Source organism: Eubalaena glacialis, chromosome 2, assembly GCF_028564815.1.
Source record: "Eubalaena glacialis isolate mEubGla1 chromosome 2, mEubGla1.1.hap2.+ XY, whole genome shotgun sequence".
NCBI lineage: Eukaryota > Metazoa > Chordata > Mammalia > Artiodactyla > Balaenidae > Eubalaena > Eubalaena glacialis.
Genome location: NC_083717.1, coordinates 6,693,642 through 6,837,820, shown reverse-complemented (window position 1 = coordinate 6,837,820; position 144,179 = coordinate 6,693,642). Strand labels below are relative to the sequence as shown.

Sequence of the window (144,179 nt, the reverse complement as noted above, 5' to 3'; positions counted from 1 at the left end):
ACTCTTAACTGACATGTTTCCTGCAGTCGTCCCACTTTTCAAAGAGCTCTGCTTTCTTACAGTGTGTTCCACTCCGCCTCCTGCCCCTCCCCCCATTGTTTTTTAAAATATTTATTTATCTAGGCTGTGTTGGGTCTTCGTTGTGACACGTGGGATCTCTTAGTTGCGGCATGCGGACTCTTAGTTGTGACATACATGCGGGATCTAGTTCCCCGACCAGGGATCGCACCCGGGCCCCCTGCATTGGGAGCGTGGAGTCTTACCCACTGGACCACCAGGGAAGTCCCTCCCCTCCCACTGTTATCAGAGTTGAGCTTTGTTTCCACTGGTGGCTCTTGTTTTGATAGCAAGTGTGTACAAGCCATGGGCCTATTTACTCAGTCAAGTCCAATCAGAAGAGCAGTGATTCAAATCCTGTTGGGGCCACCTTATTTAACTTAGTGAATTAAATACTTAGGGATGAGAGATGTATCTGGCTAGCTCAAGCTGACAAGAAGATTCTCTCTGATTGATATATTTTAAAAACACTATCAATATCTAACTTTAAACATGTCCACTATAACTTTCACTTCTCTTCCAAGAAAGATAATCAAAATAATATTCTTGGGGGAAAGGCTTGAGCGCAGACTAAAATGTATTCTTCTTTCCCCTGTACCACCTAAAGGGAAATAATCTCAAACAGAATTTGAAGTCCTTGCCTGTTAGCCCCATACTGAAGGTACACTCATCACTGGATCAAGAGCTGTCACCCTGTTTGTCAAGAAGGCCTTCTGATTCCACAGATGACCTAAGCATATAACATCCCCACAGGTTACCTGGCCCCAGGTATCTCCCAGTTTAGCTGACTACATAATATCAGAATTCAGCCCTCATTTTGTATCCCAATGTTGTAAAGCATTGTTCAAGAATAGTAGTTCACCACCCTGGCTATGCCCCAGAATCACTTGTGGAGTTTGAAAAAATGTATGTGTGCCAAGACTCCACCCCTGAATAGTCTGATTCAGTAGATCAAGGATGAGGCCCAATGATCTGTAGTCTTAACTTCACAGGTGATTTTGTTGTCAGACCAAACAGCCCACTGTCCTAGACCTTCTGGTTCCATCTGCCTACTGTACACAGACCTTCAGCCATATGGGTTGCATCAACTGATACTCAAATGAGAACTCCAGAGTAGCACCTCTTACTCAAAAAGACACACGCTCTTTGTATTCACGACAGAATTCAGTTGTAATGACTCACCGTGGCTCGCTGGCCAGAGCCCTCCCTTTGGTATCCGTCATCATTCCACTCCTGCTGGTTGCCTGCCATCCCTGGCACCACTGTTACCCTAACAGCTGGTCAGTATTAAGGAAGCTATTACCATATACATATAAGGAGTTTTATAACTAGTGCTGGGCCCCGGGGAGAAGGAGTAAGGGGGGATTTGTGAGTCTGGGCTGGCCTCCAGATACAATGTACATTCTGCTCAAGCCAGCTGCTGGAAGACCACAACTTCTGGGTCTCCGAGGTAACAAGAGATGCTATCTTCAAAGTCTTCACACCTCCGTGCATTCTATTAATGCTTATCTAGATCACCAAGACCCAAGACTCCCTTCTCCACCTCACATCCCTAAGTGTGTGCTGGAAGAGGTTGTGGGCATCCAACAGCATTAAAATCAGCCACTAGGAAGTGTCTGGGTCAGAGACGTAGGTGCAGGAACTCTTCTTCCACCTCAGAAACGTTCTAGGGAACACTAGGGTCGGCCCTGGGTACACTCTTGTAGGAAAGCTCCATCCCTCCCTTCCTGATGGGAAGGTGTCACACCTGGTGGGAAGTGGCGTCTGCATTCAATAAGCCCTTTGATGACTCAACCCACTAAAATCCATGGGTGCAATTCCTTTTAATAAAAGCTACTGCAACTGTTTTCTTTGACTTGGGGAATGTTCCCAGACTCTGTGCCCATCCTCTGGTTTCACTTACCCTGGCTTCCTTGGCTTCTAGCCAGGGGTCACCCTCCTACTTATATTTTCTTTCCATCTCTTCTCTTTAATTCTAGCCTCTTTGAATTTCTCATTGGATGTTCTACAGGTTTCTGACTTAAATTCCTCTCAAAGATGCTGGTTCTTGGGTCTCTATTGGTCAAGTGACCTTTTCCCCAACACCCTTCCCAGGTTTGGGGGATGGAACATCACAACTCAGGCTCAACACCTAAACTTCCATTTTTTGGGGTAGGTGAAGGGGCTACACCCAAAACATCCAGCAAGACTCAGTAGGAAAATTATTGCAACTTCCTGCATGTAGGGAAAAACAGCACAAGAATACCCAGTCCCGGTGGGGTTTCTTCCTCTGATTGCCATAGCAGTTCCATGAGGACTGAGTTATTTCTTAATTGCTTCATCATTATCTAACTCCTGACTTCTCGTTTCTTTCATCTTACTAGATTGTTAGCCCTTTGGGGTAAGAATAATGTACTGTGTGTCCTCATAGTATCTGGTAGAGTCTTTTACTTGGAATATGGGACCAAATTACATCAATATGTTTAAACACTAAGAAATATGCAGATATACATAACTAGTGCTATCTCTATATACAGAGCTAGAAATAAATGGGATGGCCTCAGAGAAATTTCTGTGATTTTTAAATGAAATGTACTGGTTGAATAATCAGAGGCCTCTAGGAAGAGTCAGTGAGAATCTACCCAGTCCTTCTAGGAGGGGAGCAGGTGTCTTACAAATCCAACAGAAGGATTTACTGAGAATGGCTGAACTCATGCTCAGAAATGAGAGCTACATACAATTACCTATATATTTTGCCAGATCTCTCCCGCAAAGCTAAAAGGAACATCTAGTGGGTTATGATGACAATCTTTACTTTTTCTTCATTCATGAACCTATGGTAGCAGTAACCTGGGTGGGTTAAAGACTCTTGTCTGGAATCTTCTTTCTCCAGGAATTTGTTGTGCATCAGCTGTGCTGTGATGTTTTGTTTGTTTGTTTCAAAGTTCCTATAACTAAACCCAAAAAATAGCTAGTCTTATGTCACTGCTCCCAGTGTAGTCTCTAACTGATGAATCTTCATGAATTGATTTTTAGGGAAGATTTTGCTTTTCCCCATGTATTTTGCAAATACTGGCTAGACTCTTTAAATTGATGTTGCATCTCTCTGTCTCTCTCTCTCTACCTAGATTAAACTGTGTTTGGAGTCTCCTCGCAGGCTTTATTCTCTTTGGGCAACGAGGTTCTTTGTGTCCAACTAACATACTCAGTGTGTTGTTTTAAACCGCTTTGGGCGGGGGGTGTTCAGTCACTTTCTGCTTCGAGTCGGAGTTGAAAATGGGTTTCCATCTGTGCTGCCACGACACTTGCTGTGTCTCAGAATCCAGCAGCCCTGATGCATTGTCTCCATCCACTCCCATTGGGCTCAAAGGCAGGGCCCGTGGGAGCTGTGGTTGATAGGGGATGAGAAGGAGGGTGGGCGCTGCTGTTTGTATCAGTAATTGGAGATGACAGTTGTTCATTGATGGGGGAAAGGAATGCACTGTAAAAATCCCCTTTAATCCCTAATCGTTTTTTTAAATCGAAACAATGCATATAATTTAATCAATGGAGAGCCAGTGGTAGATTCTGTGGACAGAGTAGGTTAAGAAAATGTACTACGGAAATATGATTTTTGTTTCTAGGCATGAGACAAAATAGGAGGAGACAGAGGTAGGAAGGTTGGGGAGGCACTTTTACAGGAGCCAGGCCTATGGCTGCTTAACTGTGGAGAAAGGAAACAGTTGGGACCGGGTAATGGATTGGAAGGAGGGAGGGAAGAGAGATGATGTGCACCACAAGGTCCAAAAGAACATGAACGCTGCTGCCAACGCTTAGAAACCAGAGAATGTGGAAGTGGGATCTTTTGTGGGTTAATGAGCTGCCTTTGTGACAGCCCTTCAAACAAGAGGTCAACTGCCCACGCTCATTGGCTCATATGTCCCTCAATCTTGGGTTCTTGAGTTGGCCTGAGCCCCAGCACTTCGCTTTGGGTGCACACTTTACAGGCTGATTGTTCCCATGCTGCTTACTTTCCTCCAGACTCGCTCCCAGCAGTTCATAGAACTCAGCTTGCTGCCAGCCTGTGTGCATCTTCAAGGACTCGCGTGACTTTCTGCTGCAGTTCTGTGAAAACAAAGCTCCAAGGGGTATTCCAGATACCCCCCATAGAGCTCCTCTAAAAAGTATAATGGTGGGTAGAAAGTAAGTTTTTCTTGAATCCATCAAAAAGTCTACCTGGTGGCCTTCTTTTTCAGTTTGCATATGGAGGGGACTGAGGTTGGGGAAAGGAGTGAGAAACAAGGGACAACTCAGGAGACGCATTTGGGGCAATGAAGGGGGAGTACTTTCTGGTGTGGCTTGGCTTTTGTTTTGTTTCGGAGAGCCGTAAAGCCCGTGGCTCAATTTGGTTTTGATTAGCTGCAGTTGCTGAAAAGAGACCCTTTGTCTTGGGCAAAGCCAGAGAGCAGTTGATAGAGCAGTAATATAATCCCAGATACTTGATTTGGGCTCCTTAATTAAGGCCAACAGTGATAAGCACAGGCAATTCTCTGTAGAGGGAGCTGAGGCAGTCAGTGTAAGGGCCTGATTCAAAATGGTGCCAGATTCCAAAGATGGGATTTCAAATGTATCTGGAATTATGGCTCAATGGATTCTGGTCATGTAGGTGAGCTGTTTAAACCAGAGAGCATGGGTTTCTGAATAGGGCCAAGTTACAGGGTTACGTCTATGTTTTCATGAGGTCCTGGCCAGCAGCTCTGTGTGTGTGTGTGTGTGTGTGTGTGTGTGTGTCTTTGTCTATGTGTGTCTGTGTTTTGAGTTTAGTTCTAGGAAGCAGAGTTAGGGAATCAGAGGCTGTCTTGTGTGCTTCCACTGTTCCAAAAATTTTTTTCTGTCTTAACAACTCAGACATTCTAAATCTCATGCAGAAGTATTCAAAAATACCGTAACTGGAAAGACTTGAGTCAAGCCATTAACAGCTTGCTGGCACTAAACAAGGAAATGAAAGATGATCCCCCTGGTACTGGGGGATCTTTGTGTGGATTGTGAGGCTTTTCCTAGTCACAAGAAGAGGCTGCCCCATGGTTTGTCATTCCCTGCCACATCTGTCTTCCATGCAACTCCCAGCCCCTGGGTACTAAAAGAATAATGAAAATACCCTTTTCTTTTCCCTCCTCAAAAGATCTGGGACCCACCTTCACCCATCTCCTCTACAAAGAAAAAAAGACATTTCCAAGTATGTATTTAAGTTAGGAACAGTTCCAATTCTTAAGGAAATTAAATAAAAATAAACCCCCTCAATTTAAGAATAAATCAAAAAATCTATCATTATGATACAAAGTTAATCACATAATCCTCATAAGTAATGGATAGAGTTTTAGCACATAAGTCAGTCTTTGAAATGATGACATCACAAATGTCAGTGCATTCAATGGGACAGAAATGTGGAGCATCTCCAATTTTTACTGACAGCACTAAGAGCATTGCATGCTAATATAACTGCATAGCATGCCTTTTATTAAAGCAATTATATTGGATTTTCCATGCTAATTGTCAAGATGTGAAAGCACAGAAAACATGCATGGGGAACATTTTTGGTAAATTGATAGCATGTCATGTCTTTGGGCTGGAAGATTTTCTCATATTATAAGAACTGCTAGTATTTGACCCGACCTATATTTTGGGAATTATGCCATAGCGATTATTAGTTCTAGAGGCTCTATTCAATTTTTTTTAAATGTCAAATTGGAATAAATGTGGTTTTTTCCTTATCATGAAACCAACACATTTATGAAGAAATTAGAATATACAACGAAGCATAACAAAGAAAATAAAAGCAATCTATAAGACTTCCTCCCCAGAATTAAGTCCTCTTAAAACCTTGGTGCATATTCTTCCATGTCCTTTGCTCTGTATGCATGTAGTAGGGTGACCAGCTGTCCCAATTTGATGACTGAGGAGTTTCCTGGGGCTTTCAGTTATCAAACTGATCAGTTCTGGGCAAAATGGGAGAGTTGGTTGTGTAGATGTATTTGTTTTTTTTTTTTTTTTTTTTAAACATCTTTATTGAAGTATAATTGCTTTACAATGGTGTGCTAGCTTCTGCTTTACAACAAAGTGAATCAGTTACACATATACATATGTTGCCATATCTCTTCCCTCTTGCATCTCCCTCCCTCCCACCCTCCCTATCCCACGTGTAGATGTATTTGTGCATGTGCGCGTGCCTGCATGCACACACACACACGCACACACAAACATAAACCGACACATACACATGCATTAGTAAATATTGTAAAACCATTTTTATTAGAAATGTCAAGTGCTGGGCCAGCCCTAAACTCTTTCCATGCATTATCATGATTCCCAGTATTCGAGAGAGCATTTTTAAAGCTTAGAGAGGCATTTTTTCATTAGCACGTGTCCTGTTATATCCTGAGTCTGTTTTCTCATTGGGGCAGGGTGGTGGTCAGCCACGTCTATGTATTTTTTTCTATTTTGTCATTTCCTTTTTAATTTTAGTTCTGGTTTTCTACATACAGAAATTGTAAAATTTTATGTCAGTGCTATCATTTTCTCACTTTAGGTAATGCTTAGAAAGTCTTTTTTCCATCCCAAGGCCATTTAAAGTCACTTAGAACTTTTACTAATACTCTTAAAATGTTTTTTCTAACTTTTTACTGAGATATAATTGATAAATAACATTGTATTAGTCCATGGTATGAAACATAATGATTTGACATATGTATATATTGCAAAATGTTTACCACAAGTTTAATTAACATCCGTCATGTCACATGGTTACAGTTTTTTTCTTATAATGAGAGCTTTTAAGACTACTCTCTTAGCAACTTTCAAAATGCAATACAGTATTGTTAACTATAGTTATCATGCTGTATATTATATCCCAAGACATTATCTTATAATTGTAAGTTTGCGTCTTTTGACTGCCTTCACCCATTTCACCTCACCCCCTGCTTTAGGCAAACACCAATCTGTTCTCTGTATCTATGCTCAGTTTGTGTTTTTAGATACCACATATGAATGAAATAACACAATATTTGTCTTTCTCTGTCTGACATATTTCACTTCGAAAAATGCCCTCAAGGTCCATCCATGTTGTCACAAAAGGCAGGATTTCCTTCTTTTTTACGGCTGAATGATATTTGTATATTTATATATATATGTATATATATATGAATATTCAGCCGTAAAAAAGAAGGAAATTCATATATATATACATATATATCACATTTTCTTTATCCATTCATACATCAGTGGACACGTGAGTTGTTTCTATGTCTTGGCTATCATGAATCATTCTGCAGTGAACATGGGGACACAGATAACCTTTTGGAGACAGTTATTTAGTTTCCTTTGGATAAATACCCAGAAGTGGAATTGTTGGATCACATGGTAGTTTTATTTTTAATTTTTTGAGGAATCTCCATACTGTTTTCCATAGTGGCTGCACCAATTAACATTCCCACTAACAGTGCACAAGCGTTCCCTTTTCTCTATATCCTGGCCAGCACTTTTTCTCTCTTGTGATTTTGATAATAACCATTCTAATAGGTGTGGGTGATATCTCATTGTGGTTTCGATTTGCATTTCCATGATGATTAACGATGTTGAGAACCTTTTCACGTATCTATTGGCCATCTGTATGTCGTCTTTGTAAAAACGTCTATTCAGACCCTCTGCCCATAGCTTAATCAGATTGTTTTGTCTTTGTTTTTTTGCTATTGAATTGTATGAGTTTTTATATATTTTGGCTATTAGCCCCCTACCAGACGTATGATTATCAAATATTTTCTCCTAGTGCATAGGCCATAGACTGCCTCTTCATTTTGTTGATGGTTTCCTTTGCTGTGCAGAAACTTTTTAGTTTGATGTAGTCCCACTTGTTTATTTTTGGTTTTTCCTTTGTTTTTCATGTCAAATCCAAAAAAATCATTGCCAAGACCAATGTCAAGGAGTTTTCTTCTAGGAGTTTTATGATTTCATATCTTCTGTTAAGTCTTCAATCCATTTTGAGTTGATATTTGTGTGCAGTGTAAGATAGTGATCCAGTTTCATTCTTTTGCATGTGACTGTCCAGTATTCCCAGTATAATTTCTTGAAGAGACTCTCCTTTACGTCCCCCACCTTATATATTCTTGGCTCCTTTGTTGTAAATTAATTGACCACATACATATGAGTTTATTTCTGGGATCTCTGTTCCATTGGTCTATGTGTCTGGTTTTTTTGCCAATACCATACTGTTTTGATTGCTATACCTTTGTAATATAGTTGGAAATCAGGAAGCATGATGCCTCCTGCTGTGCTTTTTCTCAAGGTTACTTTGGCTATTGAGGGTCTTTGTGGTTCCATACAAATTTTAGGATTGTTTGTTCTGTTTCTGTTAAAAATCCCTTTGGAATTTTGATAGGGATTTCATTGAATCCATAGATTGCTTTGGGTAGTGTAGACATTTTAACAATTTAATTCTTCCAATCCATGAATGGTTATTTGTGTCTTCTTTCATCAGTGTTGTATATTTTCCATGTACAGGTCTTCACCTCCTTTGTTAAATTTATTTTTAGATATTTTATTATTTTGATGCAATTAAAATGGATTTTTTTCTCTTAATTTCTCTTTCTGATAGTTTGTTGTTACTGTATAGAAACCCAACAGATTTTTGTAAATTGATTTTGTAACCTGCAGCTTTGCTGAATTCTTTTATTAGTTCTAATAGTTTTTAGTGCAGTCTTTAGGTCTTCTATATAAAATATATCATGTCATCTACAAATAGAGACAGTTTTACTTCTTCCTTTCCAATGTGGATACATTTTATTTCTTTTTCTTACCTAATTGCTCTGGTTAGGGCTTCCAGTACTATGTTGAATAAAAGTGTCAAGAGTGGGCATCCTTTTCTTATTCCTGATCTTTGAGGAAACACTTTCAATTTTCTACTGTTGAGTATGATGTTAACTGTGGACTTGTCATATATGGCTTTTTTTATGTTGAGAAATTTTCTCTCTGTACTCATTCTGTTGAGAGTTTTTATCATGAATGGATGTTGAATTTGTCAAATGCTTTTTCTGCATCTATTGAGATTATCAAATAACTTTTGATCCTTCATTTTGTTAAAGTGATGCATCACATTGATTTGCGGATGTTTAAGCATCCTTGTATCCCAGGGATAAATCCCATTTTATCATGGTGTATGATTCTTTTAATGTATTGTTGAATGCAATTTGTTACTGTTTTGTTGAGGATTTTTACATCTGTGTTCATCAGGGATTTTTGCCTGTAATTTTGTTTATCTTGTAGTGTCCTTGTCTGGTTTTGATAGCAGGCTAACACTGGCCTTATAAAATCATTTTGGAAGCGTTCCCATCTCTTCTGTTTTTTGGAAGAGTGAGAAAGATTGGTTAATTGTTCTTTAAATGTTTGATAAAATTCACCAATGAAGCTGGTGATCATGGACTTCTGTTTGTTGGGAGAGTGTTGTTTACTGATTCAATCTTGTTACTAATAATCATTCTCTTGAGATTTTCTGTTTCTTTATGATTGAGTCTTGGTAGCTTGTATGTTTCCAGGAATTTTTCCATTTCTTCTAGGTTGTCCAATATGTTGGTATAATTGTTCATAGTCTCTTGTTCTTTTTTTTAAATTTAATTTAATTAATTTATTTATTTGGCTGCATTGGGTCTTCATTGCTGTGCGCAGACTTTCTCTAGTTGTGGTGAGCAGGGGCAACTCTTTGTTGCGATGCATGGGCTTCTCATTTCAGTGGCTTCTCTTGTTGTGGAGCATGGGCTCTAGGTGCATGGGCTTCAGTAGTTGTGGCACGTGGGCTCAGTAGTTGTGGCTCACGGGCTCTAGAGCACAGGCTCAGTAGTTGTGGTGCACGGGCTTAGTTGCTCTGCGGCATGTGGGATCTTCCCAGACCAGGGCTCGAACCCGTGTCGCCTGCATTGGCAGGCGGATTCTTAACCACTGTGCCACCAGGGAAGCCCCAGTCTCTTATTCTTTTTTGTAGTTCTAAGGTATCAGTTTTAATGTTTCCTCCTTCAATACTGATTTTGAGTCCTCTCTTTTTTTCTTGGTGAGTTTAGCTAAAGGTTTGTCAATTTTATTCATCTTTTCAAAAACCAACTCTTAATTTCATCTCTTCTGTTGCCTTTTTAGTGTCTGTTTCATGTATTTCTGTTCTGATCTCATTATTTCCTTCCTACTACTAAATTTAGACTTAGTTTCTTCTTTTTCTAGTTCCTTGAGGTGTAGTTAGGTTGTTTGAGATTTTTCTTGTTTCTTAATGTGGCCATTTATCATTATTTAATTCCCGCTTAGAACTTCTTTTGTTGTATCTCATAAGTGTTGGTATGTTGTATTTACATTTTCATTTGTCTCTCTTCTGGTAATTTATTTCTAGTTTCATACCATTGTGGTCAGAAAAGATGCTTGATATGATTTCAGTCTTCTTAAATTTATTGTCTGTTTTTATGGTCTGACATATGATTTATTCTGGATTATGTTCCATGTGTGCTTGAGAATAATGTGTTCTGTTGCTTTTGGATGGAATGTTCTATTAAATGTCTTGTAATTCCATCCAGTCTAGCATGTAGTTTCAGTCCAGTGTTTCTTTATTGATTTTTTTTTGTCTGGATGATCTAACCATTGTTGAAAGTGGGAGTATTGCAGTCCACAACTATTATTGTATCACTGTCTATTTCTCCCTTCAGGTTTGTTAATATTTGCTTTAGATATTTAGGAGTTCCTATGTTGGTTGCATAAATATTTACAAATATTATATCCTTTTGTTGAATTTGTTACCAAACTCAGGTTTAGCTGCTTGCCACTTGAAAGCCAGTACTCGAGAGGCAAGTGTTAGGTGGAAAAGAAAGGTTGGTTTCTTCAGGAGACCAGCCACCTGGAGAGAAGGCAGACTCATGTCCAAGAACCTACTCTAAAGATTCTGCTTTACCATGAAAGTTTTTAAAGGGAGAAAGGGGAAGTTAATCACAGTTGGTCATTTGGGAAGGGGGTCAGAGTCTTCATTATCTTCTACTGTGTGCAGACTTTCTTCTGATTGGTTGGTGGTGAGGTAACAGGACGGTGTTCCAGGAATCTTGTACTCAGCCTGAAGTTACCATCCTCCCTCTGGGTAGGGGCCTTAGTTCCTGCAGCAGAAACTCAAGATATTGAGTTCATATTGAGTACATATATATTCCTTGAGGAGGAGCCACAACCCTGCACTATTGTTTCTTGGCTGCTCCTCCTTTGTTTCTGCATTCCCTCCCTTCCCTGATTAGCAACTGTTCGAATCTGCCAAGGAGGCTGAATGGAGCCTTGTTTCCTACAAACAAGAAATGGGGGACATGGAAAGGATTTGTACCTAGGAGGGCCCCACAGGGTCCTGTTCAGTTTCAAATTGACCCCTCTATCATTATATAATGACCTTTGTTTCTTATTACAGTTTGTGTTGAAGTAGAAGTACAGGTACCCCAGCTTGCTTTTGATTTCCTTTTGCATGGACTATGTTTTTCCATCCCTTCAATTTCAGTCTGTGTGTGTCTTTAAAGCTGAAGTGCATCTCTTGTAGGCCACGTATAGTTGGGTTTTGTTTTTCATTGATTCAGCACCCCCACCCCCATCTCTTTTGATTGGAGAACTTAGTCCATTTACATTTAAAGTAATGATTGATAGGTATGGACTTAATATTGCCATTTTGTAATTGTTCTCTCACTGTTTTTTAAGTTCTTTGTTCCTTTCTTCTCTTACTCTCTTCCTTTGTGATTTAATGATTTTCTATAGTGGTATGCTTAGATTCCTTCCTCTTTATCTTTTGTGTATTTATTATAGGTTTTTGCTTTGTGTTACCATGAAGCTCATATAAAACATCTTATATTTACAACAGTCTAGTTTAAGCTGATAACAACTTAACTTAGAATGCATGCTAAAGCTCGACATTTTGAAATGCTCCCCCTTGTTGTTTTGATGTCACAGTTTACATTTTTTTATCTTGTTTATACTTTAGCAAATTATGTAGTTATAGTTATTTTTAATACTTCTGTCTTTTAACTTTCATGCTAGATTTATGTGTGATTTACCCACCATGATGACAACATTAGAGTATTCTGAATTTATATTTACCTTTACCACTGCAATTTATTCTTTCATATGTTTTCCTGTTACTAATTAGTACCCTTTTGTTTTAGCTTAAAGAAGCCCCTTTAACTTTTTTTTGGTGGGGAGGGGTATGGCCAGTCTAGTGGTCATGAACTTCTTCAGTTTTTCTGGTGTGGAAAACTCTTTATCTATCCTTAAATTTTGAAGAACAACTTTTCCAGGTAGAATATTCTTGGTTGGCAGTTTTTTCTTCTTTCAGCACTTAGAATGTATAGTGCTATTCCCTTTGGCTTGCAAAATTTCTTCTGAAAAATTTGCTGATGATCTTATAGGGGTTCTCTTGTGCATAATGTTGTTTTTCTCTTGCTGCTTTAAAAATTCTCTCCTTGTCTTTAACTTTTGACATTTTAATTATAATGTATCTTCATGTGTGTCTTGTTGAATTCATCCTTTTTGGAATGTTTTGGGCTTCTTAGATCTGTATGTCTGTTTCTTTCCCCAGGTTAGGGAAGTTTTCAGCCATTATTTCTTCAAATAAGCTTTCTGCCTTCCCTTCTCGTTCTGTGACTCCTGTAGTGAATATTCGCCCACTTGTTGTTCCATAAGTCCCTTAATCTATCTTCACACTTTTAAAAAAATTACTTAATTAATTTGGCTGCACCAGATCTTCGCTGTGGCACGTGGGATCTTTGTTGCGGCACGTGGGATCTTCGTTGTAGCATGCGGGATCTTTAGTTGTGGCATGTGGGCTCTTAGTTTTGGCATACATTTGGGATCTAGTTCCCTGACTAGGGATTGAACCCAGGCCCCCTGCATTGGGAGCACTGAGTCTTAACCACTGGACCACCAGGGAAGTCCCAATCTTTTAATTCTTTTTTTTTTTTTCTCCTCCAGTCGAGTGATTTCCACTGCCCTGTCTTTGAGTTTGCTGATCTTTCTTCTACTTCATTTTTTCTGCTGTTGAACCCCTCAATTAAAATTTTCAGTTCAGTTTTTATATTTTTCAGCATCATGATTTCTGTTTGATACTTTCTTCTATTTTCTCTCTTTGTTGAAATTTTTACTCTGTTCATAAATTATTCTCCTGAGTTTGGTGAGCATCTTTATGACCATTATTTTGAACTCTTTATCAGGTAAGTCACTTATCTACATTTCATTAAGGTGTGTTTTTTGAGTCCTTTTGCTTTTGTTTGGAAAATATTCTTCTGTTTCTTCATTTTCCTTGACTCTCTGTGTGGTTTCCATGCATTAGATAAAACAGTCACCACTGCCAGTTTTAAGGGCATGGTCTCCTGTAGGAGACTAACCTATCATTCGGAACTGCCCTAGCTCTGGGTTGTTTCTCTAACCTTTGTGATTGTCCAAGTGCCTTCTTTGTTCTTAGTGGCTCCTAGTAGTTGAGGGTGTGCCAAGACCTTTTAGTATCCCAAAGAGGGGAGGATCTTAGCACCTAGATGCAGGCTGATTGGAAGCTGGACCCTAGGCAGCAGCTTTTAAAGTATGCAAATAGGGGCTTCCCTAGTGGCGCAGTGGTTGGGAATCCGCCTGCCGGTGCAGGGGACACGGGTTCAAGCCCTGGTCTGGGAGGATCCCACATGCCGTGGACCAACTAAGCCCCGTGCACCACGGCTGCTGAGCCTGCACTCTGGAGCCCGCGAGCCACAGCTGCTGAGCCCACGTGCCACAACTGCTGAAGCCCACGCGCCTAGAGCCCATGCTCTGCAACAAGAGAGGCCACTGCAATGGGAGGACCGCGCGCTGCAGCTGGAGAAGGCCTGCGTGCAGCAACGAGGACCCAACACAGCCAAAAATAAATAAATAAATTTTAAAAAATTCTTTAAAAAAAAATAAAATGAAGTATGCAAATAGACTTCTTTCAGGGAAAGACTGGGAGTTGGGCATTTCCATCTGCTCCCTTGGAGCTCTGGGGAATAGTCAGTTAAGAACTGTTTCTTTGTTGTAATCCTATGGGACTGGTAAAGTAACCTCTGTTGACCACCTAAGCCAGGAGATCAAGGGCTGTGTCTCTTGGGTGGCAGCTGCACAAGCTCCTTTCACAGAGATATTGGCAACCTAGAGCAGGGCAGAGAGAGGGAGCATGTAGTTGGTGCCCACTGGCCTCTTCATTCTCTGGAGAAGATTGCCATCAGCCCCTAAATTTGTGTTAAATTAGGAGTCTAACCCTCAGGCTGAAGCTTTTAGGATAAGCAAATAGGCTTCTTTCATAACAAGACTGGGAGATGGATGTTTCATTCTGCAGCTTTTGTGCTGAGCCCTGGGGTGAGAGCCACTATGAGCCCTCATGAGCCCGTTTGTTTGCTATATACCCTTGTGGGTCTTGTTGACTCAAGCTCCACTGGCTTTCAGAGCTAGGTGTTTTGGGGGCCCATCCCTCAGGTGAAAGTCTTAAAAGTTGGGGCACTAGATGTTGGGTACAACCCTTTCACTACTCATGAAGAACCAGGGAGCTGTGAATTCCCTCCCAATTGTATGTTGCTGTGCCAGGGGGTGGGTTTATGGTGAGATTGTGTCTCATCCTCTCCTACCTACTTTGATGTTGTATTTTTCTCATTTGCCCTATTGTGTAGGTGACCCTCAGCTACTTTCTGGATGTCTTTCAGAGGGTATTGTTTTGTATATAGCTGTAGAAACATTGTATCCATGGGAGCAAGTAAATTCAGGCTCCTATGTTGTCATCTTGTACTAGAATCCTTACTATACTCTTATGATATCAAATCCTTTTGGAATATATTTTATTACAGGGTGTGAGGTAGGGATCTAACTAATTTTTTTCCCTCAAATGGATACATGTTGACACAATTAGATCAACCATCCTTTTCCCTTTGGCTTGAAATACTACATATAAAACGTGTGCGTGTGCACACACACACAAGCTCATTTCTGGATCTTCTGCTTTATTCATCTCTCTCTCTGTGCCTGAGTCTGTATTGAACTATGTTAGTTATTGTAGTTCTATTATGAAGACAGATGAGCAGAAGTGTGAATTAATCCTAACCCTGATTTAGGAACTATGATAGTAAGTTTGGACTAAAGATAACAATTTAGCCATGAAAGATTTATTCCAACTCAACTGTGGTTTGTTGAGTTCAGTGAGAGGAACACTGTGTATTTCAAAGTCACGTGTTGATGTTTTGCAGTTCGTGTGGAGACAGGCTGTGAAGTGCTACAGTGAGATTTTACCTTGTAAAGTTCTTAATAGCTGTAACAGACAATTTTTAGCCTCATGTCTGTTTTATTGTTACACAGCCCAACATAACATAACATCTGAACTTCTGGTGTTCTCTCACATTGAGAGTACTGAGATACTTTAATGTTTTTTTTTATTTTACTAGGTTCCATGTATTTTATGGCTAAACAAGTTAGAAAAGGATGGTGAGGACAGGACAGCAGTAACAAAACTACAGAAAAGAAATAGCTGCAATTGTAAGGGTGTCACCCAATCTGGAACTGTGGTCCCATTCTCAAGTGGCTCAGTGGAGTAGTCCAAGTTTTTCTTTTTATTCTTAGTGATGATATTAACAATAATGAAAGATAAAAATATTAGTATCACTACTTAATTGCAGCGATAAATGTTTCTCCTTGCTTAGTGGTGCTGTTAGATGCCTTGAACTGGTTTTATCTGTTTGCTCAGTAAGTGTAATTTAAGCTATTTCACACTTGTTTAAACCACTGAGGAAAAAGATAAGTAATTTCTCTTTTTTCTAGAATTTCTCAGTGGCAACAAATTGATGTCTTACCAAAAACATGCTTGGCCTGTTTGCAGTTTGCTTTGGCTGTAAACTAATGATAAATGTAGTTTGAAAAGGTTTATCAGGTTTTAATATACATGACCATTGTTTTGTGGTCAAGTCCTTGAAAACATGTAGAGTCTTTTGTTTTTCCTTTCAGTTGCAGTGTTGTAGTGTTCAAGCAAAAGCATCCAAAAATAGCCAACTGAAAGGCAAAGGTTTTCTAAAATTCAGGCTTTGTTGGAGTTTATAATCAACTCCATACATTCTAAAAACTTAATTTAGTTCATAAAGTTTGCGTTAAGCAAATGAGCTCTAAATGTTAACAGAAAGTGAAAGGTATAAAACATATATCAGGTTGGTCAGTCAGTGCAGTATAATCAAAGGGACAGAACTTCTGTAATTAATAAAATAGTGCAATATGCCATTTGTTCTAAAATTATGTGTCAAAACTCTACTAGGAGACTTCTGTAGACTGAAGGTTTGTGGTCCCCCCAAATTCATATGTTGAAACCTAGTCCCCAACATTTGGAGGTGGGGGGCTTTGGGGTGATTAGGCCATGAGGGTGGAGCCATCATGAAAGGGATTAGTGCTCTTATTAAAGAGACCTCAGAGATCTCCCCTGACCTTTCTACCATGTGAGGAAAACGTCTCTCTATGAACCTGGAAGTGGGTTCTCACCAGACGCTGAATCTGCCAACACCTTGATCTTAGACTTCCAGCCTCTGGAACTGTGAGAAATAAATTTCTGTTGTTTGTAAGTCCCCCAGTCTATGGTATTCTGCTACAGCAGCCTGAGCAAAGACAGGGATATTCCAAGAGCCTCGGTCTCTTTTCAATTTTTTTTCACGTGAACCTTGAAAAATTTGGAATTTTCTTCTCTTAGCTCTTGCATTAATTCACCCAACAAATATTTTGTGCCCGGGGTGTGCCAGACACTCAGTGGACAGACACAGCTGGAGTAGATAAAAGTCCTTGCCCTCATGAGGCTTTCACTCTAGAGAGGAAAGACAATAAAATAATAAACCAGTAAGGACATAATAAACCAAATAGTAGAATGTCCTATAGAAGAAAAATAACACAAGTTAAGGGAGATAGCCAAGGCCTGGCCGATGGTTGGCAGGGGGACTATTTTCTTTAGAGAGGACAGGGAGGGCCTCGCCAATAAGACAGCATGGTGTGAACATCTGGGCAAAATGAGGGAGTGAGCCATGGGGGTGTCCTGGAGAAAAGGATTCCAGGCAGAAAGTGCGAGAAGCACACAGGTCACGCCCAGTGGATTCTGCAGCGCAGGGAGGTGGTGTGGATGTGATCTCGGAGAGACAGCAGCAAGCGGTCCTGAGAGAGATCTTAGTTCCCTGCCCAGGAGCTGGACCTGGATAGCCTGGATGAAAACCAGGACTCCTAGCCATTAGTCCACCAGGGGCTCGAGGCTAGAAGCAGAGTGGCCCTGGCTCTTGCCCCCGTTTGAAAGCAAAAATGTTTCAAAGAGGCAAAAACTGTAAAAACAGGTACAAAATTTATTATTAGAGACACAGCACAAGTGGGAGAGCACACAGAGAAGCAGTTTGTTTATTTAAGTCAGAAGCAAGGCAGAAATACACACCCAGAGAGAAAGGGTGTGGGCGTCCTCCCTAATGAGGAGGAGCTCAGTAACGAGGTGATTTGAGTCACTTCCATAGGACAGTCCTTCCGGGTCTTTGTTTACCTTTGGCCAATTATCTGGTTTCTTTTTCCACACCTGACCTGCCCTAGGACCCTCCCCAACATGCGTGCGCAACGTTTTGCTAAGGTGGATCCCACCGCAGAAGCCTGTGGGGGTGTGTCCACGCTTATTATGGGGTGGTGCCCCTCCCTTTGTGACCCCCAAGGAGCCTTCCGGCACGTGTGCAGACAGGGAAGTTTCCCTTGACCTCAGGACTGGTCCTCTTATCTGTTTTTTCCAGCAGAGCTCAGCTCCTGCCACTAACTTTGTCCTTGGAGTGTCCAGGAAAAACAAAGCTTCAGTGTTACTCCGCTTGACAAGCACCAGCTGTCCAGCCCAGGGGCCCATCTACCTCCTACCTGAGATGGAGTTCAGGGGGAGAGGGCCAGGCGGCAAGGTGAGACTGATGGGGAGGAGGTGAGACGGGGCTACAAAATGTGGGGTCTTTTAGGCCATGTAAGGATGTTGGTTTGCTCTCAGTGAGATGGGAAGTCTTTGGGGGATTTTGAGTGGAGACAGGACTTTGGGCTCTGGCTTGAATAGGTTTCCTCAGCTCCTGTGTTGAGAACAGATCTTAAGGAGTCAAGGTGGGGGACACAGAGGTCTAATTAGGAGGTTATTGGAATAATCTAAGAAGAAGATCATATAGATGGGGAGAAGTGATTAGCTCCTGGATGTGTTTTGAAGGTACAGCCAACAGTTGTGCTCATGGACCAGGTGAGGGATGTGAGGGAAGGAGAGGAATGAAGACAGCACAGTGGTTTTTCACCTGGGCAACTGGAAGAATGGAGTCGAGCTACCAAAAAGCAATGGCCATGCTTATCTCACTGATGGCTATGGCTGTGGTTCTGGGTTTCTTTGCATTTACTTCAGGCCACACCACTCTACTGATTCCTTTTTTTTTAAATTAATAAACTAAAAAGAATAGTCTGAGGTTCACAGGAAAATTGAGCAGAAAGTATAGAGATTTCCTTTATACCACATTGGCACATCATCATCACCCAAAGTCTGTAGCTTACGTTAGGGTTCCCTCCTGATGTTGTACATTCTGTGGGTCTTGACAAATGTATGAAGACACATATCCCCCCTTGTAGTATCCTACAGAATCGTTTCACTGCCCTAAAAATCCTCTGTGCTCTGCCTATTCATCCCTTCCCCACTCCTAATGCCTGGCAACCACTGATCTGTATATTGTCTCCATAGTTTTACCTTTTCCAGAATGTCATATAGTTTGAATCATACAGTATGTAGCTCTTTCAGATTGGTTTTTTACACTTAGCAATATGCATTTAAGGATTGTCCATGCCTTTTCACGGCTTGACATCTCCTTTCTTTTTAGTGCTGAATAACGTTCTATTATCTGGATGTCCCACAATTTAGTTATCCATTTGCTTCCAAGTTTTGGCAATTATGAATAAAGCTGCTGTAAACATCCATGTGCAGGTTTGTGTGTGGACATACATTTTTGACTTCTTCGTATAATACCAAGGAGTGCAATTGCTGGATCGTATGGTAAGAGTACGCTTAGCTTTGTAAGAAACCGCCAAACTGTCTTCCAAAGTAGCTGCACCATTTTGCATTCCCACTCACAATAAATGAGAGTTCCTGTTGCTCTACCCCTAACCAACATTCAGTGCTGTCAGTATTTTGGATTTTGGCCATTCTAGTAGATGTGTAGTGGCATTTCATTGTTTCAACTGATTCGATTTTTAATGGTTGCTAAGAATTCCTTTTTAAAAATAGATGGGCCCTTTCCAAGACTTCATCCTCCTGCATCACTAAGGCCTTTGGAGCTTCATCTCAGATTAGACAGACCAACAAACAAGACCATTGCTAGTAGACAAAGTCACCCAGACACTGTGTTTATGCCGCTTCAGTCCACTTGGAGCTCTCCCTATCCTGGTCATTTGTCTCTGGGAATAGCGCTCTGACTCTCCTTCATCCTGCTAGTTTCTTGAAAGTAGCATATCTTTTTTGGTAGGTTTCAGTCCTTTTTTGTTGATCATTGTTCATCAGTTAGTTGTGATTTTGGTGTTTTTGTGGGAGGAGGTGAGCTCAGATCCTTCTACCCCACCATCCTTGCCCCAAAGCCATGCTGCTAGTTTCTAAATAAGAATATTCCCTTTGGCATGACTTGCTGTTCCCACTCTATGCTTAGTCTAATAGAATGTATGAACATTGCCACCATCATACTTAGGCTAAGAAGTCTCAAATTTACATCTCCAGTCCTAACTCTTCACCTAAATTCTAGCCCTATGTTTCTAGGTACCTAGGGAATGCCCCCATCCTGAATATCTTACAGTTCTTTCTTTTGCTGTCTCTCAAATTATCTGTGTGTGTCTCTCTCTACTTCCCTCTTAGTGTCTCTCACGGTGTCTCTCTCTGGGATCTGCAGGTGTGAGTCTTGCATGATTACTCTCTGTTCCTCACACCCTACCTTGAATCCATCAGCAAGTCTTCCATCAAAATGTATCCACCGACAGGTTATCAATATGTCTCAACTCCTCTCCTGCTAGCACCCTAATCTAGACCAAAATCTCTTCCCTGGAGCCCTTCAGTAGCTTCCAAACTGGTCTCTCACCTCCACTTTTACTCCTTAATAATACATCCTCCATAGAACAGCCAGAGCAATCTTTTTTCCCCAGTTTTATTTAGATGTAATTGACATGTAACATCATTAAGTAAATGTGTACAGCATATTGATTTGGTACACTTATGTACTGCAACACAAGTGATTTTAAAAATCAGGTCCTATTACTTTCTTGTTTAATATTCTTCGGTGGTGCCCCATCGCTATCAGAATAAAATCCAACCTTCTCACCATTACTTAAAGCCTCTATATTATCTGACCTCTGCCTCCCTTCCCCAAACCAATGTCTTACCTTGCCTCTCTCATTTCCAGCTTTCAAATATGCAAAACTAGTTCCCACCTCAGGGCCTTTGCACTTGCTGTTCCCTCTGCCTGGAATGCCTTCCCCAAATGCTCCCTTCCCTAGCTCCTTTCCACCATTCACGTCTCGGATTTCCCCTGACTTCTCGAAGTAATGTGGTTACCACCCTCCCCTATGAGTCCCATTCACTCTCTCTCCCATTTCCTAGTTTTATTTTCTTCGTGTCATTTATAAATTGTTATTCGAAATTATTTGCTTACATGTTTGCAGTCTGTTGCTCTCCAGTAGAATGTAAGCTCCCTGAGGACAGGGTCCTTGTCTTATTCCCCACTGGAGCCTAGAGCTTAGAACAGTGTCTCCATAGTGAGAGCTCAAAATATATCTGTAGAATGAATGAATGTATTTGAAACTCAACCCCCCACCCATGCCAATAAGTCATCATCCTATTTTTTCCATCCAATTCCAAATGATTTTGTTTCTCAAATTCCATTTTTTTCAATTCCCCAAATCAATATTTTGGAGTCATCTTTATTTCCTCCCTCTTTGTGTACCCTGTATCCAATACAACCCTCAAAGCAAGTCCTTTCGGTCTTTCCTTCCTGTGATTTTTCAGATTCCTTCTTACCTTCCCTAGTCATGGCCCACATCATGGATCTATTTTTCCTTCTTTAGTCTTTCTATATTTTCCTAACGTTCTGGAGGGCGGTGCCAGACTGATGTTGCTAAACACTTGTTTTCAAATTTTATGCCCAAATCGGGTACATTCCTTTCAGGAATTGGAGGCAAGTACAAAAATGCTGCTCTGTAGAACTGATGCTAAGTAGAAGCATCGAGAAGTGAATGTGATTGGGTATTGGAGTAAGATATGTGTGAGGTATTATGTATGTACTTTGCCCTTGATACCGGTATCCTTGAATTTCATCCAGAAACCATCAATTTAAATTTAAAATAGCAGAAGCTTTGTCCTTGGTAATCTGACGGTATTTAAGTTTGAAATAAGAATTGCATATATCCATACCAAGTCTTTAAAGAAGAAATTTAGAGAATGGAATCTGGTTTCTTGGTCTAGCAGTGTCCAGAGGGCTCATTACTTTGATTCTAATGGCCAGTTCCACTGATTGAGATGAAATATTCTTAGACTTGCAGAATGATAACACACTCGGTTTTTTCAGTTTGCTGAAAATGTCCTTTTGACAGTGCAGAATTTCCTTTTTACTGATTCTTTGTGCACCACATGAACTGCCATTTGGTCTCCTGTTGACCCTTCCCACCACGAGGACCTGCTGCCCCTATGTGTATGGTTCCAAGTTTTGATACAGATTTCCCAAGAAAAATGAATTGGCATTATCACTTATAAATCACACTCTCACAAAGTTGGTTTTTGTGAAATGAACTCCCAAATTAGTTCATACTTTATCACTTGGATACAGTGATGAATTTGAGATGTTGGATGTTCAATCTGTATTTGGTCCAGATACTCCCTGAGATGTTCCTTTGGCTGCCCACAATGACCCAGACTCCCCAGTGCTCACATCCTGGTGTAGTTGCCTCCCTCACTGCCTCTGATCTTGGCCATGCGTCTAACGTTGGCCAATGGAACATCAACAAATGAAACACGAGTCAAGGCTTGCTTGGCACTTACAATTTGAAACTTGCCCTCTTGGGACATTCCTTTTTAGAATCCAGCTTCTACTCTGTTCAGAAGGCCAAGCAGCTATATGGAGAGGTCCATATCACAAAGAACTGAGAACCCGGGATGTAACCCCAGCTGAACTCCCAGCCATCAGCTGGCAACAATCTCAGCTCTGTAAGCAAGGCCATTTGGAACTTGCCACCATCCCAGTGTCCTAGACCCAACACAGAATTTTCCCATCTCAAAATACCTTTGGCATTTATACCCTAATTTCAGTTGCATGTACTCCTTGACCTACAAATAACAATAGTAGACATCATAGCAAACATTTATGCAGCATTTGTTTTGCACCAAGCACACAGATGACTGGTTTACTATTGTGTAGTCTGAATGCTGTGGTATTTTTTTCCCCAATCACTGGTTTAAACCATAATTTGTCAAATCTCCTTTTCCTATCCTGTGACAAATTCTTGGCTAGAGTAGTTCATTCAACAAATGCTTACTGAGTTCCCACTGTGTGTTAAACACTGGTGATATAGCAGTGAACAAAACAAGCAAAAATCCTTGCTCTCCTGGAGCCTACCTTTTAGTGGAAAATATAGGTAATAAAATAAGTATCAGATTAGTTAGGTGGTTTACATATAATGCAAACAATTTTATTTATTTATTTATTTATTTATTTATTTATTTTTTGGGGGGGGGGTTTATTTATTTATTTATTTATTTATGGCTGTGTTGGGTCTTCGTTTCTGTGCGAGGGCTCTCTCCAGTTGCGGCAAGCGGGGGCCACTCTTCATCGCGGTGCGCGGGCCTCTCACCATCGCGGCCCCTCCTGTTGCGGAGCACAGGCTCCAGACACGCAGGCTCAGCAATTGTGGCTCACGGGCCCAGCCGCTCCGCGGCACGTGGGATCCTCCCAGACCAGGGCTCGAACCCGTGTCCCCTGAACTGGCAGGCAGATTCTCAACCACTGCGCCACCAGGGAAGCCCCAAACAATTTTAAACAAGGTTATATTGTATGGCCTCTGTAGGTTGGCTGCTTCTCTGCTCCATGTCTCCTTCAAGGTCAAGGAGACATCCCTCCCTGGGACATGCTGGTCTGTGGCAGAGGGAAAAGAGAGCTGCCTCTTAAAGCTTCTGCTCAGCAGTACCACGCATCAGTGCCTCTCACGTTTTATCAACACATGAACAATCCTGACGGCAAATAATTGGGAACATAGTCTTCCACAACTAGCAAAATATGTTAGATGTACACAAGGGCTGAGTTGAAAAATAAAGAGTAAAATGGGCAGGAGAGTGCTGGGGACCCGGAAAAAGAAATACATTTTAATAGCATGGTCAAGGGTGAACTTGTTCAGAAGGTGACATTTGAGCAAAGATTTGAAGGGGGTAAGTGGGTGAGGCTTGGACTATCTGGGTAAAGAGAGTTTTGAGAAAAAGGAAAGCAAGTGCAAAGGCCCTGAGGCAGGAGCATGTGTGGTAACTTGAAGAACAGAAAACAGGCCAGTTGTGTCTTTGTGGGAAAATTACAGGAAATAAGATCAGAGAGAAAATGGGGATGGGGTGGGTACAGATCATGTATGACTGTATCGGCGAGTGTAAAGACTTCAGTTTTGATTCTGAATGAGAAGGGCAACCACTGGAGGGTTTTGAACAGTAGAGTGACGTGAACTGAATTGCATTTCAGTAGCATCTTTCTGTCTGCCGCATAAGAAATAGGCTGTAGTGGGGCAAGATTGGAAGCCAGGCTACAAGTGGGGAGGCTTTTTGCAATAATCCAGGCAAAAAAGAATGGTAGCTTGTACCAGAATGTGTGGTGTACCGGGGTGGTGGTGAGAAGTGGTTGAATTAAGGACATATTTTAAAGGTAAAACTAACAGCCTCCTTTGATGGTTTGATTGGGGTGTAGAGAGAAAGAAAGGGAATTAAGGGTAACTTTTAAGAGTCCTTAACTTTCAGCTCACTTAGTTATTAAATCAATCCAGCCTGAAGCTTCAATTTCAAATTCAATGTCAATATCACCTCCCTCTCTTCCGCACCCTCACTAGGCTAGTATCGATTTGAAGTGAGACTCAGACTTCTCAGATTGGGGGGTAGGGAAAGTATTTGGAATGATGCTCCAATGTGCGGAGCAAGGATGGAGGAGAGAGAAAGGGATGGAGCTGGAAAGCTGTGCATTCCCCTCTTGGCTGATGGTCACTCCTTTCCTGGCTACACTAACCCACTGATATGCTCATTTCAGTGGGTTCCCACATGCTGCTCTCTCAAGGGTGTACATGGATGAGTCCTTTAGACTGTACTGAGGAGCTCCCTTCGGTGCAGTTACCTGGTGTGTGAAGTACTAGTCCCTGGTGGTGCCGCTCTAGCCGGGCCACCTGGAGACAGCTCCAGCACAACTACATCCCCTGGTGCCTCCAGCAAGTGGACATGATGGCTGCCCCACCACCTCGTCACCGCTGTTCCAAGCGTCCTCCTCCTTGATATCCCCATAGCCTCTGTCTGAGGAGGTGCCTCATTTTGCCAGCGCCCACCATCTCAGAAGTGTTTCTCTTGGTGCCTCACTCATATGGTTTCAGGGAGGGGAGACCCTTTCCCATCTACTCCCAAACTTGGTGTGAGGAGAGGCTGCTATTTCACCATGAATGTTCCACTCCCACAGGGATGGACAACCAGAGAGAAACCTCTCTGCTCCTCTTCTTTCCCTTCTCATTTTCTTTTTTGTTTTTTTAAATTGAGGTATAATTTTTTTTAAATAAATTTATTTATTTATTTTGGCTGTGTTGGGTCTTCGTTGCTGTGCACGGGCTTTCTCTAGTTGCAGTGAGTGCGGGCTTCATTGTGGTGCGTTGGCTTCTCACAGCGGTGGCTTCTCTTGTTGCGGAGCATGGGCTCTAGGCACACGGGCTTCAGTAGTTGTGGCAAGCGGGCTCAGTAGTTGTGGCTCACGGGCTCCAGAGCGCAGGCTCAGTAGTTGTGGTGCACAGGCTTAGTTGCTCTGCAGCATGTAGGATCTTCCCAGACCAGGGCTCGAACCTGTGTCCCCTGCATTGGCAGGAGGATTCTTAACCACTGTGCCACCAGGGAAGTGCCGAGGTATAAATGACATGTGACATTATATTAGTTTCAGGTATACACATAATGATTCGGTATTTGTATATATTGCAAAATGATCACCACAATAAGTCTAGTTAACGTCGGTTACCATACATAGATAACATTTTTTTTTCTTGTGATGAGAACTTTCAAGATCTACTCTGTTAATACTTTCAAATATGCAATATAATATTATTAACTATAGTCACCATGCTGTAAATACATCCCCAAGACTTATGTATTTTATAACTGGAAGTTTGTACCTTTTAAAAATTTTTTTAAATTGAAGAATAGTTGATTTACAATGTGTTAATTTCTGCTGTACAGCAAAGTGATTCAGTTATTTATATATATATATATATACATTATTTTTTATATATTCTTTCCCATTATGGTTTATCATAGGATATTGAATGTAGTTCCCTGTGCTACACAGTAGGACCTTGTTTATCCATCCAGTGTATAAAAGCTCACATCTGCTAACCGCAAACTCCCACTCCACCCCTCCCCCGACACCCTCCCCCTTGGCAACCACCAGTCTGTGCTCTATATCCTTGATTCTGTTTCTGTTTTGTAGATAGGTTCATTTGTGTCATATTTTAGATTCCACATATCAGTGACATCATATGGTATTAGGCTTTCCTTTCTGACTTACTTCACTTAGTGTGATAATCTCTAATTGCATCCCTGTTTCTGCAAATGGCATTATTTTGTTCTTTTTTATGGCTGAGTGGTATTCCGTTGTATATATGTACCACATCTTCTTTATCCGTTCATCTGTCAATGGACATTTAGGTTGTTTCCATATCTTGGCTATTGTGAATAGTGCTGCTATGAACATAGAGGTGCATGTATCTTTTTGAATTACAGTTTTGTCTAGATATATGCCCAGGAGTGGGACTGCTGGATCATATGGGAATTATATATTTAGTTTTCTGAGGAACCTCCGTACTGTTCTCCATAGTGGCTGCACCTATTTACATTCCCACCAACAGTGTAAGAGGGTTCCCTTTTCTCCACATTTATTATTTGTAGACTTTTTAATGGTGGCCATTCTGACTGGTGTGAGGTGATATCTCATTTTAGTTTTCATTTGCCTTTCTCGAATAATTAGTGATGATGAGTATCTTTGCTTGTGCCTATTGGCCATTTGTATGTCTTCTTTGGAGAAATGTCTGTTCATGTGTTCTGCCCATTTTTCGACTGGGTTGTTTGTTTTTTTTGTTGAGTTGTATGAGCTGTTTGTATATTTTGGAAATTAACCCCTTGTCAGTCACATCGTTTGCAAATATTTTCTTCCATTCTCTACGTTGTCTTTTCGTTTTGGGAAGTTTGTACCTTTTGACCTCCTTCACCTAGTTTGCCCACCTCCCAACACCTGCCTGTGGCAACTACCAACCTGTGTGCTGCATCTATGAGCTTGGATTTTTTTTTAAATTCACATATAAGTGAGATCATAAGGTATTTGTCTTTTCTGCTTGATTTATTTCAGCATAATGCCCTCAAGTTCCATCCACATTGTTATAATGGCAACATTTTATTCTTTTTTAAGGCTGAATAACTTTCCATTGTATATGTATACCACATTTTCATTATTCATCAATGGACACTGAGTAGTCTCCATATCTTGGCTATTGTAAATAATGCTAACATGTAAACATGGGAGTACATATATCTTTTCAGTTAGTGCTTTCATTTTCTTTGGATAAATACCAGAAGGGGAATTCCTGGATCATACAGTAGTTCTATTTTTAATTTTTTGAGGAAACTCCATACCATTTTCCATAGTGGCTGCACCAATTTACATTCCTACCAACAGTAAACGAGGGTTGCCTTTTCTCTACGTCCTCACCTACACTTGTTATTGCTTGTCTTTTTGATAATAAGCATTTTAATAGGTGTGAGGTAATGATTAGTGATCTTGAGCACTTTTTCATGTACCTGTTGGCCATCTGTATGTCCTCTTTGTAAAAATGTCTATTCAGATCTTCTGCCCCTTTTAAAAAAAAATCAGATTTTTTTTTGCTGTTGTGTTATATGAGTTCTTTATATTAATATATTTTGGATATTAACTCCTTACCAGATATATGATTTGAAAATATTTTCTCCTATTCAGTAGGTTGCTTTTTCATCGTGTTGATGGTTTCCTTATCTGTACAGAAGCTTTTAGTTTGATGTAGTCCCACTTGCTTTTTTTTTTGTCGTTGTTGCCTTTGCTTTTGATGTCAAACCCAAAAAAGTCATCGCCAGAACTGATGTCAAGGAGCTTACTGCCTATGTTTTCTTCTAGGAGTTTTATGGTTTCAGGTTTTATGTGCAAGTCTTTAATCCATGTTTTTTTGTTTTTGTTTTTTATTAAAGTTTATTTTTTAAATTAATTAATTTATTTATTTTGGGCTGTGTTGGGTCTTCGCCTCTGCGCGAGGGCCCTCCCCAGTTGCGGCAAGCGGGGGCCACTCTCCATCGCAATGCGCGGGCCTCCCACTATCGCGGCCTCTCTTGTTGCAGAGCACAGGCTCCAGATGCCAGGCCCAGCAGTTGTGGCCCACAGGCCCAGCCGCTCCGCGGCATGTGGGATCCTCCCAGACCAGGGCCCGAACCCGTGTCCCCTGCATTGGCAGGCAGACTCTTAACCACTGTGCCACCAGGGAAGCCCAATCCATGTTTTTAAAATAAATAAATTTATTTTTTGGCTGTGTTGGGTCTTTGTTGCTGTGCGCAGACTTTCTCTAGTTGCAGCGAGTGGGGGCTACTCTTCGTTGCAGTGTGTGGGCTTCTCATTGCAGTGGCTTCTCTTGTTGTGGAGCACGGGTTCTAGGTGCACGGGCTTCAGTAGTTGTGGCACATGGGCTTAGTCGCTCTGCGGCATGTGGGATCTTCCCGGACCAGAGCTTGAACCGGTGTCCCCTGCATTGACAGGTGGATTCTTAACCACTGTGCAACTGGAGAAGTCTCTTTAATCCATTTTGAGTTAATGTTTGTGTATGGTGTAGCATAGTAGTCCAGTTTCATTCTTTTGCATGTGGCTGTCCAGATTTCCCAACACCATTTATTGAAGGGACTGTTCTTTCCCCGTGATATATTCTTGGCCTCTTTGCCATAATTAGTTGATCATATATATGTGGATTTATATCTGGGCTCTCAATTCTGTTCCATTGATCTATGTGTCTTTTTTTATGCAAATTCCATACTGTTTTGATTATATAGCTTTGTAATATAATTGGAAATCAGGAAGCATGAAGTCTCCAGCTTTGTTTTTTCTCAAGATTGCTTTGGCTATTTGGGGTCTTTTATGGTTCCATATACATTTGAGGATTGTTTCTTCTATTTCTGTGAAAACTTCCATTGGAATTTTGATAGGAATTGCATGGAGTGTAGAGTGCGTTGCGTAGCATGAAGTGTTTAATGCTATTAATTCTTATAATTTGTGAGCCCAGAACATCTTTCCATTTATTTGTGTCTTTCTTTTTTAAAAAAAATTGTTTATTTATTTATTTTTGGCTGTGTTGGGTCTTCATTGCTGCACACGGGCTTTCTCTAGTTGCGGTGAGCAGGGGCTACTCTCCGTTGCAGTGCGCGGGCTTCTCACCGCAGTGGCCTCTCGTGTTGTGGAGCACGGGCTCTAAGCACGCAGGCTCAGTAGTTGTGGCTCGCAGGCTCTAGAGTGCAGGATTAGTAGTTGTGGTGCATGGGCTTAGCTGCTCCATGGCATGTGGGATCTTCCCAGACCAGGGCTCGAACCCATGTCCCCTACATTGGCAGGCGGGTTCTTAACCACTGCACCACCAGGAAGTCCCTTTGAATTTCTTTCATCAGTGTCTTAAAGTTTTCAGTGTGTGGGTCTTTCACCTCCTTGGTTACATTTGTTCCTGGGTATTTTCTTATTTCTGATGTGATTGTAAATGGGAATGTTTTCTTAATTTCTCTTTCTATAGTTTGTTATTAGCGTATAGAAATACAACATATTTTTGTATATTGATTTTTGTATCCTGCAACTGAATTTGTTTATTAGTTCTATCTGGGTTTTGGTGGAGTCTTTGGGCTTTTTCTGTATAATATCATCTGCAAACAGTGACAGTTTTACTACTTCCTTTATAATTTGGATGCCTTTTATTTCTTTTTCTTGCATAATTGCTCTAACTAGAACTTGCAACACTATGTTAAAGGAAAGGGTGACAGTAGACATCCTTGTCTTGTTACTGATCTTAGAGGAAAAACGTGTAGTTCTCACTTGTTGAGTATGATGGTAGTTGAGGGCTTGTCATATATGGCCTTTATTATGTTGAGATACATTTCCTCTGTAGCTATTTTGTTGAGATTTTCCATCATAAAAAGATGTTGAATTTTGTCAGATGCTTTTCCTGCATCTAGTGAAATGATCATATGATTTTTACGCTTCATTTTGTTAATGTTTTATATCATATTGATTTCGAGGATGTTGACCCATTTTTGCATCCCTGGAATAAATCCCACTTGATTATGGTGTATGATCCCTTTAATTATTATTGAATTCTGTTTGCTACTATTTTGTTGAGCATTTCGGCATCTGTGTTCATCAAAGATACTGGCCTGTCATTTTCTTTTTTTGTGATGTCCTTGTCTGGTTTTGGTATCAGAGTAATGCTGGCTTCTTAAAATGAATTTGGAGTGTTCCCTCCTCTACTATTTCTTGGAAGAGTGTGAGAAGGAGTTATATCAATTCTTTTTTGAATATTTGGTAGAATTCAACAGTGAAGCCATCTGATCTTGGACTTTTGCTTTTGGGGAGGTTTTTATTACTGATTTAATCTCCTTACTAGTAATCGATCTGTTCAGATTTTCTATTTCTTCCAGATTCAGTCTTGTATGTTTCTAGGAATGTATCCATTTCTTCTAGGTTGTGCAATTTGTTGGCATAAAATTGATCATATTAGTCTCTTATGATCTTTTTTATTTCTGTGGTATGAGTTGTAACATCTCTTTCATATCTGATTTTGAGTCGTCTTCTCTTTTTTTACTTGGTGAGTCTAGCTGAAGGTTTGTCATATTTGTATATTTTTTCAAAGAACCAGATCTTAGTTTCATTGATATATTTTATTGTCTTTTTAGTCTTTATTTCATTTATTTCCACTCTGATCTTTATTTCCTTCCTTCTACTAATTTTTGGCTTTGTTTGTTCTTCTTTTTCTAGTTCCCTGAGGTGTAAAGTTAGGTTGTTTATTTGAGATTTTCCTTCTTTCTTGATATATGCATTTACTGCTATGAACTTCCCTTTTAGAACTGCTTTTGGTGCACCTCATAGGTTTTGGTATGTGGTAATTCTGTTTTCATGATCTCAAGGCATTTTCTAGTTACCCTTTTGATTTTTCTTTGACCCATTCGTTTTTCAGTAGCCTGTTGTTTAATACTCACATATTTGTGAATTTTCTGGTTTTCTTCTTGTAATTGATTTCTAGGCTCATACCACTGTGGTAGGAAACAATGCTTGATATGATTTCAATCTACTTAAATTTATCAACTTGTTTTGTGTCTTAATATATGATCTATCCTGCTTTATGTTTCATGTGCCCTTGAGAAGAATGTTTACTCTGTTGTTTTTGGATGGAATGTTAAGTCCATCTGGCATAATGAGTCATGTAAGGCCAATGATTCCTTATTGATTTTATGTCTGGATGATCTGTCTCTTGATGTAAGTGGCTTATAAAGTCCCCCACTATTATTGTATTGCTGTTTATTTCTCCCTTTAGGTCTGTTAATATTTGCTGTATATAGTTAGGTGCTCCTAGGTTGGTGCATACATACTTACAAGTGTTATATCCTCTTGCTGTTTGACCCCTTTATCATTATGGAATGCCCTTCTTTGTCTCGTATAAGAGTCCCTGTTATAGGACAGAAAGCCCAGAGATAAACCCACGCACATATGGTCACCTTATCTTTGATAAGGGAGGAAAGGATATACAATGGAGAAAAGACAGCCTCTTCAATAAGTGGTGCTGGGAAAACTGGACAGCTACGTGTAAAAGAATGAAATTAGAACACTCCCTAACACCATACACAAAAATAAACTCAAAATGGATTAAAGACCTAAATGTAAGGCCAGACACTATCAAACTCTTAGAGGAAAACATAGGCAGAACACTCTATGACATAAATCACAGCAAGATTCTTTTTGACCTACCTCCTAGAAGAATGGAAATAAAAACAAAAATAAACAAATGGGACCTAATGAAACTTAAAAGCTTTTGCACAGCAAAGGAAACCATAAACAAGACGAAAAGACAGCCCTCAGAATGGGAGAAACTATTTGCAAACTAAGCAACTGACAAAGGATTAATCTCCAAAATATACAAGTAGCTCATGCAACTCAATATCAGAAAAACAAACAACCCAATCCAAAAATGGGCAGAAGACCTAAATAGACATTTCTCCAAAGAAGATATACAGATTGCCAACAAACAAATGAAAGGATGCTCAACATCACTAATCATTAGAGAAATGCAAATCAAAACTACAATGAGGTATCACCTCACACTGGTCAGAATGGCCATCATCAAAAAATTTACAAACAATAAATGCTGGAGAGGGTGTGGAGAAAAGGGAACCCTCCTGCACTGTTGGTGGGAATGTAAATTTCCCACCAACAAAGTCAAAATAGATTGGACTCAAAGTCTTGCGAGTCCCTGCTCTGCCACTTACTGCGGTAGGACCTTGAGGCTGAACCTCTGGGTTTTGCTTTCCCATCTGTGCAGCGGGGATAGAACATGACATCTACCAAGTACTGTCTACCTTTTGGGACAGCCCCTCCTGCCTACTGTTTGAAAGTTTCCCCATCTTGGATGGGGCTGTCTGGTTTTGACTCCTAAATACCCCATCCCGGTTATGACACCTTTACCTTTTAAGAATATTGACCTAGGATGTTTGCATTTGGCCTTCGCCCACCTCCCTTTCTGCCGTCACCCACTTTCCACAGCCTGCACCTAGACATCTAGGCACCAGGCCTCTACTCCTCAGTACAAGTATCTACACGCAAGTCCCTGGTGCTTCTGTTCCAGAATTATTATATACCTCCTCTATGGCCAAACCAAAGCTACTATTCCCTCAAGGTTTGGCTCTGTATTAGGAGAGAGACAGAGCCCTTTCCACTTAAAGCCATCTTTCTTAGCCCAGTGCCTGAGGTGTTTACCTAATCTTGTAACCGACTCTATTTCAAATTTCATCAATCAAGATTCATTTGGGTTACCCAGTATCCTCATTTATTGGAGTATGGGATCTGCAGATAATGTGTTACTTTAGTCCATATTCGTCTCTTATCCTAGTTGTACTAGGTATTACATTTACCGAGGACAAGTGGAGGAAAGTTTTAGAACACCAGCAGTTTAAGAGAAAAATCAAATCATGACATTTCACTTCCTCAAATGAGTGGAGATTGTAATAGATTGCAAATAGGTATTATATTGAATAACAATTCAACATACCACTCTGAAGTCTCAACTGTGTTCCATAAACTGTTACTAGAATTACAGATATGAATAAGATCTGGTTGCTGCCTCTGAAAAGCTGAAAACTTATTGCAGTGATTATTAACGTTGTAAGTGGGGTCTCAAGCCCACTTCTGCTGAAAACTGTTGCCCCATCCCACAAAACGTTGAATTGTTTGAAAGCTTGAACATTTTAAATGTAGTTATATTTTTCTGTCTATTTCCGATTGATTTGTGTACCGTCTCCTTTATAAAGTTAGTATTTTTGGTTGATCAGGATCCTGACTCATTTGTTGGCAAGTGAGGAAGCTGATAATCAGTAATAACGATTAGAATACCCACCACTGGGAATTCCCTGGTGGTCCAGTGGTTAGGACTCGGCGCTTTCACTGCTGGGGCCCAGGTTGAATCCCTGGTCAGGGAGCTAAGATCCTGTAAGTCACTGGGCATGGCCGGAAAAAAAAAAAAAAAAAAAAGAATACCCACTATTTATTTACTTTGCACCAGAAAATTTATGCATAATATTTAGTATTCTTACAACCCACTTCTCAGGTGAAGAAAACAGTATAGAAACCAAGGAACTGATTCAAGGATTCGTAGTGAGTGGTAGGACGTGTGTCAGGGGTCTACCCTGCCTTCAGAAACATCCATTATGTCATCTTCTGGCTCCAGCTTCTTGCAAGGAAATAATCTGTATTTCAGTTAGAATTTTGGAATTTTGCCATGGGAAAAAAATGGTACTCACTTTCTAGGATTTGTAAAAGTAAGAAGATAAGAAGTGTGACAGAAAACAAATAAGACCACATAAGAAATGTAGTAAATAAAGAGAAACTTTTTTTTTCCAGAGCAATGTGATTTTGACATGGCGTATTTCCCCTATTAAATTTTAACAAGATTATATGTGTATTTATAGACAAAATGTTTTAATTTAACTCTACATGACAGCTGGAAATTGCTCACATTTGCTTTTTTGCTCAAAATATTTGTTTAGAATTAGTCAATTGATTTAATATGTAACATCAGTTAGTGTGAACAAGAAAAATAGTGCAGTCGACAGGGAAGAAAATATTATTGTATAATGTGACCACTGTGTTGATAGAATGAGTTAGTGTTCTTCAGTAGAGACATTTCGTGTTAACTCTGATGTGGAATATAGTGAAAAAAATTGTACTGTCAATCTTATACTCAGATAAAAAAACCTTTGTAGCATAACAGGTTTTTTTAATTCATGCTTAGAAAATTAAGTCACATACCTTGATATGATAAATACTGTGTTACATTACAGTGAGTCATGTAATGTATTTTCTTCTTATAGTTACAAATTCTGGGCTGGTATAGACTTGGTTGTGTGGTGCAAGTGTCTTCCAGGTGCATAAAGCAATTCCGTCATCTTCATAAGGAAGCGGTGGGCAGAAAAGAACAAACATTAATTTGATCATCTAGTATGATCAAAAGCTAGATATAAAGCTAGAAGGCTTTATATTTAAGGTCTTATTTAGTATGTACAGTAATGCTTCCTAAGGTCTTGTGAATGAAAATGAGTATCATTTTTATCTCCATTTTACATATAAAATGCATATAAAATATTTAAGTAAATTGTCCAAATCCATGTTGGGAGCAAATACTCAAAGAAAGACCGGGTTCCTCTTGTGTCTCACTGTACTGAGTGTGCAAAATCATCCCTATTTGCAGGTGTAGGTGACCTTGACTGTTCTCTGGGCTTAGTGCCACTGTGGTTCGCTGGCATGCAAGAGCAGGGTCACCAGAGATGGTTAAGCCTGCCTTGTGTCTCAGCCCTGCCATGTTCTGATTGTGTGATTATGGGCAGTAAGTTTGTCTCTAAACCTCAGGAACTGAACCTATACAACGGGGAAACTTACACCATAAGGTTGTTGAAAGGTCACAGCTGATTCAGAGACACTGTAAAAAATGGTTCCTGTAATTATAATTTAAAGACATTGAGAACATGATACTGGACACATGGTAAGAACTAATGAAAACGTTACCCACAGTGTGACTATTTTTTTCTAATTGCCCTGTTTTTGTTTTTTTTCCTGATTATTATCAATAATCTTTATTCTGGGGACTTAAGCAAGTGAAAATGTTTTCAGTCAACTATTACTGAGTGTACCTCACTTTGCGAGGTAGGTATAATTATTCCCATTTTATAGCAGAGGAATTAGGATTCAAAACATTAAGTGGACTGGAGAGAGTCGATAAATGCTTGATCAATGAATAAATAAGTAAAGTAAGTGACAGAGCCAGGATTTAAAACCAGATTTTATAAGCTTAAGTCCAGTGTTCTTTCTGCCTTATTGTTTGTCTTCCTGGAAAGGATTGGGTGCGCCTAAGCCATCAATGGTATCCTATGCTATTTATTCAACAATTAATGCTTGATTTTGAAAGAAGAGAATTATGTTGGTTTCATTAGCCTTTATTTAATGATAGATAAAGGACGTGTGTACCTTTTGCTTAGCCTATAATTTATAGGCTATCCTTAAAATTATTCCCCTATCCTTCAAATTATTTTTAGATATAACTGACACATAACATTGGATTAGTTTTAGGGATACAAAATAATGATTCCATATATGTGTATATTGCAAAGTGATTACCACAATAAGTTAACATTAATCACCATGCATAGTTATAAATTTTGTTGTTCTTGTGATAAATTTTACCTCTTAGCAACTTTCCAATATACAATACAGTATTATTAACTATAGTCATCATCCGGTATGTTACCTCATCAGGACTTACTTATCTATTAATGAGAAGTTTGTACCTTTTGACCCCATTCACCCATTTCACCCACTCCCCACCTCTGGCAACCACCAATCTGTTCTCTGTATCTATGAGGTTTTTTCCCTTCCAGATTCCGCTTATAAGTAAGATCATACAGTATTTGTTTTTCTCGGTGTCACTTATTTCACTTAGCATAATGTCCTCTAAGTTCATGCATATTATTGCAGATGGCAAGATTTCCTTCTTTTTTATGGCGGAATAATATTGTTTTATGTAATACCACATTTAAACAATTCATTTATCTGTCAGTGGACACTTAGGTTGTTTCCCTGTCTTGGCTTTTGTAAGTAATGGCGCAGTAACATAGGAATGCAGATACCTTTTTGAGAGAGAGATGAAATTTCCTTCGAATACATACCCAGAAGAAGAATTACTGGATCATAAGGTAGTTCTATTTTTAGTATTTTGTGGAACCTCCATACTGTTTTCCATAGTGGCTGTATCAATTTACATTCCCACCAACAGTGCCCAAGGGTTTCCTTTTGTCCATATCATCTGCAACATTTGCTGTTCGTTGTATTTTGATAATAGCCATTCTAACAGGTGTGAGGTGATACCTCACTGTGGTTTTGATTTACATTTCCCTGATGATTAGTGATGTTGACCACCTTTTCATGTACCTGACGGTATTTGTATGTCTCTTGCAAAAATGTTTATTCAGATCCTCTGCCCATATATATATATTTTTTTTTGGCTGTGTTGGGTCTTCGTTTCTGTGCGAGGGCTTTCTCTAGTTACAGCAAGCCGGGGCCACTCTTCATCGCGGTGCGCGGGCCACTCACTATCGCAGACTCTCTTGTTGCGGAGCACAGGCTCCAGACACGCAGGCTCAGTAGTTGTGGCTCACGGGCCTAGTTGCTCCGCGGCATGTGGGATCCTCCCAGACCAGGGCTCGAACCCGTGTCCCCTGCATTGGCAGGCAGACTCTCAACCACTGCGCCACCAGGGAAGCCCCTCTGCCCATATTTTAATCAGACTTTATTTTAGGTGCATGAGATCTTTATATATATATATAAGTTGAACCCTTATCAGATATACAATTTGCAAATATTTTCTCTCATTGCCTTTTTGTTTTGTTGATGGTTTCCTTTTCTGTACAGAAGCTTTTTAGTTTGATATAGTCCCACCTTGTTTATTTTAGGTTTTGTTGCCCTTGCTTTTGCTGTCAAATCCAAAATATCATCACCAAGACTGATGTCAAGGAGCTTACCACCTATTTTCTTCTAGGAGTTTTACGGTTTCAGGTCTTACGTACAAGTCTTTAATCCATTTTTTAAAAAAATTTATTTATTTATGGCTATGTTGGGTCTTCGTTTCTGTGCGAGGGCTTTTTCTAGTTGTGGCAAGCGGGGGCCACTCTTCATTGCGTTGTGCGGGCCTCTCACCATCGCGACCTCTCTTGTTGCGGAGCACAGGCTCCAGATGCACAGGCTCAGTAATTGTGGCTCACGGGCCCAGTTGCTCCACGGCATGTGGGATCTTCCCAGACCAGGGCTCAAACCCGTGTCCCCTGCATTGGCAGGCAGATTCTCAACCACTGCGCCACCAGGGAAGCCCTTTAATCCATTTTTGAGTTAATTTTTGTTTCTGGTGTAAGGTAGTGGTCCAGTTTCATTCTTTTGCATGTGAGCTGTCCAGTGTTCCCAGAACCTTTTACTGACAAGACTGTCCTTTCCCCACTGTATATTCTTGGCCTCTTTGTTGTAATTAACTGACCATAGATTGTATAGATTTGTTTCTGAGCTCTCTATTCTGTTCCATTGATCTGTGTATCTGTTTGTAAGCAAATACCATATTGTTTTGATTACTATAGCTTTGTAATATAATCGGAAACCAGGAAGCATGAAGCCTCCAGCTTTGTTCTTAAGATTGCTTTGGCATTTGGGGTCTTTTATGGTTCCATATACATTTGAGGATTGTTTCTTCTATTTCTGTGAAAACTTCCATTGGAATTTTGATAGGAATTACATGCAGTGTAGATTGCTTTGTGTAGTATGAAATGTTTAATGCTATTAATTGTTACAATTTGTGAGCCTAGAACATCTTTCCATTCATTTGTGTCTTCAATGTCTGTCATCAATGTCTTAAAGTTTTCGGTGTACAAGTCTTTCACCTCCTTGGTTAAATTTGTTCCTGGGTATTTTATTATTTCTGATGTGATTGTAAATGGGATTGTTTTCTTAATTTCTCTTTCTGTAGTTTATTAGTATATAAAAATGCAACAGATTTTTGCATATCGATTTTGTATCCTGTAACTCTACTGAATTTATAAGTTCTATCCATTTTTTGGTGGAGTCTTTAGGGTTTTCTATATATATCATCTGCAAATAGTGACAGTTTTACTACTTCCTTTACAGTTTGGATGCCATTTATTTATTTATTGCCTAATTGCTCTGGCTAGGACTTCCATTGCCATGTTGAATAAAAGTGGCAAGAGTGGGTGTTCTTGTCTTGTTCCTGATCTTAGAGGAAAAGCTATTAGTTTTTTTTTTACCAATGAGTATGGTATTAGCTGTGGGCTTGTCATGTATGGCCTTTATTATATTGAGGCATGTTGTTCCCTCTATACCCAGTCTGTTGAGAGTTTTTTTTTTTTACCATAAATGTATGTTGAATTTTGTCATTTGCTTTTTCTGCCTCTATTGATTTTTGATTACTGTTTCAATCTCCCTGCTAGTAATGAGCCTATTCAGATTTTCTCTTTCTTCATGATTTGGTCTTGATAGGTTGTATCTTTCTAGGAATTTCCATTTCTTCTAGGTTGTCCAATTTGTTGGCATACAGTTGTTCATAGCAACCTCTTATGATTCTTTGTATTTCTCGGTACAGTTGTGTCTCCTCTTTGATTTCTGATTTTTTTTTTTTTAGTCATCAATTTTATACACATCAGTGTATACACATCAATCCCAATCACCCAATTCATCACACCCCCACCCCCACCCCCTGCTGCTTTCCCCCCTGGTGTCCATACGTTTGTTTTCTACATCTGTGTCTCAACTTCTACCCTGCAAACCGGTTCATCTGTACCATTTTTCTAGGTTCCACATATATGCGTTAATATATGATATTTGTTTTTGTCTTTCTGACTTACCTCACTCTGTATGACAGTCTCTAGATCCATCCACATCTCAACAAATGATCCAGTTTCGTTCCTTTTTATGCCTGAGTAATATTCCATTGTATATATGTACCACAACATCTTTATCCATTCATATGTCGATGGGCATTTAGGTTGTTTCCATGACCTGGCCATTGTAAATAGTGCTGCAGTGAACATTGGGGTGCATGTGTCTTTTTGAATTGTGGTTTTCTCTGGGTATATGCCCAGTAGTGGGATTGCTAGATCATATGGTAATTCTATTTTTAGTTTTTTAAGGAACCTCCATACTGTTCTCCATAGTGGCTGTATCAGTTTACATTCCCACCAACAGTGCAAGAGGGTTCCCTTTTCTCCACACCCTCTCCAGCATTTGTTGTTTGTAGATTTTCTGATGAAGCCCATTCGAACTGGTGTGAGGTGATACCTCACTGTAGTTTTGATTTGCATTTCTCTAATGATTAGTGATGTTGAGCAGCTTTTCATGTGCTTCTTGGCCATCTGTATGTCTTCTTTGGAGAAATGTCTATTTATGTCTTCTGCCCATTTTTGGATTGGGTTGTTTGTTCTTTTAATATTGAGCTGCATGAACTGTTTATATATTTTGGAGATTAATCCTTTGTCCATTGATTCGTTTGCAAATATTTTCTCCCATTCTCAGGGTTCTCTTTTTGTCTTGTTTATGGTTTCCTTTGCTGTGCAAAAGCTTTTAAGTTTCATTACGTCCCATTTGTTTATTTTTGTTTTTATTTCCATTTTTCTAGGAGGTAGATCAAAAAAGATCTTGCTGTGATTTATGTCAGAGTGTTCTTCCTATGTTTTCCTCTAAGAGTTTTATAATGTCCGGTCTTACATTTAGGTCTCTAATCCATTTTGAGTTTATTTTTGTGTATGGAGTTAGGGAGTGTTCTAATTTCATTCTTTTACATGTAGCTGTCCAGTTTTCCCAGCACCACTTATTGAAGAGACTGTCTTTTCTCCATTGTATATCCTTGCCTCCTTTGTCATAGATTAGTTGACCATAGGTGCGTGGGTTTACCTCTGGGCTTTCTATCTTGTTCCATTGACCTATGTTTCTGTTTTTGTGCCACTACCATATTGTCTTGATTACTGTAGCTTTGTAGTATAGTCTGAAGTCAGGGAGTCTGATTCCTCCAGCTCCACTTTTTTCCCTCAAGACTGCTTTGGCTATTCGGGGTCTTTTGTGTCTCCATACAAATTTTAAGATTTTTTATTCTAGTTCTGTAAAAGCCATTGGTAATTTGATAGGGATTGCATTGAATCTGTAGATTGCTTTGGGTAGTATAGTCATTTTCACAATATTGATTCTTCCAATCCAAGAACATGGTATATCTCTCCATCTGTTGGTATCATCTTTAATTTCTTTCATCAGTGTCTTATAGTTTTCTACATACAGGTCTTTTGTCTCCCTAGGTAGGTTTATTCCTAGGTATTTTATTCTTTTAGTTGCAATGGTAAATGGGAGTGTTTCCTTAATTTCTCTTTCAGATTTTTCATCATTAGTGTATAGGAATGCAAGAGATTTCTGTGCATTAATTTTGTATCCTGCAACTTTACCAAATTCATTGATTAGCTCTAGTAGTTTTCTGGCAGCATCTTTAGGATTCTCTATGTATAGTATCATGTCATCTGCAAACAGCGACAGTTTTACTTCTTCTTTTCCAATTTGTATTCCTTTTATTTCTTTTTCTTCTCTGATTGCCGAGGCTAGGACTTCCAAAACTATGTTGAATAATAGCGGTGAGAGTGGACATCCTTGTCTCGTTCCTGATCTTAGAGGAAATGCTTTCAGTTTTTCACCATTGAGAATGATGTTTGCTGTGGGTTTGTCATATATGGCCTTTATTATGTTGAGGTAGGTTCCCTCTATGCCCACTTTCTGGAGAGTTTTTATCATAAATGGGTGTTGAATTTTGTCAAAAGCTTTTTCTGCATCTATTGAGATGATCATATGGTTTTTATTCTTCAATTTGTTAATATGGTGTATCACATTTGTGTATATTGAAGAATCCTTGCATCCCTGGGATAAATCCCACTTGATCATGGTGTATGATCCTTTTAATGTGTTGTTGGATTCTGTTTGCTAGTATTTTGTTGAGGATTTTTGCATCTATATTCATCAGTGATATTGGTCTGTACTTTTCTTTTTTTGTAGTATCTTTGTCTGGTTTTGGTATCAGGGTGATGGTGGCCTCATAGAATGAGTTTGGGAGTGTTCCTTCCTCTGCAATTTTTTGGAAGAGTTTGAGAAGGATGGGTGTTAGCTCTTCTCTAAATGTTTGATAGAATTCACCTGTGAAGCCATCTGGTCCTGAACTTTCGTTTGTTGGAAGATTTTAATCACAGTTTCAATTTCATTACTTGTGATTGGTCTGTTCATATTTTCTATTTCTTCCTGGTTCAGTCTTGGAAGGTTATAGCTTTCTATGAATTTGTCCATTTCTTCCAGGTTGTCCATTTTATTGGCATAGAGTTGCTTATAGTAGTCTCTTAGGATGCTTTGTATTTCTGCAGTGTCTGTTGTCTCCTTTTTCATTTCTCATTTTATTGATTTGAGTCCTCTCCCTCTTTTTTCTTGATCAGTCTGGCTAATGGTTTATCAATTTTGTTTATCTTCTCAAAGAACCAGCTTTTAGTTTTATTTATCTTTGCTATTGTTTTCTTTGTTTCTATTTCATTTATTTCCGCTCTGATCTTTATGATGTCTTTCCTTCTGCTAACTTTGGGTTTTGTTTGTTCTTCTTTCTCTAGTTCCTGTAGGTGTAAGGTTAGATTATTTATTTGAGATTTTTCTTGTTTCTTGAGGTAGGCTTGTATAGCTATAAACTTCCCTCTTAGAACTGCTTTTGCTGCATCCCATAGGTTTTGGATTGTAGTGTTTTCTTTTGTCTTTTGTCTCTAGGTATTTTTTGATTTCCTCTTTGATTCTTCAGTGATCTCTTGGTTATTTAGTAACATAGTGTTTAGCCTCCAAGTGTTTGTGTTTTTTACGTTTTTTCCCCTGTAATTCATTTCTAATCTCATAGCATTGTGGTCAGAAAAGGTGCTTGATACTATTTCAATTTTCTTAAATTTACTGAGGCTTGATTTGTGACCCAAGATGTGATCTATCCTGGAGAATGTTCCATGCGCACTTGAGGAGAAAGTGTAATCTGCTATTGTTGGATGGGACATCCTATAAATATCAATTAAATTTATCTGGTCTATTGTGTCATTTAAAGCTTCTGTTTCCTTATTTATTTTCATTTTGGATGATCTGTCCATTGGTGTAAGTGAGGTGTTAGTCTCCCACTATTATTGTGTTACTGTCGATTTCCTCTTTTACAGCTGTTAGCAGTTGCCTTATATATTGAGATGCTGCTATGTTGGGTGCATATATATTTATAATTGTTATATCTTCTTCTTGGATTGATCCCTTGATCATTATGTAGTGTCTTTCCTTGTCTCTTGTAACACTCTTTATTTTAAAGTCTATTTTATCTGAGATGAGGATTGCTACTCCAGCTTTCTTTTTATTTCCGTTTGCATGGAATATCTTTTTCCATCCCCTCATTTTGTCTGTATGTGTCCCTAGGTCTAAAGTGGGTCTCTTGTAGACAGCATATATATGGGTCTTGTTTTTGTATCCATTCAGCAAGCCTGTGTCTTTTGGTTGGAGCATTTAATCCATTCACGTTTAAGGTAATTATTGATATGTATGTTCCTATGATCATTTTCTTAATTGTTTTGGGTTTGTTTTTGTAGGTCCTTTTCTTCTCTTGTGTTTCCCACTTAGAGAAGTTCCTTTAGCATTTGTTGTAGAGCTGGTTTGGTGATGCTGAATTCTCTTAACTTTTGATTGTCTGTAAAGCTTTTGATTTCTCCATCGAATCTGTATGAGATCCTTGCCAGGTAGAGTAATCTTGGTTGTAGGTTCTTCCCTTTCATCACTTTCAGTATATCATGCCACTCCCTTCTGGCTTGTAGAGTTTCTGCTGAGAAATCAGCTGTTAACCTTATGGGAGTTCCCTTGTATGTTATTTGTCGTTTCTCCTTTGCTGCTTTCAATAATTTTTCTTTGTCTTTAATTTTTGCCAATTTGATTACTATGTGTCTTGGCATGTTTATCCTGTATGGGACTCGCTGCGCTTCCTGGACTTGGGTGGCTATTTCCTTTCCCATGTTAGGGAAGTTTTTGACTATAATCTCTTCAAATATTTTCTCTGGTCCTTTCTCTCTCTCTTTTCCTTCTGGGACCCCTATAATGCGAATGTTGTTGCATTGAATGTTGTCCCAGAGGTCTCGTAGGCTGTCTTCATTTCTTTGCATTCTTTTTTCTTTATTCTGTTCCGTGGCAGTGAATTCCACCATTCTGTCTTCCAGGTCACTTATCCGTTCTTCTGCCTCAGTTATTCTGCTATTGATTCCTTCTAGTGTAGTTTTCATTTCAGTTATTGTATTGTTCATCTCTGTTTGTTTGTTCTTTAATTCTTCTAGGTCTTTGATAAACATTTCTTGCATCTTCTCAATCTTTGCCTCCATTCTTTTTCCGAGGTCCTGGATCATCTTCACTATCATTATTCTGAATTCTTTTTCTGGAAGGTTGCCTATCTCCACTTCATTTAGTTGTTTTTCTGGGGTTTTATCTTGTTCCTTCATCTGGTACATAGCCCTCTGCCTTTTCATCTTGTCTATCTTTCTGTGAATGTGGTTTTTGTTCCACAGGCTGCAGGACTGTAGGTCTTCTTGCTTCTGCTCTCATTTCTGATGTTTGAGTTCTCTTTTTCTTGGTGAGTCTAGCCAAATGTTGTCAATTTTGTGTATCTTCAAAAACTAGCTTAGTTTCAATGATCTTTTAATTGTCTTTTTAGTCTATTTTATTTCTGCTTGATCTGTTATTTCCTTCCTTCCACAAACTTGGGATTCATTTGTTTTTTGTGTCTTTGAGGTGTAAAGTTAGGTCGTTTATTTGAGATCTTTCTTGTTTATGTACATAGGCATTTATCAGTATGAACTTCCCTCTTAGAACTGCTTCTGGTGTCCCATAAGTTTTTGTATGTTGTATTTCCATTTTCACTTGTCTTAATTTTTGATTTCTCTTTTGTGTTCTTCTTTGACCCATTGGTTGTTCAGTGGCATGCTGTTTAATATCCACATATTTGTGAATTTTCCAGTTTTCTTCTTGTAACTGATTTCTAGTTTCATTCCACTGTGGTCAGAAACAATGTTCGATATGATTTCAGTCTTATTAAATTTGTTAAGACTTGTTTTGTGGCCTAACATCATATATCCTGGAAAATGTTTCATGTTAGCTTGAGAAAAATGTGTATCCTGTTGCTTTTGGATGGAATGTTCTGTATATGTTAAGTCCATCTGGTCTAACATGCAATTTAAGTCCAATGTTTCCTTTTTGATTTTATGTCTGGATGTTGTATCCATTTATGAAAGTGGATTATTAAAGTCCCCTACTATTGTTATACTGATGTCTACTTCTCCCTTTAGGGCTCTTAATATTTGCTTTATATATTTAGGTGCTCCTATGCTGTGTGTAATTTACATGTTATATCCTCTTGTTGGATTATCATTTTATAATTACCTCTTATCTCTTATTACAGTCTTTGTCTGGAAGTCAGTTTTACCTGATTAACGTTTAGTTACCCCAGGCTTTTTTTTTGTTTTCCATTTGTGCAGAATATCATTTTACATCCCTTCACTTTTGAGTGTGTCCTTACAACTGAAGGGAGTCTGTTGCAGGCAGCATATAGATGGGTCTTGTTTTTTGTTTGTTTTTAAACCTATTCAGCCATGATATGTATTCTGATTGGAGAACTTAGTCCATTTACATTTTAGGTAATTATTGATAGGTATGTGCTTACTGCCATTTTGTTAATTGTTTTCTGGCTGTTTTGTAATTCGTTTTTTTTCTTCTCTTGATCTCTTCATTTGTGTTTTGATGATCTTCTGTAGTGATATGCCTAGATTCCTTTCTCTTTATCTCTTGTGTATCTATCTATTACGGGTTTTTGCTTTGTTGTTACCATGAGGTTTAAATTTATAACAGTCTCTTTTACGATAATAACAACTTAAGTTTGAATGTACTCTAACTCCAGTCTTTTTAATATCTGGAGAATTTAAAGCAATGTTTCCCTTTTCTTTTTTGGTGTTAATAATTTATTTCTCATTTTGTCCTTGATCAGTTTTGTTAGGTGTTTTTATCCTTTTTTATTATTCCCCCCCGCCCCAAGAGAACTAACTTCTGGTGTTACTGATGTTTTTTGTATTACATATCTGCTTTCTATTTCATGGGTTTCTCGTTTTATCTTTTATTCTTACAATTCAGTGGTTTTTAGTATATTCTGTTGTGTAACCATCACCACTATTCTAGAACATTCTTATCACCCCAAAAGAAACCCCTATACATTGGCAGTCATTTCCCAATTCTGTTCCTCCACTCTGTCCCTATCCTAGGCTCGTGTGACTGCTAACCCCTTTTCTGTCTCTATGGTTTGCCTATTCTGGACATTTCACATAAATGGAATCATAATGTGTGGTCTTTTGCAACAGGCTTCTTTCTCTTACCGTGTGTTCCAAGTTCATCCATGTGGTTGTACATATCAGTAATTCTTAATTTTCAAATAATTTTTCATTGTATGTGTATACTACATTTATTTATCTACCCATTGGTTAATGGACATTTAGGTCATTTCCATTTTTGGCTAGGATGAATAACACCACTATAAATATTTAAAGAAAAAATTTTGTGTGTATGTATGTTTTGCTTCTCTTGGGTGTATACCTAGGAGTGGAAATGCTGGGTCATATGCTCACCCTTGATTTAACTTTCTGAAGAACTGCACTACTGTTTTTCTAAAGTGACTTCACTATTTTATATCCCCACCAACAATTTAAGATTTCCATTTCCTCCACATCTTTGCCAACACTCATTACTATCTAGCTTTCTGATTTTAGACATCCTAGGGTAGGTAAAGTGGTATCTCATAGCTTTTATTTTAATTTCCCTAATGACTAATTTTGTTAAGCATGTTTTCGTGTTTACTGGCCATTTGTATATCATCTTTGGAGATATATCTCTTCAAATCATTTGCCCATTTAAAAATATTTTTAATTTATGTGTTATATAAGATTTCTTTATATGTTCTGGATACAAATTCCTTATGAGGTATGGTTTTCAAGTATTTTCTCCCATTCTGTGGGTTGTCATCTCACCTTCTTGATGGTGTCCGTTGATACACAAAGGTTTTAATTTTGATGAAGTTCAATTTCTTTGCTGCTGCTGTTGTTTTTTGTATTCTAAGAAACCACCGTCTAACCCATTGTGATGAGGATTGTTTTTTCTTTTATAGTTTTAGCTCTTACAATTAGATCTCTGATCATTTTAACTTTTACACATGGTGTGTAAAGTCCAAATTTGTTGTTTTGCATGTCAGTATCTCTTTTTATCTCATTATTTACTTTACTTTCAGTTTCTTGTTTTTGAGATGAAAGCTTAGCTTTCTAATTTCCAAACTTTCTGTTTTTCTACTGTATTTATTTAAAGTTATACATTTCCCTTTAAGCACTGCTTTATTTACATTCCACAATTTTTACTATGTACTATTTTCATTATCATTCAGTAAAAAATATGTTTTAATTCCCACTGCAATTCCACTTTGACCCTTGGGTTATTCAGAAGTGTGCTGCTTAACTTCTAGACTCTTGGGGATTTTCTAAGTTTGTTTTATGGTCCAGCATATAGTCTGTTTTGGTAAGTGTCCCACTTGGACGTGAAGAGAAAATGTATCTGCATTGTTTGTTTGATGTTGTGTGTGACAGTTGTCAGTTAGATCAAGCTAAGGCCCCAGTCATGCCAGTCATGTGAGTTAAGAAACCTACAGTTTCCCAGCTGGGCCTCCAGATTGAGAGGCAGATAAGCCATGCCCACTGTATTCTGTTCAAACTCCTGAGCCACAGGCTTCGTAAAATGATTATGTTGTGGAATTTTGGGATGGTTTGTTATGAAGCAACTCTAAGGAGAAATGACTATATATTGTAGGCTCAATGTTTGAGAAGAATCTATGCTTTTTCATAATCCTTATGGAATTTAGGACCAGAGTTAGGGATTAATTCTAGTATAATGTGTTTTACAGCCATTTGGTAATAGGCAAGATGTACCAAAAATACATTTTACAGCTGTAATTGTAGTAGCTAGTATCACACTCCTGAACACAGTGCTACCAAAAGTTTGTATATAAAATTTTGTGCTTTTTTCCTATGCTAAAATCTAATCATTGTAATTGTTAATGTCTATAAAAATATAAATAAAACCCCCAAGAGACTTACTTATAGAGGAAATACATATTCAACTATACTGTTGAAGGTAAAGTTCAGTTCTGAAATTCGTAAGAGGATATCTTGTTGGCTTCTCAAATGAAGGAAAGAAAGTATTTTCTGGCTATTCACATTTCAAATTGCTGGGCAACAAACCTATCATCAATCAACATATAGTAAATCTCTCTCAGAAATGAACAGGATGGGGCTTCTGCAACTTTGTCCACTGATGCAGACAGCTGCCCGTCAGGTTCTGGTGCTCCTGGCTGGCTGAGTTACAGAGGTCCTAGGTAAGCATAAGGTTTGGTCTCCCTTTTGAGGGGTTGTGTGCATCCAGTAGGCGTCTGTTCTATGCTGTGCTCTCAGGGTTATTGGGCAGAATCATTTAAAAGTATTTGTTTATTTTGAGCCATGAATGTGAAAAATCAAGGATATGGTTGAAGAAAAAAAAGTGTTTATTTAGGCCATCCACTAGGATCATAATAAATAATGCAATATACTAATGTAATAACAGATGTTCTCATGCATTTATCACATTTAAAATATACAAGAAAGCTGGCTTACAGGGCTGTTGGGACAAATTTGGAAAAGTGTATTTGGCAATACAGTGAAAGCTGACAGACAGTCTTAAGACTATCAATCAGATTCTCTTTCCTCTATATGTCTGTGAATAAATGGTAATGTTCCCTTATAGCTTCTACTTTTTATAAACATGCCAGAGCTAAGCCAGTTGTCAAAGATCCAGGTTGACAATTTGTTATTTATCAATGTTTCTAATGGAAACCAGATTTTAGAAAATAACAAAGATAAACTCTTTTGCATTTCAGTGTGGAGGCTGATATATTGCATGCCAGAATCATTTAAATAAACTATGCCTGAATGAAATAAAACCCCAAAGTAGAAGTTTATAAATAGTAACTTTGATACTCAATATAAAAATGTTATAATATGATGTTTGATAAATGACCAAATTATCTGACTGCAACAGTGATAAACTTTGATTACAGCTTAGTTTTGCTAGTAAATTTCACATAGAGTTTAAATAGGGTAACCTTTAACTTAAAGCTTTAAAACAAATAAAACATATCTTAAACACTGAAAATGTGTTTTCAATTGTTATTTACAGTCAATCAATCAATGATACCAGTGTATAGCTTAATTGAGCCAATTGCCAGTCTTTCATCCCTCTTTTAACATCTGCTATTACACTCTTCCTTATAAATATTTCGGCAAATCAGTTTAGTGAAGGAGACCGATCTGTGGTCCAGAGTAATTCTATGTATGGCCATTTGGTTTGGAGACAGCGTTTAATAGGAGTGTCATCTGTCTGTAGCATGGGATCTTCAAAACCCATAACAACTGCGGTTCCTTCCACATACATTACCTGTTGAACAAAATAAAGCCACCAAGGTCAATCAAAGTCTTGTGAGGGATACAGAACTTTTCATAGGCTAGCAAACAGGGCACTGCGTACTGTTTCATATGGAACTTTATATCTAATTTTATTTTGATAGAAATTATAAGCTAGAATATCTGCTTCCTGATTAATGTGAAAATAAATCTGGAAACGAGATGGTGAAACAACTTTAACTACTAGCTGAATTTAGATTGTAAGAAAGATCATGATTTATAAGAAGTGTATGCAAATCCCAAGAACATACTCTTTCTGATAAAAGAAAAATCATTCTTCCAATAATATATACCCCTTGAATAAATTTACAATTTTCTCTTCCTATTGCTTTAATATGGAGGCAATCAGCTATATATTCTGAGAAGGACTTTATTGTCTACTTTCAATTTAAATGTTGAATTTCCAGAGCTGCAAGCAAACTGGATGTTTGTCAATGAAATTTTCTATTACTGTATTAAATACTTCTGAAATGCTGTTCATGAATGTACTTTGTTCTGCATGAAATATCACCAAGAAAAATAATTAAAGGACATCAGGTCAGAAACAAAAATCTCTATATATAATGGCAATGACTATTAAAAAGATACACTGGCAGGTGGCTATCAGAAAAGTTTTACTCTGATTTCTTTAAACAACTTTTAGAAGTCATCTGTGAAGTAACATACTAACTAAAGCCCTAACTCATTATAAGTGCCCACTGTATACATTAAAGCATTCAGTCATGAATTTCGCTTTGTACCAAGAGAAATTCTAACTAACTAACTGCATAATTTAAAAGGAACAGATACAGATGACTGCCCTCTTCCAAAGTATGTGGAATGATTTTTACACTCAGTGGCTGATACACATGATTGTAATTACGTTCTTCTAAGATAAAAGCTATAAACTAGTTGACCAAGGAGCCAAGAGAAACAACTTGATTAGCCTTAAGTTGGAGTCTCCTTAAAAAACATTAAATATGGGAATATTTTCTATTACTAGGCCAGATAATTTGGTTTCATAAATCTCCTTTTCTAGGAGGCTCTAAAGACATACTTTAATGTGAAACAAATACTTTTACTTTTTTGCATCTTTACTTTGGTTGCTGTATTACTTTCTAGTTTTGATGGAATAAATTTACTATTAAAACTGTAAGTCATGCTTTTCAGCTCTCCAGAGCAAAACTTTTTTCTGAAAAATTGTCCACGAAGAACACCCCTTGCTCATGGTGTTAGAGCAGACCTGCTTGGGTGGAGTATCCTGACCTACCTGTGTGGCCTCCCTGGCCTGTGCCCCCTGCTGGATCACATTCCCTTCCGCTTGGCCAGGCTTCTCCTGTTGTCTGTTTCCTCAGATATTTTTAATAGTACCTTACTCTGTGGTCTACCAGATTTCTAGCTCCTGAGTAACTTTATGTTATACCTCTGCAACTTAATGGCATACATGCTTCGTGTTAAGAGTGCTTATGTACTGCTGTCATGTTAATAGTTCATCTTTGATTTCTGACCTCTTTGTTAGTATGTCAGATGCTTGTCATGAGCACGACTTGAAAACTTACTATATACAGGTAGCGTGGTCAAGCAGACCAAGGACACGATTGGGAATCAGGAACTCAGTTCCAACCCCTGCTCTGCCAATGACTTGCTGTGTGACCCTGGGTGAGTCACTTAATCTCCCTGTCTCAGAGGCCTCATCTGTAAAATACGGATAATATTTGACTGACCTACCTTGCAGGGATTGTGTAGGCAAGTAACTAAGTAGTGACTATAAAGTACCTTCTATTACAAGGCTACATAAAACTTCAAAATCTAGAGGAAGCACTCATTTACACATATTAGAACAGAGCATACAAGTTTGCTTATTGACAATTTATATTTTGCTATAGATATCAGTAAATCATTTTGCTATGAAGAAGATCTTCAAACCTAATGTAATAAAAGTTCTAATATATATTGTTATGAAAATAAAAGTAAATTTTAGTCGCAGGTTTAGATTTGCTCTAACTAAAATTATGCATCTAATATACATTATGATCTATTTTCTCTAGCCATCCTCAATTTAGATACATATGAAACCAGCATGGGTATTTCAAATTAAAAAGGCATGTTAGCCACCAAATGTAAAATAGCTAGTGGGAAGCAGCCGCATAGCACAGGGAGATCAGCTCGGTGCTTTGTGACCACCTAGAGGGGTGGGATGGGGGGGGGGTGGGAGGGAGACGCAAGAGGGAGGAGATATGGGGATATATGTGTATGTATAGCTGATTCACTTTGTTATACAGCAGCAACTAACACAACACTGTAAAGCAATTCTACTCTAATAAAGATGTTAATCATTTAAGGTATTAAAAACAGAACCACTTGCTTCAGGACAGTGGGGCCAGTTGCCGGCACTGGAAGAAGACACCCCTACCACAGTATTTCAAGAGACTGGAGGCCATTCATGAGGGAAGTAAAATAGGGGTTCAGCACCAACGGTCTCTGTGGTACCTTCCAACTCAAAAGCCAGTGGGAGTTCCCCACTGTGAGGAGTGAGTCTGTAGATGCTACCGGGATTGCCCTGCTCTCTGGAACACAGCACACTCAATTACCACACTTTCTTTCATCATTTGTTCAAGTCTTCCTTTACTCCCTTAGTACAGTTTTATAGTTTATTATTTATTTTATTTGTATAAATACTTGGTTTTTTTGTTTGGTTTCTGCTTTCTGAGATTTAAAAGTTATAGTAAAATAAAGGAATAACTTAAACTTCTGTATTCCCACAAAAAAAAAAAAAGGCATGTTAGGCTTTATTCCTTCTAATATTAGCTATATCTACTGTGACTGTTACTGGCATAAATGCAAACATAGGAGCTATATCTTAGGTGTAGACAAGGCTCATTAATCAAAGAGGGTGAACTGGCGAGACCAAAGTTTTGGATTTAAAGCAGGTGAGTATATCTGGACGTGAAGCACTGATGTGCCTTTGTCCGTGGAGCAAAGCATAGTGGGTGAGCCGTGGGCTCTGAGGGGGACGCCCTCGGCTCCCGTCCCAGCTCCGCCGTTTCCCGGCTGCCTGACCGTGGCAAGCTGCTTACCTCTCCCATGCGTCAGTTTCCTCCACTGTAAAAGGGGGATATACAGGCAATACTTACTTCATGGGATGGTGTTCAACTTCAGATAAAACAAAGTGCTTAAGACAATTCCAGGTAAATGCTCAATAAATGCTAGGTGTTACGGATATTAATTTAAATCCTTTCAAATATTTTTCGAAATCAAAAATCTCACTCTTACCCCTTCTTCCTCCATTTAAATGGATCAGTAACTTTCAGCACACTCAACTTGATTTAGTGATATCTGCACCACCCAAGGGTAACAACATGTATGTAGATGGAGTTATCTTGTCCCAGTGAAAGTACTGCCCCAAAATTCCAATGAAGAGCTCACTGAGTCCAGGTCTAAAATATGCTCTGATAGTAAAGAGACGCCTAGAATAATTGTTATATACTCCTATATTTTATCAAGCCAGGTGAAGACAAATTACAACATGAGTTATCATACCTTTTCATTGTAATTTGATTGCTTCAGTCCATTGTAGTGGTAGACAGTAAAAGACTCTGGACCACTGGAACCCTGTTATAAACAAAGAACAATTAAAACTTTAAATCTTTATATCAGGCAATTTCTAATTAGCAATTGAAAGTAAAATGGAAGTTTAATTCCACATCCTTTGATTACGGAATCATCTGACAAAGCAAGATACTTAGACTTATGCAGTTAACTACCATAAAACCTAAAAGCTGAAATTTGCTTCTGGGGAAGAGACTGGAAATTGGGGGAGTGCTGATTTTTATTACAAGCTCTTCTACAGTTTATATTTTTAAATACGTGCATGTACTACTGTAATTTTTTTTTAAAAAGAAAGACACAGTTCTAAAATGCAAAAAAGTTTCCTAAAATGTATCTCTGCTTTTTTTCTGCTTATAAATAATTTGTTCCTCTCAATAAATACAGAAAAGCAGTGATACCACTTTCACTCAGATTACAAACATATGCACCAATACTTCCAATTCGGTCCACAGTATCAAATTGGGGGTTTCCATCCCCACAAATATCTTCTGAATATTGTAAACTTTAACTGTGAAAAGGAAACATAGTGCTTAGAGACTTAAACAACATTCAATAGAGAAAGGAAACTGAATAAATCATTATACTAACTTCCAGAGAAAGTGATAATGTCATTGCCACTGTTCTAACTTTGGTTCTCAGTTCGCTAAAGCTCAAGTTCACCTCTCTGAACGTAGCCTGGAAGGCCGTTAATGGTCGGGCCCCTGCAGGTGCCTGACTCCCAGTGATTCCCTTTAGTGCCTGCGGCTGAGTCTCCCCGTGCCCATCCCCCTTAAGGATCTTCCTGGTCATATCTGATTGTGACAAAAGGTGGGCCAGTGTCCCTCCTTGGAATTTTTTCCAGTTGGAACCAAGAGAAGAAGCTCCTTTCCAACGAGCAGGGATGAGACTCCTTCCAGCCCCAGAGGCTCCTGGCACCACCTTCCAGGCGCTGCTTCCTCTGTCCTTCCGTTGCTCTGAGCTACTCCTCCCAAATCCTATCTTTCCGGCCCACGTCAGGCAGTTCAGGCTGGGATTTGCAACCAAGAATCCTAAACTACAGGACCTAACCTACCCTTCCAGTCTTATCTCCAACCATTCACCTTCCTGAATTTTGTTTGAGACAAGCATATTCCTCATCTTCCCATGAAGAGACCTTTGGTTGTTGGCTCTTTGCACATTTGTGATTTTTTAAACTCTTTTCTCATTTTTCAAGATCTGGTTCAAATCTTAACTTTGTAAAGTTTGCCTTAAATACACTATTTGGGTTCCTTATTACTTTGGGATCTTTCTAACAATTGTCTCAATTAATTTGTGAATCATATACTACTTTGCATTATCTCTTCAGTTGTTATTTTGGAAGACTGTTTACATTTTTAACTGTTTTCAACTTTTCATGTCTAAAATCTAAGCTCTCATAATTTTTTGTATCCCCTTCAAATGCTTTACAAAACAGAAAAATCTAAAATTTATTCAATCATCTTAATTGTATACATGAGTCAGTGCAATTAGTCACTTAGATAATTTGGCTGTTGATTTTCAGAGTTAGTTAATATACTTTTACAAAATAAATATTTTACTACAACTGAATACAATTTACATCTCCAGGTCTAGTAACTAACAACTGATATAAAATAAATAGCAGCAAAAGGTAGTGTAAAACGGTGGTTAAAGTACTTTGTCTCTTTGCTTAGATACCCTACACTGGATCCTGAACTGGCCTCGTGCTAGCAGTATGACGTTAAACCATTTTCTTAAGTTCTCTAATCCTCCGTTTCCTCACTGACAAAATGGGGGAAAAATAACACCTAATGTATAAGGCGCACGGTGCCTGGGTGCAGAGAACGTGCTTAATAAGTGGTAGCTGCTCCTGCGAGTCTTCCCATAAACCATGCTGGTATCTGATGAAATGATCACAGTACACCTGGCTAAATAATTTGGGTGAGTGGGAAAACCCTGCACTCAGATAGGAAGACAAGCCAGGTGCAGGCTGTAGAATTAGCCAATGACACAGACATAACTTGAGCATACTGAGACGGGTCTAGATCCTTTTAACTCAGCTCCTGTCACAGCCAGTGGAAGGCATGTCCCAGCATGAAGCAGCACAGCTCCACTCCAGTAAAAGGCTTTCCTTTTTACTCAACTAAATCCTCCTCGAACTTAGGGGCACTGGTAGCAGTTCGCACTACATACAGGCTCCTTTACCTTCTTTGCTAGTGCTTAGAAAGTTCTAAAAAGATACATACCAATCTATTAACAGCAGTTACCCGAGAGAAGGAAAATAGGGGTGGGAGTGGTTTAAGAGAATCTTTCTCTTTTTACTCCACAAACTTCTGAATTTGAATCTTCCTTTAGAAAAATAATATCAATGTGTCTATATTGGTGTATATACTCTCTTCCACCACCCCTCTCCCCCAATCAAAGTTTTGCGTTGCTATATTGGAACACACAACTCTTCTATCCTCTCTGTTGGGAAAGTATTTACATGAATGATAATAGTGCTTTATTAGTCTAATATCTGCATGTTAGAACATTTTTAACTAGTAGAAAAAAATGCTGAAACAATCATAATATGATCCTCCCAATAGAACAAAACAATAAATATATTTCTTCAGCTATGTTACCTGATCAGGAAAAAATTCTTGAAGAAATGGACCCAATAATATGATTCCTAATCCTTCTGGATCTAATTTATTCTTCATGAGATTTATACTATGGGGAGAGAAAAAAGAAAAACAGTGGATACCAATGGAAAAAAAAGCTTATTTTTCTTCTTTCATGATTAAATTACTAGTACTGTAACACATTTGACTGCCAAAAATCCTGACAGCTGTTCTTTTTAGACCCTTAATGACAAATACACAGGATGACATCTAATTTGCCAAAACTTGGTTATTTTTAAACCAGAGTAATCTGTTACTATTTAGAATTTAAATTATGATGATGACTTTGGAATATTGTTCCTTATTAGGTAAAGTAACTTAAAAACCCAGGCTTGTAAAAACAGGCTTATAACCTCCCAAAGGCACATTCTCTTTGCTTCATAGCTATGCCTGAATTTAACTATCAAAAGAGGCATTTAACTTAAAATAAACTTTTTTTTTTTTTTTAAGCCCAAAGAGAAAAATAAACAAACAGCATCAAAAGCAGTGGTACATCAGATAATCAAAAACATCTCCTAAAAAGCTTACTTTCAAGAACCAAATGAGGTGGAGGCTTAAAATTCTTAGCGTAAACTGAAGGTTAAAAAAGGTAAGATAATTCTCAAAGAGCTGAAGTGTAGGTGTAACGATTAGGTGTAGCCAAGGTTGCTGAAAGGTAGTATGTGTGACTAGAAAGAAGGCGGAGAAAAGTGGACTGCAGTTTGAAGAGTTTTAAAAATGAAAATGGTCTTTTCAGAAAATTTGCATTCTCCATGTTATCTTTCAAACTATAAATGTCAGGTTAAATACAACTTATTGACCCTTGAATAACATGGGTTTGAACTGCACAGGTCCACGTATACGAGGATTTTTTTTCAATAAATACATACATGTACCATAAATAAATTCTCTTCCTTATGATTTTCCTAATAACATTTTCTTTTCTTTAGCTTACTTTAAGAATACAGTAATATAATGTATATAACATACAAAATATATGTTAATAGACTGTTTATGTTACTGGTAAGGTTTCCAGTCAACAGTAGGCTATTAGTAGTTAAGTTCTGGGGGAGTCAAAAGTTACACACGGATCTTCACCTGCGTGGGGGTCAGTGCCCCTAACCCCTGTGTTGTTCAAGGGTCAACTGTACAACATGCAAAGGATATGACACTTTAATGGGTCTGAGTAATGCCAGGAGGTTATGACATGAAACAGAGGAAGGCAAGGTCATATTATATTTAATATAATTTATTAATCCTTGATAAGGCCCTGTTAGTTTATGGGCCATCACATATTATAAATGTGACTAGACCAAAGGACTGAATAAATAACTCAGTGCAATCTTTCAGCTACTTCTAGAAAAACAATTTGACTCTACTGTGCTAACTTTAAAATTTAGGGTATGTTATGTATTCTGATGAAACAAGGAAAATTAAGTAGATGACGTATAGGCATCTACGTAAGAATCTGAAACAAAAAACCAACTTTGCCTTTTTCCTCCTTCCCATCTTAAGAATTGTTAGTAACCAAAATTACCTCAGTTCAATTCCCTTTTGCATATTAGAGCAATGTAAACAAGGTCTCCACTTGGAAATCAGTTGAGAAGAAATATGGTAGTTACTATTATACCATTTATTGGACTAGTTCAACTGTCTCTGAATTTCTCCTCTTTAAGTTGGAATCAACAATTATGTCTACTAAGTAAGGGTAACATCACAGCGCTAGGTACTGACATTGAGACATATTAATTCAGATGTGATTAGTTTGCAAATGTTTATATGTATTTCATACTTTCGAAGAAAATACACCCTAACTATTTATTTAAAAACAGAACAGGATCAAGTTCTAAAAACTGTGTACCAATATGTTTTATGCTGCTTTTGCTGAATCCTTTCCTTAAATGTTTGTAAGCTAAAGTCTGTTCGTTGTCAGATACATTTTCAGAAGGGGGAAAAAACAAAACAACTGTGCAGAAAAAGGAAAAGTTAGTGTAGATCAAACGTGATTTTTAAGTCACTTATATTTGATCAATATATTATATATTTGATTACCATATTTGATCAAAAGATCTATCCACTTAACCAGAGATACTTTCCCATGGATAATAAAGATCCCAACTTTATGGAAGAAGTTACAGATGTAATAATAATGTACATTATTAACGAAGACAACGACTGGTATTAATGTTAGGCCATAGTGAAAATTATATTCTGTAACATACTGGGGCCACTTACAAAGGTTTCAGATCAGTTAGAATGTTCAGGGTCTTTAAGACTGAATGTCAGAGGCCTGCTGGTTATTTAAGCAGGATGACTAGCAATATAGACATTCTACATAACTGTCACTACTTTCGCTGAAGGTACTAAAGACATGCACAAAATTTCAAAATATGGAAAAAGTTTCAGTGAGAAAAAACATATTTAATATGGAGAAAGGCATTTATATTTTTAGGACCCTTTTTTTAAAACTAGACCATAAGTGCAGAGTGGGAAAGGAAGCTCATTTTAAGTAAGTCAAGTCTCTGCTATAATACTGATTGGTCTGACTGCTTCCTAAATCGTTGCTTAATATAAAGTGCTATGCTTCATATATGCATAAACACTTAGATTTTTAAAAAAGAGGCAATAATGTGTGTATAATGTTTTACACTTAACAGAATCAGAGTTGGTTAAATAATACTTCGTATGTAGCTTACTATTCAGGATCTGAAACAAGGTCCAATGCTTTCATCACATCTTCTAGAAGTGAATCAGGTATGAATCCATTATCTGGAAAAGAATTACAGAAACAATTTGGATTAAGTTTACTTCAAGAAATGCTATTCTTGCTGCTCAGACAGACTCCAGCGAAGAATCACATAAGAGGGATACAAAGAATTAAGAAACAGCATATTAAGTTTATTTTGGGCACAATATTATTATTAGGTACTCTCTTAGTTTTCTTGGGCACATAGGCAAAGATTTATTTTCAAGGTTAGTTTTCTAATACAAAAATGAACCACATGACTTCTCCCTGAGAACTCCAAGGAAACCTGAAAGCCAAATTACTTAAACAGGCTTACAAATTTAAATGTTACAAGTTTTTTTCTACTTAACAGTTATCCAATTAAAATAAACCTTTACCAGTAAATTCTTTTTGTCGCAATGTTATTTTAGCTTCTTGCAAGAATGTTCGTGATCCACTGTTATTTAGATCTCTGACAATATACGATCAAGAAAAGATATCTCTTGACTTAAATCAACAGACCTGATTTAAATAAAAGCCATAGATTTAATAGGGGAAAAAATTCAAAGTTGGAATGCAGAGTAGAATCAAATGTTGATGCAGAGTAGTTTATGGAAAATATTCCTTTTCTTGGGCTCGATGAGGAAATAGCATTGGTAAATGGCCCGAACTCAGATGATGCAATAGAACGTGACACACACAAAAAGCTTGTAGGGCAGTTTGAAATCACAGTACTTATAAACAAGCGACTTGTTGATTCCCTTAAATGTACAATGCCTGACTTCCTCTACCCATTTATTCTTTCCTGAAGACTGTCTCAGCTTTAAATCAACTTCCAACACAATAACCTTTTCAGGGATTAGGATAATTAAGGGAAAAAAAAAAATCTTGTCCTGGAGGAGGAGATGTCCAAAAGCCCTGCTTCTATAATCAAACTATAAAGTGTAGTTCCTCTTTCTGCACACAGTGTGTCCTCTACCAGCAAGGGAATAAAGAAGTTATGATTTTTTTAAAAGTCTTCTTAAACCTCATAAGCACATGCTTACCCATGTGAAGACAGATTGGCCTTGACTAAAAGGCTAAGAATCATTTAGGATAATTAAAAATTATCCTAAATATAATTTTAGAAAGTGAACATTTAGAATAATTCCAGTTTGTCAAGTTACCAATAATTGAAGTATTAGAGAATAAAAAAACTTGTTTGAAGGCACCTGTGAAAAATATTCAAGCTTTGTAAGCCTAAGTTTGATGAGTTTGAAAGGTAGAAAATTACTCATTTTGCTTAGTTAGGTCACAGCTAAAAGCTTAGCATTTCCAAATGTAAAACAGGCTTTATCTGGCTACTGGCAGCCAGGAACAGTTATCTGGATAGGTTTCTATGTTTATGGGCTATCATGTGTATCCACTTGACAGAAGCAGTGTGTATTACAATATTCTTCTGAAGCACTGAATGGCAGGCAGCCTTATCTCTTCTTACTGTAACCCGAGACGCAGCTCCCATCCCCAGAAAGGGCTAATGGGCTGTATACAGACACAAACAACAACTAGGAAAACAACACAATGACCTCCTTAACTCAAACGTGATTAACCTCAAGCTTAAACATTCCAACACATTTTTAAGGGGTCTAAGAGATTTACAACTTGTAAACACGGACATTCTGGAGTATAGCAATGACTACACCAAGCCAGTGACTCTAGTTTTTGTACATACAGTATTTTATAACTGGAGACTGCAGAATCATTTTTTTCAATACTCAAAGAATGTTAATACACCCAAGATTAGAAGAGGAGATTTGGAATTACTTACCTTTTTAAAACACTGATTTTGAAATTACTTTATTCTTTAATGATCATACCTGTCAAGACAAATTCTTTAGAAAAAGCAGCCTTAATTAAGTCTAAGCAGATCGAAACTCAACGCCATCTAGTATTTAGTCAGCTGGTTCCTCAGAGAATATGGAAACAGAGACACAATGATAAGAAGACCTCAATACCAACAGCAGAGGAAATCTGAGCGTACGATTTGTTGATTGCTCAAGCCGACCTAAGAAGCACCAAAGGAAAAAGTAGAACTTGAATGCATCGGTAATTTAACCACATGAATATAAAATGGACTTGTACAGGCTTTCAAGCTCAGAAGAATGGGGAGGATGGGCAGGGAGGACAAGGGGGCATTGCCCACGGTTGTGACGGTACGCAGCTACGGTGTCAATATTCACATACAGTTAAATTGTGTTTAAGACGTTTGAAAAGGAGGACAAAAGCTGTTTGTTCATAAATTTAAAAAAGAGGTTTTTTTTTGTTTCTTTAAAACCCAGTAAACAGATGGCAAGAAGCGCCCAGCTCCTAGAGCTCGGGAAGAGGAACTCTGCGCAGAGCAGCGCTGGGTAGGGGCGCAACGGTGAAGTGAGTTAGCAGTTTGCTGGGTAGGGGGACCAGTTCAGAATGGTGAAGAAGTCGAGCTGGCCTCGAAGGAGAAGGAAGGACCCCTCATGATTCCCGTTTGGAAAGACGGGGGGAGCTTGGCAGGCCTCCTAGCAGAGGCACCAGCTGAAGGGAGAGCTGCAGGAGACAGCAGGTGTCAGGAGGCCACAGCACAGCGGGACAAGAAACAGCGTGAGAGGAGATGGGGACCCAGCACTGGGGACCGTAACGTTTTCAAAGCCCTGTAGGTGAGAAAGAGTACAGTTCCTTAGGAACAGAGGAGACAATCAAGATCAAGTTGAGGAGAATTTAAATGCTGTTAGTTTTAGTAAAAAATTAACAAATTATTTTATTTTTACTCAATGTTGTATCATACTTTTACCTAGCTATTATTATTGACGCTTATAATAACATATCCCTACAATTTAATAGAACTCTTAGTGAAAAAAAAGTACGTGGCTTTTGCCCGGAGGCAAGGTTAGGGCATTTTCGTAGTTGCGCTTGCCCTGGTGTCTCCCTGCTGCTTCGTGCCTCTGGCCCGGTAAACGGAGGCCATGGACAGCAGGAATGCCATGACCCGGGGGCCGAGCACGGTGCTTGACACAAGTAGCTGCTCAATAACATTTGTTACAATTACTCAAGCTAATCCTAACTTCAGATTTAAACAAACTGCTCTGTTCAGGCGCCATGGTTCAACCAAAAACAGGTTTGTGAATTGTACCTACGAAGTTTACAAAGAAGTGAGTAGCTGCTTTATGGCCTGTTCTACAGAACCACTTCAATTATGTGACGGGAAAGTTGCAAAACAAACCAAACATGGTGCACAGGATACAAAAAAACTATGGCTGGGGCAGCAGGAAACAGTGATGAGAATGGTACAGCAAGGTGAATGGCAGTGACGGAAGGGATGCAAAGGTAGAGAGAAGACAACGTGATTTAAAAGGAAAAGACAGAATTAAACAAAAGGCAACTTCTAGATAATGTCTAAGGATGGGTGTATACTAAACTATCTACAACAAGTAAAATTAGTCTTAAAGATTAAAAAAATGTACCACACTGAAATCATTCAGACAAAAGATGCTGTCAATATATTTTAGCAACCTAAAAAGAATACAAGGGCTCTTTAAAATCAAAATATATATTCCTTGTCCAAACAGGGTTGATGAAGTCTACAACGGGGCAGAGTGAAGAAAGAGAATAAGAGGGAGAGAGAGAGAAGAAAACAAAACAAACCCCATTACGGGTGATGCTAAAAATTTCAAATACCATCTGTGTAGAATTCAGTTCTTTGGAGATTACTGAATAAGCTCTATGCTACACAGTTTTGGATTTTTTTCTTTTTTAAACAACAGTATGGTCAACTTATTGAGTACCTGAATAATGATGTAAAGTAGATACAAAGGCCATCTTACAGCTGAGGAAACTGAGGTTAAGGAACTTGCCCAACATCACACAGCTGAGTTTGCAGAGGTGGGATTTAAAGCCAGGTTGTCTGATACCCACTGGAATGCTTTTAGCATTTTAGAAAGCCATTTTCTGATACCTGGAGGCACTCCAAAATTCCTCTCTTGTCCAGTATCTTTGATCACATTGATCAATTTACCTCTGTCCCTACTCTTTTATTGTTGTTTTTAAAAATTACTATAAAACATGTATCTGAATACAAACCAAATATCCAAACTTCCCCCCACAAAAGAGATGTAAAAAACAAAATGAAACAAAACAAAACATAAAAACAACGCCACCCCCTAACCCAAATCCCCAGGAAACAAAACTATGGACTTTCTCTAAAGCCCATACGTAACACTTTATAGAGGACCAGTACCTGATTCTCTTTAGGATCTGAGTGCACACACTAGTGTTCATTTCCATTCCTGAATTTGGGATTCTTCATTAAAGGGACTACGTAAATAGAGATGGTATGTCAAGGTCCTGCTTGAAATTAAAATTCTGGAAGTATTACAAAGGAGAAACTAACAGCTAAAAATATATTTTTGAACTTATTTTATATGTATGCTTGGCATCAAAATAATTATTGAGCTCCTTAGATCCTAAAGACTCTGAAGTAGAGACTAACTGCTCAGTGGGAATGACAGTCAATATCATATCCTTATTCCAATAAATTAAAAATAGTTAAAAGTAGACAAAGAGTTTTTAAAACACAGCTCTTTATGACCTCAGCCTTTTAAAAAGGTACTGGTAGTGGAGAGAGGGGGAAAGATTGCTTGACGTCCTGGAAGAACACCTCAAATCTGGTCTCAGCTCTCATAACTAGGCATGCAGCTCTGAAGAAGTGACCTAAACCCTCACAAGGCTGGTTTTTCTTAAGAACAAAATGGTGCTGGTCATCCCTGCTTATCTCCTAGGTTTATGGTAAGGTTTTAATGAGACCATGCAGGTAAACTGCTTTATAAACTGTGATGTTTCATGCAAAGGCCAGCCATCATGATTATTACTATTTTTAGACAGGTCCTTAGTTACTAATGGTCTTTTGAAACATAAACCTGATTTATAAGTCACCTGTTTAGAACACTGAAAATACAGTCTCACGGAGGCAATGCTGTAAATGGTGATTAGCCTGCAAGTGCATTTAATTCATAATACGCCTAAAGCAGGAGCTAACACTGCCGATTACAGGTCTACCTACCTGATAGGCACATGCAGACACCAGGAGTGGGAGTGAGGGTGAGGTGGGGAGAGTGAGACAGATACAAAAGTACTCACGGGTACCAGAACTTGAATTCTCTTTTCTTTAGCTTCCCTCTAGGTCAGTTTTTCTACAAATATTCTAAAGAGGGTGACAAAGGGCAACTGTCACCACACCAGCCTCTGCTAAACGGAAACCGGAACTACCCAGAAACTTGTAAGTACTGTTAATATAGTAAGTGTTCTGAGAAAGCCAGATCTGTTCAGATCTTGAAATAAAAGTGTGCTATGTTGGGGGAAGGGGGGATCAAATCAGTAAATTAGCTGATTAGTTTGTGACTAAAAATGAAGAATTTTCTATTTTTAATCTTTCAGCTTCCTAGAGTGGACTGTCTATAGCTAAACCATAAACAGTGATATTCAAATGAGAAAGTGGAGTTTATTTTCTCCGTAAGTCATAGACAGAAAGAGATAGCTTTTCTAAGATGACCGAACAAGTTTTGTTTGCTTCTTAACAATTCAGATTATAGTCCTGCTAAGTTGTCACACATAAAACTATATAGATGAAAACTAATTTATTTAATCAATAATTTTCTCTCTCTAGTAAAAACACGGCAAATTAATTTTCATATGTATTTCTCAGGACTCAATTCTGAAAAATTGCCACTGATCATAAATTATGTTTTAATATTGCCAATAAGATATTCTAATTTTCCTTGTAATTTAGTAGACAAAATGGAGCCTGCTACCTCATTAATGATTTAAAAAAATTGAAATTGCAAAAAGCAAACAAATCTACTACTTGTGACTATAAGATACTAAAGCTTAGTTTTAGTATCTTTGTATTCCTGACGGAGTTGTTTCAAACTGGCCTTCTAGATAACATCGGGCTCTTCAAGTCCACGTCTCCTATGGCTGTGAACACTCCTTCTTGCCCTGAAGGCGTTTCTCTATGCTGCCTTTGTTCCTTCACAGTTATTATCTCCTAAGATATTCTGATACCCTCCTTGTACATTTCCTTTCTCAAGAAACTCATTCACTTCCAATTTCAATTTCAGTTTTAAAATTCTCACTAAAGAAACTAATGCAGAGGGATCCAAAAAGGCAGATTACAGAAAAGCCATACGTTTGGTTTGAGAATGGTCTGTAGTGGTTACACTGGGGTAAGAGTATGCTTGATATCTTGGACAATCATTTCAAATCAAAATTAAGCAGCACTATAAAGACCTGACTGGAAACTCCGGAAAGATACCCAGTTTATCCATGTCATCTTACATACTTCATCCTATGATGTATTCCTCTCTAGAAGGAATCCTCCTCTCATACAGTAACTATTATCAATATGGGTAGAAACATGTCACCTAATATATCTTGAAACAGAGCAGACATTTACATATGTATGTGTATACCACTTCACGACCACTCTCCACTGGGATATGAGGTATAGAAAAGGCAAACATCTAGAAGCAGGGTGAGAGATGGCAGGGGAAAAAAACCAAATACTTTAAATAAATCCTTAAGAGGAGGGTATGCCACAGGAAATCGCCTGACTCATTTTCTGAAATATATTTCTTTAAAATATAAATCCAAGCCTTGACCGTTAATTTCCTTGATTATTCCAAAAACCACTTGCCTCTAAGCATCACTTCTCTTTAGTAAATGCTACATAATTATTTTTCTTGTGTCCTGTCTTTCCATTCAAGTCAAACACTTTGCTGGCTATTCCTTGTATATAAATTTCTATCTCCTACCTCGTGTTCATGGGTATCATTTTCTCTTCTTTGTGCTTCCATTTGCCAACGTGATCGTACCTCCTCAGGTCTTCATGATAGCTCTCTAGCTAATCTCAGTTCACTTTGATCACATTTCTTTTAATCTTATATTATTTATATCAATCTTATTTTAACTTGCTACAGTTTCCAAAAACTGTACTTGATTAAGTTTGATCCTAACTCAAAATATATTAAAAGCATTTAGGAATAGAAATGATTTATTTCCTATCTTTTCCATCAGAGGATTCATATTGGTAAGAGAATGACTGTATTTGTCACCCTCCATGACATAGTTCAATATGCTACATATCCCAATGATTCCAGCTGAAGTTGTTAACTTTCTATAAGACGAATTTCGTTCAGTGGTGGGAAAATATAAAGAAGTAAATTACTTTTACTTCTAAAGACTTAGAATGAAATGTTATTGGAATGAAATGTTATTGGAAGTTTAAAAGATTATTAATTCCAAGAAGAAAGCAACATTTATTTTTCTTAAGTTAGGGAAAAGGCACAGTGGTAGAAGCTAACTGAAGGTTAACTCACCAATACCAGCACCAATTAACTTGAGGTGTAGAGAGAGAGGAACTCACATTTATAAAGTACCTACTATGTGTTAAGGACTGGGCAGGTGCTTTCTACAATGCTATTCATTTAATCTTCATAAGGACTCTCAAGAAACAGGTGGTTATTATCATCTGATATATAAGAAAACAGATTTATAGACTGAAAAGTAACTAAAGTTATATGGTTATTAAGATTCCTAGAATTTGTATGACTGAAATTTTCAGAGATGGAAAGAGTAGATCTCCAAGAGTTAAAAATTTCAAGACAGAAGAAAGTGTATTTATAAAGATAACTGAGTCCATTCAGGAGTTGATAAGGATTAACCCAACAACGTAGATTCCTTCATGGTAATTTACAGTGGAACATAAGGCATGGCTCGGTTTTAAAGTTATACTGGAAAAGTCAGTGAGCTAGCTATCATAGTTTAGTCATAACCATTATCGAAGTACATAAATGCAAAGACGATTAAAATAACCTAGCTAACAATGACAGAGTTGACATTACAGTGACATATATGTGAACTTTTAAGACAACCTTTGTTAGTGCGGTAGAGAAGCTAAGCTCAGGCTCAAAAGAGAATCCTAAAGATGATTTTTCTTATCCTCCTTCTGTATTTTCTTCTGGCACAATCAATTATACAGAAATATTCTGGGGAGTGACGTCAGCAAGATGGAGGGCTAGGAGACCCCAACTCATGTCTCCCACACAAGAAACCAACAAAAACAATAAACAAACAGCACAAACTGAAGAAAACAGCCCAGGGAAAGTACTGGGCTAGAAAGAAGCAGCAAAAAACCCTGTGGAGCTCCAAAATAAATCAAGGATAACTGCACAGGACAGTACAGAAGTGTATTACCTGAGTCAAGCCATTACCCAGTCAAGAGCAGCCTGGCACCAGGAGGGATGGCCTCAGAGGAAGTTCACCACACGGGGAAAAGGAGAACCCCTGCAGGCCTCTCCACTGGGGACATGTGCAGCCTTTGCTGCAGTGGTCTCCTACCAACATCGCTCCCAGCTGACGGAGCTGCCCACAGTGCTCCCCAGCCCCTGCATCTACTCCCAGAGGCTACAGCTATCGCTGCAGGAGACCTGCCCTCAGGGACCCCAGTCTCTGCTGTACCCTGCTCTCTGGAATGAGGTGTGCCTCAGCACCTCACCATATACAGGACTGGAGCTCTGGGCCTCATCCATGGTTTCAGGGTAGTGGCTTTGTCCCACCATTACCAGCACAGTGTCTGCTGCCCTGGGCCCCGCCTACTGGATACCAGGTTATAGCTCTGACCCATCATCCTCAAGGATGCTACCATCACGGAGCCCTACCCACCCCCCATCCCAGGTTGAGGCTCTGACACATCACTGCTAAGACCAGGCTGCAATGCCCTGAGCCCCACTCCTGATGCTCAGCTTCAACACATCAGCATTGCAGCTGTGCTGCTGCTACTGCCTTGTGACTGCCGCAGCAGGCCAAAAGTGAGACTCTGACCCACCATCCCCAGTCTATGCTGCTACTGCAGCCTGGGCCCAAGCCACCACCACAGCTTGTCATCCCAGGGCCTGTGCCGCTGTCGCACACCCCCACACCAGCGAGCCACTACGGGGAGCCCCTGAAACTCAAGTCCCAGGTCCACGGAAGAGCTGTACATATGTATACCGCAGACATCAGTGCCACATCTGCAGCAAGTGCACCTGTACCTCAGGACTACTGTGGTAGTTCTGTATGCACCGGATCCTAGGACCCTGGCTCTGATACTATACTGCTCCACAAAGGACCCCGAATGAATAGCCTAAATGATCTTGAGAAAAAAAGAACAAAGCTGGAGGTAGCACACCTCCTGACTTCAAACTATATTACCAAACTATAGTAATCAAAACAGTATGGTATTGACCTAAGAGCAGTCACACAGATCAAAGGAACAGAACAGAGAGCCCAGAGATAAACGTACACTTAAATGGTCAATTAATTTACAACACAGGAGCCATGATATACAATGGAGAAAGGCCAGTCTCTTCAATAAGTGGTACTGGGCAAACTGGACCACTATCTTACACCACACACAAAATTTGATCTATTTTGAGTTAAGACTTGAATGTAAGACCAGAAACATTAAAATTCTTATTATGTAGCAAACATAGGTGGTAAGCTCCATGACATCACTCTTGGCAATGATTTTTGGATTTAACACCAAAAGTGGGGGAGTAGGTGAAATGAGTGAAAGGTGTCAGAGGTACAAACTTTCAGTTATAAAATAAGTGAGTCATGGGGATGTAAGGTACAGCATGGTGACTATAGTTAATAATACTCTATTGCTTATTTGAAAGTCTCTAAGAGAACAAATCTTAAAAGTTCTCATCACACACATAAAAAATTTGTAATTAGGTATGGTGATCAATGTTAATAGGCCTACTGAGGTGATCATTTTGCAATATATAAAAATATCAAATCATTATGTTGTGCACATGAAAGTAATATAATATTAAACATCACTTACACCTTAAAAAAATAAAAATCCTGTAGTGGTGGTGTGTAAATCACTTTGAACTCTACCATACAGGCTAAGAGACAAGGGTTAAAAATAACTATATCTACAATATTATGTTAATGGATACACAATATAAAGAGATGTATACTGGGACATTAAAATAAATTATGGAGGTCACGTAAATGCATTGAACTTTCTTATGTAATTGAAGTTAAGTTGTTGTTAGCTTAAAATAGTTATAAGACTAAGATGTGTTACAAAAGCCTCATGATAACCAAAGAGCAAAAACCTATAATAGACAGACAAACCATAAAGAGAAGAGAATCAAAGCATACTACTATAAAAAAATCAAGTCACAAAGAAACCAAAAGAAGAAGAAAGAAACTACAGAACCACAAAACAATTAATTAATTAATTAACAAAGTGGCAACAGTAAGTCCTTACCTATCAACATTTACTCTAAATGTAAATGGTTTTGTTTCTCCAGTCAAAAGACACAGAGTGGCTGAATGGATAAAAGAACAAAACCCAACTATATGTGAGTCTATAAAGACTCACTTAAGCTTAAAGGACATGGACAGGCTGAAAGTGATGAGACGAAAAAGATATTGCATACAAATGGAAAACAAAAGAGAACTGGGGTAGCCATCCTTATGTCAGACAAAATATCTTCTAATCAAAAACTGTAACAAGAGACAAAGAAGGTCATTATGTAATGATAAAGGGATGAATATATCAGGAGGATGTAACAACTATAAACATATATGCACCATATATTGTAGCTCCTAAATGTATTAAATGATTATTAACAAATCTGAAGGGAGAACAGAGAGCAATGAAATAAAGTAGGGGACTTCAATACCCCACTTTCAACAACAGTTTGATCATGCAGACAGAAAATCAGTAAGGAAATAATGGGTGTGAATTACACTTTAGACTGCATGTACCTAACAGACATATACAGAACACTCCATATACCAGCAGCAGAATATGCATTTCTTCTCAAGTGTACATAAAAGATTCTCCAGGATAGATCACATGACAAGGCATAAAACATGTCTTAGCAAATTTAAAAGGACTGAAATCACACCAAGTATTTTTTCCTACCACAATGACAGGAAACTAGAAATAAACAACAGGAAGAAAATGCAAAATGTACGCAGATTAAACAATATGCTCCTGAACAACCAATGGGTCAAAGAAGAAATCAAAAGGGAAATCAAGAAATATCTTGAAACAAATGAAAATGGAAGTACAATGTATCAAAACCTAGGGATGCTGCAAAAGCAGTTTTAAGAAGTTTATACTGATAAATGCCTACATTAAGAAACAAAAAAGACCTCAAATAAACAACCTCACATTACACCTTAAGGAACTAAAAAAAGAAAAACTACAATGGAGATATATGAAATAGAGAACAGAAATATAGAAAAAAGCAATAAAACTAACAGCTGATTTTGACAAGATAAACAAAACAGAGAATTAAAGAGGAGACATAACTGTTACCACAGAAACACAAAGAGTCAGAAGAGACTGCTATGAACAATAACACACCAACAAATTGGACAACTGAGAAGAAACTGATTAATTTCTAGAAACATAAAACCTACTAAAACTGACTCATGAGGACAAAGAAAATCTTAATAGAGCAGTAACAAAAAGGAGACTGACAGTGTAATCCAAAACCTTCCAACAAAGAAAAGTCCAGGAACAGATGGTTTCACTGGTGAATCTACGAAACAACTAAAGAGGAATTAATGCCAATCCTTCTAAAAATCATCCAAAAAATTAAAGATGAGGGGATACCTCCAAATTCACTTTGAGACCAGCATTACTCTGATACCAAAGCCAAATATGGACACTACAAGAAAACTGCAGATCATAATCCCTGATGAATACAGATACAAAATATTAGCAAACTGAATTCAACAGCAGATTAAAAGGACCATACACTATGAGCAAGTGGGATTTATTCCAGGGATGCAAGGATGGTTCAACATATGCAAATCAACAGATCTGATATATCACATTTATAAAAGAAAAAAATTGTATGATCATGTCAATATGCAGAAAAGGCACTTGATATAATACAAAATCCTTTCATAATAAAAACACTAAAAAATATGGTACAGAAGGAATGTTCCTCAGTGTAATATACAACAAACCTACAGCTAATATCATACTCAATGGTGAAAAGTTAAAATCCTTTCCTATGAGAACAGGAAACAGACAGGATTGCCCACTTTTGCCATTTCTATTCAGCATATTATTGGAAGTCCTAGCCATAGCAATTCGGCACAAAAAAGAAATAAAAGGCGTTCATATTGGAAAGGTAAAAGTAAAATGATCTCTGTTTGTGGATAACTTGGTCTTATATATAAACCCTAAAGACTCCACTAAAAGCCTGTTAGAAAAAATGATTTCAGTAAATTTGGAGGATACAAAATCAACATATTGTTATCAGCTTCATTTCTATACACCAACAAGAACTATCTGAAGTGAAATTAAAAAAGCAATTGCATTTACAATAGCATCAAAAACAATGAAACGCTCAGGCACACGTTTAACCAAAGAGGTATAAGACACTGAAAACTGTAAGACATCGATGAAAGAGATTGAAGAAAACACAAATAAATGGAAGGATACACTGTGCTCATGGATTATATCAAGAATTAATAGTGTTAAAATGTCCATACTACCCAAAGTGATCTACACAGTCAATGCAATCCTTACCAATATTCCAATGACATTTTTCACAGAAATAGAAAAAACTATTCTAAACTTTATTTGGAACCGCAAAAGATACTGCACCGCCAAAGCCATCTTGAGAAAGAAGAACAAAGCCAGAGGCATCATGTTACCTGATTTCAAGCTATATTGCAAAGCTCTAATAATCAAAAGAATGTGCTACTGGCATAAAAACAAGCACATAGCCCAGTGTAACAGAATAGTAAGCCCTGACATAAATTCATGAATATATGGTCAGCTAATTTTTGATCAGAGTGCCACGAACATACAATTGGGAAAGGATAGTCTCTTCAATAAATGGAGTTGGGAAAAATGGATATCCACATGCAAAAGAATGAAACTGGACCCCTATCTTACAGTATTCACAAAAAACAATTTGAAATGGATCAAAGACTTAAATGTAAGACTTGAAACTGTAAAGCTACTAAAAGAAAATGTAGGGACAAAGGTCCTTGTCATTGGTCTTGGCAGTGATTTCTTGGATAAGACAGCAAAAGAACAGGCAGCAAAACTAAAATAAACAAGTGGGACTGCGTTAAACTAAAGAGCTTCTGCACAGCAAAGGAAATAATAAAATTGAAAAAGCAACCTATAGAGTGGAAGAAAATATTTGCAAGCCATATATCTGATAAAAGGTTAATACACAAAATATATAAAGCAAAATATATAAAGACCTCAAGAGCAAAAACACAAATAATTCAATTAAAAAGTTAGCAATGGACCTGAATAGACATTTTTCTGAAGAAGACATACAAATGGCCAATAGGTATATGAAAAAATGTTCAATATCACAAATCATCAGGAAAATGCAAATCAAAATCACAATGAGGTATCACCTCACACCTGTTAGGATGACCTTTATCAAAAAGACAAGAGACTGGACTTCCCTGGTGGTCCAGTGGTTAGGACTACACGCTCCCAATGCAGGGGGCACAGGTTTGATCCCCGGTCAGGGAAGATCCCACATGCCACATGGCATGGCCAAAAAAAAAAAAAAAAAAAAAAAAAAAAAAAAAAAAGACGAGATTAAATGTTGGTGAGTTTGTGGAGAAAGGGGAAACCTTATGCACTGTTGGTGAAAATATAAAACGGTATCTCTATTAAAGAAAACAGTACAGAGATTCTTCAAACAATTAAAAACAGAACTACCATATGATTCAGCAATTCCACTCCTGGGTATTTATCTGAAGGTACTGAAATCAGCAGTTCAGAGAGAGATCTGCACAACCACAATCACTGCAGTAGTAGTCACAACAGCCAAGCTATGGAAACAGCCTAAGTGTTTGTCAATGGATAAAGATTACAGTGTGTATGCTTGTGTACACACACAATGGGATATTATTTAGCCATGACAAAGAGGGAAATCCTACCTTTTGTGACAACATGGATAAACCTTGAGGACATTATGCTAAGTGAAGTAAATCAGACGTAGAAAGACAAATACTGTATGATATCACTTATATGTGGAATCTAGAAAAGCTGAATTTGTAAAAACAGAGTAGAGTGGTGGTTACCAGGGGCTTGAGGTAGGTTAATTGGGGAGATGTTGTTTAAAGGTAGAAACTTGCAACAAGTAGATAAATAAGTTCTGGAGAACTAATGAACAGCAATGGTGATTATAGTCAACAATACTGTATTATAAACTTCAAAATTGTTAACAGACCAGATCTTAACTGTTTTCACCACAAAAAAGAAGTAATTATGTGATGTGATAGAGGTGTTATACCTAATGCTAAAATAGTAATCATTTTGCAATATATAAATATATCAAAGCAACATGTTGTGTACCTTAAACTTCCAGAATGTTATATGTCAATTATATCTCAATTATTAAAAAAAGAAATATTCTGAAACATTTATTCATTTGAATAAATAAATAAAGAAATGACTTAAGCTCTTTGAAAAGTTATTCAAGAGGTGGTATTTTTCCCTGTTTAACACCATCAGAGGTCAAGATTCAAGTAATCATAACTTTAGTACGACAAGAAACACAAAACCCTTACACCATGTGAGAATATGATGATCACTGAATTTTCCTATTTTTTTTGGTTCCCATTTTCACCATTTCCTATTTAAAATTTTCAAGAAATGCAAGCTACGTTTCTTTCAATAATCCCATAACTCTTTAAAAATAAAACTCAGGAAAGTATCAATATATTTCAAACATATGAAGATATAAAACACAGAGTCAATGTTAATAAAAAATAAAATCTTTTACCTTCTGGATCGTAAGTTTGAAAAACTCTTCTGGCTTGTTCTGAAGGAGCCTCAGGGGCAACTAAAGCCATATCCTGAAAACATAAAAAAGCATGCTATCAACGAGCTACAATATCATGGCATTGAAAATAATGACTGATAGTTTTGCTTTATATTACTGTCCAAGTAAAAAATCTAACTGGAAGCATACTCTAGGTTTCAAATATTTAAAAGTTAAATCCAGAGATATGACAGCAAACAATTACATAGGCATGCATTTGAAATTTACTACTTTAGGAAGTTTGTTACATCAATACCTAGGCACAGATCAATAATCAAGTTCTGCATGTTCAGAACTTTAACTTGTATTGAAGGAAATATCCAAAAGGTGGATTTCTTTTTCCCATAAAACTAACTCTCTATCATGACTAGTTTCTTTACAAAGTAAGCAATATTACAATTTACCAAAAATAAGCACAAAATTCACTGTTATCTTGGACTCTTCACAAACCTTTACTCCACATATATTAACTATTATGAAACTCTACACTTGACTGACATGAAACTAGAATCTAGGTTCTAACTGTTTTCCTCTATTCATAAATCTGGTCCAAGCATCTGCCTGTAATTGTGTTCACTCAGACACACCTCATCAGAGAACAAGTTTCCAAGCATCCCTTTTTACCATCTTGAATCCTTTTTAAGAAGTGGGTATAAAGGGAACATATCTCAACATGATAAAAGCTATTTATGACAAATCCACAGCCAACATAATACTCAATGGTGAAAAGCTGAAAGTCTTCCCGCATATAAATTAATGAACTTAGAACACTCCCTCAACACCATACACAAAAATAAACTCAAAATGGCTTAAAGACTTTAATATAAGACATGACACTATAAAACTCCTAGAAGAGAACATAGGCAAAACATTCTGACATAAACCATAGCAATGTTTTCTTAGGTCAGTCTCCCAAGGCAACAGAAATAAAAGCAAAAATAAACAAATGGGACCTAATCAAACTTATAAGCTTTTGAACAGCAAAGGAAACCATAAAGAAAACAAAAAGACAACCTACAGAATGGGAAAAAATATTTGCAAATGATGCAACTGACAAGGGCTCAATTTCCAAAATATACAAACAGCTCATACAACTCAGTAACAAAAAAACAAACAACCCACTCAAAAAATGGGCAGAAGACCTAAATAGACATTTCTCCAAAGAAGACATACAGATGGCCAACAGGCACATGGAAACCTGCTCATCGCTAATTATCAGAGAAATGAATTCAGAACTACAATGAGGTACCACCTCACACTGGTCAGAATGGCCACATCATTAAAAAGTCTACAAACAATAAATGCTGGAGAGGGTGTGGAAAAAAGGGAGCCCTCCTGCACTGTTGGTGGGAATGTAAGTGGCTGCAGCCGCTATGCAGAACAGTGTGGAGGTTCCTTAAAAAACTAAAAATAGAATTACCATATGATCCAGCAATCCCACTCCTGGGCATGCATCTGGGGAAACCCATGGTTTGAAAGGATACATGCACCCCAATGTTCACAGCAGCAGTGTTTACAATAGCCAAGACATGGAAGAAACCTAAATGCCCATTCACAGATGAATGGATATAGATATATATACATATATATATATATATATATACACACACACACACATACACACAATGGAATACTACTTAGCCTTAAAAAAAGAATGAAATAATGCCGTTCGCAGTAACCTGGATGCACCTACAGATTATCATACTAAATTAAGCCAGAAAGAGAAAGTCAAATACTGTATGATATCACTTACATGTGCAATCTAAAATATGATACAAATGAACTTCTTTCAAAACAGAAACAGACTCACAGACACAGAAAACAAACTTATGGTTACCAAAGGGGAAAGGGGGTGCAGGAGGGATAAATTTGGAGTTTCAGATTAGCTGATACAAACAATTATATATAAAACAACATGGTCTTCTGTATAGCATGGAGAACTATATTCAATATCCTGTAATAAACCATAATGGAAAAGAATATGAAAAAGAGTATATATATTTGTATAACTGAATCACTTTGCTGTACACCAGAAACTAACTCAATATTGTAAATCAACTATACTTCAATTCAATAAAAAAAAAAAAAAGTTGTGGGGTATAAAAGTTAAAAAGTATTTAAATTGCTGTTTCTCTGTGGAAATACATTTTTGTAAGAAATGTACTAATTAACTTTTGTCCTAATCATCCCACCCTTAACTCAAAGATGAAGGAATAAACTCTAAGAGTCAATTAGAGTAGTTCCTTTTTAAAACTTAATTAATTAATTAATTAATTTTTGGCTGCATTGGGTCTTCGTTGCTGCATGCGGGCTTTCTCTAGCTGTGGTGAGTGGGGGCTACTCTTCCCTGTGGTGCGCGGGCTTCTCTTGTTGCAGAGCATGGGCTCTAGGTGCGTGGGCTTCAGTAGTTGTGGCACACGGGCTCAGCAGTTGTGGCTCATGGGCTCGGTAGTTGTGGCTCGCGGGCTCTAGAGCACACGCTCAGTAGTTGTGGTGCATGGGCTTAGTTGCTCTGCGGCATGTGGGATCTTCCCGGACCAGGGCTTGAACCCATGTCCCCTGTGTTGGCAGGCAGATTCTTAACCACTGCGCCACCAGGGAAGCCCCTAGAGTAGTTCTTACTGGGCCATGCCTGAACACCTCAATAGTATGTTCGGTTCATATAGGAGTAGAAATCAAATGGGTATGGGAATCAAAACAACGGAATATATACAACCTCCTACACAGTTTTAATGTGTTAAAATAAATGATAAAATACTTTTTAAAATCTGTTATTTTATGGGCTTCCCTGGTGGCGCAGTGGTTGAGAATCTGCCTGCCAATGCAGGGGACACGGGTTTGAGCCCTGGTCTGGGAAGATCCCACATGCCGCGGAGCAACTGGGCCCGTGAGCCACAACTGCTGAGCCTGCGCGTCTGGAGCCTGTGCTCCGCAACAAGAGAGGCCATGACAGTGAGAGGCCCGTGCACTGCAATGAAGAGTGGCCCCCATCCGCTGCAACTAGAGAAAGACCTCGCGCAGAAACGAAGACCCAACACGGCCAAAAATAAATAAGTAAATTAATTAATTAATTTAAAAAAATAGAACCATCTTTAAAAAAAAAATCTGTTATTTTATAACAGTAAAATTTGGTAATGTACAATTATTTCCCTTTTACCATCCTGTGTTAGCAACTTTTAGGGTCTCCTTTTCGTGCATTTTCAATGTTATTTTGTAGCTAATACACATATCAAGGGACATGCTTTCACCTGGTTCAACCTTCAATGCCTTTCTGATTTTATGATCCAGTCCTTTATTGCTGGACACTTGGATTGTGTCTAATCTTTTGCCATAACCAATGCTGCACCAAATAAACTTGAACATGTAATTTCATACATGAGCAGTAGTATCTGCAGGACAGACTTCCAGAGTAGGATTGCTGGGCCAAAGAAAGAAGGCATTTAAAATTCTCGTAGAATACTGCCAGATTCGTGGGTTAAATTTGTTCATTTAACCTATTTTTAACAATATTTCTTAAAGCGCTTTTCTTTGTCTAATACATCACCAGGACAGTCTTAGCTCTATAATTACCTTTATACCAAGGCTAGGATTGCAGCGTCAGCTCTCAGATTTAGGGAGCAATTACTAGCACAGGGCTATCATTATTATTACTCCTTAGCTTCTTTTACCGCTCCCAAACCTTAATTGCAAACATTTCTACATGTATTCCAGAATAAGCTTTAGCCCCATGAACTATTTCCAGCTCTCCTTTCTTTTTTCAATTCTTCCCTTTAGAATGGCTGTTGGAATTTGTGGATGAGTACTGTCACTGAAATTCTCATGGAGGAGAAGGTATACAGCTGTAAATGAGATTTTACGCAAGGGGGAATATTTGGAGACACAAGATGAAGATATAGTCATTCTTCCTATTCACCATCTGTTGCATTTCAACCTTTATTACTAGTAAGTGATGAGGCACAGTTTGAAATGAGTTTTAAAACACTACTTCAAAATTTCTAAATATTAAGTAAAAGTATGATCTAAATAGAAGGAAAGGGAATATTGTTTTTCTTGGTCAAAATAAAACAAACACTCTTTTGGGGGAAGAGGTGGCAGAGAATATAAATGAAGCATCATTTTAATCTTCCTACAAAGTGAAGTTTTGGGAAATTACTACCATTTATAAAGTTGGGGGAACAAGGAAGTTTCCATTTTTAGACAGAGAAAAAGGTCTGCATCAAATTCTCCGGCATTAAAGATTTCAGGGCTTCCCTGGTGGCGCAGTGGTTGAGAATCTGCCTGCCAATGCAGGGGACACGGGTTCGAGCCCTGGTCTGGAAGATCCCACATGCTGCGGAGCCGCTGGGCCCGTGAGCCACAATTACTGAGCCTGCGCGTCTGGAGCCTGTGCTCCGCAACAAGAGAGGCCACGACAGTGAGAGGCCCGCGCACCGCGATGAAGAGTGGCCCCCACTTGCCGCAACTGGAGAAAGCCCTCGCACAGAAACAAAGACCCAACACAGCCATAAATAAATAAATAAATTAAAAAAAAAAAAAAAAAAAGATTTCAGAAAATGCATGAGTGCAAAAAAAAAAAAAAAAAAAAAAATTAACATGAACTACCTGATGCCTCATCTCTAAGTTCCAAGTGCTACAAATAAAAAATATACTATGCTTATGTAGAAAAAAATTAAACTTAATAAAATGTTCACTGCTTATCATCTGCCTCTGGTTATAAACATATAAAAAAATTAGGCTTCAGAGAATGTGTTCTTAGCTCTTGTTCAAATAGGCCTGGCCTGATATAGAAAGATCAGTTGAAGCCTAGGGAAAACTCCTGGCGTACTCTGGTTTAACAGGTGTTCATTTAGAGTAAGGGTTGCCAGATGTTTTCTGTAATGGGCCAAAAAGTAAATATTTTTGGCTTTGCAGGCCATAAGGTAGCATGATAATACAATGCATAGGCAGCAAGATGGTACGATATATAAACAAATGCACATGGCTGTGTTCCAATAAATTACAAAATAGGTGGTAGGGCTTGATTTGGCCTGTGGGCCATAGTTTGCTGACCCACGATTTAGAGAATATATTATATTTTTTCCCCAAACGCTCTAGCACTTAGTAAACATGCCTTCTTTTGACACATCTGCAGATACAATGATATCTTAATCACCTTACTAGGTTTTACAAAGATGATATTTTAGGTCTCATCTGAGAGAGGAAAGAGGGTAGGAAGTTCTAGCTGGCAGGAACAGAATCATGAGAGGCAGAAAGATGTGAATTAGCGTAGCACAAGGGGAACTGAAAGAGCTGAAGAGGACTGAGAACTGTTTGAGAGGCAAGGAGTAGTTAGGCAGGGAAATCAGCTTTGATGGGAGAATGAACTGACTCTGAACGTGCAGAGTTTGGAGGTGATGTACATGTCTGTCTGGATACCTAGAAAGATGACTGACGTTGTAGTCCACACAACACTGGTCATTTAAGCTTGGTAGGCTTGGATTAGTATAAATGCAAAGTGAGGGACCTCCCTGACCCTACGTTCCCCCAAATCCTACCTCCTTTCCTACTATTTTAAACAAGGTTTGACAGTGAAAATACTCAATTTTTAATATTCTTAAGTTTTATCAAGCTTCACAGAGAAGTTCTTACTGTTCATTAAGTAACTGTTCTACTTCCATGAATAGGCTTTACATTCATGACTTGAATGTTCATGTTTAGCCTTTCATATCAAGATAAGCATGCAAACATAGTACAGTGAAGATGGTCTGGGGAGAAATGATTATTTCAGCTGGTACTGTACCTGATCCCAATTTTTGCTTCCATCTTAATCTCCTAGCACAACGAGTATGGTTCAGCCATACTGAACCAATTACTGTTCTCTAAATATAGCACGAAGTTTCCCATCCCACATCTCTTGCCTTTTTGCTTACTCTTTTCCCAAGACTAGAATACATTCTTCATTTCATCTAAGTCTAATACACATCATGTCCTTTAATTCAAGTATCATCCCTCTGCACACCCCTCCCCTCTTTCAGTCTCTGTTTCACACTAGAATAATAATTTGTTTGTTTTCCTAAGGGACAGAAGTAGCTAAAAGCTCGGGAGACAGAATCCTTGCTTTAGCCAGTAGGTGTTATTTTTCTCTGGCCCCAGAGTATAAAATGTAGATGAAAACGGAACGTATTTTACAGGGTTGCATTGAGGATTGAATGACAAATGCATGTAAGATGCTTATCATAGTGCCTGATACGTAGCAAACACTCAGTAGAATTACCTAGTAAACTATTATAATGTATTATTATTATTATTATTTTTGGCCGCACGGCGTGGCATTTGGGATCTTAGTTCCCCGACCAGGGATTGAACCCGTACCCCCTGCAGTGGAAGCGTGGAGTCTTAACCACTGGACTGCCAGGGAAGTCCCTATAATGTATTATTAATCCTTGCATTTCAACAGTACTTAGCACCATGCCCAGTGTTTGCTCTACTAGGTACTGGGGGAAAGCAGATAAATCAGGTAGTACCCTTGATCACAAGAAGGTAGAAAGTTTAAAGAAATTACAGGAGCATAAGGGAGTAAGAGAATCAGCAATCACATCACAAAAGATGTCAAGCAAGGCTGGACCATGAATGCTGAGCAGGATTTTGATCACAATCTGGGCAGATGATAACATAAACAAAAGCACAGGAAAACAAACAAAATCATAAACTTGTTAATACTTACTATCATACATTAAATACATGCTATAAGGCCTTTTCTGCTACCCACTCCATTTGCTACAATTATTTTAATCAATTCTAGACGGCCAGGTAGAGATGTGGACTCATCAATGCTGATTCTAATGAAAACTTATGGACTTGACTCATAACAGAACTCCTTTAGGCCTTTATATCAGCGATACTTTATCTTGTTTGGACAATTATTTGGGTTCTACTGTAACAAAAAGTTATAAGAAACAAATTCAAATGGAAAGGGGGACTAATTTCAGTAAGCTGGGTGACATCACTGACATGATTGAGATAACTAAGAGAAAAAAATTCATAAAAACCAATACAGAAACATGACAAGTTATGATTTAAACTATAAAAATTAATACTTTAGCTCTTAAATCCATTTCCTTTCTGTAGCAGATAAGGCATGAAATTTAAACAAATGCACAAACTCTAAAATTTACTTAGGATAAATGGATGGGATGACTAAACCGCATTAATACATAGGAAAACCCTATTATTTTACAAAATGCCCAACTTTTTCTCATTATATGTAAATTTTTATATGATTCAAAAATTTTTTTCAATATTTACTGTGGTAAAATACATATAAAATGTACCATTTTTATCATTTTAAGCGTACAATTCAGTGATATTAGTGCATTCCCATAAGTGTGCAAATATCATTACTATCCATCTCCAGAACTCTTTTCATCTTGTAAAACTAAATGCTATACTCTACTTTTTCTTCTTTAAGAAAGCAAAGTGGTTTATTTCTGGGCTCTCTGTTCTGTTCCATTGATCCATATGTTTGTTTTTGTGCCAGTGCCATGCTGTTTTGATTACTGTAGCTTTGTAGTATTGTCTGAAGTCTGGGATGGTTATGCCTCCTGCTTTGTTCTTTTTCTTCAGAATTGCTTTGGCAATTCTGGGTCTTTCTTTCTGTGAATCTAATGATATTCCAACTCCCAAGACTTTTACCCAGTAATTAAAGATACAAAGAAGTGAATTTTCTTTATAATAAATAAGATCTATAAAGCATCATTTTACTTCGTTTCCTTAAAACTCTGTGGATACATGTAGAGGAATGTATTAATGGTAAAGTAGAGCTGTCCAACTTTTGAACACCCTAAAAAAGGGCTCTATCGTGTAACTGCAGTAGTCTTGCTAATGTTACGCCAAGGAGTGACACACAAAGGAGCTTGCTCTGTAGACAGAATCCCGTCTAGATTCCCAGGAGCAGATACCGCTGTAAAAGCAGTCTGCTCATGCAGGAACAGTTAAAAGTTTTGTTTCTCCTTTGCATTGAATTCAGTTTCTCTATATACTGTGCCTTTAAACAGAAGTGTGTTTTCATGTGTTCTTATCTAAAAGGAAAACTGCTTTATCATAGGAAAGGTCAAAGGTGACACTCTGTATACACATGCAAAGAGTCCTTTTATAACCATAAAAGAGAACAAGAAGGAATGTAAAACTCATCTTCCCAACTTCAAAAGGAAGTCTGAAATGGATTACCAAGGAAATCAGTCACTGATCTTCTGAAGATGAAATGAGATGTTACAGGTAGGTTCCAACTACCTTTATGTTGGATCAGCAGCTGTCCTCCCAGAGATTCAAATGCACAAAACCAAAAACGACGAATTTATTTGTCTAACATTTTATATATATAATTCTAATAATATTAAAGTATATTTTCAAATTTAAAGCCCTCGTCTTGAATTTGCATTGAAAATTAATTCCATAATTAGTTCCAATTCAAGGGGAAAATATGAAAGTGACCCAAGTAATTTAATCTTAGGCCCCAAATATAAAAAAGGAAGTCAATGAGGCAAAGGGAAAAATGATGATTAGAGAGAAGAAAAACATAACAGGACAAATGTCCAAATGTTCTATCAGGTAATATTTGAGCATTTAAAGTATATTAACATGTCTCAGTATGAAAAGGCCTGGCTTCTAAAAGGAGAAAAGATTTAATATATTATAAAACAAATGTTACACCATCTTGTTTTAACAATAAAGTTCTAAATTCCTTAAGCATCTACTATTCAAAATCATTTCTTTTACCTGTGCAGGAGATCTGCAAGTTTTCAACTAACTCATGAAGAGTACCATGGTATATCTGCATACCCTGCCCATGCACACACAGGGCTCGCTCCCTCACAAGGTACAGATCCAAAGGTTTTATTCTGCCATAGTTCAGAAGGCCTGCTTGGAACACTCTCTATCCTACTTAATAGAAATTGTTTCCTTCTTTGAAGAAGTCCATTTACGTACACTGTACTACAATTCACCTCACCCACATCCTTTCCCCCCAACAAAGGTCGTTTTATTGTAAGACCATAAATACAACACTGAGATGAAATCATTTAAGCAACTGATCCTCCCTAACCATTAAAAGGATGTCTTTTTGCCTTGGCATCAACCAACTGGGAAATAATGTTGCAAGAATTTGGGGGGTAGGGGGTGCTGAATTTCGGGCAGGGGCTTTTGGCGATTTAAGGAACCAAGTGGAACCTTCCTCTTCTCCCTGGGAATGTCCCACTTTTGGACAAGAACAGACAGGTAAAAAGAACAACATTTAAACAGCTCAGTTTTAGATTTTATTACTTTGTAAAAATCTTTTTTTTTTTTTTTTCTGTTCCTTCCCTCCATTTGTAAAAATCTTTTTTTTTTTTTTTTTTCTGTTCCTTCCCTCCATTTGACATCAGTAAAAGTTTTAAACACCACAAAACTGATTTGGCTGTAAATGGCAAACAGTACCAAAACGAAATGAAACCAAAAATCCAAAGGACAAACAGAAAAAAAGCCTAAATAAACCCTCAAGTTTGGTCTTGGGGGTTTACATATCACAAGAACCGTCAACTCAACCCCCGTGCAACGTGACTCCTTGGAGAACGGCTGGGTCCACACCAATGACACAGGAGACCAGAAACAACGTCTTTTGTTAATTAACACAGCAAGGGTGACACTAGGTAACTTTTTTTTTTAAATACAGTACACTGTACACAGGTCCCAAGAAAACCCTGCATAAGCCCCTTGTGGAGACTTGAGCCAAAGCACTGGCTGTTTATAAAAATATTGTGTTGCTACAAAAGTATAAATTAATGCTACTGGTATTAAGAAATATTAAACACATAAAACTTATAACGATTAAGAAAAATATTCATTAGTACCTGTAGAAAACTCTGGCCTAAAAAAGATTTTTTTGTGTTTGTTTTTTTGTAAATTTTTTTTTTTGTATTTTTTTAAGATGACTTGAGTTTCTTGCACTCGGAGAGAGAGACACAGTCAGCTGTGCCTATGGCATTGCCTAGAACATCTTAACTGCTGAGAAAGGCTGGGGGTGCACACGCATGGGTACTGAGTGGGGCCCGGGAGGGAGGGGCACCAAGGCTTTCCCAAGATTTACCTGATGTGAAAGAATCACTGGTGCGAAGTCACGGGGAAAAGAAAACGGCAGGATCATCACAGAACAACTGAGAATAATTTATGCTTTTTAAAAAATATCTCCGCTTCAGGTGGTTGCACAAAATGATTTCCTCATGCTTGGCATCTGAATGGCCCTGGACGCACTGCCCGGCGGGGCTGGCAGCCTCCAGCCCTGTGCCAGTCCACGAGCTCGCTCACCGCTTTGGAACCCGGCCCCCCGGCTGGGTGGGAGGGAAGGGTCCCAGGTAGGGACCGGCTGGCACCTGGGTTGTTGGAGGAGCCCCCCTTCCGGCTGGCCTCAGACCCCATGGTCTCTTGCCAACCTGGACTTCAGGAAGCGCCACAGGGATCCCAGGCCCTTGAGGTTGCAGACCAGGCCGGGTTGTGCCCCTTTAAGGAACTTTGGTTCAAAGAGTCAAGGTGCCCGGTGGGACGCATGGGTGGGGAGGACCCCCATGGGTCCTGATGCTGACACCCAACTGCAAACTTAGCAAATCCTTCTCTGTACAGGAGCTGAACCTTTAAAGCATCGCCCGTGGTGGTGGAGGGGCATGAATATAACAAACGGCAACCCGCTGCCCTTTACCCTCATCAAAGCGGGAGCAGGTGCGTCTTCGCACAGAAACCACAGCGTCCCTCCAGGGGATGGTGGGGCTCCACTGACCACGATCCTCAAACGCAAAGGAGAGAGGAAGAAAAACAACAACAAAATCCTCCAGAAACCCTGAAAAGGGGAAACTGGGAGGGAAACAAGAGGGAAAACACTGCATCACTGGTGCACCATAACTGGCCTAGCAAACACTAGCCACAGTGAAGAGGGGGCAGGCCCCTTCCCAGTTCTCCCACTGGCCTGGCTGGATACAGGGGGCTGAGGAGGGGCTGGTGGGGCCGAGACAGGAGCCCCCAGCCATTGTCTCCAGCGGACAGCCTGAGCCTTACTTAGCCTCCTGGTTTCATCTAAACCAGCAGCCTTTCTAGAGGCCCTCCCTCACGTACATCCCAGGGACAGAGGCACTGCCGCTGTGCCCAAGGCAAGGGCAGAGCTATGAACTTGCCCGGCTCAGTGGGCAGGAGGAGACCGCCGGCCGAGCTTCGGGTGCCTCCTCTTCCCGCCTCTGCAAGCACATCCATCGTCACGGCAACACCCAAGTACGGTCCCCTTCTGGGCCATGGCTCACAGGACCTCCCTTCTCCTTCTGCATCCCAGGTTCATTCCAAACCTTTCTTGTGAACCTGTGCCCCCAAGAGTGCATGATGCATCCCTGACGGCTCTTCAGGTGCCCACTTTCCAAGGGGTCTAGTCCAAGTCCAGGCGCAAGCCTAGGGGACCCCTAAAGGCAGAGGGTCTGCTTCACAGTGGAAAACACGCCTTGCAGAGTTTTTCTCTGGTGCTTCTCGAAAGTGCAGGAGAGAAAGGAGCAAACTGAAGGAGAAGACGCTTGCCAGCCTACAGAGCTGGTGTCAAAAAAGTCCTTCCCAGAAATCTGGAGATGCAGAACGTCTCTACTGTGTCATCGGACTGTCCTCTCTTCACCAGGAAACCTTCTATTGCGGGTTCTGTGAAACCCCTGCTGCTTGATGACTGAGTTCCTAAAAGGTCCCTGCAGTTAGATTCTGTGCTTTCCCCCCTCAATATTAAGTAGAAAACTCCTATTTACATAGGATAGCAAGCTACATTTTTTTCAACCACATTCTCTAAACTACATCAGAATACAGTATCATGTTTTTTGCTTCACACAGATGTTAAGATTAAAAAGATGACCATGTCTACATTGGATAGAAAAGTTGATTTATAAAACATGGCAGAGTTCAATTTAAAAATTTAAAGATTACATAGAGAAGATGGTCATAAATTATCTGAAGTTTTACAACCTGTTCATAAAGGTTATTAAATTTATTTTCAACATTGACATTCAAATAAAACTCAATTGTGAAAAATCTCTCCCAGTCCTACAAAATGTGTTCAGTGATTCTCTATGGGTCAAGAAGACGGTTCCAATGATATAAAAATAAGTTCTGGGCCATTGGACATCTCAAATATCAAGTGATTTTATTAAGTAAACAGATTGGCACTGAAATTTAAAATGACAAACTTATAACTCTTTTTAAAAAATTGTAATTAGACTCCTAAAGATAAACTGTTCATCTCAAAAAGAAAAACCAAAACAGTTATTTCACTGAATAGAAACAATTTTCTTACCCATCCTCAAACCATGAAGGCAAATTTTAAATATGATGGCGTATATAATGTGACAATGTTTACTTACAAATACTCATCAAAATTGTTTTTATTCACTAATCTGGAGACAGAATCTGTGTTATGTTATATGTATTTAAGTTGACCAGGCAGAAGAATAAAAGCAAGTTATTCTGTTTTTGTCTCCATATAGGATACTGCATGCATTAACTGTTATTTCTTGATTTATAAGCTTAGGGATCTATTGAATAATTTTTTTTTTAACAACTTTATGGGAGTATAATTGCTTTACAATGGTATGTTAATTTCTGCTTTATAACAAAGTGAAACAGCTATACATATACATATATCCCCATATCTCCTCTCTCTTCCGGCTCCCTCCCACCCTCCCTATCCCATACCTCTAGGTGGTTGTCTCCCTCCCACCCTCCCTATTCCATCCCTCTAGATGGTCACAAAGCACCGAGCTGATCTCCCTGTGCTATGCGACTGCTTCCCACTAGCTATCTATTTTACATTTGGTAGTGTATATATGTCCATGCCACTCTCTCACTTCGTCCCAGCTTACCCTTCCCCCTCCCCGTGTCAAGTCCATTCTCTATGACTGTGTCTTTATTCCTGTCCTGGCCCTAGGTTCATCAGAACCATTTTTTTTTTTTAGATTCCATATATATGTGTCAGCACACGGTATTTGTTTTTCTCTTTCTGACTTACTTCATTCTGTATGACAGACTCTAGGTCCATCCACCTCACTACAAATAACTCAATTGCGTTTCTTTTTATGGCTGAGTAATATTCCATTGTATATATGAGCCACATCTTCTTTATCCATTCATCTGTTGATGGACACTTAGATTGCTTCCATGTCCTGGCTATTGTAAATAGAGCTGCAATGAACATTGTGGTACATGACTCTTTTTGAATTATGGTTTTCTCAGGGTATATGCCCATTAGTGGGATTGTTGGGTCATATGGTAGTTCTATTTTTAGTTTTTTAAGGAACCTCCATACTGTTCTCCATAGTGGTTGTATCAATTTCCATTCCCACCAACAGTGCAAGAGGGTTCCCTTTTCCCCACACCCTTTCCAGCATTTATTGTTTGTAGATTTTTTGATGATGGCCATTCTGACTGGTGTGAGTTGATACCTCACTGTAGTTTTGATTTGCATTTCTCTAATGATTAGTGATGTTGAGCATCCTTTCACGTGTTTGTTGGCAATCTGTATATCTTCTTTGGAGAAATGTCTGTTTAGGTCTTCTGCCCATTTTTGGATTGGGTTTTTTTTTTGATATTCAGCTGCATGTAAATTTTGGAGATTAATCCTTTGTCAGTTGCTTCATTTGCAAATATTTTCTCCCATTCTGAGGGTTCTCTTCTGTCTTGTTTATGGTTTCCTTTGCTGTGCAAAAGCTTTTAAGTTTCATTAGGTCCCATTTGTTTATTTGTGTTTTTATTTCCATTTCTCTAGGAGCTGGGTCAAAAAGGATCTTGCTGTGATTTATGTCATAGAGTGTTCTGCCTATGTTTTCCTCTAAGAGTTTTATAGTGTCTGGCCTTACATTTAGCTCTTTAATCTCTTTTATTTTTGTGTCTGATGTTAGGGAGTGTACTAATTTCATTCTTTTACATGTAGCTGTCCAGTATTCCCAGCACCACTGATTGAAGAGGATGTCTTTTCTCCACTGTATATTCTTGCCTCCTTTATCAAAAATAAGGTGACCATAGGTGCGTGGGTTTATCTCTGGACTTTCTAACCATTGAGGTATATTTCTGTTTTTGTGCCAGTACCATACTGTCTTGATTACTGTAGCTCTGTAGTACAGTCTGAAGTCTGGGAGCCTGATTCCTCCAGCTCCATTTTTCTTTCTCAAGATTGCTTTGGCTATTTGGGGTCTTTTGTGTTTCCGTACAAATTGTGAAACTTATTGTTCTAGTTCTGTGAAAAAATGCCATTGGTAGTTTGATAGGGATTGGACTGAATCTGTAGATTGCTTTGGGTAGTATAGTCATTTTCACAATGTTCATTCTTCCAATCCAAGAACATGTTATATCTCTTCATCTGTTAGTATCATCTTTAATTTCTTTCATCAGTGTCTTATAGTTTTTTGCATACAGGTCTTTTGTCTCCTTAGGTAGGTTTATTCCTAGGTATTTTATTCTTTTTGTTGCAGTGGTAAATGGGAGTGTTTCCTTAATTTCTCTTTCAGATTTTTCATCATTAGTGTATAGGAATGCAAGAGACTTCTGTGCATTAATTTTGTATCCTGCTACTTTACCAAATTCATTGATTATCTCTAGTAGTTTTCTGGTAGCATCTTTAGGATTCTCTATGTATAGTATCATGTCATCTGCAAACAGTGACAGTTTTACTTCTTCTTTTCTGATTTGGATTCCTTTTATTTCTTTTTCTTCTCTGACTGCCATGGCTAAAACTTCCAAAACTATGTTGAATAATAGTGGTGAGGGTGGGCAACCTTGTCTTGTTCCTTATCTTAGAGGAAATGGTTTCAGTTTTTCACCATTGAGAACGATGTTGGCTGTGGGTTTGTCACATACGGCCTTTATTATGTCAAGGTAGGTTCCCTCTATGCCTACTTTCTGGAGAGTTTTTTTAATCATAAATGGCTGCTGAATTTTGTCGAAAGCTTTTTCTGCATTTACTGAGATGATCATATGGTTTTTATCCTTCAATTTGTTAATATGGTGTATCACATTGATTGATTTGCATATATTGAAGAATCCTTGCATTCCTGGGATAAACCCCACTTGATCATGGTGTATGATTGTTTGGATTAATGTGCTGTTGGATTCTGTTTGCTAGTATTTTGTGGAGGATTTTTGCATCTATGTTCATCAGTGATATTGGCCTGTAGTTTTCTTTCTTTGTGACATCTTTGTCTGGTTTTGGTATCAGGGTGATGGTGGCCTCGTAGAATGAGTTTGGGAGTGTTCCTCCCTCTGCTATATTTTGGAAGAGTTGGAGAAGGATAGGTGTTAGCTCTTCTCTAAATGTTTGATAGAATTCGCCTGTGAAGCCCTCTGGTCCTCGGCTTTTGTTTGTTGGAAGACTTTTAATCACAGTCTCAATTTCAGTGCTTGTGATTGGTCTGTTCATATTTTCTATTTCTTCCTGGTTCAGTCTCAGAAGGTTGTGCTTTTCTAAGAAATTGTCCATTTCTTCCAGGTTGTCCATTTTATTGGCATATAGTTGCCTGTGTAATCTTTCATGATCCTTTGTATTTCTGCATTGTCAGTTGTTACTTCTCCTTTTTCATTTCTAATTCTGTTGATTTGAGTCTTCTCCATTTTTTTCCTGATGAGTCTGGCTAATGGTTTATCAATTTTTTTTAATCTTCTCAATGAAACAGCTGTTAGTTTTATTGATCTTTGCTATTGTTTCCTTCATTTATTTTTCATTTATTTCTGATCTGATCTTTATGATTTCTTTCCTTCTGTTAATTTTGGGGGTTTCTTGTTTTTCTTTCTCTAAATGCTTTAGGTGAAAGGTTAGGTTATTTGAGATTTCCTTGTTTCTTGACGTAGGATTGTATTGCTATAAACTTCCCTCTTAGAACTGCTTTTGCTGCATCCCATAGGTTTTGGGTCGTTTTGTTTTCATTGTCATTTGTCTCCAGGTATTTTTTGATTTCTTCAGTGATCTCTTGGTTATTTAGTAGCGTATTGTTTAGCCTCCATGTGTTTGTATTTTTTACAGTTTTTTTCTTGTAATTGATAGCTAGTCTCACAGCACTGTGATCGGAAAAGATACTTGATACAATTTCAATATTCTTAAATTTACCAAGGCTTGATTTGTGACCCAAATATGATCTATCCTGGAGAATGTTCCATGAGCACTTGAGAAGAAAGTGTATTCTGCTGTTTTTGGATGGAATGTCCTATAAATATCAACTAAGTCCATCTTGTTTAATGTATCATTTAAAGCTTGTGTTTCCTTATTTATTTTCATTTTGGTTGATCTGTCCATTGGTGAAAGTGGGGTGTTAAAGTCCCCTACTATGATTGTGTTACTGTCGATTTCCCCTTTTATGGCTGTTAGCATTTACCTTATTGTATTGAGGTGCTTTTATGTGGGGTGCATAAATATTTACTATATCTTCTTCTTGGATTGATCCCTTGAGCATTATGTAGTGTCCTTCTTTGTCTCTTGTGAGCCTTTATTTTAAAGTCTATTTTGTCTGATATGAGAATGTTATTCCAGCTTTCTTTTGATTTCCATTTGCATGGAATATCTTTTTCCATCCCCTGGCTTTCAGTCTCTATGTGTCCCTAGGTCTGAAGTGGGTCTCTTGTAGACAGCAGATATACAGGTCTTGTTTTTGTATCCATTCAGCCAGTCTATGTCTTTTGGTTGGAGCATTTAATCCATTTACATCTAAGGTAGTTATTGATATATATGTTCCTATTACCATTTTCTTAATTGTTTTGTGTTTGTTATTGTAGGTCTTTTCGTTCTCTTGTGGTTTCCTGCCTAGAGAAGTTCCTTTAGCATTTGTTGTAAAGCTGGTTTGGTGGTGCTGAATTCTCTTAGCTTTTGCTTGTCTGTAAAGGTTTTAATTTGTCCTTCGAATCTGAATGAGATCCTTGCTGCACACAGTAATCTTGGTTGTAGGTTTTTCCCTTTCCATCACTTTAAATATGTCCTGCCACTCCCTTCTGGCTTGCAGAGTTTCTGCTGAAAGATTAGCTGTTAACCTTATATGGATTCCCCTGTATGTTATTTGTTGTTTTTCCCTTGCTGCTTTTAATATTTTTTCTTTGTATTTAATTTTTGATAGTTTGATTAATATATGTCTTGGCATGTGCCTCCTTGGATTTATCCTGTGTGGGACTCTCTGTGCTTCCTGGCCTTGATTGACTATTTCCTTCCCCATATTAGGGAAATTTTCAACTATAATCTCTTCAAATATTTTCTCAGTCCCTTTATTTTTCTCTTCTTCTGGGATCCCTATAATTTGAATGTTGGTGCGTTTAATGCTGTCCCAGAGGTCTCTGAGACTGTCCTCAATTATTTTCATTCTTTTTTCATTATTCTACTCTGTGGTATTATTTCCACTATTTTGTCTTACAGGTCACTTATCTGTTCTTCTGCCTCAGTTATTGTGCTATTGATTCCTTCTAGAGAACTTTTAATTTCATTTATTGTGTTGTTCATCATTGTTTGTTTGCTCTTTAGTTCTTCTAGGTCCTTGTTAAACGTTTCTCGTATGTTCTCCATTATATTTCCAAGATTTTGGATCATCTTTACTATCATTACTCTGAATTCTTTTTCAGGTAGACTGCTTATTTCCTCTTCATTTGTTTGGTCCGGTGGGTTTTTACCTTGCTCCTTCATCTGCTGTGTGTTTCTCTACCTTCTCATTTTGCTTAACTTACTGTGTTTAGGGTCTCCTTTTCGCAGGTTCGTAGTTCCCATTGTTTTTGGTGTCTGCCCCCAGTGGGTAAGGTTGGTTCAGTGGGTTGTGTAGGCTTCCTGGTGGAGGGTACTGGTGCCCGTGTTCTGGTGGATGAGGCTGGACCTTGTCTTTCTGGTGGGCAGGACCACGTCCAGTGGTGTGTTTTGAGGTGTCTGTGAACTTAGTATGATCTTAGGCAGCCTCTGTGCTAATGGGTGGGCTTGTGTTCCTGTCTTGCTAGTTGTTTGGCATAGGGTGCCCAGCACTGTAGCTTGCTGGTCGTTGAATGGAGCTGGGTCTTAGCGTTGAGATGGAGATCTCTGGGAGAGCTTTTGCCGTTTGATGTTACGTGGAGCCGGGAGGTCACTGGTGGACCAATGTCCTGAACTCGGCTCTCCCACCTCAGAGCCACAGGCCTGACACCCGGCCGGAGCATGAAGACCCTGTCAGCCACACGGCAGGGATCAGCTCCACGGACCGCGGGGGCCTTCAGGGGCACCCAGGCACCAGGGGCGGACCATCCTCCCACAGCAGCCTCCAGGGTAGGGCCCGTGTCAGACCACCGGGATATACTGAATTCTTGTGATCGAAGACAACTTGGCACACTTAAGTCCCCTTTTCCCCCTTTATCAAGTACCAGCATGCTTATATCACAATGTGAAATAAATCTTCAGTGTTTTCTGCTAATTTATTTCTTTAACAGCAATCTATAGAGCACGAACACTGTGCCTGACACTGTTCTTGGTGTTAGGAAACAGAAACAAAACAGACCAAAATCCTGCTGTCATAAAGCTTACTAGTGAGACAGGTAATACATAAAATAAGTAAGATATATAGTATGTGCCTAGTATCCAGGATTTATTAAAATCTTACATTTCAATAAAAAGACAAACAACCCAATTCAAAAATAGACAAGGGACCTGAATAGACAATTCTCCAAAGAAGATATACAAATGGCCAAAAAGCACATAAAAAGATGACCAACATCATCAGTCATGAGGAAAATGTAAATCAAACCACAATGACCACTTAGCTGCAACTAAGAGTCCACATGCCGCAACTAAGAAGTCTACATGCTGCAAATAAGAGCCCGCAGGCCGCAACCAACACCCAGTGCAGCCAAAATAAATAAATATGTAAATATTTTTTTTAAAAAATCTATTTTTGAGGGAATTCCCTGGTGGTGCAATGGTCGGGACTCCGCACTTTCACTGCCAATGGTGTGGGCTCAATCCCTGGACAGGGAACCAAAATCCTGCAAGCTGCGTGGTGCAGCACGGCACCCCCCCCCCAAAAAAATCTATTTTCGAGAATGAGTGCGAGAGAGAATGTTAATGAAAAGGGGGAAAGGATGGAGTTGAGCTTTTAGAAAAGGTGGCCAGAGAAGGCCTCACTAAGGAGGTGACACTTGAATGCTGACCTGAAGGTAGGAAGGAATCCTTTATACAGACATCTGATGCAAGATCCTAAAGGGAAGAGCAGGGGCAGAGGGCTTGCCTCACTTTTGAGGCAGAGGAAAGGCCACCGTGGCCAAGCAAGACAGGAGGGGAGAGTAGTAGGAAATGAGATTAGAGGGCAACAGGGAATCTGATTAGCGGAGGAAGGGCCTAGGGGGTCATTCTAAGGACTTTGGCTTTTACTTTTAGTGAAAAGGGAGCCAATGACGTGAAGTGACTTACATTTTAATGGGCTCATTTTAGTCCTGAATTGAGAAGCTACTACAGACCCATGAAGGGCAACAGCATGGTCTAGTCATCAGTTAGGAAGCTACAGCAATGATGGAGGAAAGAGAATTCTCCAATTTGTCTTTCAATTCTTTCAGTAAGTTTTCAGTTTCTCTTTCGTCCTTCAAATGTTCTGTCCTCATGGCCTCCATGGTTTCATGGATATAATAACTTCTCTTATGGTTTTTGGTTTTCTGAAGTTTTGTTTTGATGCCTTCACTGTCTCTAATCTTTTCGGTTCCTTTTTCCTTATTTGCTCTTATTTCTGTTTTTCTTTTTCTTTTTTTTGGCCAAGCCACTTGGTTTGTGGGATCTTAGTTCCCCAACCAGGGACTGAACCCGTGCCCCCTGCAGTAAGAGCACGGGGTTCTAACCACTGGACCACCAGGGAAGTCCCTGATTTCTGTTTTTCACGTTAGCATTCCTCAAATGTCTGATGATCCTTGGTGGTCTGCTAATATGTGGAAAAACTAAAAAGCACTGTCTGTTTGGGCAGGACTTGGAAACCTCACTGTGGGATTATTTGGTTGGGCCGTTTCACTGCAGTATCTTGACCTGGTCAATTTGGCCAAAGAAAAATAAATTGCTTTAATCATGAGTGGGTACATTCAACAAGTGCAAAGCTGCTGAGATCTAATCATTAAAAACACACATCTCATGAGGCTTCTCACCCATCATCTATCTGAGCCAATCTATCACCAAGTCCTGTCAGCTTAACTGAGGTATAAATCTCTCAAATTTATATACAGTTGATCCTTGAACAATGCAGGGGTTAGGGGCGCTGACCCTCAGCACCATTGAAAACTCACATTTAACTTATAATCGGTCCTATGCATCCATGGTTCCTCTGTATCTGTGGTTCCGCATCCACGGATTCAACCACCTGGGGATCCAACCAACTGGGAATTGTGTAGGATTTACTATGGAAAAATAATCCGTGTGTAAGTGGACCCGCTCAGTTCAAACCTGGTGTTGTTCAAGGGTCAGTTGTACTTCTATCCATCTCTATCATCATTCCCCTGGACCAAACTACACTCTTTGCTCACCAGGAAGACTACCGGAGTCTTGTTCACCTACTCCTAGGATATCCTTCAGTGTGTCTTCCACAATTGGCCAGAGTGATCTTTACAAAATGCATTTTTAGTCCTGTTCCCTTCCTTCATATCTCCCCCCCAAACTACTCCCACCGATTTTTAAAGTCTAGTGGCGGTCCTTACTCTTAGAAGAGAGTCGCACGGGCTGCCTACCTTTGCAGCCTCCTCCTGCCCCCTGCCCCGCCCCGCCCCCAGTTCTCAAGCGCTCCCGCTCTTCTCTCAGTTGTTCACACCACAGTCCTTTCTTCTACGGCTGTTTGCTTGCTCCAACTGTTTCTTTAGGTGGGAATGCTCTTTTTTCCCTCTCCCTGTAGTTTCATCTTACTGATGCCTCAGGGCTCATTTTCAACATCAATTCCTCAAGGAGACGTTCCTAATCTTCCTTAAAGCTTTATAGACCTGTGTTTTGTTAGCATCCATCACAGCTGTAATTTTATAAGTGTGACTCTTTGATTAATGCCTCCTCCATTAAAATGCACACTTCCATAAAAACAGGTGCCTAATCCTTTCCCTTACCATGTATTCACAGCACCCTGCATAATGCCAGGCGCGTATTATACGCCCTGTAAATATCTGACAAGTGGGTATATCGTGAAGGAAGAGAACTGCAGCTATTACCACCGCCAGCGTGTAAGTCACATGAAGAAGGTGATTGCTTTTCAAAGGCATCTTACAATGCCAAATTACAGACTGCCTTGAAAACTGTGACCTTAAAACATGCTTTTTTACTTCATCATAATCAGTACAAAGAAATCAGCACACAAAATACATTTCCAGACAAACAAACACACCAGTTTTATAGAAAAAGATATAAACATTCACATTAAGGTCTGGGGCAGGTGGGGGGCCGGGAACAAAACTCTGTTGTTCATTTCAGGCCAAGAACATAAAGTGAACCTACCTACCAGAAACAAAGAAACCAAAAATCAAACAGAATAACAAAAACAAAGCCACAGCCAAAATTACTTGTGCAAATACATAAATATCCAAGAAAGAGTGACCAAATAATGGATCTTGTTGTAACATAAAGAAAAGCAAAATTTACAGTATTTTCTATATGGTAAAAACTATATAAATACTGCTTCATTTAAAAAAATTTAAAATTGGACCTAGTAAATGCTATCAAGTATCATCAATGTTATTTACCATTTACGTGTTCTTCCAGCTTTAGAATACTTTATTTCAAAGGGAAAAATTCTTTACCTGTAACTCTATAAAGATAACATGTTCAAGCAATCCAAATTCAATTGTGCTAAAATTCACGGAAAAGGAAGTACCCGTGCTTTTAAGAAGCTTCAGAGTGAGTCATGAGGAAATATTTTTAGAAGATATAAATGTCACTGGAACCCAACTGTAGAAAATTCGTGCAAAGGCTTTATTCATTAAACTAATGAGTTCTCTACACTATGTGCCAGTCTATATACCAGATGGGGAAAACACAAAGGTAAGTATCAAAACAATCAGTACAAAATTTAAGAGTTCTAAAAGAGAGAGAAGGTATTTGAAATACCTGGTTTTTATGATTTATAACAGGAGAAGGACCTGAAATCTTAACGTAAGCTTTTCTATAATCACTTTATGTGTGTGTGCACTTTCCTATCAGGATTATTAGTAGCTTCAAGGATGCAAATACATGAAGACAGATTTAAAAACCTCGACTGACGTCCACGGTGTACGCTGAGTGTGTTTTGTCAGGTCCACAACTGGTGTGGCAGGGTTTTTAAAGTTTTTCTATGTACTTCATGGCTCAATTCCACTTTTCAATGCAGTGGCTGAGGCCTACGGATAAGAAGATGAATGAGAGAGTCCCTGCCCCACACAAGGCTCACTGCTGACCACGGGCCACGCAAAGAAAGGTGCGGGAAGTAGCAACGGTGCATCATGTGATAAATGCAACAGCACAATGGACCCACTGCTATGGGAACAACAAAGAATACCAGGACAGGTAGGTAAGGAGTGTGTACTCCATAGAAAGGCGGGTATCATTCACTCCCATGACTCTCTCAACATACCTAACATTTCGATGTTTGAAAACAAAATGTCTGCATATTTACATAGCGCAAGTGACACTGTTCCTTCTATTAACCTCCCGTGAAACCTCTTCTGCTGTTTTGACAACAAAATCATTTCTTAAATATCAATCATAAAATTTAAGGTTTAAAATATTTTTATCTTACTATCTTTTATATTTGACACATATAGTTTGATAGAATTTATTAGTTTTCCTAATGTTAAAGAATAGGGTTGGTGATAAAAATAATAATTGGCTTGAAAATACATTTCTGTATGTGAATTGGAATTGATTTCCTTTTCTGGAAATTTATAACACTTGACACTAAAATGAGTCAAATGATGAAATCCTCAGGCAGGAATTAGTTGTTTAGGTTCTGTAGTTTACATTTGCTTTTAACTTCTTCCTCTCTACTTCAGGAGGAAAATATATAGCAAAAGCTGTCAGACGAAATGTAACCAATCAGTACGGTCTGTACTCTTACAGTTGTATTTTATAGCTTTCCCTGTTTAAGGAAAGGTAAGTATGTATCTTTCACTAAATCCACTAGCTGGACGTTTGCCAGCACAATAAAAGTGAATACAGTAATAAATAATGAAATAGATCCACAAAACTTAGCACTGTCAGTTCAGTCTTTGGTACAATTTATACAATTCATACTTCTTACAGACACAAATAAAGTACTTTAACAAGTACAAGCTGAAAAAGCACATTGAGTAATCAGGAAAGTGCAACAGAATTAAGAAACGTCAAAAATATAATTATATATTTTCTTCCTTTAGTCCAACATCTAGCAACTCTACATAGGCATATCAGAAATGTTTAGTAAATGTAGAATAATGAAAACGGCAATGATGATGATGACAACAGCTAAGATTTACTGGGCATTTAACTTGTACTAGGTACTGCTAATTGTTTAATATTTAAGCCTGACAACAGTCCTAAGAGCAAGGCACTATTATTAAACCCTAATTTAAAGACATGGGAGAAGAGGTTGAGCCATGTTAGGAAGTGGCATGGTTGGGATTCTAACTTCAAGGCTCTTAACCACTCGACTGTGGAAAAAGAAATATTATAAAGGCTGGGATTTAGCAACAGTTTTGTTGCAAGAATTTTATAACAAACATATTCAAATGTATTTAATCTATTTCAATACTGTAATATTGTATATACTAAAACTGTAGGAAATATTCCATCCTGAAAGAGCAACTGACTTCTATACCACTGAACTATTAATAGATTTTAAAATGCTTTTTCCTAGATGTTATAACTAAAACTATTTTATAGCACGTAAGTTAGATTTTTATCCTCTCTACAGAAGAGTAACCCAAAACATTTAATTTCAATTATTTTCACCATAACACAAGTGATTTCTGAAAAAAATCAAAAGCCAAAGTTCTAAAGTTGGAAAAGATAAAGAAATTATAACTAAATCATGACTGATTTTACTGAAATGATTCCAAAACCAAAGCAGTACAACAGTACGTCCTTTAGTATTAATTTTTTAGATTTTGAAACAATCCACTTCACAGTGGGAATACACTGAAGTCTGTACAAAGATCCAAACTAAACATGGACTTATATTACTTGTTTGCCTGATGTCATACTTACAAAAAAAAAAATAAAAATCCTGCTATAAGCATACCTTGGCAAAAAATACGGTGAGGTGAGTTTCACTGCCAACAATCCAAATTGGGAATTTTGGAGATTTCAAGTAAGAACCAACCTAGAACAAATGTAGCAAAATAAATAAACAAATGAAAATTTTATACTGCCTGTTAAATATCTGCCAACGAATATTTGAAGCATAACTGAAGTGTCTAATTCATATTTAAAGGGAATAATGAATTGTGCCAGAATGCCTTACCCATAATGGTCAAATGCTAAGTGTAAAAATGAATGTTATAAAGACTGTCAGGGCTAAGTTTGTACTGCACCTTTCCACTAGAAGAATAATACAGATTTAACACAGCTAAAAAGAATTAGTTTAGCTCTAAGAATCATTCTCAGGTTTCACTAAAGATCCTAGATAAAATGACCACTTCTAGAATTTCAGCTTAGTATCTCAAACCCAAAAACTATAAACTTGACAACAATTACTTTATCAGGAAAATAATTATAAATTAACAAGTGAGTAGATATATGAATAAATAAGGGGAAAAACCTTAAGAACATTCTGTCTTCAAAGAACCTGGGGCAACACAGTAATCTCTCTAAAGCAAAACACACACTCCCAAACATTTAAGAATATAAAAGAATCCTGTCATTTGATTCTTCATGGTAGCAAGTAAATTCAAAGTTTTACAGTATTAAGTCTCTTTAAAATACGTAAGAAGTTATATTTTATAGCCTGCCTTAGAGGTTATATATTTAATATAAAAAGGACAGTACCCCAAATTTGAGAGTATCATTTTTTTGTGCGTGACAGAGGAAAAAAAAGCTTAAAATTCAACAGACTTGTGAAACCTGACCATGTTCACATTAACCATCCACACTCTCAGATGGACAAAGACTGACTGAAAAACAACTAACCTTACCAATCACATTTGCTGACTTTTCTTTTCTCACACAGACTCCCTAGAACGGGAAAATTCCAAGTGGCTGCCCGCAGAGGTCAGGGCCAACTATTCGCCCCTAAGCAGCCAAAAGCCCTGCCTGCTATCATGAGGAGGGAAGTGGGAAAGAGGCAGGTACTCTTTTGTATTCGGGGATCGTAAAGCTAGTATCTTTGACCTATGATGGGAGGGATGAGCGCTGTGCTAACGGCAGTGGTGACCCAGCAGAGGAGGAAGGATGGTTTGCGGACAACAGAAAAGTGTTAGCAGCAAAAGGACAAAGACACAGGAAAAGCTCTGGGCACAGTTCAGAGTGAAGGGATTTTAGAGGTGTTCAGTGCAAGGCCTTCCACTTTACATAAGGAAGCTGCGAACTCCGCAGGACCTGTGCTTGGCCTGAATTCAGACAACTAACTAGTACAGAGCTGGGGTTAAAGCTCAGGTTGTATAACTCCTCATGTGGCAGCTTTCTATTACATCACGCTGCCTCCTGTGGTGAAAAGTTTAGGTGCTGTTTAACTTCTCTTTTCGAAAAAGTGTGTGTGTATATATATGTGTGTGAGTTTAAGTTAGAAGTAAAATATGAGGATAAAATTACAAACAGTGGGATCAAAGGGTAAATGAGTGCTGAGCTCACGAAGTGTTTGTAATAAGGAAAATAAATAAAAGGCAGCATAAATGGAGCAACCACTTTGGAAAACAGCTAGACAGTTCCTCCAAAAGCTACGTACATAATTACCATATGACCAAGTAATTTCATTCCTGGGTATACACTCAAGACAAATAAAAACATGCTCACAAAAGACTTATACATTAATGTTCATAGCAGTATTATCCATAATAGCCAAAAATCAGAAACAAGCCAAATGTCCATCAACTGATAAATAGAAAAATGAAACTGATATAAACGGATATATCATACAATAGAATATTATTTGGTCATACAAAGGAATGAAGTACTAATACATGTTAAAACATGAATGAACACTGAGAACATTATGCTAAGTGAAAGAAGCCAGACACTAAAGGCCACATACTGTAGGATTCCATTTAAATGAAATGTCCAAAACAGGCAAAACTGCAGAGACAGAAAGTTGCCAGGGGCTGGGGAGGAAGGAGGAGGTGACAGCTAAAGGGTTTAGAGCAGCGGTGCCCAACCTTTCTGGCACCAGGGAGCGGTTACGTGGAAGACAGTTTTTCCATGGACCGGGGCGGCAGGGGAGTGGGGGAACGGGGTGGGCGGTGGCTCTGGCGGTAATGCGAGTGATGGGGAGCAGCGGGGAGCCGCAGATGAAGCCTCGCTCGCTCGCTCGTCCGCCCGCCGCTTACTTCCTGCCGTGCGGCCTGGAGGTTGGGGACCCCTGGTTTACAGGATCTTTTTGGAGCGAGGAAAACATACTGAAATTAGATAGTGGTCATGATGGCACAGCCCTATGAATATACGAAAAACCACTCAATAACACACTTTAAAATGGTGAATTTTATGCATGAGTTATATAGGAGTTTTTTAAAAGGTGCACAGCCAAAAGCACTCAGTCACCTTTTATCTCGCGCGCGCACGCATACAGGGGCAGGAGAGGGAAAGAGAGAGAGAGAGAGACCTAGAGAGCCCGTGAGAGAGAGTGTTTCATTTGTCTTAGTGAACATATATGATCAAAATGATATGAAAATGTTAATTTCAATTCTAAAGGCCAATTTGCTACACTATCAAAGAACAGGGAGATGTTCAGATTCACAAAACTAATTACAAACACAATTATTCCCTTAACGCCATTTCTCTAAATGTTTGATGATAAGTGAACGTATATATATTTTCAGAAGGATATCTACAGTTATATACAGATGAGCACCAGAGTGTAAGAGAGAGTGTTTTTTTGTTTTTGTTTTGTTTCTTTAATGCTGTCTTAACTCAGCTTTGAGGCCCTGACTGGGGGCTGGTCAATTCCCTTAAAAAAGACAGCTCATAAGTCCAAACCCCAGCCACCTCCCAACACGTCTCCCCACCCCAGGCCACTCTGCATGGCCCTAATCGCTCTGGAGCCAGGCCCCAGACAACAAGGGACAACTCCCAAGCCCAGAGCTCACCCAAACTATTCAAACCAGCCAGGTCACAGGGAGCCCAGGCAACCCAGCTAACTCCATCCCAATTTCCACACGTAAGCTGCTCCCTAGGGCTGCAGCTGTTGCCTTGTCCCCAGGTATAATTCTCTTCTTGGCCCTGCCTGGTAGCATTCTCTTGTTTGGAGCTGTAGGTCACAGAGTTCTGCCTTTCATCTATCTGAGTATCAGCGTGCTGTATTCCACCATTAAAAATATCTTTAAACCTAGAAAACACCATAGTTACTCCTAGAACACTACAGCAGTAACACTAGGTTGGCACTAGAGCAATAATACTGGAGTAACAGGAGAATATACAGCAGCTAATGACTTCCCACTAAGATCTTGGGGATAAAACAGACATTCCTCTGTTCTGTCTAACAGTTAAAGAAAAGCAAATGCACATATTTAGAAAATTACAATTCTGGTGAAATTGTCTGCTCATTCATTCAACAAATATTGACTGACCATCTAATATGTACCCAGAAAGACAATGTGCCTGCCTTCAAAGAGTTTATATGCCATTAGGGACAACAGAAAAACAAATTCAAGATTAGAAAAAGATAACTAAATCAATAAAAAAGATCACTGCAAAGTGATTATTCTTATGAAATAATGTGAAAAAGAGTCACTGAGGGAATGGTCCAGGAAAGGGTCTTCGAGGCACAGTCTGAAGTAGAGTCTGAAGGAGAGAGTGAGCCATCCATTTAAGAGCTGGAGTATTCCAGGCAGATATGAAGGAAGTACGAAGGCTCATCAGGCAGGAAAGGGCCTGGCGTGTATGAAAAACTGAAAGGAGACCAGCGTGGCTGGAGCACAGCAATGGAGAGAGTGCAACGCAACTCTGCAAGGACAGACAGAATCCAGACCATCAGGGCCTTAAGGCCACAGGGTGAAGATTTCAAAATATACCGTCTTCACACCCTATCTGCCTGCAAATCACACACCACACACTTTTTAGAAAACAGCTTCACTGATGTATCTTTGACATACAAAAATTGTATGTATTTAAGGTGCACAACTTGATACTTTGATATATGTATACACCGTAAAAAGATAACCACAATCAAGCTAAGTAACAAATCCATCGTCTCTATGTGGTTACCATTTTTTAATGTGCACACACACTTTTAGGAATATGAACGTCTGTGGGTGTGTTGGGGAGGAGGAGACGCAGTTTGATTCTCTGGTCGCTAGGCTGCCTCAGAATAGCTTTAACTTGTGTAATTAAAGTCACTGAAAATATAAGAGTTGCTACTGTCTGACAGTACAATTACTATTAATGAATAAGGGCAGGATGACACCTATTTGATTATCATATCCGTGTCACCCCTGTCCAAGTGTTGTCATGAAAGAGGAATGCTGTCTGGTAAAAAAGAAAGGGAGGGGAGGAAGGGAAGGAAGGAAGAAAGGAAAAAAGAAAGAAAGGCACTGTTATTGTTACTAAAATAATCACCACCAGAACCACTGCTATGGAACCACCATTCTAAAATGGAAAAGAATATGAGATCTACTTCTTTCTTTCCCCAAAATCAGAACATCTTATTAAGCGCAAATCATTAACGATTTAAACTCCATTTAAAACTATTTGGAATATCCAATAGTTATTTCAGTTTGTGCAGGAAAGCTATGAAATATATATCAAAAAACGAGAGTTTCATGGCAGTTCCTAATTCTAGCACATGTGTTAAAGAGTTTAATGCTGTGAAATGCTTGGATTTTGTTTTTTAGTGCGAAATCAGTTTTCAGATGAAAAAGACAAGTTAGAATTTCAGGCATTTAGCAAATTCTTTTTCTTTGCCTGATAAAGTATTATCAGTTGTTTCAGCGAAGCATACTGTTAGTGAGGAACAAACACGGCATTCCTTCCCCTCAGTTTACCCAAAACTATATTTATATTCGATAATGGATATCTGTTTTTATAAATTATTTCATGCTGGGTTCTGCCCCCGACCCTCAAAAAGGAACAAGCCTCAAAAAATATGGAGACTCAGCATGATCAGCCAGCTTAACTCCATCCTTGATAAACCTGTCAGTTCAGGAAGGGAGGTCAGAAAAGAACTGAGAGTGCACACTGTCAGTAGTAAGCTAAAATATGTTGTCACAGGAGAAAAATGCTCTCTGCAACAGTGGACATGTGAATAAAAACCATTCAAAGTACCTTAAAAATCAACTTACCTTACAGTATCTCAACGCTTCCATTAGTGTTAAGAATCCTACAGCTGCTTGTTCATGTATACCAAGAAGTTCTGCAACAAAAAAGTTAGCATTGCATTAGCATATAAATCTGAAAAGCACTTCAATGTAAATATATATGTACATATATATATATTCTACACCAGAACTTTTTCTTTTACCCAAAACTTTAAAGCCCAGCATATATTTATTAAGAGTTCACATCAAGTCATCATGACAGTACTACTCATTATAAAATACCATTAAATCAGGTAGTGGGTAATGTGATCCTTCAGATGCACATTAAATATATTTATAAAACTTTATATTCAACGTTAACTTTTGATGGACATTTGATACCATTCCTCTCTTCTATAAACAAACACAAGCAGCATGCTTAAGACTGGGGAAATAAAGATGAACAGAACACAGTAACTGCTTTACAAAGGCTAAGAGCTTATCAAAGGAGACAGATGAAAAACCCTGTGCTCTCTGCTTACATGAACACACACATCTTACAGTAGTATTAAAGCATCTGCTTACTGTGTTAGGGAAGGTGTACACAAGTGGTAACATCTGAGTTGAATCTTGTAGCATATGTAGGAATTTTCCAGGCCAAGAAGAGGATAAGAAGAAAATTCAAAGCAGAAGAAATGGCAAAGAAGTATGATAAATCAATGTATCTTCCTTGAAACCTTCCTTAAAGGTTTCTAGCCTGGGGAACCTAATAAATGGTGATTAACTAAGAGAAAGAATTAAGAAGAAGTAGGTTCTAAAGTGGCGTGAAGAGAGAACATGAGTTTGGTTTTAGACAAGCTAGGATTGAGGCGCCATTAGGACTTCTAGCTAGAGAACCGCTATAATAGTAATTTGGGTCCACACATATTTCTAAAAAGCATGTTTTTTTCCAGTTAAAAATTATGTCCACTGTAAACACAATGTATATATAACTCTACATCCTTTTTACCATCTGGTTATATATCATCCATTTTCCTATTAGGATATTATGTTTTTCTTATCAATTAATGTAATAATATCAACTTATTTGCTTTTGTTGTAAATATTTTACTGTGTATCCTGAAGTGCAACATCCAGATGGTGTAAACCAAGAACTTGTTGTTTAAGCTTTAAGATTTGTAAATTCAAAATTAATAGAAGGCACGTATATATATAGTTTGCATTTTTTCACAAACTTCTTACAGGCAGAGAAGACATAGCAATAGTTCCCAAATTTTGGGTTCGATCCTTAGGGATGCCTAAGTCCCTTTTAGAGACTACATGAAACCGAAATGATTTACATGAAAAGACGTTAATTGTCTTTTTCACTCTTACTCTCTTGTGAGTGTATAGTGGGGTTTTCCAGAGGCTAACTGATACGTTATTTCCCAACAGACTGAATCTATAAACAGATATGAGAATCCAGCTGTCTGCTAATAAAACTAGACATTAAAGGGACTGGCAAAATTTTAAAACAATGTCACTCTTCTTACTAAATTTTTTTCTTATTTGGGAAGATAGTTTAATTAAAAATATTTATATTTAAAGTAATTTTAAAATGAATACATCTTTTAAAATTTCTCAGTCTTAATTTTTAACAAAAAACCCAGTGATTATTATTTTCTTATAAACCAAATAAGCGAAAGCTTTTTGGGATCCTCACTATATTTAATAGTGTAAAGGTCATGAGACCAAAACAATCTGAGAATCGTTGAATTATAGCATTCAAAGGAAAAAGAGGAAGTGAGGGTGAGCAGCCCAAATAGGCAGAGATGGTACTCCACAGCCTTTCAAATTGTTTCCTCCTCTTCCTTCCGAAATGTAAACAGCACTAAATATTTTCAAGTTCAAAGAATACATGTTAAGAAACATTTTCACACTTTAATTTCTAAAATCAGTTACCACCACCTAGTGTTACAACTTGATACTACATCATCTATTTCCTTAGAATTTTAAACAAATGTCTAGAATAGTATATTTATAATAATATCATGCTACTAAATATAGCAAATTAGCTGTTCATAATTCTTGAATAATGAATTGTTCAGATTAGGTCAGTAATCACATGTTTAGGTATGTTGTTTGAATGGTAGCATTTTTAAAATGTGTTAACTCCTATTTCCTTAAACAGGACATGTACTTATAACTTTTATCTTCTTTTGATGGCTAAAGTGCATCATTAAGAATATTTATTATTGTACAAAGTTGTAATTATAGTGAGGATATACTATCCTCATATTAAAACTTACAGAATTTAGTTATAAGAGACTTAATAAGTCTCAAAGAAGTCCGCTTACATTTGCAGAAAATTCTAATCATCATGTCATTACATTTCAGAATTTTCTAACTTCGTTTTCTTAGCCTAGCATTTAAGACTAATCATGGTGAGTGTCTATCAACCCTTCTGTTCAGTCAGTGACACTGTACCTAAATGCAGAGTTTTATATTCCTGAGTTTGCTTTTTTATACCCTTCTCCTCCATTCCCAACTACCACTTCTCACTACTGTCAGGGTGTCTACAGAAGTCCTTCTTGGGCCTTTCAAACTTGACGCTGACTTGGAAAGCAGATAACTGCACTACATTTACTTAACAAACATGCTCTGGGTGCCAAGTATGGAAAAGAACAACGCTAAGCACAGTGTAGGAATACAAAGGTACCACTGGGAATATGAAGACGAAGAAGCAAAGAGCCTCTCTGCAAACCAGGTATCTGATGAGGGGTTAATATCCACAATATATAAGGAACTCCTACAACTCAGCTGCAAAAGACCAAATCACCCAGAAAACAAAACAAGACGCCAAAACAAAAAAATCTGGGCAAAGGACTTAGACATTTCCCTAAAGAATACACAAAATGGCCAACGGTATATGGAAAGATGCTGAACATCACTGATCGTCAGAGAGGTGCAAACTGAAACCACAATGTTAGGCTAAGCATTCTCAAGAACACAAAAGATAAATGCTGGGGAGGGTGTGTAGAATCTGAATCCTTGTACACTGTTGGTGGGGATCTAAAATGGAAAACAGGATCGAGGTTCCTCAAAAAATTAAAAATAGAACCACCATATGATCCAACAGTTCCACTTTGGTGTATTTAGTCCAAAAGAATGAAATCAGGATCTCAAAGAGATATCTGCATTCCCATGCTCACTGCAGCGCTGTTCACAATAGTGGAGAAACTGAAACAACCTAAATGTCTAGCAACAAATAAATGGATAAAGCAACTGTGCAATATCCATACAATGGAATATTATTCAGGCTTACAAAAGAAGGAAATCTTATTATATGTGCACATGTATGAACCTCGAGGACCTTATGCTAAGTGACATATGCCAGTCACAGAAGGAGAAATACTACATGATTCCACTTAGACGAGGTTTCTAAAATAGTCAAACTCATAGAAGTCGAGAGTACAATGGTGGTTGCCAGGAGCTGGGAGGAGGAGGAGAGAGGCAGCTGCTATTCCACAGACAAAGTTTCAGTTACGTAAGATGAATAAGTCGTAAAGATCTGCTACACAATCTTGTACCTATAGTTAATACCATACTTAAAAATTCGTTACAGGATAGATCTCATGTTAAATGTTCTTACTACAGTTAAAAAAATTCAACCCCCCCCCCCCCCACCAAAAAAACCAAAGTAGAATGTGGTAAGTGCCATGAAGGCAAAGTGCTCAGAAGCAGGATGGATGACCTGCAGCTGTGGGAATCAGGAAGTGCCCCGGGGAAGGGAGGGCCCATGAAGTGCGAGCTGAAGGACTGGACAAGCACAGATGCGAGGGATACAGGTCTTCAGGCACAGGGAGGGGCATGAACAAAGAAATGAAAGCAAGCAGCATGATTCTGTTCAAGCACAGGTTCATGATGGCTGAAAAATTAAGCTGGGGTGAGATTATGTAGGGTCCTTGAGTAAGTAAGGTAAAGAATCTATAGTTAAAAATATGGAAAAAAAAAAAGGACTTTAAGGATGTTAGAATACCTCAAATAAAAAACAATAAAATACAGAAAAAGGCTTGGTTGTCTCACTTACAGGTAAAGGTACATGCAATTTGAGCCATAAACTTTGTGAAATCTATTTTTGAAGTGAGGAGCTTTTTAAAACCCCCTTATTAGCTGTCTGTCGTATTCCTGAGAAGTCAGGTTGCTAGAGAGTTGGCATCTAGCCAGGGTTGCCAGATCTAGCAAATAAAAACACAAGATGTCCAGTTAAATATAAATTTCAGATACAAAATATAATTTTTCAGTATAAGTATATTCCAAATACTGAATGGGACATACTTACACTAAAAATGATTGTTTATTTGAAATTCAAATTTAAATGGGAGTCCTGCATTTTTGTCTGGCAACTTAGTTCCAGCTAACTTAATATATTTTTACAACTAATAGAATTTGGAGAAAAGGAGCACTTCTGATCTTTCCTCACATAAATTCTGATAAACCAAATACGTTTCAAATTTGTATAGCACCTGGCCACTAATTGCAATTCACATTAATTACTTAAAAATATGACAATTTTAGGGCTGCCCTGGTGGCGGAGTGGTTGAGAATCTGCCTGCCAATGCAGGGGACACGGGTTCGAGCCCTGGTCTGGGAAGATCCCACATGCCGCGGAGCAACTAGGCCCGTGAGCCACAATTACTGAGCCTGCGCATCTGGAGGCTATGCTCCGCAACAAGAGAGGCCGCGATAATGAGAGGCCCGCGCACCGCAATGAAGAGTGGCCCCCACTTGCCGCAACTAGAGAAAGCCCTCGCACAGAAATGAAGACCCAGCGCAGCCATAAATAAATAAATAAATAAATAAACAAACCCAAAGTTTAAAAAAAAAAAACACGAAAATTTCAAAATGATCTTAATCTTCAGAGTTTAGATTCTCGTACTGTCTATGTATCATGAGTCTATCAGCTTTCAATTAACTATGCCTGGAAGGACTGCCATAGTGATTTCTATCAAAGAAAAAAGAAACGAAGAATGTGGGTTTCTGATTTATAAGACCTGACTCTATTTCAATCCCATAAAATGAAGAAAACATTAAAATAAAAATAATCATCAAATAAACATACGAAAGCAATAAATGTACAATACATAAAAAAAAGAGAGGGTACGCAAATGCTGAGGGATTTGTTTAAGAAAGAAAGGAGGCCATGGGAAGACTGATCTATGGGAAAATAAAATCAAAGAAAACCTCAGCTCAAAATACAGCCAACAGTAAAAATGAAGATATCTGGCAGGTTAATAGGGGCCAGACCACGAAAGGATTTTAAGACCTTGCTAAGAAGTTTGGATTTTATTTTAAGTGCATGGGGAAGCCAGCTATTGAATGGTTTTAAGTGAGAGAATATCATGATCTGATTTAGGTGTTTAAAATACCAGGCTAGTTACTGTGAAGGACTGAGGCGTGGGCAAGAATGAATTCAGTGATTAGTTCTATTGCAGTTTTATTTGTACTCTATGGCAGAAGCAAAAGCTAGTTTTAACAACTGAGGTAGAATAATGTACATGAATTCAAGAACTATATGATCAACAATATATACTTTCATTTAAAGATATAAAAAACTATCTAGATGGGAAGACCTAATATTGTAAAGATGTCACTTCTCTAAAATAATATACAAATTTACTGTAACCTCAAGCAAAATGTTTAGAGATTTCTTAAAACTAGAAATTAAAAAGCTGGAAAAGCATTTAATTGGAATAGATAGTATGGAAAGGACCATGATAAATTTGAAAAAGTACAATATTAGGGAACGTGCTAATAAATATCAAAGTGTATTATATAACTATGTAATGGTGTAGTTTTGGCAGAAGAACTCACAAATAGATTAGTGGAATAGAAGACTCCAAAAAATGACTCATACCTATGGGAAAATCTGTTATTTGATAAAGCCGGTGTTTCGTATCTGTGGAGAATTGACTGGAATTAGGATATTAGGAAATTCTTTGGGAAAAAGTAAAAAGGTAGATCCTTACTTCATACCACTCATAAATAAATAATCAGATGGATTAATGAGCTAAACACTTAAAAAAAAATAACGTCTACAAAAGCATTTGAAGAAAATACTAGAGTATTAGTTTTAATCTTGGGTAGGAGAAACATAAAACAGATACAAGGAAAAAATTTAAAAACAAAAGCCATAACAGAAGAGATCAAATGATTTAATCTCATAAAAATGAAGAGCTTTGGTATATAAAAGATACCAGTGGCAAAGTTAAAGGAGACAGAAAAGGCTGAGAGAAAATATTTGCAACACAGATTTAACACACAAAGAACAAAGAATTTATAAAGCATCCCTAGAAATTGTAAATTAAAGAAAATAAATAACCTCTCCCCTGAAAATGCCAAAAGACAGAAAGAGACAATTCCCAGAAGAAGAAACACTGAAAGTTGAGAAACATATGAAAAGATGATCAAGTGCAGCCTCACTAGGAATCAGAGAAACGTGAATCAAAATAGGCTACCAGGTGTCAATAAACTATGGACAAAATATTAAAGAGGGAGAGCTCTGAGTGTTGGCCAGTATGCAGAAAAACAGGGAACTCTCCGACATGCTGGAAGCATAAGTTTATACTTCTCTAGTTGGTAAAGCAAATTTTAGAAGGTAATTTGGCATTATCTATCAAAGTTTAACAGGTGTTCCTTAAAAGGTTAAATAAACACAGAATTATCATATGACCCAGGATTTTCACTCCTGGGAAGATGCTAAAGAAAAATAAAAACATATTCTCACAAACATTTGTACATAAATGTTCCTAACCACATTACTCATCACAACCAAGTGGAAACAAGCCAAATGTCCCTCAACTGATGAACGAAAAAAGAAAATGTGGTATAAACCATAATGAAATATTGTTCAATAAAATGGGAGTGCTGGTACATGCTAAAACATGGATGAACCTTGAAAACATTATGCTAAGTGAAATAAGCTGGTACAGAAGACCAGATATTAAAGACATGAGTCTGTTACCAGAAATGTCCAGAACAGGCAAACCTACAGAGACACAGGAAGTAGATTAATGGCTGCTAAGGGTTTTGGGGAAGTGACTGCTAATGGGTTCAAGGCTTACTGCGGAGATGATACAAACGAACGTTCTAAAAGTGATGTGGTGATGGCTGTGCAACACTTAAGAACACACTAAAACCAGTGACTTGCACATTTTAAATGGGAGACGTGTAAGGTATGTGAATTACATCTCAATAATCCATTTAGTTAAAAAAAAAACAAAAAAAAAACCCAGAAGCCTAAATTTTTTTAACATACGTTCTGCTTTTAGGAATCTATCCTACAGGAATACTTGAATTTGAACAGAGAGATATATACAAAAATGTTCACTGCAGAATTGTTTGTAACAGCCAAAAATGGTAGTACCATCTAAAGGTTCATAAAAAATAAACTAGGGGCAAAAGACAAACTGGGGAAAAAATGTTTACTACATATATGACAGATCAAGCATTGATATCCTTTATAAATAAAGGTGAGAAAACTGCCCATTTATCTTTCATTGAAACTTCTTGGCCTTTCCCGGATAAACACGTAATGTCCATTTTCTTTCCCACCGCCAGATTGATGATTATTGCTAGGAAAAAGCCTAATTATAAGCTTTACTGGTTAGATCCACTCTAAATAATTCTATGTAACCTCATCTCAGCTCTTAATTCTGATTGCACATTTAAAAACTTCTTTCATAATCCATCTTTATATTCCTTCTTAAAGCAGTTGATTCAAACTCTTTCTCTCCTTTATATGCCTCTAACTTTCTCTGTCCACTCATTCTCAGCAACTTCAAACTCTCAAGAGTTCTCCCAATTCAAATCTTGCATATTTCAAAATGCCTTTTTCTTTTCTCAACACATTCTTTCTTCCCGTTTTAGAAGAACTGTGCATCTTTCCAAGGTCACTGTTACTCTTGACTCCATTTACTATCTCTTCTATTAAAAGCAGTTCCCTTCCTAACAATTTAGGTGACTTCCCTTCCCTTAAAACAATACCTGTGTATACCATCTCTTGGCCTTATTTTGACCAGGCAATGAACTCCTGTTTCCATCCTTCCACCAGCAAAGTTTCCTTGCTTACACTGCTAAAATATTGACTCCCTATGATATGGCTTCTATCTCAACTGCTCTTTTAAAGAAAGGAAAGAGCTAAATTGCTCTTTTAATTGCTAAATTCATAGCCTACTCCTAGCCCTCATTCACCTTGATTGAGAGATACAGCACAGCTCATTCACTAACTCTGTATCATGGACAAAAATCTTTGGATTAAATTCTCAATCTCAGCTTCTCTCTATAAATGAGGCAAATAACTACCTCTCAGGGCTACTGTGAAACTTAATAAAATAAACTTCGTCCACATAATCCTACATATTTATTTTCACACTGAAGACTCTGTTAAGTATAGTTTAAGAGGCTGTATATCATGATGATTAAGTATGCTGGTTGCAGGGAACCAGACTACTGTGGTTGAAATCCCAGCTCTGCTGTTTACTAAACTGTATGGATGAAGCAAGATACTTAATTTGGTGCCTTACTTTCCTTTATTCTATGACCTTCATAGAGTAGTTATAAGAACGAAGTGAGAAAATGGAAAAAAAAAAAAAAAAAGACAGTCATTAAATACTAAGAACAGAGCTTGGCATTGTTAAAATACTGTTTGTCACTGCTGCATAATGGGCATTCTTAACAATCGTCAACAGTTGTAACTGCTCTTGAAAGAAAATGAAATACTTGAGGAAAAGGATTGTTTTCTGTCACCAAAACATACACAGTGACTTAAAGCTGACTTCCCATGATGTTTCTTTCACGTGTTCATTTATTCATAAACTTTATTTGAAAACCTATTGGTTATTTGTACCTTACCCTCATCTGTCTAGTTCATAGCTGAATTCTACAAATTCTACTTTCCTGCAGGCTCTTTCACAGAGGAAGAGTAGTCCAGGAGGAGAATGTGCTATGGGGGACTCAGCGCAGGCCTTGGCTGTGGTCAAAAGCTGTGTACGCCTGCCGCTGGACACTGGGCAAATTACTAAATTATCTGAGCCTCAGTTTTCTTACCTGTATATATTGAGGTTGAGAAGATACATATCCAAAACATACTGCTTAGCACAAAGTACCCAAACCCTAGTGGCTCTGTTTCTCTTCCTTTGCCATGCCTATTTCATCTCGTTACCTCCCAGCTGCCTTGACTATGTGCTATAGCTTTCATCCCATCCCATTCCAATGCATTCTACAAGCTGACAGATTAGTGTTCTTATCTTGTGTCTTACGTTATTGCTCTGTTTAAATGCCTTCAATGACTCTCTTCCTAACGTTTGCCAGCTAATGTTTAAACTTCTTCCAATCAAGATCCTCTGGGTTCTTACCCAGCCCTACGTTTATGATATTCCCTCCCACTGTCTCCTTCACAGACGCCAATGCTCTTGTCTCCTCAAAACTGGCTGCATATTAAAACCATCTAGGGGTAATTTTAAAATGATCCATGTCCAGACCCCATTACCTAGGAATTCTAATTTGTTTATTTACTCTCAGCTGGGGCCTGAGCACTGACTTACTCTTAGGCACCCTAAGTGATAACGCATAGTCGGGATTAAGATACACTGCTCTAATCAGACTCATCTGTCTCCCTGTCCCTGTAGACACAACCTATATTTTTCCCTCTCTCTCATTCCACGTGGCCCCATTAAAAGGGTAACTCGTACTTTATGGCTCTCCACCTATCCCAAAGGTTTTCTCCTTCTCCTGAATTCTGTAACACTTTATTTCAACATGCTTCATTTTACCTCCCATTACAGTCATTTGTGTGCATGTTCTTGTTTTCCTCTTTTGAGGGAAAGCCAAGTTCTTCCCATGGGCCAGTTGAGGCATTTTAGAAATTTAATCTTAGTCTTTACAATCTAACAACCCTTTGAGGAAGATATTACCTCCCTACTAGCCAAGAGGAGTAAAGCAGCTTGCCTAAAGATTTATAAAACTAGTAACTCTTTAATTATAATTTTTCTTTGTATATTACATATATCACAACCTCCTCCCATGTTGTCAGAAAAATATCCAATAAATGCTGAATGAATGTATGGATTTTTATTTTAAGTTTGGTGACTGAAAACAGATTCAACCTTAAGTCAACATTCCTAACGATTAAGGGAAAATGCAAGAAATATACCCTGCCTATTTTCTTTTCCAAGATAATTATTTCAAAGTCATTGCTTAGTTTTGATATTTAAACTATACTTTAAAAAAAATCCACAGCAAGACAACAGCTTTGAAAGCTAATATTTCAAGAAACAGAAAAGGATGAATTAGTACACATCAAGAAGCTAAACTGGAATAATTGACCAATATCCTGTAAAGGAAGTACACAGCATGAAGAAGAGCCTATGGCAGACTTGAGAGACTGACATGCCTTTAACCAGCAGGATTAAATACTTTCAGCTATCAATCAGAATGAGGGCTCAAGAATAGGATGGGCTCAATTACCCAAAAAAAACAAACAAACAAAAAAATAGAGCAAGATAACCTGGCTACTTTTTTTGTCAGTGAATTTTACTGCTTAAATTTTGACCTTTACCAGAAACCACCTAAATTAGGTTCTCATTCTAACCTCATCACTCAGATGATTTTGCATATATTATCTAACGTAGGAAGGAAGGGTAGCTCTTAAATTTCTTAAACAGTAAAATGAAGGGTTGGATTGCGTTAAGGTGCTTTTTAATTTTGAAATTCATTAATTTTTACTGATTTTTTTCCCTTAATATTGTATTCTTTCATGTTTCTGTTAATTAACTTTGTGTCTTTCTAAAATTTGAGAGAACTTCAAATTTAAGATCAAGATTCACTCATTTAAATGGGAGCAAAAAGCAGTAACTATTATTTTCTCAATCATAATCTTTGCTTCTGTCATTTGGTGACAGTTTTATCTAATTATAGAAGAAAAAATAAATTTCCCTGTGAACCATAGGAGCCATGATGCTTTCTGTTCTGTACCACATACTTCAAGAGGAGGTACACAGCAGTTATTCAGTAGAAATGAAAGCAGGCTGACTGAGTAAGAACAAACCAAAGGGAATCTCTTCGGGGCTGTGTGTCAGCCCTGCCTACTGGATGGCCTGGCCAAAGGGGTTTCATGCCAACATCCCTGGCAACAACATGAAGCTACAGGCAAGAAATGACAAAGGCCAGAAATGGAGGCGATGGTGGTTTAAAATGCTCGGATAACCTTAAATGTGCCCCACATTTTAAAGGAAATTACGAACATTAAAAGTAATACAGGAAAAAAACCACTAGCCTCTTAAAGCAAATATTTCAAATCACAATACTTGTAATTCTCAATTTCAAGCAAAATGCAATAGTGTTCCAGACTCACAGATACCACTGGATAAATATGTACTAACTTTACGTATATTAAGAGGACTATTTATTACTTTTTCTAAAGAAGTTAGTCCTACAATCCTAGTTTTATACTAGAGAAAACTAAAGGCTTGAGAAGTAACTTGACTCAAGTCATACACTTGGGATTTGAACCCAAGTTTGTCTGCCTCCAAAGTCTACGCTCTTCATGTTACAGCACCTTGAAAACTGTAAGGGATTCTCCTATAACAAAGCATTTATCTTAACCTCTAAGTAACGCAGAGCCACTAAACAGATTAATTAACCATCAACTGTATTCTAGTGAAATATTAATCATAAACAAGATAAACACAATGAAGAACATACTTACTCATTCCTGAGCATTCTCTATCACCGTCCCATACGTTAGAAACTGCGTGTCCCGTTAGAAGGAGGTTAATTAAACTTTGGCTGTTAATAAAAATTAAAAAGTAATTAAAATACGAATACACTAATTTTCAAAACAAATGATTCCTAAGGTAAGGCATAAAATAATGACTTTTTACATTCAATTATATTGTTTAGAAAACCAAGTTAGAGAGAAACCTTATAGTTCTCATTTTATGTACTTTGCTGAACAACCACCTTGCTAAATGTGTCACTTGCTGTATCACCGCAATGGTATCTATTGTTCTAACATGTGCATATAAACTTAACAACTTTATCCAAGACATCGTATTTAAATGGATGAAAAAAAATGATACTTAGACTAACACTTTACTTAATATTTATAATCGTCTTAAAAAATACATATGTAATTGTAAAATTTGTGTTTGATGGAAGATATGTGAATTTTAACCTCTGAGGCAGAAAGATCTAAAGAAAAGGACTTATGTTTTAGAGTGAGTTAACAATCGATCACTGTGTTATTAATTTTACTAGAAATAGCTATAAAGAGCTTGAGAGGGAGGGTATTCTCAGAGAAAAATAAATAAAAATTTTTTTTCACCCAAGCAGGAAAGCATTTACAAATAAGGGTATACTTATTTCTAAGTCGAAATGAGTAAATTTCATCTATTAGAAAATTTCATGAACATTCTGCTTCATGAATATCAAGCAGAATTTGTTAAAATATCCCCAGTGTCATCTTAAAACAAAATATTTCCTATAATAAATCCAATGCACACATAAATCTAAAGTGGAAATTAACACTTCATACCTAAAGCAAACACTGCATAAAGCATAAGACTGCTCAAGTTCACAGACTTTATGCTGTTAGCACTGACAGACAAAATTATTTGACCCAGTAGTGTTTTATCTTAGGTCAAGTCCCTAAAAACAAAAGTCCCTATGAGGAAATAATAGATTTTAGTTAATTACCTGCCATGTCCATACACAGGATCTATCAAAGGTTCACTTGAATCTTCAATTTCATTTTTTATGTTTTCAATGCCCTAAAGAAACCAAGAATTCATTGGCTTATTTTAAAAACTAAAAATGAAAATTATGGCAGTTTAAAAACTGATCAATTTATACTATAAATTAATAAAACACAATTACTTAATTAACTTTTCTCCCAAAGAATTACCCAGATCTGAAATGGGGGGTGCATTTGAGATGATAATGGTGAGTAGTAGTCAGTCAAGAATCTTTTATTTTCTTCCATGGGCTCTACATAAGAACACAGGTAACAGATCCAATGTTGGTATGTGGGTTAAAGGGGTAGAGAGAGAAAAAGAATGTTTAAGCTTCAAGAGGAGGGAGGAGAGAATTATTGTATCCGAAAGTTAATACTCACTTAACTTCAGGTGAAACTGTATTCAAACCTAATATTCCTGCTAAGGTGTCTGATGTATTTTCTTAGATCATTAAAAAAACTCATTGGTACTAAATTGGTACTCATTGGTACTAAATTCCTGCTAAGGTGTCTGATGTATTTTCTTAGATCATTAAAAAAACTCATTGGTACTAAATACATACACACATGAATGCTGATAAAGACATGAATTTAAATACACAAAAGGTATATCTGGTACATAAGAAAATGGAAGGTTTGCTTCTGATTGTGTGTTCTTACATATTGGTAATTCAAACGTGCACTGACAAAATAAAATGTAGACTGGGGGCAGGAAGATTCCTATTTTCCTGAAAGCCAATTTTCAGATATTTTTAATGCCCCAAAAGAGCATCCAAATCCCTGAAGTCTAGATACTGGATAAGTACAAGAAGAACTAGGCATTTTAACTCCATCAATTCCAAAATGACAAAGATAAACTGTCATTCATTGTGCTATTCACCTAACTTTAACCATTGGTTCTATCTGATAACAGGCCATTTCTAAGAATTAAAGAGATGATAATCAATAATCAAAATAGTAATGATTGTGTACATATTATAGAAGGATACAAACAAGTGTGAGATCTTGCACTGGCCTTCTTTGTAAACAACTATACAAAACAGACTATGATACAGCCATGATGAATAATATGAACAAATGACATAATCACTGAGGAGAGAGGGCTCATCATTTTAAAGACCAGCTCAAGGAAGAACAACTAGACATGATGGTTTTATTGGCTGTAAAGGACAAGAGACAGAGGAGGTATCAAAATTTTTGAGCATAAAAAACTGGGAGAATACTGAACGGTCACGACGAACTCATAAGAAACCAGTCATCTTAGATACCTCCATCACTGCCATTCCCCACTGCTAACGAACTACCAAGTACTTTAAGTTCTTTCTCTTAAATATTCTCCTAAATGTGTTAAGATTTCTAAGTTTAAAACATGCTTCTAAACATGCTCCTTTTCTTTTCCATGGTCACTGCTCTGGCTTAGGTTCACCTATTTCAGTAACTACTTTTCCATTTTTTCCTGACTCTAGTCTTGTACCCCACACACCAACCCCCTCCAGTACAACTCTGATGCCAATTTAAAGAATCTTTTATCAACAAAAAGATCTCGTTACCCCATTGTTCACAATTTTTCTTTTGTTCTAAGTTTGGCCACATGAAAGGAAATCTTAAGTATTTCTGCACAGTATACAAGGATCTTCATATTTCTGAGTCTTTTCTACGTAAATGCCCAGTCTCGTCTTCCACAATTGCCTTTCTGGTATATTATGCTACACTAATACTGAACTACTTAGAGTTTCCCAAATGTGTGTTATATCCCCAATTATAAAGGCATAATCGTATGTCTTTATACTTGCAGTTCCCACAGCTTGGAATATCTTCCCAGAAGATATATTCCGTCCAGAAAACTTCTCCTCATCCATCAAATGATCCCTACAATATAAGGTCTGCCCTTGACTTCACCAAATGAACTTTGGCATTCCTTCTCCTATTTCCCACCATGCTTTGTGCATGCAACAAACAAATAAACACCAAAACACACTGCCATGATGGAAGTAACTATTAATGTGTCCACTTTTTTTTGTTTGTTTACAACACTGAAGAGGAATGATTTAAAAAAACTGTATCCCATACTATAAGTTTAGTTACTAGCACAGAGTCAATGCCCAGTAAACATTTGTCAAATGAATGAAGTCTGATTTCAGATACGGCAAATCTAGCAGGATAACTGAGACTTAACAGGCTGCTAGGGATGTGAGGTTGGCACTTGGGGAAAAGGGCAGGACTGGAAGTGTACATGTTGGAATTAACCATATAAAGGTAAGCTGAGAGAATAAAAGAGGTAAACAACAGGAAAAGATGGAAATGAAGCTATAAGCAAAAATGTAATTACGAGGCATTACAGAAAGAGAACTAGTGATGTATCAGGTAAGTTAAGAAGGGAGTGGGGTTTAGAAAGAGCTTCCAGAAGGGGTTAAGGGGTCAAGTGCCAGACACTGCTAATATCAAAGAAAATAAAATTCCAAAGAACTGACTGTTCTTCATAATTAGAACATTACTGATAATCTCTGCAGTCCAGAAGATCATGGGTGAAAGCTGGAAAGTGGTTAAGGAACAGATGAGTGAAGAAAGAGAAGTCAATTCTTCACTGTCAGCATAAGAGATTTTAACTCTGAGATTTAGAAACAACATGAAGAATAAAATTTCTCTTCACCTCAGGAAAAATACTAAACTCAAACTAATAAAAAACAGAAGTATCTTCTTGAACAAACCTTTGTCAGTAACACAGAATACAGAAAAAGCAATACTCCAAATTTGTTTCCCCACACTGAATACTGGTCGAAGACAGCATCTTTTAATTCTGATAAACTTCTGAATGATCTTTTTCTGGGGAGGGGGAAAAGAATTAAGTATTAACACCATGATGAGACTGACTACATACATAAATAGGAAAAATTTTTAATTGTCTTCTACATTAAAATGCATACATACAAACAGGAGATTTTTGTAAGTTTATCAAATTTTAAAATACAAATTTAGCCATTAAAGGCAAAAGCTACCGCTTGCTGACAACTGTCCCTATCTATAATAGATACCATTAAAATAGAATGCCTACGTAGTAGAGACCTCTTCATCTCTTAGGTGAACTATCTGGCATCAACAACTTCTTCAATGATCATACAGTTATTTAAGGAATGAGGTGGCCCTCTTCTAGGATATGGTTAAGAACAAAGAAAACTTGACTTTTTAAAGCCTGAAAGTTATTTAACAAATATCTGAACACCAAAGATAAGGTGTACATTTGTGGCTTCTTTTAACATAATGTTACATTTCAAATCAAATGCCACCTGTAATTCTATCGATATAGCTATCCTTACCTTTTATTTTATAACAAAAAATTTAAATACTCTGATGAAAATATGGCACTTTTAATGAAAATTATAGAAAGCATATTTTGGCAAACAATAAATAATAATGCAAATATTTATCACACTAGAAATCTTTATATTCACTCAGACAGAAACATTAAGCTAAAATGATTTTTTCATTATAATGATGAAAAAGCTTTTAATGTTATGAAAGGGTATATTTCCATAGTTAATTTGGGAATCAGAATATTTTAAGTACACATTTACAAATTATTCTTTTTTTGAAATCTGAAAACAAATTAATCCTCAAGCATACAAATCTAACTACCTTTCCACAGTATGAACAGACTTAAAATGGCAATGTGTCCACAAGGTAAGTATTTTAAATGTTCCAACGTTACTTACTGCATTAATGCATGAAATCGCTCAAAGCCAAGCTCTTCGACAGCCAAGGCAGCTATACATAAAAGACACTTTTCAGCACTACACATGGCAAATAAATGACACAAGATACACACAGCAGGCTGTAAATACTTTCAAGCAGTTAAAAGTTTCCCTCTTTCCTTACTCCCTTAAAATTCTCAGTTTATTTTCAACTTTACTGTAACATAAATTTATATTTCAACATCTTAGTTACCATGATTATAACTAAAATGGATTTAATACTGAGAATGGAGAAGGGTGATTAATTAATAAACATTTCTTTTTTAATTCAGTTGTGCTGAAATCGTTAAAATATGAGAAATTATTGACAATCACAGTGCTTCACACATAGTTGTAATGTGTCCTGCACTTTAAATAATCTTTCAATTCATAGCGCCGAGTAAAATCCTCATAGCTAACCTTCCTCCTACATAATATAAAATCTTTAGGCTTGATGCTTAATTATTAAACCGATATATATAAAAAGGCAGAGCACTTTGAAAGTACACAGGTTCAACGACAGCTTTAAGTTTGTTTCCGCGTTTATTTGTATAACTGTTGGGAAGTTTTCAGTAACTTATTTCGATGACGTTTATTAATACAGTACAATTATAAATGTTTAAGAAATCAAAGGTAAAGCTTACTGAACACTTTTCTAAGTGCCAGGCCCCTTTCTAAATGCTCTACGGGCCTTAACCTCATTTAATCCTCAAACAACACTATTACCCCATTTTACAGAGGAGGAACCTGAAGCCCAGAGAAGAATCCTCCCAAAAGCACAAAGCAACAAACAGCAGAGCTGAGACCCGAACCCAGATAGTCGCGGCTCCCCAAGGATGAAGTCTTTAAAGATATCCTACATGGATCAAAATGCCTACTCTCATTTATCACAATGAACAATTTCATATATATTTTATAAAGTAAATCTTAGTACTTTCAAATATTAATTCTCACTAGAGAACTGAATTGATTCGTTATGAAATCAAAATTAAAATTTTGATTTACAATGTAAAATGTCACATTATTCTAGCCTTCCAAAGTCCAGTTTTAATTTTCAAACGTTTCAAATTACTTTTTTAAATCTTTAAAAGTCCAAAAGGATTAATTTAAATAATCTTTTGATTTGTGTGTGGGAAACAAACTGAAATTGAACCTGAATATTCACTACTGCAAACAAGTGTGCATTACCAAAAGCCAAAACTACACACCACACAAGCCAATGAAATTAACGTTTGTACAGAATGTAATACTGACAAGGAGGAAAACAGTTCATGTTTAAAATTCCAGGACAAAATAAAAATTCTACCTAATCTTTTCCAAACTGTAATTGTTCTGCAGTGCCTGATTATCTAAATCATTTTACTGGGTATATACTATGAAAGTTGACATCAAGATAGTAATTTAGAGAAAAGAGGCAAGCAAAATAAAAAGCTTAGCAGGCAGGATGGTGGAAAAATATAACACGAAAAAAAGAACATAGCTGGGAATAAAGGAAGGAACAGGTAAAACAGATTGTTATATGGAATAAAAACTTTAATATAAGTTCATTTCATTGTCAACATCTAAGGTGAATTTTCAAATTTTCAGTTACCAAAACTTTTCAAATTTATACATTAAAAACGAATATAAAATATAGTTTCATTTCATGTCCATTTTTAAAATGAGACAAAGTAAATTGGAAAATTACTAAACTATGTTTTTTGGAGGGGAATTCAATATAATATGCCCACCTAAATTAATTACGGAAGTGCCGAAGTTAATGAATCATGAGGCCATTTAACCTAAAGCGATTTAACCTAACAACACAGAAATGTACAGCACATCCCAGGGAGCACACAGTATACTGAGATACTAATGAGAAATGTTACAAGAAAAGATCTCATTATTTTCTTACATATGAATACGTAGACCAGTTTTAAGCGCATATTCTTTAAAACAACTTCTAACTAGTTCAACTATTCCTATGAAAATTTTAGTATCTTAAACAACACTATTAACCATGCTTACATGCAACCCAGTAAAACCTGGAAAGTGTTTTAAAACCAGTGCCAATGACACATTTTTTGACTATCAACCTTGTGAATACTTTCCACTTGTTTTCTTCAACTGTCATTATCAACTCTAAAAATATATTAAATTCTCTTTGAAAGGCCTGAAAAGGAAATGCCATTCAACTGTTTAAATTTTAAAAATTATTCCTTGCAAATGCACTATTAGTAGAATCTGCCACTGTAACTGCAAAGGTGAGAGAGAGAAGGCGCTGACATCACAGAGATGGTTCAGCTCAAGGAGGCAATATGCCTCACAGACAATCCCACCGGGAAAGCCAGGCGTGCGTCTCAAGCAACTGAAATCTACTTTCTAGAAACTGGGTGTCTAGTTTCTCTAAAAACAAGTTCCGCAGAGATGATAGTTAATGGATTGCACCACAGGTAGATTAAGTCACTTACTCAATATAAGCACCCGGAACTACCAATTATCAAAAGCAACCTACTGGCAAGTTAATTCCTGCAAAGAAAACCAGAAAAGCAACTCTTTTTATCTAGTTTCTGTACCATCAGAAGTCTCCATTTTACTAGCTCATTCTGGCAGTTTTTAGGTCAACTATGTAAGAATTTTCAAATACTAAAGACCATAGAGTTCTTGTGAATGAGAACAGCTGTTATTTAATTTATCTTAAAGAGAAATCTTCAAAGTATGAAAAACTTAAATGAATGCAAAATTAAAACTCATAATTAAAAGTATCTTAAAATAATTCATCCATAGTAACCATGTCCAAAAAGTTCAGGAGGAAAAGAAACAACATGCAGTGAAGAAAAATGTCCCCTTCTTTACTTTAGGAAACAACTAAAGATATTTAAGACATTTTCTAATGTTAAAAAAAAACAAAACTCCTTTTTCCCCAATACCACAGAAAACATTAAGGTATCTGAAATGAAAGAATATAGAAACATGTTATTTAAGCTTTCTAAATGAGAGTTCCAAAGCTCAAAAGAGATTGTCATCAAGCAGAAGTTAGCTAGAACTGTTACCTAAGTTTATTTTTAGAGATGCATTTCCTGTTTTTTTGAAAATGAAAGAAAAAATAAACAATGTAATATCCTCTAGTTAATTAAAATAATCAAAAGGGAAATGAAAAATACTAACAAAGCTCATGAATTAAGCTTAGGCTGAAAACGAGACCTTATAAAATGTTTAAAGCTTTTTTCCTTTAAAATTTTCAATAGTTTTATTTAAACAAACATACAAGAAATTACTTCAGGAAATCAAAGTGTATCTTACAAGAATGGTCCACTTGGCAGCTGGACTGTGCAGGACTCCCAGGAAGACTAGCAGCCTCCTCCGCTGTCTTTCCTCTTAGCCATGAAGCCAAGCAGTATGGTCCAGAGTCGCTACAACAAGCACTTTCTAAAATAGCACATAAGGTGTGACAAAGGAGTTCCTTCCGCTCTCCCTCTAAAAATAACCACAGGGTAAGTGATAATGGTTGTCTGTAGGGAAGAAAATCCTGTCATAAATAACAATATTAAGAATGCATTAATTTAATGATGAAAATCAAGCATTTTTAGTGGGGGAAAAATCCGTAAACCACTGATCTTAAACTACAGTTCAGAAAACCAATGTGCTTGAGGGTTAAAATGTCACCTGTTAAATATTTCCATTCATGAGAAAAAGAATCCTGGAAAATGCAGAATTAAACATCAGAAGAAAGAATATGCTACGTGGAATAACCTGATACTGATCGCCCCTTTCTTAGGCTGCAAACGGAGCCTTTCAGCCACGAGGATTCCTCTATTGTAGAACCAGGCCAGCGTATGGGCCTGCTGAGACCTCTGATTTTCCCCATTTCTGAATTAGTCTAACGTCTTTAATCTCCCAGTCCCACAGGGGTAAGGATAATAAGATAACACACCATCAGCACATACAATACCACCATCCATTACATTAGCAGAGGCCACAGCAGTTATGCTGCATGATACAGAAACCACCGATACTGGATTGCAGTGATTTGAGCATTAGACATTTATAGAAAATAGCACAAATGCGCAATTTCTTCCTGAACCTTAGCCACCCTCCCCCTTTCAAGCAGTATTAATCTCCAGAAGTAGTACCATTTTCTGAAACTTTCAAACAAAGGGGATAAGATGTATACACATCCTATGTAAAATTTTATGCCGAACAAGCTTTCTCTCTCTCCTAATTAAAAGTTCTTTAAAGGCAGGAACTGTGCCATTCACCCTCTAGCCACCACAGTGTTTACGACATTTACGACAATCCTACATAAATTTTTTTATCCATATGAATATATTTCTGTGCAAGGAATATTATAAATTTTATTAATAAAATGCCCATGTTAATAATAGTATTTTTTGAATAGTTTCTTCTCTCCTCAAATTTATTTTGCATTTTGGCTATTAATTAATTAAAAATACATGACAGTGACACTTTTAACTCAAGTTCACAACCACTAGTAGAGTCTACATGCATGGTTTGGAATGGAAGCTGTTTTGCCCTTATATACAAAACCGCAATTATAATATATCCTACCTTCTTTCAGCAGTTACTGTGAGTTCACATAAAACTGTGCAAATGAAGGAAATATCTTTGTAAACTGTCAAGCAGGATGCAAATGTTTGTTATTATCAGGTAGCACATACAGTTCTCTGACTTAATCATATTGCAGAAGCCATGAAAGCTTCATTTGTGATTTAACTCAGAATTACTTGAGGTATTATCTGAATTGTGTAAGGCGTTATACTAAAAGATGCAGGAATACAAAGGTAATTCTGACTTTTTGCTCAAAGCTAAATAAGACAAAACAAACATAAATGACTATCCTTATAGTATGCTATCATTTAACAGTTCAGGGAAATGCCCCAAAGGATTTTTCCCTTAGTGTAATATCCTGTCTTATACCTCTTAGGAAAGACAAATTTGGAAATATACATTTTAAAATTTGGAGTCATCCATGAAACTTTCTGAAACATTTAAAAAGTAAATCTCAGGAAAAAGTAACCCATTGATAGTTTACTTTTTAAGACAGATAATTTCAACTAAATTACTGCCAATGAATACTGCATGGATCATCTATAAAATAAAAGACGGAGTAAAAGTTGATAAAAGACAGCTATCATACCTTGGCAATCCCTCCAAGAAGACTTCTCAGAAGAAAACAGGAGCTTCTTCAAAAGAAATGCCTTTATACAATTAAAGCAATAATTATTAGAATGCATTATAAACATACCTTATATCATTCTTTTATTTTAAAATGGAAAAAAAAACTAATTTGCACCTCCTTTCTGATCTTTTGAATAGTGCTATAAAAATTTCAAATGGCTTCCCTTCACGTTCAACAGTAACTGAGCATAATTACTTACTCAGAATATACTACTATAAGTTTATTCTAGATCCATACAATTCTTCCTCCTTTATAATACATATTTTCTGTCAAAGAGAAAAACTGACTCAAAATAATAACCACACAACTAGAAAATTAAAGAAATTTACTGCTCCATTCACAGAGTGAAGGCCCTTTAGACCAGGAAAAATCTATATTTCTCTTTGATTCCTTAGGGGAAAAGAAATCTAAATACAAAAGTGGTTCTGCTCTACTAGCTCTGATTTATGACACAAGATGACCACGGTGTGGGTCATCACTTTATTATAAGGAGCTCCTAACTTGCTGGTTTAACTCATAAAGCTTTAAGATTCCAAAGAAAAAACAAACTCATTTCTAACATTTCCTTAAGTGAGCCAACTATGTTACCTTGGTGATTTGACAGATAACAGTTCAGTGTGTAACAGTGTTTCCTTCTCAAAGTGTAGCTCAAGGGCTATTTGCATCCTAGTCACCTGACTTGTTTATTTAAAAGGCAGATTCTGACACTCCACCTATTTTATCTCTAGGGGGCAGATTCAAGAAAAAAGAGGTTACTATGGTGATTCTTATTCACAGGTGTTTGAAAACAGTAGTATTCAGATAAGAGGACTGCTTATAGTCAGACAGACCTAGATTTGAATCCTGGTTTCGTTACTTTACTAATTTAAAATAATAATAGCACAAACTTTAAAAGGTTGTAGTGAGGATTATATGAGATAAACTATTAATACACTTAGCACAGTACCTGGTACCTAATAAGCAATCAATTCAAAGTATTTTAACAAAAAAATAAGTAACATTCTATAATATTCACATTGAAATAAAATCTACAAATACTACAACCAAGTGCTTCTGATTCCCCCCTCCCCCAAATAACAAAAACCATAAAATATAACTACACCTCAAAACTTTGGAATGGTGAGGTGGGACAACCATTATTTCACCACTAATAGAACCACCATTAGCATTTTGATATACTTCCTTCCAGTCTTCCTTTCATACCTGTTTTAAATTTTAAGTGAGAAGCATAATGGGTACGTGACTGTTTTCCACTTTTCTGTTTTCCCACACAATTCATAACTTTAACTCTTAATCTCTAAATCTATTCAAGCTATTAAAATTTATTTAAACATTAGTCCATGTTTAAACTACATTACTGTACATTAGGTTGTTTGCAATTTTTTTATACTATAAAATATATAATATATATAAATATGTTTTATATATATATATAAATACATATAAAATATATCTGGACTTGCTCTAAAAAAAGCTTCTTCTTGAATACAACCTTTTCTATATTAAGGATTATTTCTTTAGGAAAGATCCACATAAGTACAATTATTCTCATCAAAGAATCTGCATTATCATGGTTCCAATTATAATGTAAAATTCCTTCCCTAGGTCAAAGTACCAATTTGTACTACATAGAGATATCTGAGTATGCCAGCATCACCCTACCCTTATATGCACTGGCAATTATTTTATATCTAAAGATTAGAAAGAGTAAGCAACAGAATCTAGTTAAAGTTTTAATTGTACTTTCTTGGATTCCTAGTGAGGTTGGACATCTCGATTCTTTGGTTGTCCAGCATCATACCACCTGTCATGATTGCATACACTTGCCCGTTTCACCTCTGAGGTTTTAGTGTTTTTCTAACCAGTTTGTAGGAGTTCTCCGTATAAGAAAGACACTGATTTATTGCTAATATTACCTCACATTTTTTTCTGAGCCTGGAACTCATCTTTTTATCTTAGTTGGTAATGCATTATTTTCAGCTTTCTGTGCTTAAGTATTATATCAAGAATAAACTTGGTATATGCTATGAGACGAGCTAAATTCAGTTTTTCCCCTCAAATTATCAACCAGTCATATCAGTGACACTTACTAAACATTTTATTCCACCACTGATTTATATTCCTTCTTATCATGGTATGTGATTAATTCTTGGTAAATTATTATATGTAATGTGGTCTACTACTGTATTATCTATCTGGTTCCATAATATGCCTATTCTTCTAGCAAACGTGTCATGTTCTAGCTTATATAGTTTAAAAAAGTTTTAATATCTGGACTCGCACATTTCCCTTCATTACTCTTAGTAATTTAGTTTTGACTTTTACACTGAAATATTAATATAAACAAACTTCTTCTATGATTGAAAACATTTATATGACTATGAAGCTAAATTACTACCTCAAAGATACATCACGGTTTTGAACACTACAATTATCCCTTGTTACGTAGCAACCCCACTTGTAAAAATAACTACCATTCTGGAAATATACTAAATTTTATAAACATGAAACTGCTGTGGTTTACTTTGATTTAACTATATTCAAAGACTTGCAATAAAGACCCTAAGGGTATTATCATGGTCCAAGAGGGTCTATGTTAATACAATCTAACATGCATATGAACAGGACAAGTAATCTTCAAATTCAGGTAAGATTCCTACTAGCAACCAAAATCTGTCTCAATTACTCAACATAACAGCCTCATAACTAATTTATAGTTAAATTTTATTCTTTATACTCTGTAATCCCCAGGCAAAGCTCAAACATTCAAGTTTTTCTTAAATTTTTTTTGTAAATCTACTAATGAAAAAAATGTATCAACTTTACTCTTCAAAGAAATAAAATAATGACCTACAAAGGATATATTTTAGAATGAACCATAAAGGAACAATTTTTTTCTCCTTCAGAAAATACATTTTAAATTTAATAATGTAAGTGTATGGAGTATAAGGTTTGAGAGACAAATTTACTTTGCAGCTAACAGTTCAGGAATGCATTCTTTATGCCCAATGAATAATAAATACCACGTTAAATATGTATTTTCAAAATGTGCTGATTAAAACAAACCATAAATTCAAGCTTCTTTTATAATGGTTCTGAAGTTATACTCCTGTTTAGACATTGTAAATATTACAGCAAACTGAAAATTCAATTCTCCGTTTTAATAATGTAATGGTTTATAGCAAATCAGCCTTTGAATTTCAAACAATGCAACACATAAAGATTCAAAATCAAATACCTACATTGAGATTCACTCTACCTTTCGCTCAAAGAAAAAAATCTTTTTTTATTTTGGGGATTCTGTTTGAAATTGGTTGCTACTAATTTTATTTTAAAGACCAAAGCTAGAGCCTAAAACAGTATATATTGTCAACTTATTTTAAAATTTGATAAAGTTTTAGGCCATGAAAGTATTAACAATCTTCAACTTTTTAGAAAAATCGTTTTTAAAGATAGAACAAATGTAAATAGTACCACTGCTACGGGGTCACTATCTTTGGCATAAAATGTTATTACTCAATAGACTACTGTATAAGAAAGATGTCATGATCATTAACTCCAAATTTTCTGAAAGTCAGAGAACATCTACTATGTTTTCTTGAAAATAAAGACAGCCAAATGGCTACTGCTGTGTAACCTACTCATGTTCTGAAATCATTTTTATTTTGGATATTTAAAGCAATTTACATGAACAAAAGTTAAGAGGTAACTGATCATGCCTCATGATTACAGAGTACAGGTATTAGAAAACAGAAAGTAAAGCATGAAACGTTTGAACACATCCCTCTAAGGAGTTGGTAAAGTAGTAGTCTATGTTACCTGAACGGGTGCAATAACAGCACAGGGGCCACCTTCAAACTGTTCTAATGCAGATCCCTCTGATTCACTAAACACAAACCCTAAAAATGAAAGCAAGTAGCAAAGATTAAAAATGTAATTCAAGTAGTAGCTAAAAGATTTTTTAATGTACTTTGCTTTGAGAAAGATCACTTATCACAACAGCAAAATATCCTCAAGTCAGTCAAGTGCAGTGGTTCTTAACTTTTTGGAGGATAAAGGAACCCTTTGAAAAAAGATATGGAACCTAGGCTCCCTGCCAAATGCACATAAACACACACACACACACACAATTTTGCGTCCAGGGACCCCTCTAAGTGGACTAGAGAGATAAAGTGTGGCCTTCAGTAAAAGGACACTAAATCTGATTTTTAAATAATTTACTGAAAGGAAGACTAGATAGTCTACCTACTGAATTTAAACAGATATTTTAGGACCCTTTTCAGAGAGTATCTTTTTCAGTTTCAATCTTTGAGTCACATTCTCTAAGCTAAAAATTAAAGAACATCATACACAGTGAATGTGGCCATATTGGTTCTATCTTAATTTAAACACTACCCAACTAGCACTGACTGAGAGTATCTAGTACAAGTTCTCGCAGAGAGCACTGGCACACTGCAGAGAGCGTGGGGCCGGAAGTCAGGAGAAGTGAGTTACTATCTGTATAACCTTCAGGAAATCATTTCACCTCCCTAGGCCTCAGTGTACTTAGCTTTAAAATGATCACTTCCAATTCCAACATGCTAGGAATATGTGAAATTTCACTAATGGTCATAATTCTGTCATTTATTTAACAAACATTTAATGACCCTGAGATACTATACCAAGCATCTACGATATATAAATGACGTGAACGACAAAGTCCCTAGTCTGGAGAAGCCAACAGTCCAGGTGAAGACAGACATATGAACAAATAATTACTAAAATGAAGGGATAAATGAACGTTATAACAGAAATATGAAGTGTTGCGGATACAGAAAGTAGTGACTTGGTCTGAGTCAAGTCATACCAACTAACTTTAAGGCTGACCTTGAACAGAAATTTATCAGAGAGGCAAGGGTGGGAGAATGACCCTCAGGTAAAGAAAATACCTTTATTAAAGGAAAGAGATTTCGTAAGAGCAGGACAAGTTTATGGATCAGAGGGAACGTTAAAGCAGCCAAAGGGCAGTATGGAGGCGGACGGGAGAGATGGGAAAGGGGAGGAGGGAGAGCTGACAGGATGTTAATACTGGGAAGGGCCACACCATGACAAGTACTAATTAAAGCAGTAATACAATCATACTGGTATTTTTTTCTCTTTTAAAGGACCAGAATGGGGAAGAGGCCGTTTCAACAGACCTATACAGTGCCAAACTAATAAAAGAAACTTAAGTGTGGAGGGAAGACACTATATCCAAACAGTATTTCTAAGGTAAAAATTAATATTTGATGAATATGTGCAAGTGGGGAAAGGCCTGGGACATAAGAAATTAGAACTGACTGAAGTTTCTAGCTTGAGACACTGGACAGCAGGACAGATAAGAAACAGTATGGAGCTTCCCCTTCCATCCCGCCTCCTCTCTCTTTACCCTTCAATCTCTCTTTCAAACAGTATTTAAACGTATGTCACATATTTAAAAACAAAAAAAAATTCTCTTCAAGAGTCTACCAAAAGGTCCTTGGTATTTACCCAAAGGAGTTGAAAACTTATGTCCACACACAAAAACCTGCACACATTGTTTACTGCACCTTTATTCCTAATTGCCAAAACTTGCAAGCAGCCAAGATGTCCTTCAGTAGCTGAATGGATAAATAGTACATATTATTCAGCATTTAAAAAATATTAGCTGGCAAGTTGTGAAAAGACATGGAGGAACCTTAATTACATATTACTAAGTGAAAGAAACCAATCTGAAAAGGCTACATACCATATGATTCCAACCATATGACAGTCTGAAAAAAGGCAAAACTATGCAGACAGTAAAAAGATCGGTGGCTGACAAGAGGAGGGGAGTGGGCGAAGGGTTGAACAGATAAGGCACAGAGGATTTTTAGGGCAGTGAAAATACTCTATGATCTTGTAATGATGGATACATTCCATTACACATTTGTCTCGACCCATAGGATGTGCCACACCAAGAATGAAAACTGTGGACTTTGGGTGATAATGATGAGTCCACGCAGGTTCAAAACTGTAACCAACATACCACTCTGGTGGGGAACACTGACAGTGGGGTGGGGGGCTGTGCATGTTGAGGGAGCAGGAGGTATGTGGGAAATCTCTGTATCTTGCCCACAGTTTTGCTGTGAACCTAAGATTGTTCTAAAAAGTAAAGTCTTAATTTAAAAAATCATTTGACCATAAAAACAACCACCACCTTCCACCCAAAACTCCAAACACCACTCTCTCAAAGCCCACCTAATTGTCTACATGCACTGTCTCAATTTCCTTACCTCCTAATTTACCCAACCCACAATAATTTGGTTTTCAACCTGTGACTGCACCAAACTCATTCTCACCAAATTCATCAATGACCAGACAGGCTATTTCTCAAGTCTTTCTTATTTCAGATGAATCTCCCAGAGAATCATCTGAAATGCTGACCACTGGCTTCTGAAAATCTTTTGGCCCTTGGCTCTAGTGGTCCATCTTGTTCCAAATTTTCCTTTTCTGTTTCTTCTCAGTATCAGTGGTGATCAACTCCTTCTAAATGCTAATGTTCCTCAGGCCTTGGCTTTAGAATCTTTTTTCTTTGCATTCTACATGTTCTCCCTGTGTAACTCATCTACTCCCAAGGTTTCCATTATGGGTGATAATCAGGTAAATCCCAAATACAGCTCAGATGAGAACTCCAGGCACAGACAGAATCCAAATTCCTCAACATGGTCTTGCATGGTCCGGCTTCTGCCTATATCTCCTCCCTCATCCTTTGCTACTCTCCTTCTTTAGGCTCTAGGCATGCTGAACTTCTTTCAGGCCCTCAAATATCCATTTTCTCTCTGGTTTCTTACACTTTGAACACGTTGTTCCCTCCGCATGAAACACTTGCTAACACTTTCTCTGAAACAATCCGACTTATCTTTAAGGCTTCACCTTAAGGTAAGGTCCTCTTGGTTCAAGGACCCAAAACATATCTCTACCCCATTTCTAGTCCACCTTCAGGTTCAAACCACCATCATCTTTCACTTAGAACACTGTTAAGAGTTTCCAACCAGGTCCCCCCATTCTGCCCACATTCCCACTCCCACCACACCCCTTATTTATTCACCATAGTTACCAGAGAAATATTTTAGAAATGGACATCAGGTTTTGTCACAGCCTGCAATGGCTTCTCATTGCAATTACAATAAAACTCAAACTCCTTTTCATGGCCTAAGAGACACTGTATGATCTATCAACCCCACCTTCCCTCAGTTCACTCTTACCTTCATCATCTACAGTGATCTTAGGCCCTCAGAACATCCCAAGGTCTTTACCTGAGGCCTTGATGCTTGCTGTTCCCTCTGCATGAAATGCTCTTTTTCCTTCTCTTGTCATATAGCTGAATCCTTCTCATCCTTAAAGACCCAGTTTAGGTATTAACTCCTCAGAGAGATATTCCCTGATAGGCCTATCTAAGTAGATCTTTCCTACCATCCCTCAGCACAACCAGTACTTATCATCATCTGTAATTATATGATTATTCACTTGTTTATTGTTTGTCTTGCCTAACAGGTATCTTGCCTGCTCTATTAACTACTGTTTTCCTAGTATGTTATATAGTTAATACTCAATAAATGCTTGCTGAAGTTTTGGGAGTGAAGATAATGGGGGTGTTTGCTTCTAAATTCAGTCTCTAAAATGTGAAACAACAATTTGGTTGGGGAAACATGGGTCTGGAGCCCAGGGCAGGGTTTAGGATTAGAGATAGCAAGTTGAATCACCCTAAACATGGCAGTTAAAGTGAATGAGAACATGTAGAACAAAGATAATGAAACCAGTTAACATTAAAATAAAAAAAAAAAAAAAAAGTGAGCAGACGCTGAGTCAGCAAAGGAGATTGACAAAGACTCGAAAGGTAAGAGAAAAAACACACTGAGGTCCTAGAAAGGAAAAATCAGCAGTCACCTTTTACAAATGTTGAGTGGAATAAAAACATAAATGAAAATACTGGATTAAGCATGTCACTGGGAATACTAAAAAAAGAAATTTAGAATGCTGGGAAGAGCAGCCAAATTTTAAAGGGTTGAGGCGTGATTCAGAATACAAGGAGAAAGAGAAAATGCAAACTATCTGTTAAACAAGTGAAGGGGAAAAGGATGATGGCTTGAAGGGTAGTTGGATAAGGAATTATTATTTTACAGAGGGAAGGGCATGAGTTTAAAAGAAGGAAAAGAATGATTAAATGGGAAAGAGAGAGTTTAAGGACTCCAAGTCCTGAAAGAACTGAGACAGTGTGGTGTGGTGGTGGTGGTGGTGGACCGAATAGAGATAGGTTCTCAAGGTGTGGCCTACAGACCCCGGGAAGTTCCAGAGACCCTTTAGGGGACCTGCTAGAGGTGAAAATCATTTTTATTATAATACTAACATATTTGCCCTTTTCACTGTGTTGATATTCACAGCGATAGTACAAAATGAATAGCAGGTTATGTTACTGGTGCCTTAACACACATTAAGTGACATTAAGCTGACCAGCAGTCGCTGTACTAGGAAATACCACAATATGCTCTCAAACACACAAAAAAGCCAATTTAACTTAAAAAAGCCCTTACTAATGCTAATCTTATTAAATCTTGACTTTGAATACAATGTACTTTAAAAAAATAGTCTGTGTGACAAAATGGAAACTACCCATAAAGCACCTCTGCTACATACCTTGTGCGATGATAGACAGATTCTCAAAGCACATGTGTAATTTTTTGAACTGTGAGCTGAACTAACAGCTTTTCTGTGGAATGCTGTTTTTACTTTGAAGAGCTACTAACAAATTATGATTATTTAGACTTTTTCTCAGAAGTGAATGAGGTGAGCCTGATACTTCAAGAAAAATAACTTGACAGTATTTCTGCCAGTGATAAAATCTCAAGCTTTCAAGTAACAACTAAACTTCTGGAAAACTCAAGTCCAGCACTGTAGCTTGACAGCTTCTCAACACTCAGAGATTTTTCTGACAAGATCAGAAATAATAAATGTGACTTTTGATATTGTATAACAATATGTGTTAACATTTAGAAGATCTGCATAAACCAGCAGACCGATAACTTCCAAATGACCAATGCACGCTGTTACAAATTAATGCATGGGTAAAAGATCCAGTCAAAGTACAAGACAAACCAATGGATTTCAATTTAACAGAGGACGAAAAGTTCATTGATGTGGCTTCAGATTCTGTATTTCATGTAACCGCTAAGAAACTACCACTTGTTGAGTTTTGGTGTAGTATCAAAGAAGAATATCCACAATTATCTGAAAAGGCTATTACAAGACTCCTACATTACCAACTGCATATCTGTGAGACGCTGGATTTTCCGCAGATACTTCAACCGAAACAACATATTGTAACAGACGGAATGGAGAAGCAAGTGGGAGAGTCCACCTGTCTTCCTATGAGTTAGACACGGAAGAGATTTTTTTTAATGTAAAATAATGCCACAGGCCTCCTTAATTTTCTTTTATTTTTCACACTGAAGCCTGTAATAGTTTTTAAGAGTGTAACAGGGCCCTGAGTTTAACAAACTTGAGAAAAAGGAAATCTTAGCAGGCTTCCAAGTTAGACATGCAGGCAAAGAGGAAGGGAAGAGATGCTGTTGATTGCGAGCGGGGGACATAAGGGCATAGAAAATTGAGGAGAATGTTAATTCCAAAACACATAAGAAAAGCAGACAGGATAAAGAACTAAGAGAAATACTGGGGGCTCGGCTAAGGTTTAATTAGTACACGTGCACTGACGCTGACCACAACTTTCCCCAGCAACACACACCACCACCTTGGGAAGAACAGAATAGAGGAGAAGAAAAATGCAGGATAAGAAATAGGTATGGTGGATGGGGCAAATTTAATAAGGACAAATGAGAACTGAGGGTGCTGGTTATCGCATCAAGACAACCAAATCTGAGAGACAATCTAGAAACAAGAGGTGAAGGCAAGGGGCCTCTGCTCTTCGTCTACCTCTTCTCCTACTGGGAAGAAAGGGTTACTGGTGTTGGGCCTAAGTGCAGAGGTGAAACTAGGCTCTTTCAAACTTTCAGCGTATGTGATAAACAGGTCTCAGTAATGGATTCTTGCCTTCCTTAAAATGACTAATAATGTAACTCAATTTTCAAGATCCATGGGTGGGGCTTTTAGATGGAAATGCATTCTGATAAACTGCTTTTGTACTTTAGAGATAAAAATCCCAGGGAGAGAATTCTAGGCAGATCTGCTTTATGCCAAATTCCGTTTAATTACAGTATATATGCTTGAGTGTGTTATTTGATAATGAACAAAGGCTCTTAGAGCTTAAAAATGAAATAAAGTTAGACAAATGGAAATTAACTATTCTATCCTAAAACAGGATTATGCTAAGTAGGCACCCCCTTTTATAATAAGGTTTCACTTGAGTTTGAATTTTTTAGGATATAGAGTTATTTTTCTTGTCAAGTGTTCTCATATTCATCTTATTTCCTAGTTTTAAGAGGAATTAACTTATCACAAAATGGCTGTTTTCCTAATTAGATCTGAAATAGGCCATCTAAAGCATCTGATCCTAAATATACGATTTTGTATCACATTCCACAGCACTACAGACACAGAAGTCTTTCTCAGTTCTACAGCTCATAACTTATTTAAACCTGAGCCATGAACCCTTTTGCAATTTCCCAGTCTTTTATTTTCATATGACTGACTGACATTATTCAAACCAGTTTGACAACTACTGCCTCTATAGTTCTAGCCTTCCATGTTAACAAAAGGCCACAGAAAGACTTCATTTGTCATTATAAGTCAGATAATACTGGTTGAGTGGAATCTGAACTGAGCCTTAGTTTCCTCATCTACAAAAAGGAGGGTAACTATTGATACATTTATCCTTTGCTATCTCTTGGAGTTGCTGTAAGGATTAAGTAAGATTTTCAAAACCTGTAAAGCCTAATACAGACGTAAGGTATTATAATAGATGCGTTGAGCTGAAAAACACATTATGTACTCAAAAGTACCAAGAAATTAACTTTGTCACATAAGCTTCCAAATTGTGAGTTTAAAAAAATTGGTTTTTAGGTGACATATTATGTAGGTAGGTGGGAGAAAGTAAAACCTATATTTGAAATAAAAGGCTTCCATCAACAACAAAAATCTCTGAAATGATATGATCCACAATATTAATTTACCTTCACTTTGGAAGACAAATTAATGATACTGGCGTATCATTTTAGTACTTTGGTAAAATGTTAAATCACATTATAATGGACATCATACTTTTGGACTTTAATCCAAACACTTTAACTCCTGCATACATTTTATGCTTACATTTTAACTGATCCCTCACTTTTCCAAAGTTACTTAGAATCTTTTTTTTTCATATTACATAACAAAAATTGTCCTATACCGGAAAGTCCAAAACTCTAATTTCAATCCACTACAGTTCCCTCCCCATCTCCACCCCAAAACACCACTGAACTGCTATAAACTGCCAAATTGGGTTTCTCGTCTAGCTAATCTTTAGGTGAAACAACGAAGTAACTTAAAACTTGAAGGAAGGGGGCCAAGAAAAGGAAAAAATGGGTTCTCAGAGTTCATAATGTAGATCAGGGTTGGCCTGCTTTTTAAATGCAGTTTTGGAACATAGCCATGCCCTTATTATCCAGGGCTGCTTTTGCTGCAATGGCAGAGATGAGACAGAGACAATAGAGGTACTGGCCCTTTAAAGAAAACATTTGCCAAACACTGGCTAGACAATCAGTAATGAAAAGAAAACAAATTCTCAATAAGTCAAAATGTTTGCCTTTATAATAAGATTAACACTTACTTTTGTTAGATCTAGATGACTCTTGTTTTGCTTCTGCTGGATGAGGTCAACGTGACCACCTCCGACTCTCCTGGCCTAAGCCATGGTCTTGTACCCTCGGACTACTGCAACTGTCTCTCATTTGGTCTAGCTGTCTCACTCAATACACTACTGTCTATCCTCAAACTTAGCAGTCAGATCAGCCCTTTAAAAACTTGTCCTGTCGTGTCTCTCCTCTGCTCCAAACCTTCCAATGACCTCTCATCTCATTTAGAATAAAAACCAAAGTCCTTACAATGGCCTATAAAATCTTAGTGATTTGGGCCATATTATTTCTTACATCATCTTTATCACTGACCCGTTCCCTCATTCCCTCTCCAGCCAAACTAACCTCCTTCCCGTTCCTTGAACAAAAAGCCAGACGTATTCTGCATTAAGTCATTAAGTCTTTTACAATGGCCATCCTCACTGCCTGGAACACTCTTCAGATACCTGCATGACTAACTCAGTTACTTCAACAGTCTGCTCAAATCTCACCTTAAAATGAGGCCTGTCCAGGCTACTTCACCCTATAATTCCTTATTTCTCTACCTTCTAGTATATATGCTTAACTTATGCTATATTATATTTATCATTTGTCTTCCCTCCCACCCTATCAAGTCTAGGTCTATATATGTGCCACATCTTCTTTATCCATTCACTGGTCAGTTTGTGGGAGAAGGGAAAGAAGGATAAATGTGCTTACAAATAAGGAGGTAGAAAATATACACTTTTCTTTAAAAAGTATTATAGGCAATTGAGCAGGAGGGAAGCAGGCAGGAGTAGGGAGTAAATTTCCAAGTTAAAAAACAAAACAAATCTAGAAACAATAAATGCTGGGGAGGGTGTGGAGAAAAGGGAACACTCTTGCACTGTTGGTGGGAATGTAAATTGATACAGCCACTATGGAGTACAGTATGGAGGTTCCTTAAAAAACTAAAAATAGAATTACCATATGACCCAGCAATCCCACTACTGGGCATATACCCTGAGAAAATCATAATTCAAAAAGAGTCATGTACCAAAATGTTCATTGCAGCTCTATTTACAATAGCCAGGACATGGAAGCAACCTAAGTGTCCATCATCGGATGAATGGATAAAGAAGATGTGGCACATATATACAATGGAATATTACTCAGCCATAAAAAGAAACGAAATGGAGTTATTTGTAGTGAGGTGGATGGAGTTAGAGTCTGTCATACAGAGTGAAGTAAGTCAGAAAGAGAAAAACAAATATAGTATGCTAACACATATATATGGAATCTAAGGAAAAAAAAAAAAAGGTCATGAAGAACCTAGTGGCAAGACGGGAATAAAGACACAGACCTACTAGAGAATGGACTTGAGGATATGGGGAGGGGGAGGGGTGAGATGTGACAGGGTGAGAGAGTGTCATGGACATATATACACTACCAAATGTAAAATAGATAGCTAGTGGGAAGCAGCCGCATAGCACAGGGAGATCAGTTCGGTGCTTTGTGACCACCTAGAGGGGTGGGATAGGGAGGGTGGGAGGGAGGGAAATGCAAGAGGGAAGAGATATGGGAACATATATATATGTATAACTGATTCACTTTGTTATAAAGCAGAAACTAACACACCATTGTAAAGCAATTATACTTCAATAAAGATGTTTAAAAAAAAACAAAAAACTTCAAAGCTTTAAATAATGTGACTTATTGCCTTTAAAATAAAAACTGTTAAAACAAAAAAAACAAAAAAAACCCCAAACCAAGACCCTATTTCTTTTTCTTAAGAAAAAGTATTTGCAGAAGAGAATTATCTAAAACTGCCAAATGAATTTTAAACGAACAAAAAATACTATGTGCCACTCCTGCACTTAGTGCTTTAACATATTATCTAAAACTGCCATATCAATTAAAAGAGAGAGAGAGAAAAACAGACAAAAAAAAAACCCAACTGCTGCAGCTGTTTAACATATCAAAGGAATTTAACATGACCAATCAATACAGTTTCATAAATGGAATATCCCTGGACATAGTTCTATGTTCTCTTTACCCCAAACACCTCACACCTATAACTTGCTTCCAAAAGACTAATGAGATTACAGCTGTCAATTCAAAGCACAGATATAGACGATGAAATAAAGCCAAAGCTGATGTCACATTACGAATGCAGTAAGGCCAGCGCAGCAAAGCAGTGTCCTGTGCCCGTTCCCGCAATCCCAAGTCACTGCCACAGCAATCGTCAGCAATGGTCTCTGCCTCCTCTAAGAATGGATAAATGAATACAAAGTTAACACAGCAAGACTGATGACAACATCCCTCTGAGTCAGAGGTGACAACTTAAAAGTACATATTTGGTTGCCTTAAAAATCATGATCAGTTTAAGACCCTGACGAATTACATAGCCACAATATAACCGCACTCTCTATAGAGCAATAAATAAATAAATAATCCTTTATTTTGAAAAGGTATTGATTGAACAAATCTTGTAAAGGAACTTCTGTATGACTACAAGGTGGCAGAGCATTCTAATATGTCATTACGAAGTTCTCTTTTAGTGATTATCCATCAAATTAACAACTTCTTGCAATTGTCAGGGCATGGCCAGAGAGCGATCTTCGGCTTGGTTTACAATTAAAACACTTTTTAAATCAAGCTACCCTTTTCTGAGCGTTTACTCCATGTCAGGTATTGTGCTAAGTGCCTAAACGAATTCACCTGCCTTTAATCCTCACAACAACCCTGTAAGATTGGCACTACTGTTATCTGCACTCTACGGAGAAGGAAACTGAGGCTTAAGTAAGCTAAAAACCTTGAACCTAGAACCCAAGTATGCCTATTCCAAAGCCTGTTCTTAACCATCATTAGAACTGCCTCTCTGAATTCTCCTTGCCTCGGCATCACAGTACTAAAATAAATGAGGCTCAATATCACCTTATTCTGTGTTGTATTACTAATTAATTAACAGGAAGTAAAACTTTTCTCAATCCTTCACAGTCTTGTGTACTTTAGGGCTGGCTGTTCACTATTAGGATAAATAAGACAAACTGGAAAATAAATTTTAAAATCTGCAAATGTGGATGTCCAACATTTCAGAAAACACTAGTTAAGCGACATAATTAAATCTGTAAAAAAAAAACAAAAACGCCAAACTAATTACATGCCTGGTTGAGCAACACAAAAGAAAACAACAAAGACAGAGCTGAATTAGGAGATGGGAGAGTTGGAATTCGTTCCCAGTTCTATCAATTTGTGCAACTTTGGCCTGGTCATTTAACCCTTCACAACTCATTTTTCTCATCTTCAGAACAAGAGTAATGGACTAAATAACCTACCTGACTGTAATATATTACGATTCTAATTTTACCAGCTCTTACAAGTACCTGGGAGGAAGGAAGGGATTACTTAAACCCTGAATTTTTGTCACTAAATATGCATTACGAAGTAAGGACTTAGATTTACTACGCTAAACTTCCCCCAAACCCTCTGAGAATCGGTATTTTCTAAATAAATATTTTAATAACAAAATGTTTTAGTAACAGTACTAAATAGCTATTATTTGTGTGCTTGTGATGTTTTACCTACAGCCATCACCCATCCTCCTGACTCCAAACACTACGCTCTCAACCTCAACCTCACCATTGTCCCTTTTAAGTCACCTGAAGTAATGTGCCCGTTGTGTTTTAATATTGAAACTTACGAGTTAGGGATGATGGCTAATAAATATCAATAGATGGTATTTTTTCATTTCACAATTACTCGTAGTATTAACAAAACTTCTTATGTAACTCAAAAGCCTGTCTGGGTAATTAGATCGGCACAGGAAGTCCTATGGGCCGTATTCCTTTGAACTGGAACACATCCTACACCACCTCAAAACCGGGGACACTTCGGGTCAAGGGAACAAACACTCTGCAGCCACAACACTCCATTTCTGCACCGAGTACCACGCCTAACCCCGCCTTACTGAAATACAAGCAACACAATCGCTTTCTGGAATTAACCACTGCGACTTTCACGTGGACTTCCCTCTCTCCAAAATGAGACCAAACGACCAGACTCGTTAGGGGGTAAAGATCCAGGCGGCCGGAGCCCTGCTGGAGGAACGGACGCCGGGGCACAGGGCACACCTTCCGTGTCACCCGCTGCAACCCGGCAGCCGCCCCCCTCCTCCTCTCCAGCCCAAAGGCAGCCCAGGGAGTGGCAGGGGCGCCTCGGGTCTTTGGCGGCCCGCTGGCACCGTTCCCCTACTCAGCCTCTAACCCTCAAGGCAGGCAGGGCTTTTCTGGGAAGTCCCGTTTCTGAGCTAAGCAGGGGAACCGGGACGGAGTGCGGGGCACACGAGCGGGCTGGCGCGAGAGGCGTCACGGCTCGACTCTCGCGGGGCCAAAGGGAGCGGCGGCCGGAAGCCAGAGTCCAGCCAGGGTACCTTGCGTCCAGCGGCAGAAGATGGTGTCAGAGAGACCGGGGCTGCTCTTGGCGCCCCACACCAGCTCCATCAGCTCTTTAGTCAGTTCGGACATGATGGGGTACCGGCGAGCGGGTCTTGGCTTTCCGGACTCCTGCCCCGGCACATGGGGAAGGGGCGGCTTCGGAGACCGGCGTGGCGGGACGGCAGCGGCAAACGAGCTGGAAGGCTAGACGGGAGGAAGGCAACAGGAGAGAGACCTACTTGCAGGGACCGCGCCTGTCAAGCCCGCTCGGAGCGGCAGCGAGGAGTTTCCCGCACCGGAAGTACTGGGGCCACTTCCGGCTTCTCTTTCACTACCGCCCCCAAGGCCGGAGGGGCAGGCGGCGCCTCCCCGGAAGCGGAAGTGGGGGGGTTGGGAAGAGCCGAGGGCGGCTTGGCGAGCACCTGGCGGTTTCTGAGCTCAGTCCCAGGGCCGGGTGGTGCGGTGGCGTCTTTTGTGTTGGGAGGAGCATCGCGTCCTCTGGGCGTTGGCATATTTCTACCCCTGGAATACCTCCTTCCTGTCCGCACTGCTTTGGGCTTAGCTGGGGTGTCTGAGGCCCAAGCCCTAGGGCCCAGAAACGTGGCCTATACCTTAACATGTGTAATATTAATTCTGCCGAACCAGAGCTTTGAGACGATGGTTGAATCTCCATGAGGAAACATCCGTGTCTGTGTCGAGGAGCCGCCGATAAATTGAAGGCTGTCAGTCTCTTGATCAGTCATATAAAGTCAAACCAACTATTAACAGAACCGAAAAATGTCGCGTAATGGGCACTGGAAATGTCTCTCCCAGGTGTCTAACGCAGAATTACAAAGCTACGTAGAGGAAAACAGATTCAAAGCGGCCTGTTTGTAAATGGTAGAGCAATTTCATCTACAGTTTTCTAGACTGTAGGGTGTGTGGGCTAAAGACCAGGTTATAAATCATTGACAAGCATTCAGTTAAATTTAGTTTGGGTGAAAACGTCTATCTGTGCTGCTTCAAACGAAGGGAATTTATTCTGGCTGACCTTTGAATTTACAACGAAAAGGCAAACTCTGATGGGTTTCTTTCAGGTAGCAAGTAAGAGGGTTTGCTAATTTATACTTTATTTCCGACTTAAGCAACCTTTGCTGTAGTTAAAAGGAACTGTTCAAAGTGCCTGAACCATATCCATAGCCTTCCTCCTAATTGTTATTCCCTTCGGAATATCCTTTATCTTACTATTTTTTCAAACCAAATCTTACCCATTCTTCAGGACGTAGTATAAGTGGCACTTTGTAGTAAAGCTTTCTTCAGCTATTACAACGTAAAGGAAAAATTGTAGCTTCTGAAATTTCATAGTACCTTGTCTATAACTTGGTTATATTTGCAAAGAATTATTTACTCTTCTCATGCGGTATACGTTTATGGAAGCCAAGGACCTGTCTTATTCGTAGTACCTAATACAGAGCCCTGAATATACCTGGGTCTCAGTAGCTGTTAGATGACAGAATGAAACTTGTCTTTATTGGAACTTAAGAATTCACTATCTTTGAGTAAGTGAGGGAACCGGAGGAAGTACCATTGACTGGTCCAATTAAATATCTAATATTTGCATGGGTGATTTACAATTTGCATAATTATTTCACTTCCTGAAAGACAGAGAAGGGTCAATGTTCATAGATCCTGTAAGTGGCAGAACTCTAAGTTCAGAGGTGTTTGCCACATTTGGTTTCCTTCCATTAATATACAGATAGTAGTTATAGATTTGATTAACTGTCCATAGATAGAAAGAAAAAGCTATACTTTCAAAATGTATTTTTGAAAATGAATTCTTTCTCGATCTGTGATTTTTCTTAGTTTCCGGCTGTGGGGAAGCTGGCAGAATCTTGGGTAGACATTGATATGTATGTTCTTTCCACCTTTAGATTATAGTCTTTATTTGCAGTGTTCTACATTTTTTAATTAGCAGGACATATTTTTAAGTAGGAATATTTGATTAATGTTAAATTATGTTCCTTAATTATTCATTACTTACTACATTTAAATCGTGAACTTGCTTAGAGTAAAAATGCAAATTGATCGTCATTTAAAATGTTCTTATTCAGTAATTACATAGGAAAATAAAAATTGCAAACAGTCAAGTTTGTTGCATATATTTCTGGTACAGGACAATAAAGCCTTTTTCTTTTTTATAATGACTTGAAAATTATGTAAATTTCCTTCGGAGTATTTATCTTACTCCATACTTTAGCATACTATTATTTTTTTTCCTTAGGACCATCTATGGTTTTGATTAAATTGATGTGTCTCATTAAGATGCACATAGGTTGCATAAAAGATCTTTAATCCTAAAAGAGAGTTTTAAAATATCGGAAACTTCCTGTTCACACATTAAGTTTTATTTGTGGTATTTCTCTTTCTTTCAAATTCAAGTCAGGGCACTTCCATAAAACTGGGCTTAGATTTCCATAATAATTAATTCTCTTTAGCCATCTTTACTACTTCACAGAAGCAGTATTAATTACTCATTATCAAACACTAACTCTGTGCTTATTTATCTTCTTGTCTTTCCCCAAATTTCCCTGTCAACTAAAAGCAAAACAGCTTCATTACCAGGTTCTTAGCAAGTATCATGAAAAGAACAATTCTCTAACTAGAAGCCCTCAACTCCTAATTTAGTGTATTTGCACTACCACTTATTTAGGAGAAATCAATCTTTCAAAAAACCTACCCTACAATAAGATTAATAATTTCTAGGCAGTTTGCTAAGACAATCCCCTGCACATGTATTAATAAAACTACTTAATTTATATGCCCTATGTCTTCCAATAACAGTGTAAATCTATCAAGCACATGAAACTCTTTCCTTTGCATGACCCTAACCTCATCTCAGCAGGATAATTTTCCCATCAAGCATACCAAGTTCCTTTTAAACCCACCATTGTCATACTCAAGTATAACACAGTGTATCATTTCCCAAAGCATTTCCTACGAACATTAATACCTGGTGGAAAAGGGGTTCTATCATTAAATGCGGGGTTAAATAAAGTTAAACAAGAGATGGGATTATATTCAGGGTTAAAAGACACATTTGAATCATTTTGTTCACTGAGCTTCTCACAGTTTATGTTCTGCAGAATACTGTTTGGGAATCACTGATGTAATGGAATAGACTTTTGATAGGAATTAGAAAACTGAATGTTAGTTTTTATTTGGGTACTGTGACCTTGGATGAGTCACCTAACTCGCTATACTGTGCTTTCTTCCTCTATAGAGAGGACTAACTTTGATCATCTCTTAATATCCCATTTACTTTAGATCCTGCTCAACTTCTATGATTTAAAAAATTGGCTGTTTAGAAGTTTAAATATATGGAAGGAGTGAGAAGGAAAAGAATGTTGAGCAAGCATAAAGAGTAAACAAATAATATAACATTATTCTTCACTAACACATAGAATAAAAGAGGTTAGTCATATGCCACTGATCACTTACTTGTGCTAACATTTTAACTAAGATCAAATCCAAACTTGCATATTAATCCAGAACTAGCTATATTAGATGAGTACATAATATATGCACGCTTGGCTGTGTCATAGGTGCTTCAAACTCAGTATGTGCCAAATCAAACATCTTTCCCCATAAAACCTGCTCCCCTTTCAATGTTTCATAATCAGTGAATGGTACCATCATCCATAAAAAAGCACATTTTAAAAAACATCTTTATTGGAGTCTAATTGTTTTACAATGTTGTGTTAGTTTCTGCTATATAACAAAGTGAATCAGCTATACATACACATATATCCCCATATCTCCTCCCTCTAGCGTCTCCCTCCCACCCTCCCTATCCCACCCCTCTAGGCGGTCACAAAGCACCGAGCTGATCTCCCCGTGCGATGCAGCAAAAGCACATTTTTTAATGGCACCAATAAATAACTTCTTTGAGCCTCAGTTGCCACATACATAAAATAAGCTTATTAATAAGAATTACATTGTACGATGATTATGGGATTTAACAGAGTACGTTGTATGTAAAAGAAATATGCACAATGAAAAATCCTATTCTTATATTAGCTATATTAATGGTTTGAACAAGGAAGCGTAGGAGGAAAGGTGGAAGATGAATTATTCCTGCATTTGAGCTGGAGAAGGCATCAGAGAAGTTTGAACTGGATAGAATTTTGACTAGAGAAGAAAGGGAGGATGTACATTTAGGCATGAAATAACCCATTGTGGCAGGAGCCTGGCATTTGTGTCACTAGAGAGAGATGAGTGAAGAATGTCAGGTTAAGGAGGGTGCCATACACTGAATTGTGTCTCTTCTGAATTCATATGTTGAAGCCCTCACCTCAATGTGACTGAATTTGGAGATAGTGCCTTTAAAGAGGTAATTAAGGTTAAATTAGGTCATAAAAATGGGGCCCTAATGCAATAGAACTGGTGTCCTAATAAGAAGAGGAAGAGACACCAGGTCTCTCCCTCTCTCTACTTCTCTCTCTCTCTCTCTCTCTCTCTGTCTGTCTGTCTCCATATGTACACAGACAAAAGGCCGTGTGAGGGCACAGTAGAAAGGCAGCATTCTCTAAGCCGGGAAGAGAGGCTTTACCATTAACCAATGCTGACAGCACCTTGGTCTTGTACTTGCAGCTTCCAGAACTGGGAGAAAATTAATTTCTATTGTTTAGACCACTCAATTTCTGTCATTTTGTTAGGGCAGTCTGAATAGAATAATATCAAGAGCCAGAATCTTAAGAATATTGAATACTATCTTATACAATTATAGAAGCAAACATTGATTGAGCACAAATTGCCAGTTACTGTACTAAGCTC

General features: G+C 37.8%; 1 protein-coding gene across 4 annotated transcripts; it reads right to left on the bottom strand.

Moving 5' to 3' along the window:
• Window positions 1-47,328: 47,328 nt before the first annotated feature.
• On the bottom strand, window positions 47,329-139,672 carry MINDY3 (MINDY lysine 48 deubiquitinase 3). 4 transcript variants are annotated; one of them, XM_061181561.1, is made up of 15 exons: window positions 139,364-139,672; window positions 126,968-127,047; window positions 123,107-123,167; window positions 121,252-121,425; window positions 117,952-118,003; window positions 116,950-117,064; window positions 114,205-114,278; window positions 113,216-113,295; window positions 101,515-101,585; window positions 96,330-96,410; window positions 72,085-72,157; window positions 57,204-57,276; window positions 54,490-54,577; window positions 51,821-51,892; window positions 47,329-48,275 (listed from the first exon to the last, which is right to left on the bottom strand). In XM_061181561.1, exons 1-15 carry the CDS (start codon window positions 139,455-139,457, stop codon window positions 48,126-48,128), a joined length of 1,338 nt encoding a protein of 445 aa, XP_061037544.1. In that variant the 5' UTR covers window positions 139,458-139,672; the 3' UTR covers window positions 47,329-48,125. The 4 variants fall into 4 exon arrangements, with proteins under 4 accessions (XP_061037544.1, XP_061037546.1, XP_061037547.1 ...); XM_061181563.1 differs by having other exon boundaries at window positions 139,607-139,652; XM_061181562.1 differs by lacking the exon at window positions 47,329-48,275 and adding an exon at window positions 49,829-49,975.
• Window positions 139,673-144,179: the final 4,507 nt, after the last annotated feature.

What these genes read in the sequence shown, in the direction of transcription:
- MINDY3 (XM_061181561.1), bottom strand. Translation starts at nt 139,457, where the DNA reads ATGTCCGAACTGACTAAAGAGCTGATGGAGCTGGTGTGGGGCGCCAAG. An exon ending in CTGCCAAGTGGACCATTCTT is followed by an intron (nt 118,004 to 121,251) that starts GTAAGATACACT and finishes TTTTATGTATAG; the next exon opens with CTGCCTTGGCTGTCGAAGAG. An exon ending in CTTGTTTCAGATCCTGAATA is followed by an intron (nt 54,578 to 57,203) that starts GTAAGCTACATA and finishes CTCTCCCCATAG; the next exon opens with TATAAATCTCATGAAGAATA.